Source organism: Lithobates pipiens, unplaced genomic scaffold (genome assembly GCF_037356315.1).
Source record: "Lithobates pipiens isolate NorthernLeopardFrog02 unplaced genomic scaffold, aLitPip1_a1.2 Scaffold_19, whole genome shotgun sequence".
NCBI classification, from domain to species: Eukaryota; Metazoa; Chordata; class Amphibia; order Anura; family Ranidae; genus Lithobates; species Lithobates pipiens.
Window position 1 is genome coordinate 199,104,905 of NW_027507764.1, and position 101,996 is coordinate 199,206,900.

The following is a 101,996-nucleotide window of genomic DNA, read 5'->3' on the forward strand; positions in this document are numbered from 1 at the left end:
AAAAGCGACAGTCACTCCCAGCCTTGCTAGGATTTCTGCTTTCAGGAGCTTATAATCGTGTGCTGATTCCGGGGCCAAGTCACAGTACGCTTGTTGGGGGTCTGCGGTTAGGAAAGGAGCCAGTACATCTGCCCAGTCTTTATCAGGCACAACCTCCCTTGCTGCAACCCGCTCAAACATAGCTAGGTATGCTTCCACATTGTCTAAGGCCGTCATCTTTTGCAGGGTCCGCTGCACTGCCTTTCCCGGGGGTCACTCTTTACAGCGGGGTCACCTTTCGTCATTTCAGCCTGCTGGGTCACCATCTTTTGTAATCCCGCTATCTGTTCACTCAGTAAGTCGATTTGTTTCCTGTTGCACAGCGACTGTCTGCACCAGGATCTGCTCCTGCCGAGCCTGTGCTTGTACCAGGGCCTGCTGGACCTTCTGATGGTGGGCCTGGGCCTCCTGATGGCGGGCCTGTGCTTGTGTATTAGCCAGTACCAGCTGCTTAACCACATCCTCCATGGCTTGTCCAGAAGATTTCACTGTCTGTGCAGCTTTAACCCAGGACATGGGATTAGATTGGACCCCTCAAACTGCCCGATGTACGCTCCACCAATTGTAGGGGATCAGAGGGGTGAATAGCTGGCTCAGAGGCAGTCCAGTAAAATAAAAGTGCCTTTTATTCAGCAAAACAGCAAAAAAACATAAGACCAGACAGACTTGTCTTATCACACGGATGTGCACACAGGTACAGCTCACAGTTCATCAGCCCACAGGCTTAGAGGTAACAGTTCATGGCTCCAAGCAGAGCTACAGAGCTAGTCTTTTTGTGGTTTAAGCTCACCCAGCAGGTACACCATCCAGCAATGGACATTTCCACACAGCGTGCTGCTTCATCTCTCTGTCTCCTACTCAACAGCTCCACACTGACACTTTCAGCACACCTGACCATAAGCAGGTCTGAAAGGGAAGTACCTGCCTTCTTCAATTAACCCCGTCTTAACCCTGCCCCAAGCTAACCCTCTACAAGAGGCATGGGTTGCCATGCGAATAGCTGTGCTAGGAGAGATATCCATTGGCGAAAACTGGGGCCAAACCCCATGCGGTCAAGGACTGTGTGCATAAATTCCCAATCAATTGAATTGAAAGCTTTCTCGATATTAATTGAGAAAATGCTTCTGTGGGATGAGTCATAATTGGGGAGTTGCAGATGGGGGAACAGTCTTCTCAGGTTAGTGTCAGTCGATTTTCCTGGCATAAAACCTGTCTGATCTACATCTACCAGAGAGGAAATCACCGTGGCAAGTCTTCTAGCCAGTACTTTTTTTTTAAATTTTAAAGTCCATATTTAAAAAAGCAATGGGTCGATATGAAGAACAGTCTAGCGGGTCCTTACCAGGTTTAAGTAGTAAAATCCTATAAGCTTCTAACATTGAGTCTGGGAGTTTCTTTTGATGTAGGCAACAGTCCAGTAGTGTTGTAAGTCTTGGGGCTAGTTGATCCGCATATGACTTATAAAAATCAGCCGGAAACCCATCAGGGCCAGTCGCTTTGCTAGGCGGAAACACAAAGATTGCTGATGTCACCTCTTTATTGGTGATTGTGGCCTCTAACGCCACTCAATTGTCATCAGTCAACCTTGGAAGGGCCAGACCCCCTAACAGGTCATCCAAGGCCTCAGGGCGGTATGGCAGACCAAGGGCATACAGAGATGAGAAGTATTTCGGAAACTCAGCTAATATGTCAGATGGGTCTTTAAGTAAATCTCCATTTTGACTTCTAATAATTGGGATATGGGCAATTTGATTATTGTCTGCCACTAGTCTGGCCAGCAACTTCCCATTTTTGTCCCCCTCAGCGAACAGTTAACCAGACATGTGTTTAGCCTCTGTGTGAGCCAGGTTGTTACAATGCAAGGAGAGCTGTCTCTTGGCTTCCAGTAATGCTGCGTAAGAGGAATCCGATGGGTCTACAGGATTAATACTTGCACATTCTCTTTCCTTGTCTTGCAACAACTGGACTTCTGCATTTTGATCTACACATGCTTTTTTTATAGCCTTAACAGCCTTGAAGGCATCCCATACAACCAACAGGTCTGCCGTCTCTGCATTTGTAGCCCAATAATCTGTGACCGAGACTAGGAGATGGGAGGATACCTGACCAACCCGGGGCAAGCCTCCAGCCCTGCGAACCCCTACCCACCGGGAGGTGCAGGGATATGGAGAGGGTATCATGATCTGACAAGACCCCTGCCAGGTAGTCCACCCCTCTCACATGTGGCAACAGTGCTGGATTACCAAATGCTAAATCAATCCTGGCTGAGGAATGATGGAACTGAGAAAGGTGAGAGTAGCATGTCTCTGTAGGATTTTTAGATCTCCATATCTCAGTCAAACCAGTTACCAAGGCTGCAAGTCCACTAACCCCCGCCGCCCTCCCTGGGTTGGAGGAGTCCCGTGCCCCCATTAACAGGAGCGGGAGATGTACATGAGGGGCCAGCTTCACAAATAGATCATATAAAAATTGTACATTAAATGGAGGCGGAACATACACATTAGCCAACAGCATTTTGTAGTTACAGATGTCCATAACCAATGCCACATATCCTCCCCCCGGATCAGACACCACCTGATGAATTGTACATGGGATTGCCTTACTAATAAGTATAGATACACCCCTGGTTGAAAAGGTGGCATGAAAGGCCTTCAGAATCCAGGGCTTACGTAAAGCTAAAATTCCACTGCCATCCAGGTGTCTCCTGCAGAAGGATGACATGTGGTTTTACCACCTTTAAGTATTGGAACATGGAGGCCCTCTTAAATTTGCTATTCAGGCCTCTCACATTCCAAGAAAACCAGTTTGATTGGATTAGCCATAATCCTGAAAAATAAACATATCAAGAGCGAAGCCTAGACTCCAATATACACTTTGACCTATGATATCCAAACCCCTCTGAACCTGCCGAGGGACTTGTGCTGATTGGGGACCAGGAACTAAGTAATACATAGCCCAAATACAGAAAAAACAATAACCCCCCCACTATTATACCAGAGCTAACCAAAAGAAAAAAAAAAACATTGAAGAAAAAAACCTTAAAAATAAATAAATTGTCTGGTATGCCGCTTATAGTCCCAAAAAGAAAAAAGAAAAAACACTAAAAGGTGTTGCTGGAAGGTCTCCTGGACATACTAATTGTCCGAAACGCCTATAATATGGTCCTTTCAGCTTCCAGGGAGCTCCACATAGCCAGTGCTATTGGGAGCAAATACTTTTTGCAGCAAAGCTTGTTCGCACTTTATCAGAAATCAAATGGGTTAACAGTGAGATACTGCCATCTAGTGACGTAAAAATAGGGTGTTCAACAAGTGCTTAAAGTGATTGTAAACCCTTACAAACCACTTTGACCTACAGGTAAGCCTAGATTAAGGCTTACCTGTAGGTCCAAGAAATATCTCCTAAACCTACACGGTTTAGGAGATATTTACTAAAAGACAGGCACAGAGGCGCACAGGCGCACTATCACCGTTAGCAGCATGCCGCTGCTAATGGCGATATGCCGTTAGTGGCGACTCCCGTGCGCATGCGCGGGAGTGACGTCATCGCTGCTTCAGCGCTGTGAGTGGCCGGAGCAGCGATGCCCGGAAGAAGATGGACGCTCCGTACTACAGGGGACAGCGGTAACATCGCTGGCTCCTGTGTCAGGTAAGTGACACATAATGGGCTACTATTTGATGCATTACCTTTGCAGGGAGACAAAGAAGAAGTACACCCATCAGGGTTTACTTCCTCTTTAATGAGGAAGCAATAATAAAATCTCCAGCTCAATAGAACATTTGAAAGGCATCAAAGCAGTTCTGCTACAGGATGAAAATAGGTAGTTCTTCCCACAAGCAAGTCAAAGGAGCTAGTAACTGCCAGAATAAGGCACAATAGGTGCAACTGTAAAAGCAAATACTTAGCCAAACTTTGTAGCTTCTTTAAGGATTTCTGTCCAGCCAGTCACATGCGTCCATCGGATTCTCAAAAAACTTCACTGCACCCTGATGTTGAACTTGCAACTTACTGGGTTACAACATACTATACTGGATGTTTTTTTACTGCAATCTTCTCCTAATATCATTAAAAGATCACTGTTTTTGTTGTGTCTCCAATGAGAAATCAGTAAAAAGCATCACTTTGGCGTTTTCAAACTTTAGCTCTTGGGTCTTTCTGGACGCAGCAAGGATCATATCTCGGTCCCTGTAGTTCAAGAACTGCACTAAAAAAGGACAGGGGTATTCACCAGGGGGTCTTTTACCTGTGGGGACCCTGTGCGCCCGCTCTACCACATATGTTGGCGGCAGATCCCCCAAGGTCAGCAGCTGCTTGAAAAAATTTTCAGCAAAGGTGGTTGTTTGGGAACCTTCAGACCCTTCAGGCAGGCCTACCACGTGCACATTGTTTCTACTCTGTCTGTCTTCAGCATCATCTGCGTGGTTTTGTAGCATTTTCACCATAGCATGCAATTCAGTTAGTGTCAGAAACCATGAATCAGACTGAGACAGAAGTACAATTAAATCACACTTGTTTATTAATAAAAATAAAAAGGTAAATAGAAAAAGCGTAGTCAAGCATAGCCAGAGTCCAGTAACCAGATCGGGTAGTCAGCCAGGCCAGAAGTCAGGGATCCAAGTACAGCAACAGCAAGCAGGATAAGGAGCCAGAAGGGATGTCAGCAAGCCAGTCTTTAAACAAACCACAGGAGATGGTTTCTAGTGATGTGACCAAGGCGAAGGCAGAGGTGACGTGAGCTGGAAGGCTTTAAGTAGGCAGGTCAGACGAGCATCATAAGGAACAGCTGGTAACTGTGGAGAGAGAAGAGAGCTGGCAATTAGCCGACAGCTGAGCAACCAGCCCAGAGAAGGAAGGGCTAAGCCAGCCCTTACAGTTAGCTGGTTACCCTGCGTGTGTGACACATCCTCCACTTCAGATATTCTGTCCTCTGCCACTGTGATCCAACCCCTGATCTTGTCTAAATCATGCCTGATTAATGTGCATTCTGTAGTCAAATGGTCAATGCTCACCATTACTGTAGCTTTGCTTGACGTGATTGCTTCCAGGATCGGTCGGATGATCGCATCCTGGGCATCCACCTGATCAGGAGAGCCAGGCCTGGAAGTCTCAGCACCCACTTGTGGAGCAACCTCCGCCGGTGCAGCCATCCGCCTAGCTTGCTTTTTGGCGCTCGTGGATTGCGGAGGAGAGGGCAAGATGGCGGCGGCAGGGCCTGTGTCCGGGCCTCGTGAGGAGCGGGTCTGGCGATGTCTCCGCGGGGTCTGGTGGCCAGCTCTGGATGCCCCCTTTCTCTTGTCCGGGAGTTCTCCCACACCATCCGGTGCATCAGCACCCTAAATTATGGCCGTATAGCTCCAAAAAAACGGATCATTAATCAGGAGTAATGCAGTAATCCCTGAACACACATCCTGTCTCTCCTACATCCGGCCACGCCCCCTACAGTGCTAAATCTTTAATTCGATATATAAATTGTTGCATTTGTAAATTCTGAAAGCCAATATAAAGGAAAGCAGTGGTAAAAAAGCACCTGTGGGTTTAAACATTTTTTTTGTACAATTTTCCTTTAAGGGGGGGCATGGTAGGGGGTGTGTCCTACATACTTTTGCTAATAGGTGTTCTACATTCCCATCTCTGAAAGTTCACTGTATTCTGCTATTTTTCTTTGGTGAAAATAACCCAAAGCAGTGCATATTATTTAGTCTGTAGGAAATGTGTGTATAATCTATTTTTAAGCTTTTTTGAAAACATAGGGAAGGGTTATCATCCCTGTAACATTTTTTTTTCCATCTGTGCACCTCTTCAGAAGATTTCACCTCACTTTCTGTCCCAATGACCAATATTTTTTGAAAATTTGGTGTTTTTAGTAAAACAAGGATTGGGATAAAGCATCAGTGGAGAGGAGACACGTTTTTCCCATATCAACTCTTACAGGAGAGAATTTCCCTTCCTAGGGGTAGATTTCATCTCACTTCCTGTTGTCTCCTTCTGTTTGCAAGTAGGAGACATTTGTAAGTTGGATCTTTGAAAGTAGGGGCCTACCCTATATGTTCTGCAGAAATTTTGGAATATGGTTTTAGTGTTGCCACAAGTTAACACTGTAAGACCCCAAAGTGACTCTTGGTGGGCGCTGGAGCACCCTACTGTGAACTATTGTAACAAGATTTGTAATCACATGCCATTATTGAACAGTGGTAGAAAAATTGGGCCTTTGGTGGTTGTGGTGGTGGTGCTGGTGCCTTAACCCTGTAAGTCCTCACAGTTACTTTCGGTGGGCGCTGGAACGGGCCCTGCTGTGAAATATTATATCAAGAATTTTAATTACATGCACCTGTTAAACAGGGGCTAAAAAAATTGGCCCTTAGGCACTGGTGCCACAACACTGCAACACCTCACAGAAACTAGTTGGAAAGCAGGAATAAGCCCTGCAGCAAAGTTTTGCTTCAAAAATTGTAATTACGGGCCCCTGTTAAACAGGGGCTGAAAAATTGGGCCTTAGGCACTGGTGCTGGTGCCACAACACTGCAACCCCTCACAGATACTCTAGTTTGAGCACAGGAATGAGCCCTGCTGCAAAGTATTGCATCAAAAATTGTAATTACATGCCCCTGTTAAACAGGTGCTGAAAAATTGGGCCTTAGCCACTGGTAACGGCGCCCAGAACAAAAAAATGTTCTTCCAAGCTATCAGCAGGATCATTGAGGAGGAAGAGGATAGTCAGTCAGCATAACAGGATAGTCACTCAGCATCAGCATAGGCAGTCTTGAAGGGACCATCAAGTTAAGGACGTGAGCCACACAGGTCACATGGGTCAGTTGTCCCGTCGGAGGACAGAGAGGAGGTAGGTACCATTGTCACAAACCACCATTCCTGGCTTAAGCTGGCATGGCATCAACCACCTCTCAGCCTGCCCCTGAAGAGCTGACAGAATATCTGCCCCAGTGTGGCTCATGTCCCCCAAGCACACCAGCGCAAGCACGGCATGGCATAGTTTTGCCTGCGTACTTGCGTAGCCCCTTGAACGCCTACGGAGCACCGCTGGTTTCCGAGGACAAAGCACAGAAAGAGGCCATGGAGGAAGAAAAAGAGGAGGGAGTGGAGGAGAGAGGAGTGTCACAACCAGTAGTAGCATTTTGGATGCGTGGTGGCGGAACAACCTCCAACACTACTGCACCTTGTCCTGCATCCTTCCCAGCTGCCAGAAGAGTCGCCCAATGCACCGTGAAAGATAGGTAACGTCCCTGTCCATGCCTGCTGGACCATGAGTCAGCAGTAATATGCACCTTACCGCTGACTGCACTGTCCAATGAGGCATGGACATTACATTCCACATGCCAGTAGAGAGCTGGAATCGCCTTCCGTGAGAAAAGTGGCATTTGGGAACCTGCCACTGAGGAACCACACGTTGCACAAACTCACGGAAGAGGGCCGAGTCTACCAACTGAAAGGGCAGCAGTTGAAGTGCTAGCAATTTAGCCAAGTTAGCATTCAACTGCTGGGCATGTGGATGGCTGGGAGTGAACTTCTTTCGCCGGTCCAGCAGCTAGGGAAATTTGCCTGCTACAATTGGACATCGGTATACCGCTAGCAGATTTCCCGTAAGTACTTGGCTGTGACACACCTAATTCTACGTGGACAAAACAGTTGAAATTCAACTGCGCAAATTCCGCACCATGTGAAAAAACAAATAAAAACAAAAAGCAGCTCCCTAGAAAAGTGAAAAAAACATCTACAGGATGATAACAGTAATTAGGGGCGCTCTGCAAAAAATATTTTCTAAACCGCTAATTCACAATAACTGTGGCAAAAATGCTTCAAACAACATAATAATCACCAGAGTACAAATATGCACATATATGATGACAATAATTACAATGGAAAAATAGTGAACATTGGTGAACCACCAAAAATAATTATAATAATTAACAATGTAAAGTCCCAATGGCGTGTCTCTACAAAGATTCTGCAGATCCAAAATGTGGAAACAGATATTAATTGTGATATAGCAGCAAATCGGAAAAAAGGCTTGCGACTCCCTCCACCATAAACGCAGCAATACACCAGTTGTGAAGATGCAAGTCCAGACTGCTTACCAGATCCGTTTGACCACTTTAATTAAAAAGTAAGTCAAACAACACCTGTACAGGATAATGCCTGCTCATATGGATACTAATGCAAATGATAGTAGACGGTATGTCTCTCTTCACAGACTCAAGCGGCAAATGTGAAAAAATACAAAAAGATCCATAGCGCAATACTGACTTTAATAAAAAATGAATAAAAAACAGACAGCCAAAGGGCTCCTTACATGGTTATGTGCCTGACCTGGCACTGGGGCTGCTCGCTCTGACCGAAAGACTCACTCTCCGACTAAGCGAAAAGGTCCTACCGCATTCAATATTGGCGTGCATTCCAGGCCTGCAGACCGGCGAACCAGAGGGCCGGAAGTGGCGTCGAATAGCGTGACCAAGTACCGCTCCGACGTACGTTTCGTTGTTAACGTCTTCAGGAAGCTTGAGTTCCCCAACGCCGAAAAAACGGCATGGGGTCCCCCCCAAAGTCCATATTAGACCCTTATCCGAGCACGCAGCCCAGCCGGTCAGGAGAGGGGGTGGGGACGAGCGAGCGCCCCCCCCTGCTGAGCCGTACCAGGCCAAGTGCCCTCAACATGGGGGGGTGCTTTGGGCAAGGGGGTGAGCTGCGAACCCCCACCCCAAAGCACCTTGTCCCCATGAGGATGAAGACAAGGGCCTCTTCCCAACAACCCTGGCCATTGGTTGTCGGGGTCTGCGGGCGGGGGGGCTTATCGGAATCCGGCAGCCCCCTTTAATAAGGGGGCCCCCAGATACCGGCCCCCCACCCTATGTAAATGAGTATTGGGGTACCATGTACCCCTACTCATTCACCTGGTGAAAAAAGTGTAAAGAAAAAAAACACAACACATGTTTTTAAAATAATTTATTGCACAGCTCCGGTGGTCTTCCGTCTTGGGAGATCTTCTCGCTGGACTCCTCCGCTATCTTCTGCTAGCTCTTTTACTAGCAGAGGAGCCCGGCTTTCTTTTGCGTCACCGCCGCCGTCCAGGGGTCTTCTTCCGACTTCGGGGGTCTTGTCCCCCTCTTTGGTTCTTCTTGCCGGGCCTCCACTTTATTCTTCAAGCTCTTTTACTAGGGGTGGCCTGGTCCAGGGACGGCCTCCCGGCAGTTAGCGTCCGCTCTGTAGCCCTCTTTTGGCTATAGGGCGGGCGCAATGCGGTTAAAAACATGTGCTGTGTTTTTTTCTTTACACTTTTTTCACCAGGTGAATGGGTAGGGTTACATGGTACCCCAATACTCATTCACATAGGATGGGGAACCGGTATCTGGGGGCCCCCTTATTAAAGGGGGCTCCCGGATTTCGATAAGCCCTCCGCCCGCAGACCCCGACAACCAACGGCCAGGGTTGTCGGGAAGAGGCCCTTGTCCTCATCAACATGGGGACAAGGTGCTTTGGAGTGGGGGGGCCGCAGCGCCTTCCTTGCCCAAAGCACCCCCCCATGTTGAGGGCACGCGGCCCGGTACGGCTCAGGAGGGGGGACGCTCGCACGTCCCCACCCCCTTTCCTGACTGGCCAGGCTGCGTGCTTGGATAAGGGTCTGATATGGACTTGGGGGGGCCCCACGCTGTTTTTTCGGCGTAGGGCTTCCCCTTTAAGTCCATACCAGGTAACGGGGCTAGCGACGTGTCAATCTCGCCGATGGAGGCAGCGACATTGACCTCCTTCTCTAGTCCCATATACCTAGAGCCGCATTCAAAATGAACAGACTTTTCTCCGTGTGTGGGCAAGTCCGTTCATTTCAAAAGTCCGGTGGACTCCCGCCATAGTCCGCCGGTAAAGTCCGGTCGTGTGTGGGCAGGTCCGCTCGTTCGGAAAGTCCGACGGACCTCCGCTGCAAAGTCTGGCGGTTTGTGTACGTGGCATAAAGCTCAGTTTTTTGGAGTTTGGAGCCCATAAACTCCCCTCTATGTTATCCCATGTGTCCATGCACACATGGACGTTTATCAGCAGTGGATTTTATGGGCTGTTGTCTAAACGCCCTAAAATCACATTCAGGAGCTTTTTTTCTGACCACAAAAACGGAAAATTGTATACTCACCTTTCCGTAATTTTCCTTTCCTGACGCATCTTCATGGCACCACACACTGGGTTGTGACTCCGCCCCCACAACCTGACAGGATTGGTTAACTATAAATTTGAAGGGGAGACCTCCCGCTGCATTCTCTGTAAATATCATCATAAATTAAACAAATGGGAGGGATTTGTGTGGTGCCATGAAGATGCGTCAGGAAAGGAAAATTACGGAAAGGTGAGTATACAATTTTCCGTTTTCCTGACGCCTTCATGGCAGCACACACTGGGAAATAACTCGCCAGACGGGTGGGTAAATGCAAAATATATTTAATTCCTATAATGCCGAAGAGTTGGCTCTAATAACAGATCTACCAAACTCTGCCAAGGACAAAAGGGCAGAGTTCACTCTATAGTGAGAAATGAAAGTATGTTCAGAAGACCATGTAGCTGCCCTACAAATCGTCTCTGGAGAAACTCTGCAATATGCCGCCCAGGAAGTAGCCACTGCCCTAGTAGAATGAGCCCTGATGTCTTCTGGAATCGCCAAATGTTGCGTGGAATATGCCTTTTTAATGGCCCTCACCAACCAGGCCGCAATAGTGCGTGAGGAAGCTGGCAGTCCGCGTCTAGTTCCATGAGGAATAATAAAGAGAGAGTCCGTTTTCCTAACAGAGGTCGTAGCTGACAGGTAGTTGGTGATGGTGGATTTAATGTCCAGCGGATGAGGATCTCCCTGATCATCAGTGAAGGATGGAAGGACAATATCTTGGTTATAGTGAAAGGAAGAAGCCACTTTGGGTATAAAACGATCTGAGGGTCTAAGAACTACCCTGTCTGGAAAGAAAACCAGATAAGGCTCCGAAATAACCAAGGCTTGAATTTCCGACACTCTTTTGGCTGATGTTATGGCAATTAGAAAGGCAAGCTTCAAGGTCAAGTCCCATAGTGAAATAGATTCCACAGGAATAAACGGTGGACTAGAAAAAGCGTGGAGAACTACCGAAAGATCCCATGCCGGAAACATAGGCTTCCTAGGAGGCTTTATCTTCAGACTAGCCTTAAGAAATTGGATGACCAGGGGATGAAAAGCCCATTTTGTGCCTGTTTTAGCCGAGAGAGCCGAAACCTGCACCTTGAGGGTGCTTGAACTGAGGCCTTTGTTAATTCCTGACTGAAGGAACTCCAGGATTTGAGGCGGTCCCGGAGCAAGAGGGTTCCAATCTCTTTCTCGGGCCATAAGGCAGAACTTTTCCCAAATTCTAGTATAGATGGAATTCGTGGAAACTTTCCTAGCCTGCATTAAAGTAGAAATGACCTCCTGGGAGCAGCCTTGCGCCTTCAACCTAGACCTTTCAACTTCCAGGCCATCAAATGTAACCTCTCGGGAGCAGGATGAAGAAACTGCCCCTGTGAGAGGAGGTTTGGTTCTAGTGGCAGAGCAATTGGTGGCTGGACACTGAGTTGTAGAAGAGTCGTAAACCACGGCCTCCTCGGCCAGAACGGAATTATTGCGATCACTGTTACTGAGGACCTCCGAAGTCTGGACAGGAACCTCGCAATTAGAGGAGTAGGCGGGAATATATACTCCAACCTGAAACTCCATTGATGTGTCAGGCAGTCTTTTCCCTCGGCTGACGGAAACGGATTCCTCGACAGGAACCTGCGACATTTGGTGTTCAAGGGAGTAGCTGCTAGATCTATCTCCGGTGTCCCCCAGGTTTCCGTCAGGAAAGAAAAAATTTGAGGACTCAAAGACCACTCGTTGTTGGACAACGGCTTCCGACTCAGATAGTCGGCCAATGCATTCTGTGTTGCTGGGACATATACTGCTCTCAAGTCTGCTAGGTGAACTTGGGCCCATTCCAAAATGGGACGAACTTCCTCCATCAAGGTGACACTTCTTGTACCTCCCTGTCTCTGCACATAAGATACTGCCACTTTGTTGTCCATCCTGATAAGCACGCTCTTCCCCGAGAGCAGAGATGTGAATGCCGTTAGGGCATGGAAGGCTGCCCTGAGCTCCAGAATATTGGAAACTACTCCTAGGGCTTGGAACTGCCACTGGCCTTGGACTGCTAGATCCTGGTAGTGTCCTCCCCAGCCGCTCTGGCAAGCGTCCGAAGTCACCACTTCTGGGTCTGGAGGGACTATTGGCTTGAATTTCTCTAAATTGTTCTGGTGTGTCCACCACCATACTGACCGTTTCACCGACTTGGAAATGACAATGGTCTGATGCATGGACACTCCATTCCACTGCCTGAGAAAGGAGATTTGTAGGATCCTCATGTGCCATTGGGACCATTGCACCATGGGTATGGTGGCTGACATGGATCCCAGCATGCTTAGACAGGCCCTGGCTGAAAGATGACTTGCTGACAGCAGTCTCCGCATCTTTTGGATTAGGAGCTGAATCTTTGCCTGTGGTAGCTGAACTCTGTTCTGTTTGGTGTCCAGATGTGCCCCTAGAAACACCATCTTCTGTGTAGGTTGTAAACTGCTTTTTTTGAAATTGACGATCCACCCGAAGTTGTGGAGAGTTGAAAGAAGAATTTCCCGATGCTGAAGTAATAACTCTCGACTTTTTGCTAACAGTAGGATGTCGTCTAAATAATGGTGAATTCGAAGACCTTTCCCCCTCAGGAACGCTACTAATGGTAGGAGGGTTTTGGTAAAAGTCCTGGGAGCCGACGAAATGCCGAATGGAAGGCATCGAAACTGGAAATGGGAATGATTGATGGTGAACCGAAGAAATTTCTGAAAGGCCGGATGTATTGGGATGTGAAGATAGGCGTCCGACAAATCTACGGACAGCATCCAATCGCCCAGATTTATTGCCAAGAGTATGGACTGGAGACTCTCCATTTTGAAGGCTTCTATTTTGATGTTCCTGTTGAGCTTCTTGAGATCCAGTACTGGACGAAAATCTCCTGTTCTCTTCCTTACCAAAAATAACGGGGAGTAGAAACCTCTCCCTCTTTGAGTTGATGGAACCTCCACAATAGCCCCCTTCTGTTTTAAATCTGCTACATATTCTATCAGGAGGTTTTTCCTGAATAGTGTGGAAGGCAGCCTGGTAGGCTGAAAGTGGTTTCCTGGAAGCCCGTTCATGAATTCCCACTTGTGCCCATACCTGATTGTGGACAGTGCCCAATTGTCCTGTATATGTCTTGTCCAGATCCGAATAAACCCTCTTAGCCTGGCGCCCACCTGGGCTGGGTGAGCGGGCAAACTTTCAAAAGGATTTTGGATGCTGCGGGTGTAGCCTTGGTCTTCTGCATTCTCAGAAAAGAAGGCTTGGTATTCTTCCAATCCCTCCTGAATTCTCTGCCGGGACGATAGGATCTGGACTCTCTATACTTGTCCGGAAGGTTTCGCCTGAAAGAAGGCCCCTTGTGAGCTTTGGGTCTTCTGTCGGAGGGAATCAGACCAGATTTCCCTCCTGTGACTTTGGAAATAGCCGAATCCAGTTTGGCCCCAAAGAGATTAGAACCATCGTAAGGGATCTTGCACCAATTAATTTTGGAGGCTGTATCGGCCATCCATGGCTTCAGCCATAGGGCCCTCCTAGCTGTTACCGATGCCAACATTGTTCTGGCCGAGGATCTTATGATGTCCACTGAGGCCTCTGCTACAAAGTCGCCTGCCAATCTAATCTCTTGCAGGGAAGAGACTAATTTCTCCATTTCCGCACCTTCTAGCAGATCCTTCTCCAATTTAGTAGCCCATCCAGAGATAGCTCTTGCCACTGCTGCCGTAGTAATAGCCGGTCTGCAGGAGCCCCCTGCCATGGAATACGCTTTCTTTAGCTCCAAGTCCATTTTACGGTCCAGTACGTCTTTAAAAGAGACCGCATCTTCAATGGGCAAAGTGACATGACGGGCCAGGCGCATCAGGGAGGAATCCACTATGGGAGCAATCATCAAAGGTTTAACTTTTGATTCGTCCAGAGGATACATTTTCGCTAATCTGTTAGCTATGCTGGGTCGTTTGTCTGATTCCCACTCATCTTTAATAAGATCTCCGAGTTCCTCAATAAATGGGAAGGACTCTGGTCGTCTTTTTAAATTGGGAAAGTACTTGCGGGTCTTCTGAGGCTCAGGAATAATATCCTCCCAGCCGATAGCCTCTTTGACCGATTTTGCAAATGGTTCCACCAAAGAAAAATCAAATCCTGCAGACATTTCCTGGCCGTCATTATCTGAGGATGATTCTGAAGCTTGGGAATGATATGTGTGAGCAGTGGATGTGCTAGGGCCTGCCACCTCCATAGCGGGTGCTGTTGCCAAAATAGATTCACGCACTGATTCCCTTATGAGGTCAGTCGCAATTCTGGCGTCTGCTTCCTTCTCTTTAGTTGCTTCATTGAAGCAAGAGCGACAGGCAAGCTTCTCCGGAAGGGCCGGTGCGCCACATATCCAGCAGGCGTTAGCTGCGGGTCTGGTGCGATGGCTGTGATGAGAGGAAGGAGACCTGTGGTCCGAGCGGCTGTGCCGAGTGCGACCGTGGTGGGAGCGACCATGTCTCTGACGAGATGAGGACCTGGAGCGACTTCTGTGCGATCTCCTACTGGAAGTGCGACTTGAGCCTCTTCCATGCCTGGAACTTGCTCCCCTTGATCTGGTAGAGCTGCAAGAAAGCAGCATCTTTAGCAGTCGGCACTCTTTTTTCCTCCCCTTCAATACTCACCTACGACTTTTGTAGAGCCTCTTACCTTTCCAGCTGTCGATGGTCTGCGTGGGCAGTGGACTCCATGAAAAAAGGTAGACAGAGTAGGCTGAAGGGAATGAAGAAAAGAATTTTCCTTGCGATACCGATAATAGACAAATAATTCAAAAAACATACATTTTTTTTTTTTTTTTTTTTATAGGATTTTATTTTTTTTATTTTTTTGGAAACCTGCCCCTTTAAGAATTTAGCATCTGCAAAACAGCTGGTAGGATACATACAAAAAGAACTATGCAGATACAGTAGAAAAAGTAAAGGAATATTCTTACCTTATCCAGCTGATACCGAGATACAGGGCAGTAGTTTGTAAACAGCAGCATGCAGAAGCATACAGCTGTGATTTTAAAAACGGCGCCATAGCGGCGCCGAATGACGCTCCGCGCATGCGCAGAACGGCTCGAGGATACCGGCGCCATCTTGGAAGAGGGAAAAACCCTCTCTTCGGGAAGAAAAACCAAAACCAGGTGCCAACAGACATGCGCAGAGCGGCGAGGACACTAGCGGCGGCCATGACAGCTGTCTGGAGGACAGCAAGACCCAGCCACTCCTGTAAGAAAAGGTATTTTCCTAAGCAGAAAAAAGAATAGGATACATAAAGGGGGAGCCCACTGCATAATAAAAGCTTATTTAAAGCTTATATATAAAAAAAATTCCGTGAGAAGTCCCCTGAGACCACCAGAACGGGGATTCCCTCCATAAAGCTCATTTAGAGACTGTACAGGAGGGACTTCCAAACAGGAGAGGCTTGAACCTGCTGGGGTGAGGCGGTAAGAGGCTTATTCATCTGTAGGTATCTTGAAACTCGAACGCTCCAACCTGTCAGGTGAGGATAAAAAAGAGAATGCAGCGGGAGGTCTCCCCTTCAAATTTATAGTTAACCAATCCTGTCAGGTTGTGGGGGCGGAGTCACAACCCAGTGTGTGCTGCCATGAAGGCGTCAGGAAAAACACTTATAAGCGTTAAACGCTGATAAACGCTCAAAAACATGGCTCATCAGTGTTTAAGGTTTTTGAGCCATTGAAAAAACGAAACAGTTTTTTCTTTAAAAAAATTTTAAAACGCTAATGTGGAAAAATGCTAAAAAACGCTAATAAATACTATTGCAAAAACTTTAAAAAACATTGAAAAACTCACTGCAAAGCTACTGTCGTTTTTATAACGTTATTTTAATGTCCAGTGTGCACGAGGCCTTATAAGCAACCATTTTTACTGAATGAAATGGATTAATCTAGTATTTACTATTGTGGTTAGCTGTGATTGGCCACAACTCATCGCATGGTGCAGATGGACTGTGATTGATCCTGTCTGTACCATGTGATCACTATGACCAATGTGTACAATTGTAATGTGCTCTCCTGTGATTGGTCACAGCAATTACATGGTACCAGCAGTGGGCAGTACACTGATAAGTCGGACAAAGTGGGTGACAGAACGCTTCACACCGATATACGTTAGCAAAGTGGCATGGGTGCGCATCACTCCGTCATCGGACTCGATGTCCGCCGTTGGCCTGCAATTGTGGCACGAAGAGGCAGAACGGGGAGATGCCTATGTAAACAAGGCATTTCCCTGTTCTGCCTAGAAACATGACAGGGATCTACTGCTCCCAGTGATTGGGAGCAGTGATCTCTGTCATGTTCTATTGAGCCAATCCCCCCCCACAGTTAGAACACACTGAGAGAACATACTTAACCCCTTGATTGTCCCCTATTGTTTAACCCCTTCCCTGCCAGTGACATTTACACAGTAATCAGTGCATTTTTATAGCTTTGTATAAATGTCAGTGGTCCCAAAATAGTGTCAAAAGTGTCCAATCTGTCTGCTGCAATGTCACAGTCATGATAAAAATTACAAATTGCTGCCATTACTAATAAAAAAATAATAATAATAAAAATGCCATAAATCTATCCCCTATTTTGTAGACGTGATAACTTTTTTTGCAAACCAATCAATATATGCTTATTGCGATTTTGTTTACAAAAATATGTAGAATACATATTGGCCAAAACTGAGGAAGAAATTCATTTTTTTTAATACATTTTTTGGAAATATTTATTAACAAAAAGTAGCAAAAGGTACAAAATATAGCTTTTTTTCAAAATCGGCGCTCTTTTTTTGTTTATAGCGCAAAAAAATAAAAACCACAAAGGTGATCAAATACCACTAAAAGAAAGCTCTATTTGTGGGAAAAAAAGGACGTCAATTTTGTTTGGGTACAACGTCGCACAACCGCGCAATTGTTAGTTAAAGCGACGCAGTGCCATATCACCAAAAAGGGTCTGGTCAGGAAGGGGGTAAATCCTTCTGGGGCTGAAGTGGTTAACCACTTGCTTACTGGGCACTTAAACCCCCCTCAGTCCCAGACCAATTTTCAGCTTTCAGCGCTGATGCACTTTGAGTGACAATTACGCGGTCATACAACACTGTACCCAAATTAATTTTTTATCATTTTTTTCCCACAAATAGAGCTTTCTTTTGGTGGTATTTAGTTACAGCTCGGAGTTTTATTTTTTGCTAAACAAACAAAAAAAGATGCAAAAAAAAAAAATAAAAAAATCATGTTTTAATAGTTTGTTATAAAATTTTGCAAACGGGTCATTTTTCTCCTTCATTGAAGTGCGCTGATTAGGCGGCACTGATAGGCTGCATTGGTGGGCACTGATGGGCTGCATTGGTGGGCACTGATGGGCTGCATTGGTGGGCACTGATAGGCTGCACTGGTGGGCACTGATAGGCATAGTTAAGGCGGCACTAATAGGCACAGATAAGGCGGCACCGATGGGCACAGATAAGGCGGCACTGATGGGCAAAGATGGGCACAGATAAGATGGCACGGATGGGTGGCACGGATAAGTGGCACGGATGGGTGGCACGGATGGGCACTGATAGGTACCACAGATAGATGGGACTGATGGGCACTGATAGGTGGCACTGATAGGTGGCTCTGATAGGTGGCACTGCTGGGCACTGATGGGCGGCACTGCTGGGCACTGATGGGCGGCACTGCTGGGCACTGATGGGCGGCACTGGGGTGCAGCACCTGAGGCAGATTTTGGGTGGCACTGTGGGTGGCACTGCTGGGTGGCACTGTGGGTGGCACTGTGGGCACTGCTGGGTGGCACTGTGGGCACTGCTGGGTGGCACTGTGGGCACTATGGGCACTGCTGGGTGGCACTGACAGGGGGGCACTTACTTTATTTCAGGATGGCACTGCGGGTGGCAGGTGGGCACTGGCAGGGGGCAGGTGTCCTTTTAAATTGCTGGCCGTGATCGGGACTGATGTCCCGAACACGGCCGCCGGCGATCGGGTTTTTTTTTCTCTCCTCGCGCTGTCAGCGCGAGGAGGAATACTAGCCGATTACCGGCTCCGTTTTATCACATGATCAGCTGTCATTGGCTGACAGCTGATCACGTGATAAGGGGTCGGGATCGACCCCTTACACGGATCGGTGATCAGGCGAGTCTCACGGACTCGCCGATCACAGAGCGCGCCGCGCGCGCCCCTCAGGGGGCGCGCAGGCCGCTCGTAACCGGGACTACGTCAATAGACGTAGTCCCGAAAATGTGGGTCCGCGCTATTTCCGTCATTTTGCAATAGCGCGGATCCCAAGTGGTTAAAGTGGTTTTAAAGGCACGCGTTTTTTTACCTTTATGCATTCATGCATTCATTCATGCTTCTCGATTCAGCGATGTCCACCAGAGCCTTGCCTCTCTGGGGACTCACACTCCTGATTGGCTTTTGGCAGCAGTGGGAGCCATTGGCTCCCGCTGCTGTCAATCATAGCCAGTGAGCCAATCAGGAGACGGAGGGGGTGGGGCCGAGTCACAGTTCCGTGTGTGAATGAACATACAGAGCCACAGCTTGGGAGCGCATCTGCTTGGGTGCCCCCAGAGCAAACTGCTTGCTCTGGCGGCACCTGGCAGGAGGGAGGAGCCAGGAGCGCCAGCGTGGGACCCGAAAAGAGGATGATCCAGGCTGCTCTGTGTAAAACCATTGTACGGAGCAGGTAGTTATGACATGCTTGTTATTTAAAAACAAAAACAAAAAAAACAAGGCTTTAATATCGTTTTTAAGGCGCGTTCTGGGAGAATGTCATATGACGTCCACATGTTCATCCAGATGTCATTTGACTATAGGTCGGATGGGAACTGGTTAAGTAATTTCAAACCAGGCTCTTAACATTTAATGAAACGTTATTGGAAACACTCAACATCACAGTGTAGTAACAGCTCTTTCCTCACTAGCTAGATCATGGCTGCCCAGTGCACACTTTCCCCAAGGTGAGAGTCAACAATGTAGAAGAAAGTTGGCTCAGGTAAACTTCCTTGGAGAGCATTCCATATGTTGCCGGTGGTTACATCTTCAGGTATTGCCTCTCGACTTCTCCTCGTGCAGGCCATGGCATAGAGCCCTAGAGCAGAGACTTCCCCTTTTTTATATGAACACAGGGGGGAGGGCAGAGTCCAGAAATGCCTGGAAAAATGCAGAGACTGGCTTAACCCCTTCCTACCTGGGCAGTCTGGAAAACATATCTGTCTCAAGCCCAACACTTGCAAGTCAAAAGCAATTGCTTCCATGTATTGTGCAGAGTATCGCAATTAAGCGCTAGAAGCTTCTTGGATGCAGAGAATACATTACTTTATGGAGGAATATCAGAGCATGTCTTTACATCATCATGTCTTTATCATGAAGACAGACAGGAAGAGAACACAAACAAGCGTCTATAACACAATAAGGATGGTACTTCCTCTGATTACCTTACCATAGATAACACACTATAACACAGCAGTGCCGCGTGCTGGTATAGACAGATATAAAGCATATATATAGTTCACAATATAGAAAGCTAACTGCTGTTGTTCTTCCTACACCCCTTCTCAACATGTGCTTTGTGAAATTACATTCAGCTTCTTCTGGAAATAACTATGACGTTCCTTCAAAAAAGACTTGGTGAGTGCATCGGCAGTCATCTCCTCTGCCAGGCAATATTGAATGTCAATAACACCTTGCTCTTGATTGTACCTCAGTAGGTGATATTTGACGTCAATGTGTTTGGTCCGAAGATTGACCCTTTCTGATTGTGTGAGCTTTATACATCCCTGGCTGTCTTCAAAAATAGGAATTGGTTTTGACATGTCTATCCCAATGTTGTCAAAAAGTTGACAAATCCATATTGCTTCTTGACATGCCTGTGCTGCTGCAATGTACTCTGCTTCAGTTAAAGATAGAGTGACAGTTACTTGCTTTCGACTAGACCAACTTATGTTTTTTTCCCCATACTGGAAGATGAAGATGGATTTGCAGTCTGTGCAGTTCCCGGCCCAATCGGCATCCACGTATCCAACCAATTTTGGATGTGATGTTGCTGGTAACCATAATTTCATCTGAATTGTTCCTTTGAGGTACTACATCACTCTTTTTACTGCGTTCTAGTCACGCTGGCAGGGAGCTGAAACTTTCCTGCATAGTATGCCCACTGCTGTGGCTGGTCTGGTCTTGTCACAGTGGCAACATATAGCAGCTTTCCAATTGCTCAGTGATACATGACATTGTTGGGTAGCAAATTTTCTCCTTCATTGCTCTTTAGATAGCTTGGTTCCATAGGAATTTTCATTTGCTTAGCATCTTGCTTATGGAATTGTTCCAAAATTTCCGAGATTTTCTGAAATTGGTTGAGAAGATAACTTCCATCTTCTTCTCTCTCTATTTGGATTCCCAAACATTAGCTAACATTCACTAGCTTTTTCATTTCAAATTTTCTTTCAGCTTGTGAACTGATTGTAATCTCCTTCTTGTTTAACAGCCTGCCGCCCGCCGGTCATTATATGACGGCCAGGCGGCGCAGCTCTTGTTCTGGGATGGCGTCATATGACGTCCGTCCATTTAAACAGGGCATGTGCGCAATCGTGTGCGCACAGCCCTGTATCTTCGGTGGGTGAACAGCCATTGGGCATGGCTGTTTACCACGTGCTCGGTCATGATAAAGCCTCAAAAATTGTATTTCCCTCCTCTCCGGTGAAGCTTTAGCCTGGGCTGCTCCCCTGTGGGAGAAGAATGATCCTGTGGTTTCCAGCCTGTCCGGTTTCTTGAAGCTCTTTCGAAACATCTTCGAGGAACCATCTCGGGTTTCTTCAGCGGCCAGTGCCCTTTTATTCCTTCGTCAAGAATCTTGTTTAGTGGGACAATATGCTCTTCAGTTTCGTATCCTCACAGCTGAATTAAGCTGGTACAATAAGGCCCTAGTTGCAAGCTTTTTACATGGACTCTCTGACCAAGTGAAAGACGAATTTGTGGGAAGAGCCATCCCTGCCAGTCTGGATGATGTAATTTCCTTGTGTATCCAGATCGATATTCATTTTCAGGAGAGGTCCCTAGAAGATACCAGCAATCCCTGGGCCCTAGCCAGTCTGAGCTCCCCTCCATTGGTCCCGTGGAGCATCTTCTGCCTACTGAGGAACCTATACAGCTGGGCCGGACCAGGCTAACCCCTGAAAAACGTGCTAGGCGCAGAACTCTGGGCTTGTGTCTCTATTGCAAGTGCCCCAAGGTAGAGTGGGGAGCCAGTGAACATGTGTTTGCTGGTCTTTCTACCTAGTAGAAACTTGGAGGCAATGTGTACTATATCACCCCCCAAAGCACCTTGTCCCCATGTTGATGAGGACAAGGGCCTCATCCCCACAACCTTCCAGATTCCGATAAGCCCCCTGCCCGCAGACCCTCACAAACACGGCCAGGGTTGTGGGGATGAGGCCCTTGTCCTCATCAACATGGGGACAAGGTGCTTTGGGGGGTGGCCTGGTACGGTTCATCAGGAAGGGCGCTCTCTCGTCCCCCCTCTTTTCCTGTGGCCTGCCAGGTTGCGTGCTCGGATAAGGGTCTGGTATGGATTTTGAGGGGGATCCCCACGCCATTTATTTTTTTTAGTGCGGGGTTCCCTTAATAGCCATACCAGACCTGAAGGGCCTGGTATGGATTTTGAGGGGGACCCCCACGCCTTTTTTTTTCCTTAATGTTAACATGACCTGTGTGCAAGTAGCCTTAAAAGAAACCATAGCAGTGAACCAGCATAAAAAAAAAAGTCAAGTTGAGAGGTGCGCCTGTTCAACTTATGCAAATGCATCTATGTGGCTTGACATTTACTAAGATTTTGCCAGCGCAGTGAACCAAAGCACTTGAACGTGCACAAATTGCCGCTTGCGCATGCGCAGTGCATAAAATGATCTCACGCATTTCCAAGTGTATTTGCAGGCGCAGCAGGCTTGTTCACAGAAAGTTACTTTATCATTCTATTTTGGGCATATTTGTTACTTGGACAGTTATAACTATACTTCCTCACATCACACACTTCCACCTTCTTTTAATTCTGAGTTGAAGAATGCGTGTGCCATGTCTATAGTGGCGCACAGATCGCCGCCTCCCGTGCACCAGCATAATAATCGTAAATGGGGAATTGCACAAGCGCAAATGGTTTGTGAATACGGAAACGGCCGTTGCGCATCGGCGTGTGCCACAACTCATGGCGCAAACCATTTGTAAATCAGCCCAAGTGTGTGTTTAGTATCACTTTAAGTAAACATCTTGGGGGGGGTTAGCGACTAAGCAAACTACAGACGATACTTAACAAAGCAGGGCAGTAACTTCTCTGCAGGAAATGTTTGATTTTAGTGTTATTTTATGGTAAAAGGATGACTACATATCAATCAAGCCCATGTTTTGTAGAGCAGCTGAGTTATGAATAGTAGAACAAATACATCTAGAGCAAAAAAGTTGTTGTCCATGACAGCTATGGTGAATTGGATGCAGGGAAACCATCCAATTCGCATAAGTGTGAACCCAGCATGAGTCTACGTTTCACTAGTGCGACTTGTTATGCAACCTTGGACACATAAAGTCGCATTACAAGTCGCAGCCTATTGAATTCAATGGCACTCGTTCCAGTCTATGCAACTTTGAAAATCAGAGACTTTGAAAAAGTGCCTGCACTACTTTGATGCACCTTTTGATGCAACTTTGATCCAGAGAGTGTTAAGTTGGAAAGCTGCATTCAAAGTCGCACTGAAAAGTATGTGACTTTGGAGTCGTAATTGTGGAAATGTAGACTTATTCTGATTAGTTGCTATAGGCAGCAACTCCATTCCATTTTCTTTAATCCAGTTTCCTAAATCAGCCTCTTACAGTTTTTTTTGTACATTTAATACATGATTGCACTTATATGACAGTTCAATCATGCAAAAGCAACTTTTTTCCTTGAACTTTTTAAACATTGAAAAACAATTACTCTACAGTATGTATACTAGCACTGAAAAAATGCCTTTTTACATGAAAAAGAAATCCCACATCCACTATTATCAGCCATTTTTTTCTGTAAACTAGCCCAATGCACAGTCTATTATCATGTGTTAACTAATTGGCATCCAGGTAGAGCTGGCTAATTTATAAAACCTCTAACAGGTGCTGAAGGAGTAGTGGAAGGTTAGTTGTGCTTTGGGATGTAATCAGGTAAGTGCAGGAAATGGTTCTAGGTTTCAGCACATACCTATTAAAAAGTGTATGGATCAATCTGCTATTGTATGTGTGTTTATACAGTAGGCTTTTTATAATTATTGAAAATATTAGCAGCTTTTGAGTGATCGGATGTATAGCTTGATGATTTTTTTTTTCCATAGTCTCTTGTGTTTGTATCCCATTTCTGAAAATGGTATTCCAATATACGTTTGCTTGTGTTCAGTTTTAGAGAACTTTAACTAAAATGGTCAATTCTAACTTTATTTACTGCAGAAGGGATATTGGATATTTACATCAATTCAATAATAAAGGGGCTGGTGCCTCCTTTCAATAATCATATGCTCCCTTTTTTTTTTTTTTTTTTTCCACTTTGGCTGACCGTTATACAGAGCGATAAATCTCATAAATGGATGTTAATAGCAACACAGTCTAGTGAGACATGACTATAATAATCTACAGGGTCTCAGCTGCTCCTACTAATTTACCACCAGTGTGCCCACTCCCCTACTGCCCAGTGGTTAGGGATGAGCTCCAGTGTGTTTGCGAACGTCACATGCAGAGCCCGCCAGGAAGTTGGTGCTGTGCTAATCACAGGCAGTGAGACATTGCCCGATCTCTGCAGCCACGCATCGGGGCAGTATCTCACTGCCTGTGATTAGAGCAGCGCTGGCTTCCTGGTGGGCTCTGCACGTGGAGTATGCGAACACGCCTGAGCTCATCCTTAACCGTGGTGACTTCAGCTTTTGTGACCCGTTGTGGGGTTGTACAGTTTTTAAATATTTTAGATTAGAGGCCTATGTGCATAATTGTTTTTACCTCAAAAGATTGAGCAGTAGTCTCTACAGGGATGCCAGGCAAGCAACTTTTCAAGTGGCCAAAAATGGCTGTTGTTGTTGGCTTCCTTGCAAACCTGCCAGGATTGGAGTAGCCACTGCATTAAATATGCTGCTTTTGCCAAATTCAATATTAACAAAGGTATTGCTAGGTCGCAAGATGAAATTAGATAGAGATATATATATATATATATATCTCTATCTATCTATCTGTGTATGTTGCACAAAGCCCACAGGAAATTGCTGGTGTGGTTGTGCAGGGAACATGCATAGTCACTAACTTTTTAACCCCCTTTTACATGTTTTAGTAACTTCAATCAATGCAAGTTATTTGAGGGCCAGTTCACATCAGCAAAATGCAGTCTGGATGCTTTTCTGCATGGCTGTTTTTGTTGCAGTTCAGTAACTTCAAGCACAGTTGTGAACTATGCCATTTAAAACTATATATGCTACTTTCCATGTGTTTTTGATGCAGAAAAAAAAACACACTGAACTGCATGTGGTGTGAAATGGCTCTGAAAAAAACATGCCATGACCATGCAATTTGAGAGATGGTTATACACAGTTTGTAACTGCACTTCACCCACACATTACCTCAGTCAGCAGTGTATTTTAAATTACTCCAATGACCTGGCATATTCTCAAGCAGCAGTTTAACCACACTAGTATTCTCTTGGCAGCAATGCACTCCTATGCCACAGCATTCACGCCCCTTCTCCCCCAACCCAAGTATAACTTCACCTACGGTATTTGTGTGTGATGCTTTTTCTTATGTTTTTACTGATTATGTCCGCCTTGTGGACATTGGGTATAAGAAGCTGCATTTTTAAACTACAACTCCAGCCAAAACTTTATTTAGAATGGGAAAGGATAGTTTAGAACTGATATCAGGCTTTTAATGGCTGTCTTAAGTTTTATAAAGAATTTCTCTCTTGCTCTGTGCCTGTGGCCACTGAAGCAAAATTGACTTGAAGTTTCTACAACACACACACACACACACACACACACACACACACACACACACACACACACACACACACACACACTTATTATATTACAGATGTATAGTCGCTGTATGTAAAACCCTTTGGCATGTTTCAGAAGTGCTGTCACACCATTCAAACTGATGCATCAACCATAGCTGCTCACTATGGAGGGCAGAAAGGGGTATTATCAACATTAGAAATTGTCTGGGTGCTGCACTCTGCGGATTGGGACGACATGTGACTTCCCGTTCAAAATTCTTGTCTCCCTAAGACCGCCTCCATACAATACAAAATTGTCCATAGGGCATATATCTCCCCTTTATAGGCTACATGAAATGAAAACCGCCCAGGACCTGGGCGACTTCTTGCGTATTTTTTTTGGTCCTGCACTATAATCGTTGTGTACTGGAATCAAACAACTTCTGTAATACAGGCTGTACTGGGAACGCCCAACCCCAGAGTTATGTTTATTGGGATTGGTGAAAGAATTAGTTCCTAGGGTGGCAGAGAGAACTCTGCTCAGACTTCTACGCCAGGAAAATTACTTTGTTGTAAAAAAAAAACTGGTCCCACCTTCCCTCTCTATGTAAAATGCATGTCAATGTAGTATCTCTTTATAAAGACGCTTCACAGGGGTTGAATTAAAAGATGGTGTGGGCCAAATGGTTGGCTGAACCATCTACTGCAACATCGGATTAAAGCTTATTAGATAAGAGCATATCTCCCTCCTTATGGGGCTGTATCTGGTACCCTCCTGATGTCCCTCTTAGTTTACAGATCGTGATATTGCTGCCCCCCCCCCCTTTTTTTCTTCTTTTTTTTTTTTTTTTTTTTTTGCGAGCCAACTTTGCTTTAGTGTTATGCTGTGCCACAGCTAATATGTAATAACTGCCGATGCATTGCACTGTACCATCTGGAGTTGACCCCTGTGTGGGTCCTTTTTATTGAAGTTGTGGCAGGCTACTTTTAAGTAGTGTTTGTCTGTATTTACGTTTTGTATGGTGTGTGGGTTTCTTTTTTTTTTTTGAGGATTCAATAAAAATCTGGATGGTGGAATAAAGTGGTTGCAACCTGTACGCCTTTTGAAAAAACACTGGCACAAGGGCCTGGGGTTATCTTTGCAGTGTACAAAAAGAAATGTGGTTTGCGGTGGCCTTGCTCCCAGAGCAACTGATGACAATCCAAAAGTCATGTACCCTGGAGCCTAGTGGCACCAATGTAATGATACTTATAATATGGTGATTATTGGGGAAACCCCCAATGCCTTCCAGTCCTGATTTAGACTTGCAGACGTTGAAGTTATTTTTGGTCCCGATATGTATGTGCCCTTTTGCAGGCAAGAATTTATGTTCTATGTAATGTGTGAAAATGTCTCCCCTTATTTTTATTTATTTTATTTTTTTTTCTTGTGTGTAAACAGTCTGCTTTTCAAATTCTTTTGGCAGTTTCAAACATGAACAGTTCAGCACCACCTCCTGAAAGTGGGCAGTATTCCGCATCGCAGCAGAGGCCCTTCTTTTATGCACAACCAACAGCACAACTACCTTTCCCAAACCCTTGGTACCTTGCCCAACTTTACAATCCATACTGCATCTCTGGACCAGGTAAATGTACCCTTAAACCAAGCACTTAATACTTGATAAAAATATTTAGGCGAGCCAGAGCCCTTCAATACAGCTTTTACTGAAAACTAGTGTATAGCTTCTTTTTGCTGTGTGCATGCGCCCTCTCAGCCAGAAACTACCAAACGATGATCCTAAAATCATTAGACACGCACCCCTAAATTCCCGCTGAATCCTAAAATAGAACTGTACTGAGTTAATATCTTGAAGCTCATTGACATGGTTGCGGCCTGTACAATGTAAATCGGTGTGGGGCCACTCGCTTACTTGCACACTTGTAAAAATAAGACTTCTGGCCAGTGGCGTTGCTAGGAGGGTGCGGCCCGCACCCGGGTGCCACCCACTCTACAGGGATGACACCATCCCAAGGGTGAGGAAAGCCCTTGCTGACTCTGGAAGGGGTTTTTTTTTATTTTTATTTTTTTTCCAGCTGGAAACTCGCCTCCAGCGTCACGGGTGTTCTACTCCTCCTCTGTCTCTATGGCGCTGCTGCCGGTCATGATCCATTCTCCACCTGGGCGGTGCGTGGCTGCACACTGTCATCTCCTGCCTGGGTGTTCCATGTATATGAGCCACTTGAGCTGGTGCGTTAACGGGCAGGGGGTGTCAGATTGAGATGATGGGAATGTCCTCCATGGTGTTGTGACAGGGTTTGTCCTGGGGGGGGGGGCTGTACTGATGAAGGGGGTAGTTTGCCCTCGGGGGGGCTCTATTGATGAAGGGAGGTAGCTTGTGCTAGGGGGGCTGTACTGGTGGAGGGGGTGGCTTGTCCTGGGGGGGGGCTATACTGGTGGAGGGGGTTTATACTTTGTGGAGGGGGACTATACTTGGAAGGGGGTCTGCACCGAAAGAGGGGGGGTTTGTATTGAGGGGCAACTATAGTTAAAGTGGGGTGACACCATGTTTTACCGCACCGGGTGACACCAACCCTAGGGACGCCACTGCCTCTGGCTGTTTGTACAGCCGCTGCTTCCCCTTAGAGCAGTGGTTCTCAACTCCTGTTAACAGGCCAGATTTTAAGTATTCCCTTGGCGAGAAGCAGACTAGAATACGGCAATCACTGAGCAGTAAATGTCATGTGTGATTATGTCGGTTATCTTGCAAACCTGCCTTTTATTGGGTCTTGAGGACAGGAGTTGAGAACCACTGTCTTATGCTCTGTACACACTGTTGGAAATGCCAATGGAAAAAATCAGATCGGATTAGGTTTGGTCGGAAAATCTGATCGTGTGTGGCTCTATCAGGCTTTTTCAATTGGAATTTCTGCCGCACAAAGTGAGAGCAGGATCTAAAATTTTCCGACTACAAAATCCAATTGCATAAATTCTGATGGACAAAGTGCCACGCATGCTCGGAATAAACTAAGAGACAAAAGCTATTGGCTACTGGCCCGTTTATAGTCCCGATGTATGTGTTTGACGTCACCTTGTTCAAAACTATTGGATTTTCCAATATCTTTGTGCGACAATGTGTACGAAACACAAGTTTTGGAAAAAATCCAACGGATTTTGTGTTCGTAATGTCCGACCATGTGTATGGGGCATTAGAGTAACAGATACACGGCTTTTTCTACTTGCACTGTGTTCAGCCGTGATTGGACATGGCTGATTACATGGTAAAGAGTCTCCGTCAGACTCTTTACCTAGATTGTAGTCGCTGTGCATCAGACTGACACACCGCACCATTGATCGCTGCGCCCCAGCTAGTTTTCCTTATCACGTTATGTCTGTCCAGGATGACGGAACCACTTTGCTGCCATCGTTTTTGCTATATGGCAGGCATCAATTGGTTAAGTAAAATCCACTACTTAACCACTTCAGCCCTGGAAGGTTTTACCCCCTTCCTGACCAGAGCACTTCTTACAATTTGGCACTGCCTCGCTTTAACTGGTAATTGTGCGGTCATGCAATGTTGTACCCAAACAAAATTTGCATCTAATATGAATATTTATATATTTTGCTGCTTCTCCTGAGTACGGGGATACCAAATGTGTGGGACTTTTTGGGAGCCTAGCGGCGTACCGAGCACCGCTTCAGAATTTCTAAGGGCAATCATTTTTTATTTTACTCCTCACTACCTATCAGTTTCTAAGGCCATAAAATGCCAAGATGGCACCCCCCCAAATTACCCTAATTTGGAAAGTAGACACCCCAAACTATTTGAGAGGCATGGGGAGTATCTTGCAGCTCTCATTTGTTTTTGAAAATAAAGACAAAAGTAGTTTTTTTTTTTTTTTTTTTTTAAGGGGGGGGAACTGTGCCAAAAAGCAAGGGGGGGGGGTGGTTTTATGCCATCTGGGCATTCCATGGCCTCCGAAACTGTGATGGGTAGTGAGTGAGATCAAAGATTTTACGCCCTTAGAAATTCCAAAGGCTTTGCTCGGTTTTTGGGGCACTGTACAAGGCTAGGCTCCCATAAAGTCCCACCTCGGGAGAAGCAACAGAATGTATTTTGGGGTGTAATTTCACATATCCCGATGGCATGTTTGAGCAATATCATTTAGTGACAACTTTGTGGCAAAAAACAAAACAATTTGACTTATTCCTGCAACTTGTGTCACGATATAAAATATTTCATGGACTCGACCTGCCTCTCAGCAAATAGCCTGGGGTGTCTAATTTCCAAAATGGGGTAATTTGTGGGGGTTTGAACTGTCCTGGCATTTTATGCACAAAATTTAGAAGCTTGTGTTGCACATCACCCACTCTTCTAACCACTTGAAGACAAAGCCCTTTCTGACAGGTCTACTGCTAAAATGACTTCCCTCAATCTGACCCTTTGCTGTGATGCCTCACATGCATAGTGCAATTGCTGTTTAAATTTAATGCCAGACCGGCTCTCTTGCCTTTGTGTGAGAGCGGAGGGGGGGACGGGTGCTTTGTTTTTTTTTTTTTTTTTACATTGTAACGGTTCTAGGTTCTGGTCTCTCAAAATGCAATGGCATCTTCGTAGATCCTGTGAAATTGTGTCCTAGCCTGTGCAGTGCTGTACCCTACACTAATACGCAACTAGTGTAGGGTAGCGTTCAAAGCATTCACCAATGCAAAGACCAGGATTGTCAGGACAGAAGGGACAATAGAGGGTGTCACGCCTATATCTGTGCTTGCTGCAGACACATCTTTGGCAGGGGAGAAAGTAACGTACACATACATTACTCTGCCTGCCTGTGCCATTCTGCTGTAGTATATCTGTGAGGCGGTCGGCAAGTGGTTAAAGGCTCCCCTTATTAACCACTTCTGGACCTCCGCACGCCGATGTACATCCCTACTTTGGGGACAGATATCATTGTTATGGCAGCAGCTAGCTTCCATAACCCTGGTGGTCCAGTTAGGGTTGCCACCTGTCCGGGATTCCCCGGGACAGTTCGGGTTTTGAATCATGTGTCCAGGTTTCAGACCACCTGAAACCCAGACACATTAATGGGACTGCACTCTGGCTTCCCAGCAGAGTTGCTGTCTGCAGTTGTCTAAGCCAAGCGTGGTAATGTGTTCTCAGGGTTCCCAGAGTTCTCCCTTACATCAGTCTGCAGAGTCCCCCTTACAGCGTGTAAAAATAAAAAAAAAAAAAAAAAAAAAATTCTGCAAGTTCAGGTTTTAAAAAGGGGAACTCTGTAAGAGGACACTTGTGATTAACTTCATATGATTATAAATGTTTAATCACAAAATAGTAAACCTAGTATATGCTGTAAAAAAAATAAAAAATAAAACAAAAAATGTATTGCTGTGCGCTGCTAAAGTGTTCGGGTTTGACTTGAAGAAAAGGTGGCACAAAATATAAAGGTTGATTCGCTGCAAGATCACTTATATCGGCGGCGGGAAAGGGGGCCCCCTCCCTTCGCGACCCGGTGTCCTCCGCTGCTTACCAGAGCCTTCAGTAGAGGCGATCGCATCTGGGCTGACATGGAGACAAGTGAGGGGAAGATGGCTCCCACCCATATCCTTGACACTGCAGGGTGGAAGCGACATCAAAACGTCCCTTCCACCCATAGCTCTTAAAGGCCTTTTTACTTTTTTTTTTTTTTTTTTTTTTTTTTTTTTTCGCCTATGGAGATTTTTAAGGGTAAAAGTTTGTCGTCATTCCATGAGCAGGTGCAATTTTCAAGTGTGGCATGTTGGGTATCAATTTACTCAGCGTAACATTATCTTTCACAATACAATATAATAAAATAAAATTGGGCTGACTTTATTGTTGTCTTGATTTATTTAATTCAAAAGTGTATAAATGTTTTTTTTTTTTTTTTTTTTTTTTTTTTTGGGAAAAAAGTGCTTGTAAGACCGCTGCGCAAATATGTTGTGACAATGTATTGCAATGACTGCCATTTTATTCTCTAGGATGTTGGAAAAAAGAAAAACTGTTTGGGGGTTCTAAGTAATTTTTCTAGCAAAAAAGGTTTTTAACTTGTAAACACCACATGTAATAAGAGGCCTGGTCTTAAAGTGGTTAAGATGGCTGCCTGAAATCTCACAGGAATTTGGCATCAAATCGAATGCCTACTTTACCAGATGTATAAATGGACAGTGCTATATAATTACCTGTAATTAAATTATTTTTTTTTTTTATTTTTTATTTTTTTTCCATCAGGTCTTCCCCTTTTACTTATGGCACTCACTGTTTGTTTGCATAGCCTAGGTTCAGGCATGGATTCTTTTTATAAATAAAAGCTCTCTGTACCTGTTAAGCCTCCTTCATGGCCATTCCCCCACCCCTCTGTTGGACTGCTGCTGAGTGTCCTGTTTCAGAATTTGATTTCCTGTGTCGCCCAATGGATTAAAAATTTGATGCCATAAAAACTTCCAATGGCACAGGTCATGACCCTGTGCTACTGGCTTATGTATTACTTTCCCACAATTAAGCCATGGAAGCTGGGGACAAGGTTATACAGAGGTATGTGTGTATGTAATCTTCGTCATCTTCTTGTAGGTGACAGTATAATACTGTTTGCAAATTCCTGTGTGCCTTAATGGAATCCACTTTACAAAAATCTTAACTTTATTTTTGAAAACCTTTTACTACTGATTCATACTTTGCAACCATATTTTTTTTTTTTTCTTTTACAGGTTACCGGGGGGGTAATCCATATATGCCCTATTATTCGGTCCCACTTCATGAGTATCCTGGATTTTATGTCCCTCAACAGCAAATGAACTTGAGAATGAACCGGAGACCTTATTTTAATCCTCATCCACCATCCCCTATGTTTTACCATGCCACACGATTTAGGCACTATGCCAGTCCAGGAAGAAGAACTGAAACAAAAGAAACCCAGACAGATCCAAGACAGCCTGAATATGTACCAAAAAAGCACCCAGGTACAGAAAGGGATGACTCTGATAAAGGAAATGCAGTTTCCCATTCATCTGGCATCAGCACAGAGAATGAACACATCCCGGAGATTGCTGAAACGACAATGTCTCCAGTGACAGCAATGCCAGAAAGAGACTTTCACAAAAATGCCTGCAATTCAGCACAGTATCGAAACATGCCTCCAGGAAGCTTTGCATATGAGAAAGAGGAGGTAAGAATAGAGTATGGAAGTGGTTCTCCTGCTGCCATACAGATGTGGAAGTCTTATAAAGAAACTATACCAATATATGATGTGGCAGTAGTTAAAGAGATACCAGAAAATGTAGTGCAGCGTGATCTATTTTGTGAAGGTGTATTGTATGGCCCCCACACTGAAGAAAATATTGCAGTGCAGAGCATATCCTTCACAAACGCAGAGGAGAGTAAGCAGTTGCCACCTCCTAAAATCTGCCTTGATGAAGTACATGAAACTGAAACCCAGACTTCTCTTGTGCGCGTCAGCGACCCAAGGCCAGAATCGACTAAGCAAGATAAACCAAACTCAAGACCAAAAATTCCACTAGGAGGAGAACCTCAGTCTATTATTGCTGAACATGTTGATGTTGCACATACTGTTAATGATGTCCACCAAGCAACTCATGATTCAGAGGAAACTGATGCATCTGAAGAAGCAAGTGAAGAGCTTCTAGTTGGATTGGATACATGTCCAGAAAAAGTGTCTCAAAGCCAGTCTGGATGTAATGGAGAAATAAAGGTGGCAAATGCAAGTGTATGGGTAGAAGACTCTGTACAAAAGTTTATCCCCTCACCATCCTGGGTGGCCTGGATTGAAAATCAAGACACAAATTATGACTATGATGTGTACATGTCTCAGAGAAGGCAAAAGCGCCCCAGTATATTAAGCATTACATCTGAGGAGCTTTCATCTAGAGATGAGAGCTCGTCCATGGATAATGGTTCAGTTTCTTATTTTATGCCAGATTATATGCTTCGAAAAGGCTTGTATGCTTTCCGACGAAGTGCAGAGAGCTCAGAAAAGGAGAAAATTCAAAGTGGTGGCTCTCTGAAAGAGGATGATGTTCCAGTGAAGCATGCCAGCAGCCGATATGAAAAAAGCTGTGGCCCTTCTATTGGGCAAAATGTTAAAGGTGTTTCTAGCAGGAGCCGAAAAATTGGAGTACCCATAAGGGGCTTAAACAAGAGGAAACTCTACTCTGTAAAAAAGAAACCAAGAAAGAGTCAATCTTTGTCTGAACCTGAAGATTCTGAAGAATATTGGGTACTGGAGGAAGAAAACATGCACAAATTTGAGAAAGATGAGACAGATGAAGAATATTATTTTGAGGAAGATCTACCAAATGAGCAGCTGGACTTTTGTAAAACAAACTTCTTTAAGCAGATTGCTCAGCAAAGGATTTTGTGGAAACCACCAAAAGGGGCCTTTCCGGCACACCTTGTTGGGTGGCCTGTCAGAGAAAAGCTTAAAGTAAAGAAAAAGGGTTTAACTGAAGCTCTTGAGCAGATGCATAAACTTAAAGCATGTGACTATGCAAAGTATGAGAAGCCTGAGAGAGGATGCAAAGAGGTGACCGAGCTGAAGAAACCTCAGCAGAAAACAGGTGGTAAGTTTAGTTGTTTTGAGTATCAATACCATAAATATCAAGAAGATTCTTCTAACAGTCTGTGGAATGGACCAGTCAGAATGCTCTTCAAAATCACATTTTACAGGAGTTGCTAGTGAATTTGAGTGCCACTACAATGTTCTTTCCCATAGCAAGGGGCTATAAATGTTATAACTGAATATTTGCAAAGTACATTGTCGTCTTAGATATAGAAGGTAATGCCAGATTAAACTTCTGTAATGGTTTATGTAAGGTGACTTTGGTTTGTCACCACAAAAAATAGTAACCTGTACTCAGTAACCCTTCATCTGCTTCAATTAGGAAAATCCCAAAAGAAAACCTCTGGGGCAACTGTTGAAGAGTACTGGGTTGGAAGAGGTGCTAAGCCCAAATTCACAGAATCTGCATATTATCTGCAAGATACAACCAAAAACCAAGAGCAAGGTAGTGTGTGTGGTTTGTTGTATTTTATACAGTTTTGTTCATGTACATAATGAGAGAAAATACATTCTATTCCAGATGCAGTTTACTAGCTAGAATTTATTTCCCCCCCCCCCCCATTTCTCTTTTAGGACAGCACCATAGAGAGACACTGGCTCGTCCCCTCTCAGGAAACTGTCTTTCAGTTCCAGATTTAAGCCTCATTGTCCCGCTGGCCTCTTCAGTTGTGGTGGTTACTCTGGAAGGGGGACATCGCTAAGGGGCCAGGGCTAAAACAGCTGGGGAGGCTGAGGCCAGAAGTACCTGAGAAGGGGTAGACGGTGGCCTCTTTGGGCTGCCTGGTGGCTAGGGGGGTCTGAGTTGGCAGCATTCCGCGCACCCCAGCTTTTCTTGGAGAAAGACGGTGGCTTTCAGACCCCATGGACAGAAGGATGGGCTCTCTTGAAGTCCTGGGACTTTTCGCATGGAAACTTTAAGCCTGCCATGGTGGCCCGCAACATGGAATATTGGCTTACTCAAATTAAGGCGCACATTGAAGCGGGGACACCAAAAAACAATTTTGTCTTCCTTCCCCATGCTACTTAAAGGGTTTGCATATATTACAGTTGCTTCAGCCGAATCGGTACGCATGTCTGCAAGGTCCTGGACAACTCTGCACAATGGGCTCTATGGCTCATCTAAAGTTACTCTGTTTTGAGTCCCCTCGCAGGGGATCATTTGTCCGGACCTGGGTTGGAGGCCGTTTGGATCAGGCAGCCAATAAGAAAGGCCTTTCCCACTAAAAGTACGTTTGGAGAACTGACTAAAGTCTCATCCTCAGAAAAAGTTTGAAGCCCCAAAAGCTGAACAGCAGAAAAAAGGCTTGGAGGCGGAAGAGTAAGGGGAGGGGCGATTTTTTTTTTTTTTTTTTTTTTTTTTTTTTTTGGTATCCTAAGAGGATACCATCTGGAGTTCTCAGAACCTCCTCTGCACAGACAAGGAGTCACTGAGCTGCCAAAATGCGCAGAAAAATCATCAACTCTTCTATCCTCCCTACAGGAGTGGGAGGAACAGGAAGTAGTGGTGGTACAAGTCCCAGCAGGAGAGACTGGCAGAGGCTTATATTCCCACATCTTTGTGGTCTGCAAACCTTTGGGAAAGTTAAGGCCTATAAACCTGAAGCCTCTTTGGGCTATACTATTTTCTTCGCATCTTCACCAAAGTCATGGTGGAAGTCCAGGCTTTCCTGTGGTTCAGGGGCATCTCGGTAGACTCATACTTGGACAATCTACTAGTATATTGCAGTTTTCCCAGGATCTACAGGTAGCAAGAGACGTCCTAGAAAACCTGGCTCTTGAACCTGTAAAAATCCAGTTTGGGTCTGTCCCAAAAGGTCACCTTCCTGGGGTATGTGTTAGATTCAACAATGTAAAAGGCTTTGCTTCCCTTAGAGCAGATCCAGAAGGTGGGCAAAGCAATGTTTCAGGGCTGCCATCAGGTCTCGGTAAGAAAAGCTATGTCAGCTTTGGGCTTGCTGACATCCGTTCTCCTGGCAGTACAGTGGGGGGCAGGGCTGCATTTTCGCCCTCTTCAGCTGTTATCCTGAGGGTTGTTGTGTGGGGGGGGGGGTTCCCCCCCTCCTAGGGACCCACTGTCCTCCTCCCGACCTACCCAAGCCTCAGCAGTGCTAGAAATCGGGCTCCTCTTCCCCTCCTGGTGCTCGGAGGCCCGCGCGGTCCTAGGAGCGGCAGTGCGCGTGCACCGCCGTCATGTTGGCGGTCACGCCGGAAGTGACAAAGCGGGTCACTGGGTCGGCGAAAACTTTGTTTCCGGCGTGGGGGGAGGAGGGAGGACAGGTGCTAGTGTGCATTTCTGCATCTGGTGCAGAGGCACTATGGGAGTCCGGCGGCGTGTGAAGCCACAGGTGGAATACTGCACATCTACTATGGAGGAGTCAGCATCTGCAGCAGTGGGGACAGGCACCAGCAAAGTCCAGGTAGGAGGCAGTGGTTAAAGTCTGCCTTTTCTCCTATATTGGCTTTTGGTCTCTTCTTCCCCCATCTCCCCCCCCCCCCCCCCCTCCTTCTCTTGTTAAGCTTTCCCCCATTTAAGTTAATTTTAAGGAAAATTTAGAAGGAAAAGGTACCAGTCATACTAATCGTGCCCTCTTGGCCCATAAAGGGCCTGGTTTTCGACCGTTCTAAGACTGACAGTCAAGCCTTGTTGGCGTTTGCATCTCAGGCACGATCTGTTGTCACAAGGCCTGGTAAATCATCCAGGAGTGGCCAGCCTGGCACTCGCAGCCTGGTTTCTGAGAAGCAGCTCCTTTAGGAGCAAGGATTTTTCCAGCCATTTGATCACAACTCTCTGGTCATGTAGAAAAAGGGGTTACAAGGGTCATTTACTCAGGTTTGGAAGGTTTATAATGCATGGTGTATTTCATCCGCCCAGAACCCAGGGAGCCTTGTTTAATTCCTAGAGTTTTTACAAGATGGAGCAGACAAGGGACTAGCAGTTAGTACTCTGAAGGTGCAGGTGGTGGCACTAACTGTATTTTTAGAAAGATCTGTGGCCTCAGATCTGCTGGTGATCTCTTTAAAGCTCTTAGGAGGTTTAGACCAGCACCTCATAAGGTTTTTCCTAAATGGGATCTGTCGGTAGTCCTGCAGTCTCTAACAAAGGGTCCTTTTGAGCCTCTGGATGAAGCACCCCTCGGATATCTCACAGCAAGGCAGTTTTTCTGATTGCCATTGTCTCTGCACACAGGTTCAGTGAGTTAAATGCTCTATTAAATTATCTGTCTTTTTCCAGATGGTCATTCTTAGAACAGATGCTAAATTCTTACTGAAGGTAGCTTCAGTACAAAACCGTACTCGGGACTAGGGATGAGCTTCGTGTTCGAGTCGAACGTACGTTCGACTCGAACATTGGCTGTTCGTCCGTTCGGCGAAATCCGAACACTTGGTCCGTTCGCATCAAAATTCGTGTGGCGCGCACGGCCCACAATGCACTGCGACGGTGCAGTGCATTGCTGGCTCATGATTGGCCAAGCATGCACTGTGACCCCACATGCTTGGCCAATCGCAGCGCCAGCAGTGAGGAGAGCCATGATTGGCCACAGGCATCCTGCCTGTGGTCAATCATAGCTCAGACTGTAGTGCACGCCCCACACTATATAAGGCCGCCATTGAGGCGGCCTCGTGTAGTGTGTTGGCATCTGAAGCAGTGGGTGTTCTGTGTACCTTCAACACAGTTACACACCAATCGTTTTTGGCTGATTTCCTATCTTGCTGTTGTGTAGTGGTTATTGTCTGTGCCCTGACCGCAGTATACACCACTATATTCACCTCACCTATATAGCTAGTGATCTATCTTTAATAATAGAGCTTGCAGTCAGTAGTGTTAGGAGATTCTGCGTGCTCTGTACCCAGTACATACCGCTATAATCCACCTACATTACTGTTCTCTATTTGAGCCCAATTGCCATCTGCAGGAGTTATTGGAAGTTGTGTGTGCCTCCAGCACAGCACAGTATACATCTGTATATACCCCTTTATCTCTGCTGTTCTATAAAAAAAGGCATCTGCAGGAGTTAGTGGGTGTTGTGTGCCTCCAGCACAATATAAACTACCCAACTACTGTTTTACCCAACTCCCTTCAGGCCATTACCATGTCTGGAAGGCCAGCAAGGAGAGGCAGACAGGCACGAGCCGATAAAAGAGGGCAAGCAGGCTCGTTGTCTAGAGACAACAGTGCTGGTTGTGGACGCGGTGCATTGTCATCAGCACGTGGCCATGGGACATGCTTGTCCTTCTTTTCTGCAGCTGGACATGTTGAACCGCAACATGCCAACGACTTGGTAGAGTGGATGACCAAGCCCTCTTCATCCTCTTCATCCTCCTCATCCTCTCTCACCCAGTCTCAGGGTAGTAGCAAAGCAGCTGCCAACGCATTGTCTTCCCTCCTCTCAATGTCATTATCAGTGACTCCTTCCCTAGACCCACCACGTCCTCCTGAGGAGTCTCCTGAACTCTTTGAGCACAGTGTTGGGTACATGCTCCAGGAGGATGCCCAGTGTTTGGTGGGCTCTGATGATGACACTCAGCTAGAGGAAGGCAGTAGCGTGAGCGCAGAGAGAGGGGATGCTCAAGAAGGACAGCAATCTGGCAGTCATGTTCCACAAGCTGCAGCATACTGCCAGGTTTGCTACAGCGATGAAGAGGGAGGGGATGATGAGGGCACTGACTCCACGTGGGTGCCTGGAAGGAGGGAGGAGGAGGAGGAGGCACATGTCCAACGAGGCAGGATGCCCTCCGGGGGCCAGCTTAGGGGCAGCACGCCGACTGAATCACACCGCAGAGCTCCGCCTGTGCAGAGCGCTTCCTCTGCGCGTTATTCTAAAAGTTCTTTGGCGTGGGCCTTTTTTGAGACGAGTGCATCAGATCGCACCGCTGCTATTTGCAACATATGTCTCAAGCGTATCTCACGTGGCCAAAACATCAGCCGCTTAGGCACCACATGCTTGACCAGACATATGTTGACCTGCCATGCAGCTCGTTGGCAAGCGTACCTCAAAGACCCACACCAAAGAACAAAGCGGACCTCTCCTTGCTCCTCATCAGCTGGCATCTCCAACCCCACTAGACCTTCAGTCCTCTCTGAAACCTGCTCTGAGAGGAATGAAGGTGTAGAATTAGGTGTGTCACAGCCAAGTGCTTCCGGGAACTCTGCTAGTGGTACACCCACATCCGATTATAGCAGGCAAATGTCCCTGCCCCAGCTGCTGGACCGGCGGAAGAAGTTTACTCCCAGCCATCCACATGCCCAGCGGTTGAATGCTAGCTTGGCTAAATTGCTAGCACTTCAACTGCTGCCTTTTCAGTTGGTAGACTCGGCCCCCTTCCGTGAGTTTGTACAATGTGCGGTTCCTTAGTGGCAGGTCCCCAAACGCCACTTTTTCTCACGGAAGGCGATTCCGGCTCTCTACCGGCATGTGGAAGGCAATGTCCTTGCCTCGCTGGACAGGGCGGTCAGCGGTAAGGTGCATATTACCGCTGACGCATGGACAGGGACGTTACCTGTCTTTCACGGCCCATTGGGTCACTCTTCTGGCTGCTGGGAAGGATGCAGGACAAGGTGCAGTAGTGTTGGAGGTTGTTCCGCCACCACGCCTCCAAAATGCTACTATTGGTTGTGACACACCTCTCTCCTCCACCCCCTCTTCTTCTTCTTCTTCTTCCTCCATGGCCTCTTCCAGTGCTCTGTCCTCAGAACCAGCGGTGCTCCGTAGGCGTTCCAGGGGCTACGCAAGTACGCAGGCAAAACGATGCCATGCCGTGCTTGCGCTGGTTTGTTTGGGGGACAGGAGCCACACTGGGGCAGATGTTTTGTCAGCTCTGCAGGGGCAGGCCGAGAGGTGGTTGACGCCACGCCAGCTTAAGCCAGGAATGGTGGTTTGCGACAATGGCACCAACCTCCTCTCCGCCCTCTGACAGGGACAACTGACCCATGTGCCCTGTGTAGCTCACGTCCTTAACCTGGTGGTGCAGCGGTTCTTGGGCAGGTACCCCGGCTTACATGATGTCCTGAAGCAGGCCAGGAAAGTCTGTGCATTTCCGACGATCATTTAATGTCTGTGCTCGGCTGGCTGAGCTCCAAAAGGAGTTGAACCTGCCCAAGAACCGCCTTATATGTGACATGCCCACCAGATGGAACTCAACATTGGCCATGCTGCAGCGGCTGCACACGCAGCAGAGGGCCATCAATGAGTACCCGTGCGACTACGGCACCAAGACAGGGTCAGGGGAGCTTGGTTTTTTTTTTCTCACCACGCCAGTGGGGCATGATCAGGGATGCATGCACTGTCCTGTCACCGTTTGAGGAGGCCACAAGGATGGTGAGCAGTGACAGTGCATGCATCAGTGACACTGTACCTCTTGTCCACCTCTTGGAGCATACGCTGCGTGGAATAATGGACAGGGCACTTGAGGCAGAACATAGGCAGGAAGAGGAGGACTTCCTTGCCTCTCAAGGCCCCCTTTATCCAGACAGTGTTCCTGCTGTGCCACCCATCACACAGGAAGAGGATGAGGAGGAGGAGGATGATTGTGTCAGCATGGAGGTGGAGGCTGGCACTCAGCATCAGCATCAGCAGCAGCAGCAGCAGTCTTATAGGGATGATTTACAGTCCCAAGAAACACGTGGACTTGTACATGGCTGGGAGGAGGTAGCTGCGGATCATGTTGTCCTTAGTGACCCAGAGGACTCCGGACCGAATGCCTCAGCTAGCCTACGCTGCATGGCCTCCCTGATCCTGCAAAGCCTGCGGAAGGATCCTTGTATTCTTCGGATCAAGGAGAGGGACCATTACTGGCTGGCCACTCTCCTTGATCCACGGTACAAGGGTAAGGTTGCCGACCTTATCTTGCCATCGCAGAGGGAGCAGAGGATGAGACATCTCCGGGAGGCCTTGCAGAAAGCTCTGTGCAACGCGTTCCCAGAGACTGGGAGGTTACAAACTCCTGGTCATGGACAACGTGTTGCTGAGGCATCGGTCAGAAGGAGCGGTGGAGAAGGTGGCCGTCTGACTGATGCTTTCAGACAATTTTTTAGTCCGCAGCCCCAAGGTATGATTGGTTCCAGCACCCATCGCCAGCGTCTAATTTACATGGTGCAGGAATATCTAGGGGCAAGGTCAGACTTGGACACCTTTCCCACTGAAAATCCTCTGGCTTACTGGGTCTTGAGGATGGATCACTGGCCAGAGCTTGCACAGTATGCAATTGAGCTACTGGCCTGTCCTGCATCCAGCGTTCTTTCGGAACGCACCTTCAGTGCTGCTGGTGGCTTTGTTACCGATCACAGGGTGCGCCTGTCCACCGAATCAGTTGATCGACTGACCTTCATCAAGATGAATCAGTCTTGGATCACCCACAGCTACCAAGCACCTGAAGCTGATGTAACCGAATAATTTTTTTTGAAATACCACATCCCTTCAAGACTGCCTATGCTGATGCTGAGTGACTGTCCTGTTATGTTGATTGTCTATCCTCTTCCTCCTCCGCTGATATGTTGGAAGAACATTTTTGGTTCTGGGTGATGCCAGCAGCCCAATTTTTCTGCCCCTGTTTAACAGGGGCGTTTAATTACAATTTTTGATGCAATGCTTTGCAGCAGGGCTAATTCCTGCAATAAAACTAGAGTATATGGCAGAGGTTGCAGTGTGGTGGCACCAGTGCCTAAGGCCAAATTTTTCTGCCCCTGTTTAACAGGGACATGTAATTACAATTCTTGATATAATATTTCACCCAGAGTAACGCCCACCCAGAGTAACGGTGAGGACTTATAGTGTTGTGGCACCAGCACCACAACCACCAAAGGTCAATTTTTCTACCACTGTTCAACAATGGCATGTAATTACAATTCTTGATATAATCGTTCACAGCAGGGCGCTCCAGCGCCCACCAAGAGTCACTTTGAGGGCTTACAATGTTGTGGCAAAACCAACACCTTGTTCCGCCATTTCTGCAGAGCATATAGGGCAGGCCCCTACTTTCAAACATCCAACTTACAAACATCTCCTACTTGCAAACGCAAGGAGACAGCAGCAAGTGAGATGAAAAAAGATGGACGACAAAACTAATTATACAGGGGTTATAACCCTTCCCTATGTTTTCCAAAAAGCTTAAAAATTGTTTTTCCCCAATCGTCTTTCAGGACAGCCACCTTTGAGAGACACTGGCTCCTCCCCTCTTAGGAAACACCGCCTTCATTTTCATGATTTAAGCCTCCTCCTCCCTTCGTTCCTCAGTTATGGTGTTTCCTCCGGTGGGGAGACACCGCTAAGGAACCTTAGCTGAATCAGTTGGAGAGACTGAAGCTATCCGAGCGGAGCTCTGGCCCCACTCGGCAGTCCGATCGTCTATCGGTCTACTTTTGGCAGTCCGGCCAGCTGGTAAGCTGAATTTTCGTACTGACCATACACTCTAAACTTCGCTTGGGGAAAGCAGGAAGTTTTTGGAGGCTCATCCCTTCGTTCGCCCAGGAGGGTGCTTCAACGGGATAGGCAGTCCGGTCGGCTGGGGAGCTGAACTCTTGTACTGACCTTTTTTACACGCGCTCTAATCTTCGCTTGGGGAAAGCAGGAAGTTTTAGGGAGGTCCATCCATTCGTTTTCGCCCAGTGGGGCGCTGCAACAGGACGTCCTAGGTCCCCCTGTGTTTGCAGTCGGCTTGGAGCTGGAGGCCGGACCAGATGACGGGCGACGTCAGTTCTGGTGGGGGCGGACGTCTTCGTTGAACCCGCGTCTTCCGGTTCCGGACGCGGACGGAAGGAGGACCAAGCGTTCGGCTGGTGCAGCCTCTCTTCTAAGTTGCACAGGTAGCTTTGGAGGCACGTTCGTACCACTCTTCCTCAACAGGAGAATGTCCGAAGCAGTGGCTTCAGGAGCTCCAGGAGTAACGGCACCAGCCACTCAAAGGTAAAAGCCCTGGCGAGGGGTTCCCTTACCTTACAACCAGTAGCTCCACTGGTGTTTTTTCCCCCTAGGTGGTCGGGGGGGAAGGGCAGTGCGTCTGGGATCCAGATGGAGATTGATCCTAGGGGAGGGCACTCCCAGTGGTCCTCTTAAGTAGTGCTGGTGTTTCTTTTTTTAGGATTTTATGATGCTCTTTTTTCTCTGTCTCAGAGGCCTACGGCCACATCACCCTGAATGCGCTCGATCTCGTCTGATCTCGGATACTAAGCAGGGTCGGGCCTGGTTAGTACCTGGATGGGAGACCGCCTGGGAATACCAGGTGCCGTAGGGGACATGAGCAAATCTCCCCTTGGTTCTAGGAGGGAGCGTCCTTCATATAGAGTCTCTTTGGGGGAATCCCTGGTTCAGGGCACTTGGTTAAGAGTGTATTGAAGCACCGGATAGCTCAGTCAGACCTTTAACCTAAGGGTTCAGGTCCCTGTTTGAGCGCCATCAGGAAACAGGCAGCAGAACACGGTGCATATCTGGCGGCTTCTGTGAAAGTTCCAGTGGCCTCAGCTCCAGAGCACTCTTTCACCAGCACAGCAGAGTGTTCCACCTAACCCGATGGATGTTCCTCCTGCAGGTTAAGGGAGAGTCTAGAGGGTTCCAGAGAGGAAGTTGAGGAAGAAGTTGACAGTGCCCTCTCAGACTCTCAAGGGAATCTGATGGTGAGGGCTTGGGTGGGGAACCCAAAAGAACCTCACGATGTAAACTTCCCCCTGGATGAAGTGGATAAGCTCTTGGGAGCTATTCATACCACTTTAGGCATACAAGAGAAAAATAAGGCATTGTCACCCCACGATCAGATGTACTAGGGCCTGGGGGAAGCTGGTGTTCCCGGTTCATGACGTCTTGATCGATGCCATCAGAAATGGCGGGGTCCCGAAGGAAAACCTTTCTTTTCTGGTGCATTAAAACAAAGGTTTTTTTCTTGGGCGGAAGAGGAAGCTCTTGTCTGGAATAGAATCTCCCAGGTTAGAGGCTACCTTTCTTCAGATGTCCAGGCATACTGACCTGTCCTCGGGGACATGGGAATACTTTCAGACCCTATGGTTTGAAATGATGGACTCACTTCTGAAGGATGCATGGGTTTTTTCTCTTAAGAAAATATCTAAGCCTGCCATAGCGGCCACAGGGGTGGCTCATAATATGAAGTGTCGGCTTAGCCAGATTAATGCATGAAGCAATGACGGCAGAGGAGACTTTCTATCCTCCTTTCCCACGCTGCTTAAGGAGTTGGCATACGCTGCTTCGATTCAATCCAGGCGAATGTATGCAAGATCTTCGGCTCTGACCAACTCAGCCTGGAGGGCCTTAAGGCTGAAGACATGGCAGGGGGTCAAGGCGTCCAATGCAAAAGCTCTGTGTAATCCTTTTTTACTGGAGACCTGCTGTTTTTGGCCAGGTCTTGAAGCAGTGCAAGATCGCACGGCTGATAAGATAAAGGCCGTTTCCCTTAAGAGGAAATATATAAAAAGGGGCCTTCCTCCCCCAGTGGGAGATGATCACCTCCAATTAGTTTGTGATGAGGATCATCAGAAGAGGTTACCGTTTGGAGTTTTCAGAACTCCCCCCTGTTTGAGACTCCTTGTCACTGAGCTGCCAAAATGTGCCCTTCTTTCCTCTTCAGGAGTTAGAGGAACAGGAAGTGGTAATACAGGTCCCCGCAGGATAGATGGGAAGGGCTCCTATTCTCACTTTTTTGTGGTTCACAAGCCTTTGGAAAAAGTTCAGGCTCATCCTGAACCTGAAGCGTCTGTGGGTCTTAGTCACCTACAGACGGCTTTCGTTGGTTTTGGTCACTGGGTGAGGGCACCTCTTCCACCAAAACTGTTTCAGGGCATGGATAGTAAGGATGCATACCTGCATATTCCCATCGCAGAGAACCACCAGCGTTTCTTTAGGCTGGCAGCGATAACTTCTGTAGGGGTGCTACACCTTCAGTTCAAAACACTTCCCTTTTGGGCTATCCCTTTCCTCCTCGTATCTTCACCAAAGTGATGGTAGAAGTTCTGGCATTCCTGCGTCTCAGGGGAGTCTCGGTGATCGTGTGTCTTGACGATCTTCTCCTGTTTGTACCTTCTCTGGCGCAGTCGATTTGGGATCCACAGGTAACAAAAGACCTGTTGGTGAGCCTGGGTTGGCCTCTGAACCTAGAGAAACCCAACTTAAATTCCTTACCAGGGGGTCACCTTCCTGGGGTAGGTGCTGGGCTCAACAGAACAAAAGGTCTTCCCTCCTTGGAGAAGATCCAGAAGATAGACAAAGCACTGTTTCTCCAGGGCAACCGTCAAAAACTCAGGCAGGTTGAGTTTACTGACAGCCACGCTCCTAGCAGTTCAGTGGACGGGGTCATGTTACCGTCCTCTTCAAACTATTTATCTTGAAGGTTTGGGACCACAGTCAGGGGTCTTGGGACTTTTTGGTTTCGGTTCCAACTCAGGTAAAGAGGTCCCTTTGGGAAAGGGAGCACGTTTGTTACAAGACCTAGAATGGAGTTTGCCAGTATCCAGGGTGGTTACAACCGATACGAACGGCTTAGGTTGGGGTACACACCTAGACTCCTGTTTGGTACAGGGTACCTGGGAGAGGAAGGAATCTAAGAGATCCTCAAATTGGAGGGAGTTGAGAACAGTAGATCTGGTTCTCAGGACCTTTCAGAGAGTTCTCTGGAGACTTCATGTAAGAGTCATGGAAACAATCCCTTGCCAGTGGCTTACGTCGACAGGACAGGGACTCCTGGAGCGGATCCTTATGGGTCCTAGCGAAGGCCATCCTCAGATGGGCCGAATATTAAAATCCTGTCTTTCCAGTGATCTGTTTGAAAGGAGAGCAAATTCTGATATTAGATTTCCTCAGAGCAACCAGGTTCTCAAGCAGGAGGTTTTTCGAATGGATCACCCAGAGTTGGGGGATTCCTTGGATAGACCTTCTTTTTTTTTTTTTTTTTTTTTTTTTTTTTTTTTTTTTTTTTTTTTTTTTTCTCAAGGGAAAACGCAAAGGAAGCTATCTCCTGTTCCATGAACAGGGGAGAGGGGAGGTCGGGAGCAGACACACTATAGCACAGAGTTAGGGTTTCTCTAAGTGCTATGCTTTCTCCCCTCCCGTTCTGATTCCTGCAGGGTCAGGGAAGTTTTCAGGTGGAGATTACTACCTGTTTTCTAATCACACCTCTTGGGCCCAGGAGGCCGTGGTTCTCCATTCTGAAGGGCCTGTCAGTGGAACCCCCCCGGGTTTTCCCGGTCTAAGAGTGTCTCCTTTCCCAGGGTCCAATCTGCGGTCCCCAGGTGGATTCTTGCAGCTTGGCTACTGAGAAGGAATTGCCAAAGGGCAAAGGGGTCTCAGACTGTTTAATAGCCACTCTTCTGAATTGCAGGTAAATGGAAACTCAGACCATTTTCTTGAAGGTATGGAGGCGGTTCAACAGCTGGTGCTCAGAGAACTCCTTCAATGTGCACAGCCTTGTAGCCGTTCTAGAGTTCCTGCAGTCAGGGGCAGATAAAGGTTTAGCCCCATAAACATTGAAGAGTCAGGTTTTCGCTTTTAGCGTATTCCTGGAAGGGCATTTAATATCAGACCTTGGTATAGTAAGGTTCTTAGAGCCTTAAGTAGGTAAAGACCAAGCCTTTGGTCGTCCCCTCCCCAGTCGGGGTCGCTCATTAGTTTTACAGGTTCTCACAAAGAACCTTTTCAGCAATTGGAATCTGGCTTGTTATGGTTGATTACTCTCAAAACTGTTTTTTTGTGTCGATCACTACGGCAAGGAAAGTGAGTAAACTCGAAACCCTTTCTGTTAGGGCACTCCCTTTCCAGACCATTCAGTTTTTAAGACCATTCTGGCTTTTTTACCTAATGGTAGTCTCTAATCCTCAGAGAGTCCGAGAGATTATGCTGCCTATTTTTCGTTCAAAACCAGTGAGAGAACAGGAACACATCTTATTGGACGTTAGAAGATGTGTCCATTATTTTGGTTGCACAAAGTCAGTTCAGGAAGTCTGATTTACTTTTAGTGTTACTTCCAAGGGCTAGGAAGGGTTCCAAAGCCTTTAGACGTACGCTAACCAGATGGTTAAGGTCAGCCATTGGGCAGACTTGCGTGGTTGGGGTATTAAAGCCTCCAGTTAGAATTAAAGCACACTCAGCCAGGACAGCGGCAACTCCGCAGACAAAGTGGGCTGGTGCGTCTCCTGAACAGATCTGTAGAGCCGCAACGTGGTTCAAGTTTTCTACGTTCGTGAAGCGCTATAGATTGGATCTTCTCTCAGCCAAAGACCAAGCCCTTTGGTCACAAGGTGCTGCAAGCAGTAGTTCCCACCCTAAGACAAGGTACTCGCTTATCCTCTCAAAGGTGGCTGTCCTGAAAGACGATTGGGGAAAAATGGAGTTACGTACCGGTAACATCCTTTTCCAGGAGTCTTTCAGGACAGCACCGGTTCCCACCCAGGTTTTTTGCAGATCATCGGGAACTCATCACATGAGACCGTCAGGTAAGACTAAAAGTTTATTTGTTTGACGTATTCTTGTGTCTCCCCAGTTGGCCGGAGGTACTCTGGAAGAACTGAGGAACGAAGGGAGGAGGAGGCTTAAATCATGAAAATGAAGGCGGTGTTTCCTAAGAGGGGAGGGGCCAGTGTCTCTCAAAGGTGGGAGGTCTCCTGAAAGACTCCTGGAAAAGGATGTTACCGGTACGTAACTCCATTTTTTTTTTTTTTTTTTTTTTTTTTTTTTTTTTTTTTTTTTTTTTTTGACTGGAGCTACACTTTAAAAATGTACCAGTTGAAAATTACAAACAGATTCAACTTAACACAACAAAACTACACAGTCCCTGTCTTGTTTGCACCGCCTGTATACTGCTGTTCTGAGTATATAGGGCCTGGGGGCCACACGCATTTCCTTTTTTTAATATGGGTACAGGGTTCCCCTTAATATGCGTACAAGACCCAAATAGGCTGGTAATGGGCAGGGAGGGCTACCCATGCCATTTTTCTCAATGATTTTCAACCATATTGCAGGAACCAGAGATAACATTAAAACCGCAAGCAGTTTTAAATGGTGTTCTTTCCGTTTAATGTCATTTTGTGCAGGGACTGTTCTAAACACGGGAAACACGTGGCACTTCACAGGCATACTACAGACACCCCCCAGGCACCATATTTAAAGGAATATTTCACTTTTTTTCTTTTTTCACTTTAATCGTCATTAAAATCAGTGCTCCCGCCAAAACGGCCGTTTTTAAAACTTTTTTTTGCATTGACCCATGTCCCCTGAGGCAGGAGTCAGGTCCCCAAACCCTTTTTAGGACAATATCTTGCATATTAGCCGTTAAAATTAGCACTTTCCATTTCGAACGTTCGGGTCCCATAGACTTCAATGGGGTTCTAACGTTCGTAACGAACGTGGGGTCCGTTCGAAAGTTCTGGTGCGAACCGAACCGGGGGGTGTTCGGCTCATCCCTACTCGGGACATAGTACTTCCAACCTTCTGCATTAACCCAGAAGGAGAGGAGACCCTTTTCCACATGTTGGACGTCAGGAGGACTCTGTTGTGTTACTTGGACAGGACAAAGCTGTTCAGATTCACTGTTTGTACGTTTTTCAGGTAATAGGGTTACCAAGCTTCTAAAGTTTCTTTAGCAAGATGGCTGAAATGATCTATCTCAGAGTCATATTCCCAGGCAGGCTTATCCCCACCAGCAGGGATTTGTGCACTCTCAACCAGGGCTCTGGCGTCTACATGGGCAGAGAGCTGGTGCCACCCCCTGAACAGATCTGCAAGGCAGCGTCCTAGTCGAGTTTTCATTCATTTGTGAAACTCTATAGGCTGGACCTCACATCTGCCAGCAATCAGGCGTTTGGCAGGAAGGTCCTGCAAGCTGTTGTCCCGCCCTAAGGGGTAAATCTCGGTTATCCTCTCAGGTGCTGTCCTGAAAGACTCCTTGGGGGGGGAAAAACCAAGTTGGACTTACCAGTAACTTGTTTTCCAGAAGTCTTTCAGGACAACAACATCCCACCCTATTGTATTTTATTATGCTACGCTGTGACTAACGTATGTGTTTGTGTGTTCCAGCCGGGGCCGGAGGTTCTCTTCTACAACTGAGGTTTGGTAGGGAGGTGCCTCCCTTTAAAGTTTGGAGGAAGAAGGTGTTTCCTAAGGTTGAGGGAGGAGTCACTATCTCTCAGGTGCTGTCCTGAAAGACTTCTGGAAAACAAGTTACCAGTAAGTCTAAAGGCCCGTACACACGGTCGGACTTTTTGACAACAAACATGCAAATTAGCTGTTTTGGAGCAACATCCGACTGTGTGTACGCTCCATCGGACAAACTTTTTCTGTTTTAATCGGACTTTTGTTGGCTCTGCGAACGGACAAACTTTTTGACAACAGAAGTCCGATGGAGCAAAGTCCGACCGTGTGTATGCAAAAGCATCGGACTTTTGTACAAGGTACAAACACGCATGCTCAGAACCATTGCAAACGATCAGACTACAATACAGAAGTTGACCAAAGGTGGCGCTGGAGTCATTGAACGTCCTCTTTTGAAGTGGCGTCCGTACGTTGTGACGTCACCACGTTCGTGTTTGTTGTCAAAAAGTCCGACCGTGTGTATGCAATACAAACTTGTGGACAACACACTTTGTACAAAAGTCCACGGAAAAGTTTGTACAAGTCCGACCGTGTGTATGGGTTTTTTTTTTTTGTGGTCTACAACTATTTGCCCAATGTTCCCTCATGTAACTTTATTGTGGGAGATATTCCATTTATTAATAAACTTGAACATGGTTGCTAATATAATATTCTTGCCCATTTTCCACTTCTTCTCCTCCTTCTTTTTTTTGTTTTTTTTTTTTCTCCTGGAGGAATGTGTCTATACATCTTGGTCAGGGCTGGTGCCATAATCTCCACATAATGTTGGTACACTTCTATACCATCCGATCTTGGAGATTTACCCTTTCCCATAGAAAAGATGGCCTCTCTAATTCCTCTTCATCTTTCTCCATCCCCTCTTTTTGCTCCTCAGTTAATTTGAGGCGTTCTAAAACCCCCAGATATTCCTCTCTTCTCCTGTGAAGGTTAATGTATACTTATTAACATATCTTTAAAAGCTCATAAGTATCTCCTCTAGTGTGTTAACTATCTCCCCTTTCTTGTTTTCTTGCTTCTGAAATAGCCAATGATGTCTGTTTTTATCAGATAATTTAGTATCTTATCTTATTAGCTTGATGTCCTTGCTCAATTTTTATTGTTTTTGCTGGAGCCTCTTATGTTTTGGCATTAACTAACTATTAATTGATTGTTATACTGGTGCGCTAATCCTGCCTATCTTATCTGATTTATATTCTAGGGATCAGTTACAAACTCAGTTTCTGCCTGTGCACATAACTTTTCCAATTCCTCGTGTGTGTGTGTGTGTGTGTGTTTATTTTTTATTTGCAGATCTCATTACCCCTCTTGGATATGCCTTTTTATGGTGTCCCAGAGCACACCCTCCATTTTTCTATCCCCCTGTGGGCAGGGCTGGATTAACGTAGGGGCTATTGGAGCTGCAGCTCCAGGCCCCTACCTTAATATAGGCCCAGCCACCCAAAAAGGACATAGAAAGCAATGGGCCAACGGGAAGAGATCTCCCCTGACGGGCCCTGCATTCCACATGCACTGCCTGGGCAGGGTGGTGGGATTGATAATGGGCACTGCATGAGCAGTCCTAACAGAAGCCTGGGGCACGCCAATGCAGGGCTCTTACAGAAGTCTGGGGCTTCCATGGTGTTAGGCCTGCGCAGCTGCACTCTTTCAGCTCAGAGTGAACGCCAATGCACGGCCCTCACAGAAACTTGGCAAATCAAACGCCAGGCTTCCCTAGTGTTATGCCTGTGCGGCTGCACACTTTCGAGTTTGGGCGCACGCCAGCACAGGCTCTTGGAAAGCAGAAGGGTGCCCAGTAAAAGGTCCACAAAATCCTCAGCACCAAGCACATGATGCTCTTAATCCGGCCCTGCCTGTGGGTTTCAAACCGCTCCGGTATCCTATAGTTTGGTCCAATCTGAGTTAGCCAATGAGATTGAATCCTATAGCCCGAGCCTCTTCCTCTAGGGCCTATTGTTAAATCAAAGGTTAACCCAGAGTGATCAGACACGCCTCTGGGCATATAAGTGACAGATTGCTTCATTGGGAGCATCTTCTCATTCCCCAGAGCCAGTTCTATACTAGATATGCACCCTCTCCCTGGTGCATGCCACAAAAAGACCTAGCATTTGGGTTTCTAATCCTCCAGAGATCAAACTATCCAACTTTTATAAATTTTTCCAGTACATTTTGGACCCTACTGTTCTCCCCCCCCCCCCCCCCCCCCCCTTTTTTTTTTTTTTTTTTTTTTTAATTATGGGACTTGTAGTTCTGCAACATCTGGAGGTCTGCTAACTGCATCTCTTCTGTATGCCCTTTCAACTGCAAATGCTAATACCACCATGTCTGCGAATACATTTTTCAACCATTGCTCTTGTCCCCAGGGTTAAACCCCTTCAGTAGACCAACTATTCTTAAATTATTGTGGCGTATGCGATTCTCAATCGTCTGTTTTCTGTTGCCATGTAGCAATCTGTTTTTCTGCTATTAAGATCTTTTTGTAAATGGGGGGGGGGGGGGGGGGGTGTGTAACTGCATCCTCCAGTAAAAAGATCCTATTTTCTGCCTCTGCCATACTATACTATGTCAGTTTTAATCTCATCCATTTTACCTGTCGGGACTGCATTGCTTAATTGGATGGCCTCCATTTAGCTGCAAGTTAATCTGCTTCAGTGTAAGTTTTTTGGGCTGCTTCTCCTGCTTTTCAAGCTGGGGCATGCTGTGGAGGGCTTCACCCGATGTCCTGTCTGTCCTCGCAGATTACACATTGTTTGGGGGTTCCGGTCCAGAAGTATGTTCTTCCTCCATGGTCCTGGTGCTCCTGACCAGCCCCCAGGAAGGCTATGGCCTGGGGTGCAGATCCACCCAATTTATTGTCTTGGGGTTGGCTAGCCCGAGGCAAGGAAACTAAAGATCTCCGAGGTGGTCCGGTGCCGTCTCCGGTAGTTGGAGGCCCAGTAACTTCATAGCTATCCAAGGGAGGACTCTTCAGAAGAAGGCCAGGTATGGGTTGGCTTCTTAGCCAGAGCCTGGTGGGGCTGAACTACCTAAGTGAATACAGTCTCGTTGGTATCGCCAAGCTGGCTGAAAGATCCAGATATCACACGAGTGTTCTACAAATTTAGTTTCCTGCGAGTTCTAAAACGTCTGGCAGAGACTTGTTCCTGAGTAAAGCACCTTGTTGGCTGCTAGGCCTTGTGAGAGGGACTATCCATCTTGAGTGAACATCCAATTGTGAATGACTGACTAAATCCAGAGAATAGCCAAAGTAAACAAGGCCTTCATTACTGATTTTGACATTAAGAGTACCTGAATTTTTTTGCTAACCCTCTGATCCAATTTTAAGAGACTGTTCGTTGTCTACGTTTTTTGCAAATAAAAATCCCTTTGTGCGGATCTGTTGTCAATCTGAGTTTACTGAGCCATCTACCACTGGAACCCCTAGACATAAATCGAGGAGAAGGTAATGGTAAGCCCAATCAAACCAACTCCTTCAGGGGTCAGTGCTAGACATAAGAAGTCTCCTATTGGTGTCGACGAGGGTCCAGAGGGAGCCAAAGCAAATAATGCGGTCCCAGACATGCAAAACATGAGTTGTCATTGGAAACGTCGTTTATGACCATGTACTCTCCACGGCAACCAATGGGTTGAGTCCCACCAGACACTTCTCCGGGGGGACCCAAAGTTTAAAATGAGAATGAACGTGCCAATTTAAAATGCGTTGGTATGATGGCCCTATACGAACTCCATATTCAAGGGAGTCCCAAGCCCCCCAAGGAGTAGTAGCTGTTTTTCCTATGTGAAAATGGAGTGCCCTCCTATCTATAAGGTGAGTCTGCAATGCTTTACGGAAAGCTTTAAGAAAAGCGTAAGCAGACAGCCATGAGACATGTCAAAGGGATCTGGGCTAACACTGAAGCCTTCAGAAATCAGGATGCCCTCCCAAAAGTCTGCCAGCCGTGTGAGGACTGCATATAAAAGTGAGCTGTTGAGCATTTGGTGTGTAAGAGTAGTGAACGTGAATTTTTGGTTAGCAATTACCCCTTCAGAAAGACTTAATGGCCTTGTGGGTCTATACAGCTTTCCAAGGGGTAAAATTTACAGGATTTATGGACCACAATTGCCTTACCCAGGGAATTTGTTGCTAATAAGCCATTGATTTATAGAGGTGAGTAGGCATCTTGTGAAGGGACTGCTGCCTGAAATGTTTTTCAAGAACAGTACCTGAGCACCCAATCTTCAACTCTAAACATTTGTGTGGCGAGCACCCCTTACGTTATGATTGTACCCTAAGTGAAAGCCATACCAGAAACCAAAAATTGGCAAGCAGCCAAGCCACTCCAGCAGACTGAGTGGGCGATTTGTGGTGCTAAAGCGTCCTATAAAAAAAACTAAGAAAAAAAAGTAGAACAAGCCAGATGAGAACTAACAGGTCCGGCACAATGGTCCACTACAGGAAAGGCCCAGGGCAGAATGCGGTTGCCTAACCAGGTAAGACCTATGTGGGTAAATACAAAGACGTGGGATCATGCTTTCTGCCCAAACCAGCTATTAAAGCAGAAGGGTGGGGGACCCAAATATGTACCAAGTGAGTGACAATAAAAGTGGTGGCCACTGCTGAGTAGCATTTAAAATGGGGGGGGGGGGGGGGGGGGTAGTAGAGCTCTTGTTGTGTCAAATGCTAAACAAAGCGGCAAGTTCTATCCCACTTTTTCTCTAACTTATCCATTGCATTAAGAGCCCCCAAATTCGTCAGTTGATGGGGAACGCAGTACTCAAAGTAGAGAGATAGGGCTAGAGTACCAGAAGGAAAGGGCAGGTGAGGACCTCCATGCATCTTCATTCTCTGGTTGTCCAAGAGCCAGAGCTTGTTGCTTCTGGCCACAGGATCTTCTCTTGGTTGCAATAATGGTGGTTGTGGAAATTTCCTGAGAGCAGCGGCAGTCTAGAAAGTCAACAGGCTCCAGCCCTAGAACTTTCATGAAGCATAGGAGCTCATCCTTGGTGTGCAATATAACCAGCCAAGAGGGGACAGAGGGCTTTGCGCTGCATAAAGGTGCACCTAGGGAGATCATGGAAAAAGAACAAATGAGCTCCAAGTCGAAGAACTGCCTGTTCATTTTCTGCATGATGCGGTCTTTGATCATGTACTGGTGGAGCTTACAAATGTCTCTAGGGATTTCAGGATCATCAGGAGGCTGAAGCGCTCTGACTGCTTTTCAATAGCAGCAGTGGCTGGTAGATCCAGAATCTTGCTAAATATACCTCACAGGCTGGTAATGATATCCTTAGGAGGTGTGGCCTCGGGTAGAATGCATATATGAATATTTACCCGCCTGCTGTGCTTCTCAATCATCCAACTGACAGCGAAGGGCCTCAAATCTTCTGATCTTGAGCTGAACACTGATCCTTTAGCATAGAGATGGCAGGCAAAGTGTCATCAACTTTCTGCTCCAGTGTCTCCAATCCTATTCTCCCAGCTGCCAAGTGTCCATTTCAAGAAAATCCATGTCCCGTTTTTAAAGGCCCGCTTTATTCTGCTAGTGAAGCGCTCCAATTCCCCTTTAGGGGGAGGAGACCATAGATGCAGTCTCGGAGCCCTAGTCATGGGATGTGATTTTTGGGGGGGGGGGGGGGCAGAAATTCTTAACTGAGAAGAAATGGACATTGCAGGCTGGGATGGTTGAGCTTCGTGGTGCTACGAGGCGGCTTGTTCCAGCGCCATATTGGATCTCCCACTCTGCTCTTCCTGCCAACCCTCAGGAAAGAGATTCCAGTGATACCCCAACAGGAATGGCTTGATCTTTGTGTGAGGATGCCTGCAGGTGTTGATAGGCTGCGAAACATCTGGGTCATGTGACAGCTGCTTGTCCTCCAGGAAACCTAAGCAGCAGGAGCTTCTAGTGCTCTGATGATTTACATGTTTAAAAAAAAAAAAAAGCCTTTAGAATACAGAGTAAAATGAAGATTTGATTTCAAATATTTGTATGACAATTTAAAATGTTATATTGTGGAAATGGCATGGTGTGGGCTGATTTCTGTCAGTCACAGGCTGTGTCTTAGAATAAGAGGGAGGTGAAGCCACCAGTAATCTACATGTAATAGCCTGTCCCCTGGTTAGTGGGCATAGAGGAGAGAGTGAATTTACAGTCATTTACCACTGTATACACCCACATGTTACTTTATAGTCACATGGGCTGCTCAGGTGTGATGCGGAGGAAATGCTTGGCATAGAAACTCGATGAAAACTGAGCCTATGCAGTTGCCACCACAGCTGCAAAATCTCTAGCTGAATTGGGGACACAGAGGGTGGATATGGGGAACGGTAAGATCAAACTGGTATTTTTGCAGAATACAGCAAATGAAACTTGTAGTGACTGGAGTAGGAACAGCATGTAATACACAATTTACAATGCGAAAATAGAAGCATCAACTTCCACTTTTTTTTTTTTTTTTTTTTTTTTTTTTTTTAAATCCTTTTTTTGCTTTTGCAGCCTGAAATGAAGAGGTGTGTGTGTGTATGATATACTCTATGCAGCTGTGTTACTCGGTGCAACTTATAACATCCTAAGAGAAGGATAACGCCACCAGGTCAAAGAAAAAAAAATTCAAATTTCTGAGTTGGAAAAGATCACCCCACTCCTAAAATGACTTCTAAACTCAATCGGGTGTAGCTAATCACCTTATCAATAGCACACAAAGCCATGTGACTTTTCAGCTGTGGTCGTTTTGATTTGCCTCTGCATGAAATGCTTTCTTGAAGCATTAGTACCCGGTAGTGCAACTGAAGCAAACCAACTGTGTGGCAAGGCAGTCTAAACATCTCCTGGAATGAAGTTGTGGACAGGCACAAATTAAAAAAGATGCACGTTTTCAGGCTTTATCAATGTCTAGAAGCACAGTAAAGTCCTATTTTAAAGCATTTGGTTAACCCAAAAAAAGCTGTTTTTTTTTTTTTTTGTTTTACAGCACTGCTTGTGCTGTGTAATTTGGTCCCCTTTGTAGCCTAAAAACCTGGCTATACCCTCCCCTCTGCAAATGGACCACGATAATCATGGCTGCTGAGCCCTGACATCCTGGTCAGTCTGCATGATTCTGTCATCCGTAGCCTGCTATCTGCAGATCTCTTGTCTGTTTTCCTCTGTCCACCTCCCTGCTTGTACCAGTGTGCACCCCTTCTGCTCCCCTTGCATATGAAATCTTATCCCCTCTGGACCTTTAATAGCTTGTCCCTGTTTAATGTAAAATTGGTCAGTTTAGAGGCCTACAGTAACTCAGAAGTTGCAGGACTTTGACAGAGTGGTCATTGTGTGCATGTGACAACAATATTGTACACTTCTCCACAAATGTTACTTGTACGGGAGGCTTGCAGGAAAGCCACTCTAAGAAAGGTCAACATGGAAAATGGGGTTATGGTCAAATAAGACTATAATTGAATAGTTTGGCCTCCACACCAAACTCTCTCTGGCAGAAATCCAATACAGCTCACCATCCAAATAAGCATTCCTACAGTAAAGCATGGAGGTGGTAACATTCCGTTTATGGGGGTGTGTTTTACTGCAGAAGGGACTGGAGCACTTGTCAGGATAGAAGGGAAAAGATGGATGGGGCAATATACTGTAAAATCTGCTGCACTCTGCCAGAAAGTTGTTAATGGGAAGATTTACTTTCCAACATGACTGACTCAAAGCAAACAGAAAAAATTACCACACAGTGGTTGCAGGAGAAATGGTGACTGTCCTTGCATGGCATAGTCATAGCCCAGACTTGAACCCCATTGAAAATCTGTGGAATGACTTAGACTGCAGTCCACAAATGTTTACCCTCAAATTTAACTGAACTTGAGTCATTTTAAAGCAAAAGGTGGTTCAACAAAATACTGACACGGGGGCAGTTTTTTCCAGCTCCAGTGATTGGTGGGGGGGGGGGAGGTTATTTTATTTTTTTTCCTGATGTATTGGTGTGTGTGTGTGTGTGTGTGTGTGTGTGTGTGTGGGGGGGGGGGGGGGGGGGGTGTTGTATGTTAGAAACAAGTACAGCTGTGTGTGTGTGTGTGTGTAATATAAAAAAAAAAAAAAAATGTAGCTAGTGGGGTTTTTTTTTTTTTTTTTTTTTTTTTTTTTTTTTTTTCTTGGGGAAATGGCTTAAACCCGTCCATAAAACTGTTTCATTTACGGGGTGTGCCAGAAATGTAATGCTCCCATTGGTTGTGCTCTCAACCAAACCGTCAAACCATTCAATGCCTGGTGTCATAACTGATCACGTGTGCAGCATCATAGCATTTGTAGATTAAACGGATGCAAAGATGGCGGTTTCCTTGGCTGAAAATGTGGGGGGTTTACTTTAAGGCAAATCTCTGCCCAATAAGGATGAAATGGGTTTGCTTTAAAAAACCCACACTTGCCCCTTTTTACCACTTTGTTTAGAGCAGGAAATGCCTGATGCTTCTGGTTATAAAGGACTAACTCTTATGTGATGCTATCCCATGACTCTAGCTGAATATCTGAATTGCATCTTCTGTGTGTTCAATTTATTCTCCTTCACCACTGTAGACAAGCCTCCAAAAAAGAAAGGAACGCGCAAGTCTTCTAAAAGAAAACAAGCAAGAACTGATACAGAGGAGATAGAAACGTGGGAAATCCCCAGATCCTTCTTGTATAGAGGTATGCAACAACCTAATTTCAAGTGTGTGTGTGTTTGTGGTGTGTGTTTCTCTGTTTCTCTTCCCCGCACCCCCCCCCCCCCCCCTCAGCTGCGTAAGAGCTGGCAAGAGAAGTTGTAGCACCTTGAGCTTCCCAGTGAATGGTTATGCAGCAGGGGCTTCTCAGGACAAGTCTGATAATTGGAGAAGAGTACACTGTGTTCCCAGCATAGCTAGAGAACTGACCATGGTGTACTCGCCTGCTTTTGTGTGGTCTGTTTTTAATAGAAAAGCAGAGGGGCTTGCAGAACATCAGGAATTTCACATAGGAAGCAATACAAAGCGGGATATATTCTCAAAAGTACATGGTACAGTAGACACAAATCGGGAATATGAAGTATTGAGGGTAACCATCTTTTCAACACACATCTGCAATGCAAACCGGTGTGTCAAGCTTAATGTCTGGATATTCAAGCTTGCCATATGGACTATCTGTACATATCTGTCGTGGATCTAAGGTTCTTGTTGGCTGCAATGCACTCCAGTATGATCATTGCACTGCACACTGTGGTAGACCTGCTTGCCCATTGTATATTGCTTGGGACTACAGATAGCCACAAGAAGCCCCCAGGTTTTAGGGGATTACATGGTAATGGATTACTTACTGTGTGTTTAACTTTTTTTTTAATTTTTATTTTATTCTTTCTGACTTCTAGGTCATGGCTTAAGGAAGGGTGGCACCAGGAAGAAGTAGCTCATCTGCTTTATATTGTGTAATTAAAAAAATTGTGTATATTTATTTCTTTATGTGTGAGTGAGTGTTGCATGAAACAATGTTTTTTACTCCTGAGAAGGAGTCCTACCTACCCACAAATTTCTTTGTACCTTGTTATGCACTGGAGAGGGAAACTGATGGCAAATAGTCTGAAGGAACAGGCACATTTAAGTAATGAATTATTATAAAGGATTGTCAAATTGAAAACTGAAAAGGAAATATTGTCACAGAAGTAAAATTGCACTTATAAAATGTAAAAAACACAATTCACAAATTTAATAGCAAAAATAAAGGTTAATAGACTTGTAAAAGTCATGGATTTATTCTTGATTGTGTTCTGAAAATTGTATGCTGGTGTTTTTAACATGCGTGTGTGTGTTTTTTTTTTTTTTTTTTTTTTTTTTTTTTTTTTAACACAAAGACTTGGTGATTTGGCCTGGGTTTGATTAATGGGCTTTTTTTTTTTTTCTGTGCTTACAGTTCAGAAAATACAAAGTTTGCTGTAGATCCATTACAGTAAAGGGGGGGGGGGGGGGCAGCGGCATGAATCTTAATTTAAAAAATAAAAAAAAAATAGTCCTAGCTAAGGATGAGCTCCGGCATGTTTGCATACTCCACGGGCAGAGCCCGCCAGGAAGTTGGCGCTGCGCTAATCACAGGCAGTGAGACATTGCCCGATCTTTGCAGCCGCACATAAGGGCAATGTCTCGCCCGTGATTAGCGCAGTGATGCGCCGACTTCCTGGTGGGCTCTGCACGTGGAGTATGCGAACATGCCTGAGCTCATCCTTAGTCCTGGCCATTTGTAGAGTTAATAAGCTGTTAAACAAAAGGCATGGTGAGCCAGGTACTGCCAACGGGGACATGAACCAGTGGCAACATTTTCAGAGTGTCTTCTTCCTTTTTTTTTTTTTTTTTTTTTTTTTTTTTACAGCTTTTGAGGGGGGACATTGAAAATGTTTCCAGGTTTGAAGCTGAGCTAGGATCATGTTTTCTGTAAAAATAAACTCCCACTAAAATGTGTCCAGGCTTCAGCATTTGTATATTTCCAATCGACTTTTAATTGGACCTGTACAGTGCAATCTAGCTCTGAATGATGTACGTTTATCAAACAAAAGAGCCGAGCTCCTGATGATCACAGCTGGTATCTCAGGTGTGCCAGTTTTCTGAAGCTGAGATGAGGAGTGGAGAACATGTTGTTCACTTATCACAGGACAGACCCTTCTGTCATTCACTTTTACACAGGTGAACAGTTTATGAAGGTGACCTGAAGATCTCACTGGCCATATCTGTAAAATATCTCCGTCCCAGATTCTCCAGATAAATGCTGGAGAATCTGAGTGAGCTGTTACTGTGATGTGAGGGAGGAGGCTTCTTTCTTAACCACTACAATACAGGGCACTTTCACCCCCTTCCTTCCCAGCCCAATTTTCAGCTTTCAGCGCTCTAGCGCTTTCAGTGACAATTGCGCGGTCATGCTACACTGTACCCAAATGAAATTGTTATCATTTTGTTTGCACAAATAGAGCTTTATTTTGGTGTTATTTATTCACGACTCCGTTTTTTTTTTTTTTGCGATATAAGCGCAAAAATAGCGGAAATTTGGAAAAAAAAAACAATATTTTCTTTTTTCTATTTGAAAAGAAATCCAATAAAATCAAATTTTTTCATAAATTTAAGCCAAAATGTATTCTGCTACATGTTTTTGGTAAAAAAAAGTGTATAATTGGTTTGTGTGATCACGGACATATGTACGCAAATGATCATGTACATATGTGTGCAGGTGATCACGTACATATGTGTGCAGATAATCATTGGGACATGTGATTTTAGTGGGACATATGTGGGGGACATGTTTTTATTATTAGGGACATGTGTTTTTATTATTTGGGGACATGTGTGGGGACTGTGTGGTGTGTTGTGTGTTGACACTACACTGATGATCAGTGAGTAAAAAGCAGCCCATACTCACTGATCATCAGCCGGCTGCAGCGTTCTGCTCTCCTCTCCTCAGCGGTGACTTCCGTGAGAGGAGAGCAGATTGCCTAGCAACCGGCTGTTTGTTTACATCACATGACGGCCGTGATTGGACACGGCCGTCATGTGATCAGGAGGGCCAATCACAGAGCCCTCCTGCCGATCTGAGATGTGCCGTGTCCGGGTGACACGAGCGCATCGGGATCGCGCCGCTGCGCGAGCCCGCTATTCCTGAAGGACGTTCCTGAACGGCCTGTCAGGAATAGACGGCTCCCACCCGGCCGTATATATATATATGCATTGGCCGGGTGGGAAGTGGTTAAAATCAGCAATAGCATGTTTAAAGATTGATCTTGCACATTATGTATTTTCTGTTAGGACCCATTTACATCTGAGCAATGCAGAATTGTGCAATTATTGCCACATGCCAATTTGCTTTAAAATTGGGTCAATGTTCTTTTGGGTGCCATTCATTGTTATGGCACCCCAAATGCACATGGTTACATAGGAAGTGAGGTTGAAAAAAGACACAAGTCCATCAAGTTCAACCTATGTGTGTGATTTGTCAGTATCGCATTGTTTATCTCTATTGTGGGGTCACTAGTATGGTATTTGTATATTGAAATAGTCTTTTTTTTTTTTTTTTTTTTTTTTTTTTTTCTCCAGAGAGAATAACCTCAGTGCTCGCAACCTTTCCTCATAACAAATATCCTCCAGACCATTTATTAGCTTTGTTGCCATTTGTGCTCTCCATTTCCAGTACATCCTTCCTGAGGACTGGTGAACTCAACAGTGTACTCTAGGTGCGGTCGGACTAGAGTCTTGTAGAGCAGGAGAATTCTCTGAAATTCCCTTTTTGAATGCATGCCAATATTCTGTTTGCTTTTTTAGGCTCAGCAATGGCATGCAATTCCAAGCCGCTGCTATCATCTCCTAGGACCCCCATATCCTTTTCCATCCTAGATTCCCTCAGTGTATAGATTGCATTCATGTTTTTGCCACCCAAATGCATTTTTACATTTTTCTACATTGAACCTCATTTGCCATGTAGTTGCCCACCTCATTCATTGGTTGAGGTATTTTTGCAAGGTTTCCACATCCTGCGGAGAAGTTATTGCCCTGCTTAGTATCTGCAAATACAGAGATTGAACTGTTTACCCCATCTTCCTGGTTGCTTATGAACAAACTAAATAGGGGGACCCCACTACCCACCCCTGACCATTGCTAGTACACCCCATTTTATCACCACTCTCTGAACTCTCCCTTGTAGCCAGTTTTAAATCCATGTACTAGCCCTATGGTCCTTGCCAACTGACCTTATTTTGTACAGTAAAAGTTTATGGGGAACGGTGTCAAATGCTTTTGCAAAATCCAGATACACCGCATCTATGGCCTTAGTTTATCTAGATGGCAACTCTCCTCCTCATAGAACGTTAATTGGTTTGGCAAGATGATTCTTCATGAATCTATGCTTATTACTGCTAATGATAGTGTTCTTATTACTAAAATCTAGAACAGGGATATGCAATTAGTGGACCTCCAGCTGTTGCAAAACTACAACTCCCATCATGCCTCTGCATCTGGGTGTCATGCTTGTGGCTGTCAGAGTCTTGCTATGCTTCATGGGACTTGTAGTTCTGAAACAGCTGGAGGTCCGCTAATTGCATATCCCTGATCTAGAATATAGTCCCTTATCCCCTCTAAGTTTACATACTATTGATGTTAATCGAACTGGTCCGTAATTCCCAGGGATGTATTTTGGGCTCGTGGTGTGAATTTTTAAATATTGGTGCTACATTGGCTTTCCTCCAATCAGCTGGTACCATTCCAGTCAGTAAAAATTAGGAACAATGGTCTGACAATTACTTGACAGAGTTCCCTAAGTACCCTCGGGTGCAAGCCATCTTATCCCAGTGATTTTATTAATGTTAAGTTTCCTAAGTCTAATTTTAATGCTGTTCTCTCTTAACCAGGTGCTTCCTCTGATGTCATGAGTATAAACACTGCAGTTTGTTACTGAAGCCCCCCTGATTACCTTGTGAAGAATAAATTCAATACCTTTGCCATAGCCCCATCCTTTTGTAACCAGATGTCCTTCCTCATTCTTTATAGGGCCAATATGGTCTGTCGTTTTTTTTTTTCTCTTCATACTTAAAAGGAATTTCTTGGTTTTGTTTTTGGGCCTCCTTTGCTTTTTATATGCATTTTTACTTTGGAGTTAAGCCATCCAGGACTTTTGTTCACTCTTTTTAATGTATTACCTAATGGGATGCATTGGCTAATGCCCTTATTTAATATGCTCTTAAAGCAAACCCATCTCGCCCCCGTGTTCTTCCTAAGATTTTTATCCCAATTTATGCCCTCTAGCAAGGTTCGTAGTTTAGGGAAGTTGGCTCTTTTGAAATGCAGCATCTTTGTATTCCCCTTAGGTTTCCTAATTTGTGTGATTTTTTTTTTTTATACTGGAGCCAATTGATTGCTGTTGCCACATCTGTGATCAGGTCTGTATTGTTGGTAATCAGCAGATCCAGTAACACTTTATTTCTAGTCGGTGGGTCTACCATCTGACCCATAACATTTTCCTGCAATGAATGCGCAGACATGCATTTTGCCACATGACACTACCAAGGTGCCAATATGTGCATTGAAAAAAAATGCACAATGCTCCATGCCAAAAGGTGTGTGTGTGGTGTTTTATCTCCCCCAGTTGTCTTCCAGGTCAGCCCTTGAGAGATGGAGCTCCTCCTCGTACAGTAAACACATTGCCACAAATTTCTTTAACAGGCAGTCCCTGGTCAGCCTTGGTGTTGCCTGAGGGATGGAGGCTCCATCTCCCAAGTGCTGGGCTGGGCCATACATCTCATCGCTGCAGCAGGGAAATGCTGGGAACTGCTGGGGCAAGTGCACATTTTACAAGGATTGCTGGACAGAAGAGGATGGGCATGCGGCTGCGGGCAACACTTGGGCTGAGAGCAGGAGTTGACCCAGATTCGGGCTTCTTCTGAGCCCAGGCCTGGCAAGAGGTGCCGATGCATCATCGACTTGGTGGCTCCGATGGCGGGGGCGCATGTCAGAGGCTGCTTGACCCGGAAGATGAGGTACATCCTTTCTGGGGCATGATGTTATTGGCGCATGCCAGGAACTGGTCCTAACCTTAAAGGCACTGGAAGCTTGAATGGATGTCTGGTGCCATTATCATGAACTGGCTGCAAGGGACCGCATGGACACCACAGGAAGGTCCCGGATCTAAGAGGATGATACGATCTCCTCTGCCCAGGGATGCAGGCACCAGTGGGACACAGGCAGGCATTAGTTTGTGACACTTTTGTTGTCCAATTTTGGGACCAGCTAACTAGTGGTAGTGATCTCTAGCAGGCTTGGGCACTACAGGTGTTGGTAAGATGTCACTGGGTGTACACAATGTTGTGGCTGCTTGTGTACCCTTTCTTACAGCCCCTCTACCCTGGAGTTTTAGGTCTTGGCAGGCCAAGCCTCCTAATGAGCCAAAGACGGCTCCCAGGTAGCGGTGTGCAAAATGTGTTACCAAGATGCCTCTGGAATACACAGAACCGCTGTGTTAAGCTGGCCTAGACAGACTGGTTAAGCAGTCGCATGCAATCTACACAAAAATCTTTGGGCCCATGAGGGATGACATGGCTACTACCTTTTTAAGGATCTTAAGTTTAGTGCAGAGGTAAAACCTCCAACAGCTCCCTCTGGAAGTTCCTCTCCCATAGCCTCATCAAGATCAGTTACCTCAGGGTCGCAGGAGTAAGTGAGGGGGGGGGGGCCCTCTGACAGCTCTGATTCAGAGCAGGGAGATTGGGGGGGGAGGAAAAAAGAGGGCCAGAGTATAAATTGTCCCTAGAAGATGTAGAGGACTTACTTGGAGCTATATATGAGACTTTGGAAATAGAGGCAGAAAAATAAATTCCATCAAAACATGACCTGATGTACCAAGGTCGAAGGAAGAAAAAGTTCAAAGTATTTCCGGTCCACCAGGTGATGTCAGACGTTGTGAGAAATGCGTGGGCAGACCCAGAAAGGAAGCCCTTCTTTTGCAGCTAGTCATAAGAAGCAGATCCCTTTCAGTGACAATCCACTGGAGGTGTGGCATAAAGAACCCCAAATTTGGATGTGCCACTATCGAATGTCTGAGTCCTCATTGGCCTTTGAAGGCATGGGGCATCTAAAAGACTGTATGGACAAGAGGGGCAACATTATCCTAAAGAGAGCCTGGGAAACAACTGTCGCCAGCCTGACGCCTGCACTCAGCCACCACTTGTGCGTCAATAATAATTTTTTTTTTTTTTTTTTTTTTTGGGCTCTTAAGTTCTGGACCATGTCAAAAATTGTACTCCTTTTTGGAAGAGGTTTTTGAAAACCCTACCAGTTCTCTCAAAGGCGGTCGGTTACAAAGCAGATGCATTCACAGAATCTGTCCAAAATGGCACAGATCAGGGGGTCTAGCTGTGGTAGCCAGGCAGGCTATCTGGATCAAGTGGCAGACTTCCTCAGCCACCAAGCGATCTCCCAAGAGGAATGGGCATTACACCCAGAGGTGTTCGGGGAAATTACAGCCCGCTGGGGAATACCAAATATAGATCTTTCATCCTGGAAAAACGCTAAGGTGAAGTGTTTCTGTGGGATTGCAAGATGTTCTATGCTTTCCCCCTGGTTTATCTGGTTCCTCAAGTAATGAAGAAATTCCTACAGGAACAAAGTTGATGGCACCATATTGGCCCAAGCGAGCCTGGTTCTCTCAGCTCATCCAGTCTCTCAGCAGATCCATGGCTACTCCCTTGCAGTGATAACCTGATGCGTCTGGCACCCCTAACAGGCCTAATCCATGAAAGCTTCAAATGGGCTGCCTGGTTACTGAGGAAGACTTCTTGAAATAGGACTCTTAGGGGGTGTGGCCTGAAGCTGCATGCGGTGAGATGTCTCTCTGAGGTGAGCTCCGCCAGTGGTCTTTCCATTTGATCCTGCCGCCGTTTACCTGACTCATCTGCCCGGTAATCCCAGAACACCGGAGACATGTCCCCGCCACTCAAAGCGGCAGATACTGCGGCCAAGTTGGAGACATTCCACCACCAGGTCTGATAGTCTTGGCTCCCCGTCCACCTCGCATGCCTCTCGTGCCGCCAAAAAGGTGAGATCCCAGAGGCAATAGCCACATGTCAAACCTCTCTTAATACTAGAATAGAAGAGGTTAAGGTGGATCTATCCCTACTACGCCAGTACCTGCAGCAACTAAGAGAGAGGGTCAGGGAGTTGGAGCATCGCCTGGGCCTCGTGAAGGATGCCTCCCCATACCCCCCCCCCCCCCCCGCCCTGCCGGTTTGATGAGCCCTCTGACCAGGCAAACCACCTCATCTTGTAACTCCAACAGAAGCAAGACTATCTTGATACTCGTATGAGGAGGAATACCTTTATGGTTTGTAGGTTTTTCCGGAGGGAACAGAGGGAAACAACCCTGCCACATTTTTAGAGGACCTGCTGTGAGGCCTTTTTGCAGTTGTTCATGGTGGAATGTGCATACCGGATGCCACTGTCACAGGTCTTCATAGCTAAATTCCTCAATTACAATGACGGTGAGGCCATCCTCCATCTAGCCAGAGGCAAGGGGCAACATACCTTTGCATAACCACCAGGTTATGGCGTTCCCGGGCTTCTTGGCGGAGGTCCAGAGACAGCGCAGACAGTTTGCGGACATCAAGGTGCCTGCGAGTCCACCAGCTAAAGTCTGCAATGCTGTTCCCTCTGTGTGGATGGCGAGGATTGAGTCCATTTTTTTGAGGAGTCTGTGGCTGCTTGGCTGAACCCTGACTGAGCTGTGAGTACTGTGTGAGCCCCAATTTGGATATTGTCTTCCCCACACTGGAAGGCATTGCTTAGGAATCCTACCTTGCCTATGATTTTGTTTTTGAGGGGGGATATGCACTCATGTTCTGACCGTTTTATCTCCGCAGATGTTCAGTTGTCCTGCTTGTGTTAGTGCAAACCCCCTCCTCCCCACCACCCTTTTTATTGTTACTGAGCAATCTAGTATCTGGGATATGAACACTGCCATATTGCCGCCTGTGGACTCTGAGCGGTTTTGTGGCCAGCTTTTCCATCTCCATTTCCTGGCCACAGACGGTGTGCCACCGCAATCCTGCTATGTGCAGTACTATTCAGAGGATTTTCGTTCCCCCAGGGCTAAGTTGGACACAAAACAAAAAAAAATGTCTCCTCCTACCTTCAGTCTGATACCCCAGCTGATGACCTGTCTGATCTGGGCATCACACTGGTGCTTAATATGGTTATGTGTTATTTTTGGGTTCTCTTTCTGGGACTAATGCTCACAAGTTGGGGAATGTGTAGAGCTGGGTGAGTTGGGGCATTTTTACTTTTATTTCTCTTACTGGTGCCAGATTTTTATGTTTGTTATACACATCTGAATCTCAGTATGTTTCTAGCCATTTACATGCTCGTTGTATGTCATTTTCCCATATATCATTACTTATCTGTATAAGGGCTCCTGGTGTCCCTGGGCCTCTCCATAATTCTGTGAATTCCCCATGACCAGGTTAAAATTTCTAGTATGAAATGTCTGAGAGACAAATGGAAACGCACTGCAGCCCTGTCCTTTTATAAAAGATCAAAGGGCAGACGTAAGTTTTAGTTGAGACTCGTGCAGGGATATTTACGGCACTGTGGTGTCCCTGGATTGGCTGGACTTTACATGCCACCCACACTAAATTCAGGGGTGTCTCAGTGCTCGTAGCCATATCAGTATCCTTTTGAACTCTCAGATAGTGGAGCTGAACCCACAGGGCAGATGTGTTTTGCTGCATGCCAAGATAGCAGGTAATGCATTACTGATTCTAGCCTGGTATGTCCCCCCCCCCCCATTTAACTCCACCATTCTTAGTGAGGGATTCTCATTCATGGCCAAACGCCCTTCTATGCCATCTATCTGGTTAGGGATCTTTAACATGGTAGCCAACCCCCATCTGGACCGATTGGACCTAAGTTGCACACGCCTAGGCTGGACCAGGACACCAGGTTTGCACGCCTGATGGTGAGCTTTAACCTAGTAGATACTATGGCAACACGTATACCCCACACGTCTGGCCTACTCTTGTTACTCCAGCTCCCACTCCATCATGTCCCGGATAGATTCTATTTGGCTCTTTAGTACTATAATCCTCAGGTTGAAAAATGCTGGCTTTGGCCCCAGACTACTCTTGGACCATTACCCATATTGGGTTGAGCTGACCTTATATAATGACCCCCTGAGATTAAACTGGAGGTTAAACCCCCTTCTGGTTGACTGTTATTGCTGATTAGCTTTGGAATGGGGATTTTTTTTCGATGACAATGCTGATACGTCCTCCCCACTTACAATATGGGAAGCATTTAAAAAGCATGCTCCAATGCTACTCGCCGAATGCATTTCCAGATTCAGAAGGGCCCCTAAGGCTGGCTATGGCTCAGCTGAATGAACTGGAAGAAAGCACTGTAGCGGCGCCATTGGCAGCCACACTGGCACAGTTGAAACTCCAAGCCAGAGTGGATGACCAGATGTCCCGGGAATGGGCCAAGCATAAACTATTCTTTACCAAACAAAAAATCTTTTGAGCAGGGTGAATGCCCAGGAAAGCTGCTGGTGTACCTGGAGCACTTAGACTCCAGACCTCCTGTAGTTATTACCCTGCACTCTAATACGGCAGGTGTCCTCGCGCAGCCTGCAGCAATTGTTAGGGCGTTTGCTAATCACCTCCAAGATGTATACACATCAAAAGTCAGCTATCCCCCACAGGACCTGGAGAACCTCCTTAGTGTCCTCACGCTTACGAAATTAACTACTGAACAGGTAGATATGCTGGAGACTCCATTCACGGCAGATGACCTTAACCTTGCTATCTCACACTTCGCGAAAGCCAAAGCCCCGGGTTCTGATGGCCTACCCATTGAATTCTATAGCCACTTTTCTGAGACATTGGTTCCCCAGGCTCCTTGCCCTCTACCAGGCAATATTTGAGTCCTCTGCCGTTTCAGAATCAATGCGCAAAGCTACTATAGTGCTTATTTCCAAACCCGACAAAGACCCCCAGCTGCCTGAATAATATAGGCCCATCTCGCTTTTACAAACTGACATCAAAATATTACCTAAAATCCTAGCCATGTGCCTTTTTAATACGGTCATTCACACCTTGGTTCACCCAGACCAAATGGGGTTTATGCCAGCCCAAAAAATATGGCCTTTAATACCAAGTGTCTATTTATGAACATTCAGGCTTCCCATCAACAAATTGGATCTAGAGTAATTGTTTCTTTGGATGCGGCCAAGGCCTTTGATTCTGTTGAGTGGCAGTACCTATGGCAGTGTCTTTGTTGCCTTGGATTTGGACCCAAATTTATTAAGTGGCTCACTATCCTCTATACTGCTCCATAGGCCAGGGTGATGGCCAGTGGTTGGACCTCCTGGCGCCTTTCCACTCTCAAGGGTGAGGAACCAGCAATCAGAAAGACAGAGGAGTACCTGTGTGCAGGGTCCCTTTTTGAAGAGCCATTTGGCGCATGTGCAACGGCAAGACTGACAGCACAGGGACGCGCGTGTACCTCGTGACATTGATTGCCACCAAGATGTGCTATTTAAAGGAGACTGATGCCTTGCTGTCCGGTCTACAGCGTTTCCTGAGACCCTTGTTACCTGTTACTTTGTTCATCTGATTCCTGTTGACCCGGCTTGCTCCTGACCATCCCTGCCTGTTGCCTATCTCCGATCCTGGCTTACTCCGACTACTCTTCTGCTGCTCCCTGGCCTGTTTGCTGCCTGCCTGTTACCGACCCAGCTAGTACCTCGACTCCTCTTCAGCATCTGTTCCTGTACCGGACCTGCCCGGCAGTGTTTGACCCGGCTTGCCTGCACCCACTTATGATCTGAACTACAGAACACCTCCTTACCATCTGCTGTCTTGCTTCCTGCCTAACTACTGCTTCAGCCTGTCACCAGATGCCAGTCTCTTCTCAGTTGCATCGGAAGTCCAAACCAGCCCCCTGCATCAGCTTACCTGTCAGGCACTTGTGCCCCTTTGCACTTCTGAGCCCCTGTCTGCTCTATCAGGGATTCTCGAGTCAGAGGTATATGAGAGGCCACTCCCTGCATACTGGGTTCAACCACCAGGTATGTGACAGCCCCATTTCGACACTCCTATATGTGCTGGTGGTGGAGCCTCTGACAGTCACCCTCAGGGCCCATCCAGATATTGACGGCCTGATGGCTGGTTCAGTGGAGAGGGCGGGACTCTATGTAGATGATATATTATACCTTAACGACTCTGGCCCATCCCTCCTAGTGACACTACAGATCATCGAAAACATTGGTAGCTTTTCAGGACTTAAGATAAACTGCGACAAGTCCCAGATTCTCCCCTTTAGATGTGTTCCCCCAACATGGGACCAGGCTGACCAACCTCTGGTTAGTTAATACCCTTTAAACATCTAGAAATACAGGTCTCCCAATCCCAAGCAGCTTATATTTTGTTGAATGTGGAACCATTGTTCCACTTATCATATCTAAGACCCAAACCTAGGCAAGACTACAGGTGGGAGTGATGGGCCGCCTCGGCCTAGTTAAGTTGATACTGCTACCCAAAATCTTTATATTTCCTTTGTCACTCACTGGTATATATTCCATATAAATACTTTAAAATCATACACACATTGTTGCAGTCATTTATCTGGGGGCCCAGTAGGCATAAACTGTCCTGGAAGGCTCTCCAAAGTCCGACATCACTGGGGGGCTTTGCTGCCCTAGACTTTGGATTCTACTACCTGGCAGCACAGCTATCCCATTTACTGTATATCATCTAGACAAATCTGACAGACGCAGATACTTAGCCCTTGTGTGTAGTCCAGCGGACCCGTAGCTCCCACACCCCTTCTGTGATATTTTATGAGGCTTGAAGGGCTTGCTGTTTGTTTTGTTTATTTTTAGCATCGAGCCAGCCTTTCATTTCAGCATAGGCGGGTGTGGGATCCGGCAATGTCCAAGATGAATTGTTCGTTGGAGCAATAAGCTCCTACCAGAACTTCTCCAGGTACCTGACCCTGCACTTTGGATTTCCAAAGTAATTTACCTACTGTCTCATGTTATTCACAATGGAGATATTAAAACATTTGATAGCCTGAAAGCTGAGTTCAATCTCCCAAACTTTGTTATTCTGTTTCCTCCGGGTGTGATGCACTACCAGCCCAGTTCACAGGCACTTATCCTACCCTCTGTTCTCTAGATGCCTTAGAGGTGTTCTATAGTGATGAGCCTCAGAGAGCTTATCTCTGTACTCTACAATATGCTCATCACTCCTGCTGTGACTAAACTTCCTCTGTTCAACACAAATGGATAGATGTGGTTGAAGAATTGGATGATGACGACTGGGGGGAGGCACTGGAGACCTGTACGCTGGTGTCTCCCAAAGTATCCGACAGGCTTACTCAAGTATACATGACTAATTTTGCCTATCTTGCAGTCCCATGTGCCACAAGTGTTTGATCTCTGCTGGCACCTTTGACCCCCTTCTCTGGCAAGGTCCCCATATTTGAGTCTGGTCATATTTGTACTGGTCACAGGTTGTCCAGTTCCTTCATGACCAGATGGGCTCACCGATATCACTAGATCCCAAGCAATGTCTTCTGGGCCTTTTCCCAGATACGGACATAAACGCACACTTAAATTCCTCCATGAAACGTTATTTGCAACTAGGAAAATCATAGCCTGGAATTGGATTCAGGCCGATACCTCCACGCTAGCTGCCTGGCTTGCAGAGATCAATAACACTTTTTGTAGGGTAAAGATTATTTACACTCATAAAAGATGCCCCTCTTGCCTCTTATTTGACCTGTACATCTTAGTGTATATGGTATCCCATATCGTCATCGCCCAGCCTGTCTCCCGACCTAAAATCATTTTCATATGCAATGAACAATTACCCTTGGTTATAGCAATAATCAACAACAGTGGTTTTCTTTTGTTTTTTTCTTTATTGTGTTTGTTTATTGGGCTGTATTATTTTTTTTTATACCCTGCAATGTACACTTGTATAAATTACTTGCATAAAACTCAATAAACCCTTGTTTTAAAAAAAAAAAAAGAAAAAAAAAAAAAGAAAAGACTCTCAGATAAAGTGGTGGCAACGCTTCTGAGCGATAGGAAGCCAAACATCAGGGCCAAGGTGACTGAAAATAGCAGACAAAAGATGGATACGCCGACTAGTCTTGGGTTCCTAAAGCAGGGTGCTGATAAAGGTCTAGCACTGAGTATGCTGAAGGTCCAGATTGCAGCGCTGTCAGTGTATCTAGAACAGACACTACAAGAAGACCCATTGGTCTCTCACTTTTGCAGAGCGAGGTCTAAATACAGACCACCCAAGACACAAAAATGTCCCACATGGGATCTGTCGTTGGTACTGAGGGGGATAATCTAAAGTCCCTTTGAGCCTCTACAAAAAACAGCTTTACGCCTGCTGACACTCAAAACTGTGTTCCTTGTGGCTATCACTACTGCACGTACGCTAGGGGAACTCCAGGCTATATCTGTCAGAGAGCCTTTTCTCAAGATTCACAATGACAAAATCGTCCTTCAAACAGATCTGAGATTTACACCAAAAGTGATGTCAACTTTTCATAAATCCCAGGATATAATACTACCTTCATTTTGTAGTTCACTGCCTAATAACAAAGAGCAAGAACTAAGCCTTCTAAATGTTAGAAGATGCATTCTTCAGTACCTTGAAGTCACTAATGAGTTCAGAGCATCAGACACTCTGTTCATACTGTACGCTGGAAAACAAAAAGGTAAACAAGCATCCAAAAAAATGCTAGAAAGTCAGTGATACTGGAGTGTTATAGTGTTATGGAAGTAACACTGCCAAAAGACCTAAGGGCTCATTCAACAAGGGCTTCAGTGGCCTCGTGGGCAGAGAAGGCGGGAGCCACTCTAGAGCAAATTTTGCAGGGCAGCAACTTGGTCAAGATTCTCTACCTTTTGTTCAGCATTACAGCATTACATTACAGCATTACATGGATTTGATATCCAGTCAGGACCAGGCTTTTGGTAGGAAATCCTCCAAGCCGTTGTCCTACCCTAGTCTGGTAAGTACTTGGTTATCCTCTCAAGGGCTGACCTGGAAGACGACTGGGGGAAAAACAGAGTTAGCTCTTACCTGTAACTCTGTAGTCTTCCAGGGCAGCACGATCCTACCCTAATATTTAACCTTGTGGGGTTGTGTTGTGTTTTTTAGGTCTTTCATATTCTGGCCATCGATTCACTACGATAACTGACCAGGGACCTGAGAGACCATCTTTTAAAGAAATTGGTGGCAATGTGTTTCCTGTGTGTGAGGAGGAGCTGCATCTCTCAAGGGCTGCCCTGGAAGACTATTGGAAACAGAGTTATCAGTAAGAATTAACTCTTTATTTTTTGGGCCTTTTTGTGTGCATTTTGGTATGGTTTTTGGTGCTTTTTTACATGTATTTTGGCTTATTTTTTACCTGCGGTTGTGTGCATTCCGAAAACGCATGCAAAATGCATGATATGCTTGCGGTGCCATTGTTAATGACACCCTAAAAGTGGCTAGCAAATGTGCTGCCAAAATGCGCATAAAAAGCAAATCAAAATGCTTGTTAAATTGTCAAACTACATGCTCAAAGAAGCGCCAAAATGTGCGTTACAAACCACACCAAAATGCATCTTAAAATAACCTGTGCCAAAATGTTTGTTTAAGCGCCAAAATGCACAATAAAAAAACCACGGTGAGATGCACATAAAAAAAAAAAAAAAAGCATGTTAAACGGGAAATGTATGTAAAATAATGAGCAATAAAAAGGGCCAAGATACAAATGTAAAAAAGTGCCAAAATGTGTGTTAAACTTTTTTTTTTTTAAAGTCAAAAAAGCGCTAGTGCCTATTATATTCATGTAATTACACAGTCTTAACTTTGGTTTCACTTTTAAAATGCAGCTGCTCTGTAATCACACAGGTGTCTTGGGAGATCACAGGCAGCCTCCTACACAGATCTCAGGTGTTCTCAGAAGAAAAACTTCTCCTCTCTTCTCCTGCTGAGAACAATTGTTCTCCCCTTCATAAACAGGGTGCCAGAGGAGAAGATTTTTCTCTGACAACTGCAATCAGATAAATTATCTCTGATAAACGTACACCAATGTCCAATGCCGAGTTAACCACTAGGGATCTGCGCTATAGCCAAATGACGGCTACAGCGCGGACCTGCTTTGCCGGGACTACGTCTATTGACGTCGTCCCGTGCACGAGCGGCCTGCGTGCCCCCTGAGGGGCGTGCGCGGCGCGCACTGTGATCAGCGAGTCTATGAGACTCGTCTGATCACGGATCGGAGCAAGGGGTCGATCCCGACCCCCTTACCACTTGATCAGCTGTCAGCCAATGATAGCTGATCATGTGACACAACAGAGCCGGTAATCGGCTATTTTTCCTACTCACGCTGTCAGAAAAAAAAGCCGATCACCGGCGGCCGTGATCGGGACATCAGTCCCGATCACGGCCAGCTTATCAGTGCCCACCTGCCCCCTGCCAGTGCCATCTAACTAATAAAAAAAGTGCCACCCATCAGTGCCCACAGTGCCACCTATCAGTGCCCAAAATCTGCCTCAACAACAGTGCTGCACCCCAGTGCCACATATCCGCGCCCAGCAGTGCCACCTATCAGAGCCACCTATCAGTGCCCATCAGTCTCATCTATCAGTGGTACCTATCAGTGCCCCTTAGTGCCACCCATTCGTGCCATCTTATCTGTGCTCCTCTTTGCCCATCAGTGCCGCCTTATCTGTGCCCAATAGTACTGCCTTATCTGTGCCTATTGGTGCCACCTTATCTGTGCCTATTATTGTTGCCTTAACTGTGCCTATCAGTGCCCACCAGTGCAGCCTATCAGTGCCCACCAGTGCCGCCTCATCAGCGCATTTCAATGAAGGAGAAAAATGACCTGTTTGCAAAATTTTATAACAAACTAAGAAAAACATTTTTTTTTTTTTATTTTGCATATTTTTTTGTTTGTTTAGCAAAAAATAAAACTCCCAGATGTAATTAAATATCACCAAAAGAAAGCTCTATTTGTGGGAAAAAAATGATAAAAATTTCATTTGGGTACAGTGTTGTATGGCCGCGCAATTGTCATTCAAAGTGCATCAGCGCTGAAAGCTGAAAATTGGTCTGGGCAGGAGGGGGGTTTAAGTGCCCAGTAAGCAAGTGGTTAATTCTAGCTGAAGCACTTGGATCACAGTGCACTCCAGCTCCTCCATTCAGTAAAGGTCTTGCATTCTTTTCGATGCTACACTCTGAGGATGAATGACAAATCTCAGAGTATTTAGTATACTAGGCATATCACCACAGAGTGGTACTGTCAATAACGAGGTAAGGAGGCCGAGATGCTGAGAGGGCTCCCCTTGCGGCCGAGTGCAGTACAACCCTGAAGATGACACAGGGATGCAGTGCCCACAGTAGCACAGGTTGCCGGGTAGCAGCAGTAGATGGAAAAGCTGAGAAGACCAGTCTCTGGAGGCAACTGTGCAAGGAAGTCCAAAGGCAGGGTCAAGGCCAGGCCGAGGTCGGGTGGCGGGAGCAGACAAGGAATGCCGGGTACAAGCCAGAGGTCGGAGCCAGGAGAGTAGCAGAAGTAGGTCAAACAAGCCGGGTCGGTAACAGGAGATCAAACAGCAGGGATAACAGGCACAGGTACACAGGAGAAGCTGACAATAATCCAGCGATGCGGCACTGTCAGGTGAACGTTTAAATAGGCACGGTGCTTGGGTTACGTCGTGAGCGCGCCGTCGCGTTCGTACGCCTACGACGTGTAACGTTATGCGTTCGTCCTGCCCCGCGTACTCGCACTCGATCGGACGCAGCATCAGGCGTTCGTCTGGGAACCACATTGCGCCTCCGTGAGCGCTGACGCGCGTTAACACGATCGTACCTTGCAAGGTTACGCCTATTTCCCTGACAGGTACTGTGGATACTGCTAAAATATTCAGTGCCATGTCCTATAATTGCATATATTAAGAAAAAATAAAAAAGGGGCTTGGACTTTATGAGCACAAACAATCCAATATACTGATAAAAAAATTATTTTATTATACATAGAAAAAATGCTTAAAACAACATTAAAGCAAGACCATATCTTAAGGTCAAATAGTATATAATATCAGTGTACAAAGCCTATATACATGTAAGCTGTATAATTCTTAGATGTTTAAATAACTTTTTGACAACACCAGGTGTAACAATAAATTTATTGATTTATAAACATAGCAAAAAATGAACTAGATGTAATGATGCCGAACTAAAGCCAGCGGTTAGTAATCTCACCAGACCAGCGGGGGCTTTAGTTTGGCATCATTACATCTACCGTATTTATCGGCGTATGACACTGACTTTTTTCCCCTTAAGATCAGGGGAAACTCGTGGGTGCGTGTTATACACTGATCACCCGCCGATTGTGAGCTTCTCTGCGGCTTTTGGAATGCCGAAAGCCACCGAGAATGGCTAAGTGCAGCCAAAAGCCGCTGAAAATAGCCGAAAGCTGCCGAGAGCCACCGAGATACACAGGACATCAGCTCTGTATCTCGGCAGCGCCATTTTTAAACAGTAAGCCTGCAACGACACTGACAAGGCTGCAAATGACTGACAAGGCTGCAATGCAAGGCTGCAAATGACTGACAAGGCTGCAATGCAAGGCTGCAAATGACACTGACAAGGCTGCAAATGACACTGATAAGGCTGCATTGATGGGCATTTAAATGTAAGTTTTTTTTTCCTTAAACTTCCCTCCTAAACTTGGGGTGTGTGTTATACGCAGATAAATACGGTAGTTAATTTTTTGCTATATATATATATATATATATATATATATATATATAATTTTTTTTTTTTTTTAATCTGCTGTATTATGATTTATTCATTTGTATTTTTCTGTATGTATATTTTGTTTTCTAGCAAGTCCGTTTCTCTGATGCTCCTGAAGAAGCTCAAGGCGCGTAACATGTAGAGCCTTAGGATTTGTATAATCATTTGCAAGTTGTTACATAGCCTATAATCGATAAATTAATTGTTACACCTGGTGCTGTCAAAAAGTTGTTTAAACATCTAAGAATTATATAGCTTACATGTATATAGGCTTTGTACGCTGATATTATATACTATTTGACCTTAAGATATGGTCTTGCTTTTATGTTGTTCATTTATTATTCCTAGAAAAATGCTGAATTTTTTCTATCAGTATATTGGATTGTTTATGCCTATAAAGTCCAAGCCCCTCTCTTTTTCTTTTTTCTTAAATCTCAGAGTATCTTGCATTTATTGAAATGAATTTGAGATGTCAACTGAATGGCGATGGTGGCGATGAAGAGTACCGCAGCTGGAACTGTCATGCTCAGCGCTGAACATTCAGTGCTGGTTGTATTGTATGGGAAGGATTTAAAGTCAGAACGGTCTGTAATGTGGCACCCAGACCCATGAAACACACTTCATTACTGTGAATTTTATTTTCAGTGCAGATGTCCAAAATAGTTTTTGGCTGGAGTTCAGCTTTTAAAGCTTCAATCGATGTTTCATATGGGTTTGGGCAAAACCCAGAAGGAAGCTGTCAGGACTGGGCCAATTGGCTATGGGTAGGGAAATTCTCCTCACTTCAGTTCCAAATACACAAAGGGAAGGGTGCTTGATAGTCAAGTGACCTAATGTAGCATAACCTCACCAGCCTACGTTCTATGTCCAGCCAGCCCATGTGTATTGTGGTTGACCACTTTGCAAAAGGAAAGACAAATGGGTGGACCTTCACATCCTCATTTTAGGCCTACCAGTCATAAAAAAGACTACACCTGGGCAGCAAAAGCTGGTGGCAAAGTTAGTGAGCAAGCAGCCACAACTAACCAGCAATCGGTTGTTGCTGATGGGGGGGCCTTTGGGTCTTCGGGTTAGAGTGCTGAGGTGAATGGATACAAAGTAATTATCCTATTACTGTATTACACCACGTTCCAACACACTGACTACATAGCTGATATGAGCCTATGCATTTGTTGAGGGGGGATAGATTGTTCATTCCTTTGGATTATTGACTTTTCTGACTTAAACCTGCCTACTATTAATCAAAAGTACAGCAGACCTGATGGGGAACTAGTTTAGACAACCCATATTTCGGTAATGACATTACCGGTATCCCTGGTCTTCTTGTTTACATGTCCAAAGGCTTAATGTAATCTCCTAACCGTCAGCTGAATAGTGCGAGGGAGAGAGCACTGTGCTGGAAGCAGTTACATGATGGCTTCCCAGCACAGCCATGCACGACTGAACACTGGCTGGCCTCTACACCAGCTCAGTTTGTCTTGTTTACTAATTAGAAAACTGGTAGTAATTCTTGGTGTTTCAATATTTTTATTGAAGCAATAAGACAATGGGGTTCATTTACGAAAGACAAATCCACTTTGCACTGCAAGTGCACTTGAAAGTGTACTGAAAGTGCACTTGGAAGTGCAGTCGCTCTAAATCTAAGGGGAGGACCTGAAATGTGCAAGCTAAAATGCTGTTTTTTTTTCCTTGCATGTCCCCCTCTGATCTATAGCGACTTTACTTCCAAGTGCACTTTCAAGTGGATTTTCCTTTAGTAAATAACCCCCAATGTCATATAAAGCACAATCTTTGAATAATAGTTTAAACTTTAGATAGGAAAGGTTTCCCCATGGGGTTTTGTGTTGCAGCAAAAATATCAAAAGTAATTTAGAAAAAAATAAATTTATTGAAAAAAAGTAATATACAAAAGCATGAATTATGTTAAAACATGAGCTCTGTGGATAAGGCTAATGGAAATACATCATAATACAGCCGTTGAAAGTAAATGAAAAACATAGCATGATATAGGTATATATATTCATACTGAAAAAACTGACGCATTTCGACCATTGTCAGTAGAGGTCTTCTGGGGGAAAGAGTAAAAGAACTCTAAAGAAAAATACATTGTATAAGTGGACACGTTAAAGAGTCAAATAACAATGTGTATTAATATTGATACATTAGATTATGATTTTATAATTACCACTAACGGCTGTAGGACAAGCCTCCCAAGCGTTGTGCTTAAAAATTAGTTTAGAGGATCCAGGTGATGCAGTAGGAACTAACGCCTCCCCGCACAAGGGAAGGGGGCAGATATTGAAAAGGCCAGGAGGACCTACAAGAGGCCACGCTTGAGCCAACACCAGGGAAATGGGGCACGGGGGATATCGGGAACCGAAAAACAGGGCCAATAAGCAATTTACTTGCAATGAGTTAAATTGAATATATGTAAAAAGGCTCCTGCGCTCTATGGCAAAGAAGAACAATTTTGGAAGTAAAGTGAAAAAATAGTTCTAAAAGAAGTCCCAGTTACAGCCCATCTGATCCCCCGGAATTTCCCCTGCAAATTTACTTTCTCGCTGTAGCCTTACAGCTGTGAGGTAATTATTTAGGATTATCCACATTAACACGGGATACCGCTTGGAGGAGAGCTACTTTGGCACATTTGCACTTTATGCTTGGTTGTGAAATCACATTTTAGATCTGCACGATTGGACTGTGTATGGGACACTATCGAGATTCACTATTTGTCGCTGCTATTTTTTTGCTATTTTTATTTCCTTTTTATTAAGGATTATACTGTTGGTTTTTATGTTTTTTGCACTTTTAAACCATTCATAGATTTTTTTGGACTATTTGCTACACTAAGTTATTGATATATAATGTTTGTAGTTTTATTTTAGATGTTTGACTTTCCCTTTTTGTGTTTTATCTTAGACGATTCACTTTATTTTATATAGCTATTGCAATTCACTTTTTGTACTGTATAGCTGGAGCCCCCCCGTTTTTTACTGTATAGACACTGGTATGATGCACTATTAATATTTTTATATCAGATGTTCATTTCCATGCACTTTTACAGTACCACACACTTTGCACTTGTTTTTTGATATTTTGTGAAGGATTGACAGTCACTTTTTATCACATAAGTTTATTGTTTATTTTTCTTTTGGTATTTAAGGAAGCGCAACACACCCCCCCTCTGAGTTAAATTGAATATTATTAAATCAAGACATTGTAATTTTTTAAGGACTAAGGTCACATCACAAGAAACCATCTCCAGCGGTTCTGTTTAAAGACTGGCTTGCTGACATCCCTTCTGGCTCCTTATCCTGCTTGCTGTTGCTCTACTTGGATCCCTGACTTCTGGCCTGGCTGATTACTCGATCTGCTTATTGAACTCTGGCCTGGCTGACTACTCTATCCGGTTACTGGACTCTGGCTATGCTTTGACTACGCTTTTTCTATTTACCTTTTTATTTTTAATTAATAAACAAGTGTGATTTAATTGTACTTCTGTCTCGATCTGATTTGTGGTTTCTTACACACAGCTAGTATTGAAATAAGAGTGAGTGATAAGAGATAAGGGAGGAAATGAAGGCAGAAGAAAGCATGAAGAGGGAAAGGTAGACTCTACACAGGGAACAGCAGAGCAGAAGGAGAAAAAGGAGTGGAAAAAAGACAAAAAAAAAAAAAAAAAAAGGAGCCCGGGGAAAGGTGAATGTGAAAGGTGGGGGGGGGGGGGGGTGAAAACTGAGGTCAGTGAGACAAACTGGGACAAAAACAAGTGCGAAAATGGAACAAAGTAGGACAGGACTGGTGCCACCCAGAACTGAAAAGAAAAGGGGTGACCATGAGAGTGAAAAGGAAGGGTGGCACGACGACCACCGTGACAGTGCCTAACCAAATATATGGAGAAGGTGACTAGATGGAGTACATTGAAGGGTGGCATGATTAAAAGAGTGCAAACGGTGACACAATGTGAAGATGTGTTTTTTGTGTTTTTGTTTTGTTTTTTGGACCTCATCGGGAAACTTTTTAAAGTGCTGGTTCTGGGGATCTAGGGATATTAACCCCTATCACTGAATATATCAAATTAAATATTCAAATCCAAAATCTGGTGACTACATGGCATTGCCACCAAACATGGTACATTGTACCCATCTGGCCACAACGCTGAAAGCAAATGGGGGATGCAGACGTGTGCATCCTTGCAACTCTGGTTGGGACCAAATACAAAGTAGGAGTGTTGCTTCAATTTGTATTGTGTTAATAGATACTTTGGATAAAGCATAGGCAATATCTTGCCAGTCAGACAGTTCAAAAGTGGTATTCAAGTCACGTTCCCATTGAGTCATATAATGGAGCCTAGTAGTCGGATCAGTAAGAGTGGCGTACACCGTAGATACCCGTCCCCATAGAAGGCCTTTCGTTTGACAAGATAATTCAAAATTTATTTTATGAATGCCTTTAGTGACATCTAGTGGTTCTTTGAATTATTTTTTTTCTTTGACTGCAATTCTCCTCCTAGGTAGAGAAAAACAGAGCCTACTTGGTATCAGAGGTATTTCTTAGTTTGTTTTTTATCTAAAATATAAGGGGTTTATTACTTAAGGATAATGGGCAAAGCCATGAAACTTTGTTTTATACTTCCTTTATGGCACTGTGACCAACAGTAATCCAGAACTGTTGGTTTATAAAAATACTACCTAATGTTATAAGCGGCATTGATTCCAAAATGCCATCTTGCTATTTTTGGCTAGTTAGCCATCAGTGAAGTGATAATCTAAAAAAATGTTGTGCACACTCTAATATTAAAGCCACAAGCTTTATATATATATATATATATATATATATATATATGAATTGCCTCCTAATAATTGTGAAATAAGAAATGCAGTTGCAAAGAAAAAAAGAATAGTAGAAAATCATAATCCTGATAAACAATCATCAAATAATAGAGATTGGCGTGATCCACCTGTGTATGCAAATAATTGTTCATCTGAATTTTTGGACATAAGCTTGTTGGACACAAATGCATTTGAACTCCAAAAAACAGTGTAGTGGTGTCCAAACATATCCATAAACCTGTGAAAGATAAGTGCTGTAACAAACTTGAATATTTGTGTTCCTGTGGGTCCCCCCACCTCTTAGAGCCAAAATAAAGGCTATTATTCCTCAACGGTGGTGAAGATGTCAAAGCTTCCAGGATAAAACCTCTTAGGCAAACTGAAGAAAAACACAAAAGGCATGCTTACTGTATGATTGTTAATTTAACAGTAAAATGTACTTACATGTTACAAAAAATAAATAGAAAAGCACTCTCGCTCTAAGGATCTTATTGAGATGTAAAGCCTTGTACACATGATCCAATTGTTGGCAGGGGATTGTGTGATGACAGACTGTTGACCTAAAATCTGACCATTAATACAGTCCTTCAGACAATTGTTGTCCAACTTTCGGCCAACAAATGTTGGATGGCAGGCTAATACATTTTCTGCGGACAGAGGTCTGTTGTCAGATTTTTGTATCGTCTGTACACAAATCCATCACACAAAAGTCCAATGTACGCATGCTCGGAATCAATGCTAGCAAAACACTGCATTAACAGGTGCCCAAAGGGTGGCGCTCAAGAGCTAAAATTCCACGTAGTTCATCACTACGTTCGTGTTTGTTGGCCGACAAATGTGTGCCGTTGGTATGCAAGACAAGATCCAGGCAAACGCCCTTTTGACAAAAGTCTGATGCTCTGTTGGCCGACAATCCGATTGTGTGTACAAGGCTTAACTCTGAGGAAGCTGCACGTTGAGCCAAGGTATTTATCTGTTGGCATTACACAGGCATCAGAGCGAGTCTACTCTCAACCAGGGAAGTTTTTTCTTATTCCAGATTTCTCCCTTGGTCCTTCTAAGGGAGTCCTTGGTCCTTTCAACGTGTTTTGTTGTAATGATGTCATCGAGTAAGGTCTGTGCCCCTGATGACACCATTGAAATTAAACATGCTGGTCATTTATTAATTTTGTATTATATTTTATTGTAGTGCAGAATTTCTTTCTTTACATCAATAGTGAAGTACTGTATTTATTGGCGTATAACACTCACTTTTTCACCATGAAAATCGGGTGCAAATAGCGTGTGCGTGTTATATGCCAATACAAAAATTTAAGTTTTTTCCTGAAATTTCCCTCTTAAAATGAATGTGCGTGTTATACACCTGTGCGTGTTATACGCCGATAAATACGGTATATGGAAAGCATGGTTTCTACGCATTGATAGATGCAAGTTCAGACAAACAAGGCTACATGGTTTATCATGACAATAATAATGCCCTCTGTTGGGAAGGTAATGGAGAGAGTCTGGCTTCTCAGAGATCAAAGCTTGAAGGTTTGAATGTCTATATACTGTACTGCTGCTTCATTGCAGCTCTGGCTGGACCTTCTGTTTGGTTTTTTTGCTCCTCATTCAAGCTTTAGCTTGTGTTAGTCCAAGCACTATAACAATCTGTTTATCAGTGTTACCCTCTCAGTTTTGTCACCTGGGCATGTAAGGGCCTGTGTTTGCTTCAATGGGCAGAGGCAGAATGCATTTTGATTTGAATAATTATTTAACAGTTTTGTCAAGTAACAGGAAAAATAAAGAAAAATTGCCACAGCATGTATAGAAAAGCACATAAAACATACCAATTATAGTCCAAACCATTTAGATCACTGTAAATGGTCCATTCAGTGAGTAAGTGGGAAAAAAAGGGCAAGTGGATGGATCTACATGGGCAGTCCAGTAAAACATTGGATTGGGAGCGTAATTCGTTCCTGAAACATGTTTGTAATCCAAAGCACTTGTATAAAGCAAATTTCCTCTTAAGAAATAATGGAAACTCAGGTGATTCATTCCACAACCTTTTATTCATAGGTCCTTCAGGTTGTAGTCTACATAAAAAGATTATAGGAATGTAACCATAAAATGTTTATCCACAAATGGCAGCCTCCACAAGGAGATTAGAAGCAAAATCCAGCAGGAGTATAAAAGAGAAGAGAGGATCCTCTAAGTGTAGCAAAATGGTTACGTTTACTGAAGGAGTAACATATAGCAACTCACATGGTTGAAGATAAGTATGCAGACATGAAGATAAGTATGCAGACATCTGGGGTAAAGCTGTCCACAGTCATAGAACATCCTCCGCACCACCGCCTCTCCCCGCTGTCAGTCTACAATCATGACTGGGAAGACTACCCTGCAGTAGACCAATCTGAAAGCGAGGCTTGAAGTGCTCATGGAGCGCAGTCTGGAAGGGACGACGTTGATGGTGGTGAGGAGGACGGTCTATGTGGACAGCTTTATCCCGGATGCCTGCATACTTAGTTGTGCCTGTTTTATTCATCAACCATGTGAGTTGCTAAATGTTGCACCTTCATTAAATGTAACCATATTGTTACACTTAAGCCGCATACACACGGGCGGATTGTATGGCCTACTTAGTCAGCCGAAACACATTTCAGCGGACAGTCCGCTCGTGTGTGGGCTTCAGCTGACTTTTTCAGCATGCAGTCTGGCGTACTAAGTATTTCGGAATTTCCGTAATACTGTCCGTCATACTTTGGTTTCAGCGGACAATCCGCTCGTGAGTAGGCTAGTTCGACGGACTAAGAATGGCGCATGCTCAGAAAGGATTTACACGGCGGAAGGGTGCATTGCTGTGTATTAGACTTCCTATTTCTAGTCCCGTCGTACGTGCTGTACACGTCATCGCGCAAGCTTTCAACGGACTGTTTGTGCATCCGTGTGTGGTCAAGTCCGTTCATTCGAAAGTATGACGGACTGTCCGTCGGATTGTATGACGGACTAAGTAGGCCATACAATCCGCCCGTGTGTACGCGGCTTTAGAGGCACCTCTCTTCTATTGTATACCTAGTTGGGAGTTGACACTACTTGTATATCAGTTTGTGACACTTCTAAGATCATTCACAATTCATTGCAGGTGCCTCAGCTGTTTTTGCATTTCCTTAAATGTGTATGGTGAGTTGTTTTAAAGCAAAGCAAACCTCTAACCCTAAGGTATACAACTCCAGCACCAGGAGCTCTAGAGAAGACTGGTCCTGCTCTCTCATGAGTCCCTGCTACCTGACTGACACATTTAATTTTCTATTCTATTGGCCTCTATATCACACCATTCTGACCTCTGTTCTTGACTGACTTCCTTCTCTAGTATTTGACCCTTGGCTTCTCTTAGATAACCCATTTGCCGTGATTAAGGTGGTGTCAATGCTTTTATTCATGAAAGAAACACTTAATTAGCAAACTGCCCCACTTCAGTGATGCAAAAAAAAAAAAAGGTAGCCGAACATGTACTGCAATCCGACCCGATAAAAGAACTCCAGGATAAAAATAAAAGGTTTCCTCCAGATAAGTCTGCTCTCAGTTTGTGCATTGCTAATATTTGTCCCGTGGTTGAGAACTCATTATTTTGAGTTAGAGAACATACTATTCAATGAGAAGTGCCTTCATGCAGCAGTGTGGCTTTACGTTTATTTGCAAACCTGTTTTTAATATGAGTAGGAAAAAAGTCTGCATACTTCATACTGCATACATCACTGCTAGGTTTTTTATTTTTTACCAAAAAAAAAAAGACTGAAAATTTGGAAAAAAATAGTTTCTGCCTGTAAATAAGTAATTTTTCTCCTTCGCTGATGAGGTGACACTGATGGGCAATGATGGGGTGGCACTAATATGCCACACTTATGGGCACTGATGGGTGGCATTAAGGGGATCAATGGGCAGCACTGATAGCCAGGACTAATGGGCACCGATTGTGGGCACTGATTGCTGTCACTGTATTGTAATCAGAACACTGATGATCAGGGCCCTGATTACATGTCTGGATGTCCCCTGTGAGGAGATGCCGCTGATCTGCTCTCCTCGCCACACACTGTGTCAGTTTGAGGCGATGAGAGCCTTTTACCAGCATTTCCGTGTTTACATGTGACCGGCTGTGATTGGACACAGCCAATCACATGGTTAAAGAGCCACGGCCGTGGCTCTTTACAAAGATCGGGCAGGCGCGCGAGAGCAGCTGTTCTGGGATGACGTCCTCCCAGAATGAGAGCACCACCACCCCTCCGTCATTTGATGGGGAGTGGGTGGCAAGTGGTTAATATGCTAGTTTCCCAACTGTCACATGCGTGTTCTTGCTTCAATAATCGATAAATGAGTATGCAAATAGGGACTTGACTTTCTCTAACTGTCCTAAACCACATACTTGTTTTAGGGCCATGACTCAGGTATTGACATGGGTCAGGATAACAGCCAGGCAGAAAGCATGTTTTATTTTTTTATTTTTTCTTAAGTGGCCAGTAATAGCAACACACCATAACGATCATCAGGTTAACCTTAGCCCAACTCCAGCTAAAACCTTTTTTTTTAAGTTGTGGAAAGATTGTGGAAGGGTTAGAGTCTCTTTTTTTTATTGCAATCTATATCCCTTTTAGGGAGGCTTCAGGACAGTAAGTGATAGAAAATCTATACGACAGGGACAAAACATTTCTGAAGTGTTAGAACTGATAATGGTTGCAGGGCGCGGTCTGGAGCTGCATGGAATAAGACATGCAGAGTGAGAGCTCCGCTCGAGGCATATCCTGATACCCGATCCTAGGGGCTATAATCTCCACAACTAAATACTGCAAAATCTCTGGGCTTCCTTACTGGCCGACATGTCTCCCCCCAAGAGATCCGGAGCCATCGCAAAATTAGATAAATACCGGCATGAGGAGCGGGATCCTGGAGATGAAGATGGCGATGTCCCGCTCACCTCCAGTGATACCGCCAGAGTACTGGAAGCTATCACCCTCTGCCAATCAACCCTCACCTCCAGAATTGAGGAGGTGAAAATCTCCTTGATCAGGCAAAACATCCATAAACTCAGGAAGCGTGTATCGGAGACTGAGCGCTGGGTCGGCCACATGGAGGAGGGCCTGCATCCCCTTCAGGTCACTACTGAACAACTGCACTACCAACTGAATGTGGTCCTCTCCAAACAGGACAGTATGGAAAACCACCTCCGGAGGTGTAATCTGGGCTTCGTGGGGCTGCCTGAGCAGTCTGAGGGTGCGGACCCCCCAAAATTCCTGGTGAACCTGCTCATTAAAACCTACAGTAGGGAGGCCTTTTCCTCCACTTTTGTGGTGGAGCGGGCCCAACGCCTAGCTGCAAAACCTCCTCTTGCCAGCGCCCCACGAGAACCTTCATCGCCAATTTCAAAAGTAAATGACCGCAATCGAAACACCATCCTGAAACTCACTCGGGAAAGAGGCAACATCCCAGTCCATAACGCGACAGTGTTCACGGACTTCTCAGCGGAAGTCCAGAAGAAAAGAGCGAGGTTTATGGAGGCGAAGCTGCAACTCCGAGTGCAACACCTTTATGCGATGCTCTTCCCAACACGGCTCTTTGTGGTGTGCGACGGCAAGGCACAATTTCTTTGAGGACCCGCAGGCTGTTCTCTCATGGCTGGAGCACCGTGGAGCTGCCGGCCCAGCCAAAGCCTAGACCCGCACGCATTGTGCACTGAGCTGCAAACTGCCTGGGACTGACACTGGAGATCTCCCCCTACTTGGCTCACATCCCCTTCATGTCTTCTGGACATGTGAGTTGACCACCCACAGTTTTCTAGCCATTGCCTCCCTTCTCTCCTGCCCCTTGCTAAAGCTCTGCCTTGACTCTGCACTCCTTCATGCATGAGGCAAGCTTTAGCCCGCTTACCCCAACGCTATGCTAGTTTTGCACGCCTCGGGTGTCTCACATGCACTCACCTCCCCTGTGACTGGATACTCACCCCCCCAAACCCAATGTGTGCTCTTCAATTTGCTCACCCCTCTGATCTTGTAGATCACCCCAAGACACAGGCGCATCTGCTGCACCTGCTACCCCCATTCCCTGGCCGTCCACTGCCCCTCTACTCATAGAGGCTGTCTGAGAGTTGAACCAGCGCTGTTGCAGTATGTTCGTTTTTTGTTGATTTTTTTTATTCTTTTTTTTTTTTAATACATGCTGATGCACAATATGATATATGCTGCATTTCCATTTCTCTTGTCACATTTGTATTTGTTGATATATGCATCTGTGTCTGCTGAGCTCCCCTCTGGTGTATGCTGCACCCGCGCTTGCTGCGGCCTCTCAGCGCTGGCTCTGCACCACCCGAGCGGTTTTCCCATTCTCCGGGGGGCTCAGCAGCCGGAAATACTTACATAGGAAATGTTCTAAGTGGTTCCTAGAATCCAATGAGGATATTTATCATTTTCAAACCCGTGGGGGCCCGACTGCATATACCACCCTCCCACCTGTTTTATGCCATCCCTTAAAATTGTAACCTGGAATGTCAGGGGTTTAGGCAACAGGACTAAAAGCATGGCAGTCCTCTCCCACCTTAAATCCCAGAGGGCGGATATCTCAATCTTGGTGGAAACTCGTCTGACAGGTCAGAAGCAAATACCAGGCCCCCGCACACCACTAACTCCCCCAGGGTCGTGATCTTAGTTGCCAAAACGGTGCAATTTCAACTCCACACACTGCAGTCAGACCCCCAGGGCTGTTAATTGTTCCTACATGCTACCATGGGTGGCTTGGAGACCCTCCTCCTGGCTTTTTACATCCCTCCACCATTTAGCTTCGCTATGTTGCAGCTGGGAGTTGCTTTTATGGCTCAACACCTGACGGTGCCGGCCATCTGGGCGGGGGACTTCAATAGGGTAATAACCCCTACACTTGACAGGTTGAGCCCTACTGCCCCTCTAGCCTCCCTGCCTGGCACCACCAGATCCGGAAAATTCTAGTTGAATTTGACCTTATAGATACATGGAGACACAAGCACCCTACAAAAATACACTTTTCATGCTTCACACCCTCACGTTCAGACACGTCCCGCATAGACTACATCTTCCTCACCCCCTCCCTTCTTGATGTGGGATTTGACACCAGGGTACTCTCCAAGATACATATTTGGAGACTAAATCCATTTTGGCTCACCGTCCTATCCGACCTGGACACTGTCCAACTCGAGTGGGAGCACTACTTCCGCATGAACGAAGGCTCCGTATGGGAGGCCTTTAAAATACACGCCCGTATGATCTTATCCACGCGCATTATTAGGCACAAGACAACCTCAAAATAATTGCTTAGGCAGTCAGAGGAGTGTCTAGACGCCCTCGAACAGACTTTTCAAAGCGACCCAACGGCCGCCAACACACCTCTTCTGCGGTTGCAGACCAACTACACTATGAGAAGGCCAAACAGGGTATCTTCTTTACTAAACAGCGCACATTCGAACATGGCGAACGCGCGGGTAAGTTCTTGGCCTATATGGCCCACCTGGACCATAAGCCTCCAGTGGTGGTGTCCTTCAATCCACATCCGGAGCTAAGATCACAGATCCCCATCTAGTGGTGGAGGAGTTTGGGTCCTTCTACTCCAACTTGTACTCCTCCACCGCACACATCACACCCATGACGAACTCATAGCATTTCTCCGGGAAATTCCCTTTCCCACACTCACCCCCACGCAGATTGCTCAGCTTGAAGCGCCCATCACCATTGATTGTATAATGGAGGCCCTGGCACAACTCCCCACCTCCAAGGCACCCAGCTCAGATGGACTCCCTCTAGAGTTCTACACCCAGTTTGGTGAGACTCTAATCCCTAAATTGAACCGGCTGTACGCACACATATTCGACACAAACGTGCTCCCAATGTCCATGGGTGAGGCCCTCATTGTCCTCATACCTAAACCAGGCAAAGACCCGCAGTTTCCCGAATCATAAAGGCCCATATCCCTACTTCAATTGGACGTTAAGATATTGGCTAAAATCCTTGCCCTGCATCTAAATAGAGTGGAGTAATCCATAGCCCCGACCAGTCCAGGTTCATGCCTCATAGGAATACGGCCTTTAACCTCAAGTGGCTCCACATGAACCTCCAAGCCCAACACACAGATATTGGATCTATAGTGGTCAGCCTAGATGCTTCTAAGGCATTTGACTCCGCTACTTGTGGGAATGCCTTCATAGATTCGGTCTAGGGCCCAAATTAAACAAGTGGCTTAAACTCTTAAACCAAGCCCCCACAGCACGCATTCAGGTTAATGGTAAGACCTCCCCCTCCTTTCCGCTCTCCCATGGCACGCGTCAGGGCTGCCCCATCTCGCCCCTCTTGTATGCCCTGGCTATAGTCCTTAAGAATCACCCAGGCATTAGAGGTCTGTGCTGCGGCCAGCTGCACAAAGTGATTAGCTTGTACGCAGACGACATGCTTCTTTACCTCGCTGATGCTGGCCCTTCACTTCAGACAGCCCTCCAAACCATTACAGCCTTCGGAGTATTTTCCAGGCTTCTGATCAACTGATCCAAGTCCCAAATCCTCCCACTAGCTGTAAGTGCCCCCACTGCTAGCCAAGCCATGCTCCCGCAAGTTCCAATCAAATACCTTGGTGTCCACACTTCCAGATCCCTCCTTGATTACAACACCCTCAAGGTCGAACCAGTTTTCACTACCTTGAAGTCCAAAACGCAAATATGGTCCCGTCTTCCCCTCGGGGTAATGGGCCGGATAAATCTGGTCAAAATGATCCTCCTCCCCAAGCTTCTCTACATCTTTTGGCAGGCCCCACTATACCTTCCCCCACGTATATTTAAATCAATGGAATCCATCCTTAACACGTTTATCTGGGGCTCGTCCCAACATAAATTGCCATGGCGAGTCTTAAAATGCCCAACAGACCTAGGTGGCACTGCACTCCCTGACCTCTCCCTCTACTATATAGCGTCCTAACTTTCCCACTTCTTTCACTTTAACCAATCCAATAAAGTTCGCTACTACACTCTTATCTGTTCACAAGTCCCTGGCCCACCCTTTCCAGTCTATTTTGCAGCCCCTGCAATTCGACTCGAACCGGGGACAGACACAACCTGCTCTTCCACCACTGCAAGATCTGGCAGCTTGCTATGCGCCTGGGAGGGGCTCCCTCCCCCCACTCTCGCACACCCCTCTGGGGTAACCCAAGATTACCAGAGCTCACCCTCATCCCAGATCATGGGCTGATAAGGGTGTCATTTACCTGTCACAGGTGGTGGCCAACGGTGTGGTTAAATCTTTCCAAACCCTTAAGGACGACTTCACTCTACCCAATCACATGCTATTCCGCTACCTTCAGCTTGGACACTTGATCAACACACAATTTGGGGACCATATCACATCACTCAAAACTCTGATGTTGGTAGACATTGTTTTAGGTAAAGACCCCAGGAAATGAATCTCACTAATCTACACATACCTTTTAACGCCCACCTCCACGGCCATCCTTCATCAATCGAGATCCCGATGGGAGACTGACCTGGGGATGGTGTTGAGCGAGGATTGGGAGGAGGCTCTGGCAAACTACAAGACCGTGTCGCCTAAGCTGTCTGATCGCCTCACTCACCTTTACACCCTCCACAGATCATATCTAACACCCTACCGTGACTCTAAGTATAGGCCCGAACACAATCCCAACTGCCCCAGCTGCAACTACCCCAATGCATCCTTCTACCACCTACTCTGGGCTTGCCCATCTATACAGGGCTTCTGGACTCAAGTGGTCCGGTTTTTTCATGATCGCATGGGTTCCCCATTATCCCTATGCCCTCACCAATGTATTCTGGGGCTCCTCTCACTCTCTGAAGGCAAGTATCTTTTTACAAGAAACATTATTCCTTGCCAGGCTGCAGATCGCCAGGACACGGATGAGAGGATCCTACCCTACGCTGCACCATTGGATCAGAGCAGTCAATAACCCCCTCCCCTACAAAAAACGACTCTACATCCATTGAGGTTGCCCCAGCAAGCATAACAAAATATGGGATAGATGGCAGGAGGACGCCTCCACTTGTAGCGTTGAGCGCTAGACGCACCCCGCTATTGGCAAACCTTGCAGACTTATGGGTTCCCCCCTCCCTCTTCATAAACCCTGCATCAGTATGTTACTCAATGGACTATGCAGCACTGAATGTTCTGTTTTACACTATATGTTCATGTACATTGAATGGATAAATTCATTGATGTAGTGTCTGTTGCACTGATTACCTGTATGTATATCCTACTTATTATGTTCAATAAATGTTATCTTGATAAAAAAAAAAAAAAAAAAATGATAATGGTTTTATTGCCAACTTTGCTGGCCTGGTGAGACCCCCACCTCCTCTTTTATTTATAGCCATCACAGGAACAGAAATTTACCCAACTGGCCCCAGTATGTGAGTTAGGAACCTTAGATTGTAAGCATCTTGAGTTCAGGGATCGATGAGAATGTACAATATATATGTAAAGCACTGTATAAATTGATGGCACTATACAAGTGCCTGCAATAAATAAATAGATAAGAACTTGACATACTGGTGATGTCAAAGACTGCTCCATTTTATTCAAAAAATAAAACCTATTGGCTGAATTTTGAACCCAAAGATAATTTTCTTAATTCAAATCCAGCAATAAAAATAGTAAACACAAGGAAATACCCATTCGTTTCACATATTTTTTTTTAGGATAAGACCTATGTAGCAATTCTGTACCAAAAGTAAACGTCAAAAAAAGTAACCAATCATCCACATCAATTTCATATAAGATCTTTCCTTGAGATACTTAAGGGACAACGCCTCTAAAAATGGATGGTAAAAAGAACACCTTACACAAACCTTTAGCCTGGGCTCACACATGTGCAGTGCAAATTGAAGCTCAGGTTTCCCTGCGCTGAGAAAACTCAGTTGTTCAGCGTTTCATGTCAGTTTTTGATCAGTATCAGATCAGGATTGCTTCAGTATTTTATCCTGTTCACAACGGAACACATCTGCAAATCAGATGCGTGCCCATAGAAGATAATGGGCCTGAATTCGCACCTGAGCTGGACCGCACTGCCTAGAAAACACACGTTTTTTGTGCAATGCGGAGTGCGAATGCACCGTAGATATGTGAACCAGTCTCATTAAAATGAATGTACTTTGAAATGTCCTGCGAACTGGATGTGGTGTAAACCACATCTAATTCGCATAGGTGTGAACGGGGCCTCATACACTGTCATTCTAAAGCACTGGCCTATGCCACTCCAACAAGCTATCATTGCGCCTACATTTTTCTTCACTTTGTATCTTACTATCGCTTTTTCTCTATACATTCTTGATCCAGACTAGCTGAAATATCCCCACCATGGCCCAAATATGACTTTTTAAGATGTAGATCCAGCTCAAACATAAGTAAATGACACGTTAGACTTACAGTTCACTTTTTTTTTTTTTTTTTTAGGACTACACTTCTGCCATATTGTAAAATGTATAAACGTCACTCCTTGGACAGCTCTGTACCTTGGCATCTCTGTGATTGCTCATAGAGAGACCACATGATATAAACTGTGTGTGTTTACATCTGTGACCTGTACTTTAACTCCTTCATCTCCTCTTCCTTTTGTGTATGATCATTACCAGTTTTAAACCTTCCCAATACCAGCATGTTTCTTCATTTCCAAAAACTGTGGCAAAAAAATGGGATCACCTTAGGATGTCTGTGTTCCAAAAAGGGCTCATTTTGATGTGGTGGTTGCATTCGTTTTCTTTGTTGAGCTTTCTTTCCCATATTTTCACATTATGATCAAGCCTGTAATGCCGCATACACCGGATCGGACTATGAAGCGGACTTTCCGAATGAGCGGACCTGCCCACACACGACCGGACTTTTCCACAGGGCCCCCCTTACCCAAAGCACCCCCCCCCCCCCATGTTGAGGGCACGTGGCCTGGTACAGCTCAGGAGGGGGGGGCGCTCACTCATCCCACCCCCTTTCCTGAATGGCCAGGCTGCATGCTCGGATAAGGGTCTGAGATGGGCTTTGGGTGGGGGACCCCCACTCCGTTTTTTTTGCGTAGGGCTTCCCCTTTAAGTCCACACCAGGTGACGGGGCTAGCGAGGTGTCAATCTCTCCGATGGAGGCGGAGACATTGACTTCCTTGGCTAGTCCCGTCTACCTGGAGCTGCGTTCAAAATGAATGGACTTTCCACCGTGTGTGGGCAAGTCCGTTCATTTCAAAAGTCCGGCGGACTAGCACACAGATAGCCGGATTGTCCGCCGGACAATTTTTGAGTCAAAACTTCTAAGTCCGCCGGAGCCCACACACGGGAGGATTGTCCGCCGGATAGTCTGATCGTGTGTACGCAGCATTAGTCTGTTTTTCAAAAGAACAGCTCTCTTGCAGATGTAGCAGTTAGAGGGATGAGGAAAACCATGTTTTACTAGCACAAATGATCAGCTTTTGTTTATTTTGTAAAAAAAACATTTTATTGCAAAAGGGGGAAAAATTTTGAAAGAGTGTGGCTTCGATTTGTCAGTGTATCTAAATCAGCTAGTACATCTAACACTTCCCTCCAATGCTGCTGTCCAAAGATGCCTCTATGCGCCTTCATTCAGCCCTACAGGGATATCCTTCCAAGTAGGAGTGAAGGAGCATAGTAGAACTCCAGGAGATTTACCCTTTGGTCTCCTCAACTGCCTGGACAAAATTCAAAAGAGGGAGAGGGGAGAGGCGCCCGTCCACTACTGGACCCCAAGCCCGAATAGCATGTTGGAGTTGGAGATAACAGAAGTGCATAGTAGGGGGAAAGGTTATATCTGGGGCACAGCTCCGGGAATGGAAGGAGAGCCACATTACAAAAAATATGCCTAACACGACCAGACTTTTCAACATCAAAAGTCCGACGGAATGATTCCGGCAGACCATTCGATCGTGTGTGGGCTGCAGCGGACTTTTGATTTGCAAAAGTCTGACAGACTTTAGAAATGGAACATGTTTCAAATTTTTCCACCAGAACTCCGCCGGACCCAGTTCCTACCGAGAAATCCTATGAACTTCCTTATTCTAGTCCGGTCGTACGTCATCACATTCGAATCCGTCGGACTTTGGTGTGATTGTGTGTGGCCAAGTCCGTTCATTTGGAAAGTCCGTCGGAACTCTGTGAGAACTCCGTCGAAAGTCTGTCGGACCTAAGTCCGGTCGTGTGTACGCGGCATAAGGCTGGCCATACATTACACAATTTTCCTTTAGATTTGACCTCATTATATTATTTTGGTAAATCTAAACAATTTCAATGTGTATGCAATTAGGCAGGCCCTTCCACCTACATAGTTGAACTTAAATCTAAAGAAAATTGTATAGTATATGGCCAGCCTAAGGTGAGTAATCTCCTGCTGTATCCACAGCCCCACATAAGTGAGCTTCGTGCTCCTTCGTTCAGAGCGGGGGCACTCCAATTGAGGAGGCTGTGTTATTGGCCAGATCACCAGGAAAAAAAAAAGGGGGGGGGGGATCCAAACTAATGAAGCATCCACATCTAAGCTGGAATATATAACAATTTTGGTTTTGGGTTTCATACCTCTTTATATACCATCAAATAAAAGCTCTATCTTGCTCAAAAAAAAATAATATAAATCCGATTTGAGTACAGTGTTGCATGTGAAGTAATTGTTGGCCAAAGCATCACAGCACTGGAAACTGAAAAATGGCCTGGTAATGCATTACACTGTAAGCATCACAAGAGTATCGAAACTGTTATTTGAAAATCTCTGCATGTGGCCATAAGCAGCTTACATGTTGAGGGGAAAACAAAAAGATGTACAGAATTTTGAAACGGAAAAACGCTCAAATTCTTTTTTTTTGATTATGATGTAATATGCATACAAACCACAAGGAAACAAAACATAAGAAAAAAAATATTGATTTTTGTTAAGCTGAACTTCAGGCAGATATAAAACATGCAAGTTACCACAGCCCTGTATTTTTTAACCACTTGCTTACTGGGCAAGTATTCCCCCTTCCTGCCCAGGCCAATTTTTATCTTTCAAAATTTAAAGGGCAATTGCTCGGTCATGCACCACTGTACCCCATATGACATTTTTATAATTTTATTGAGACATATAGAGCTTTCTTTTGGTGGCATTTAATCACCACAGGGTTTTTTTTTTTTTTGCTAAACGGAAACAAAAAAAACAAAAAAAAAAAAGACAGAAAATTTTGAAAGAAAAAACAAATTTTTTAGTTTGTTCTAAAATGTTGCAAAAATTTGTACATTTTCTCCTTCAGTGATGCTGGTGCGCTGATAATCAGGGCACTGGTCATCAGTGCTGCCTATCCGTGTAAAATGTCCCCTGCCAGGATTTCTGGTTCCTAGCTCTCTCTCTGTGACAGCACGTGAGGAAAGGAGAGCCGATAACTGGCAACTCTGTTTACATTGTGATCAGCTGTGATTGGACAACTGATCACGTGATAAAGGCTCGCTGTGATTGACCCTTTACCACAATTTATGATCAGCTGTGCGAAGGACACATCGATCACAGAGCGAACTGGATGCGCCCCAGGGGGCTGTGGTTTCAGGGGGACGCCCTTCCCAGAACAACAGAGCAGCAATGTAGCTGTCGTCCGCTTTAGTGTAGTAAGGAAGTGGTTAAAGTGGAACTTCACTCTTCAAATCAACACTATTTTTAATCCTTATACTGCTAGCATTAGTAAATAAATACATACAAAGGTGTATCATATATACTTGTTTTAAACATTCGTGTTTACATTTTTTTCAACTACTTCCTGGTTTCTATGCCTAGGCAAATTATGTCCTACATCCCAGGAGTCTTCAGGAAGGGAGGGGTTTTCTCAGCTAAGCACACCCTCCTGCTTGCATGTCTGAGCTAAGGGCAAATTATTCATGTAGCATTTACTTCCTGGAATCCATCTGCCCTTAGCTCAAGATGGCCACGGTCGGGAAAAATGCTAGGGGGTGTTTTTCAAAGTGAATTCTCAGAAAAATAAAGCATGGAGACATGGAAGGATGTGGGAGTTTGTTTTGAATATTAAAAATGAATTGAATATCATTTTTGTTTTGTGGTGTTCAGATGCAGTGTAGTTCCACTTTAAATACATAACTACATTTTTTTTTTTTAAATACAAGCAGTGCAAGTAATTTCCATATCAACATCTTGCAATCCCTTGTACAGCTCTGACTAGGAGAGAAAAAAGCAGCACAAGGAGCTTTTTTTGCAGTGCTGTCCAGTTACTTAAAACTATTAAGTAGACTTAGCAGGGATGAACAGCAATACAAATCCATTGGCCGGTAAAACATCATCAATAAGCATTTCATCTGTGTATTTAGTTGTTTGCATGGAGTTCAGTTTTAAAGCATAAGCTCGGCAGTCATCATCCTTGTCTGCATTACCCTATATAGGGAGTCACGGATCTGGAATAAATATGCAGATCAGGAGTTGTGATTGCACAAGCTATGCTAGTAGCTCACAAGACTTTAAAGCATTAATGGTCCAGCAGCCTGCACCTTTTACAGTAGCAACCTTTCTTGTTTCTTGTTCTGCTATCTCTTAAGTTATCCTGGCCACATACTGGAACAACGTCATTCTTTCATTGTATTTACTTTGTCTCATTCTTTTAGACATTAGTCTGAATCAGAGCTTCTGTGAGAAGATTTGCGCTTTTTCTTCTTCTTTTTCTTCTTTTTGTCTTTCTTCTTTTTCTTCTTACGTTTTTCTTGTGAACTGTCACTGCTATTGCTGCTTTCTTCAGATGTTGAATCCTCAAGCAGTTTTTTCAGCTGTGCAATCCTACAAAATGATAAAAACACATACCATTTCACTACATTGTCTAGCTGATCAGAGATAATAATAAAAAAAAAAAAAAGCAACGGAAGAACTTAGTGCCTCCTGCAAAATGGATCAAGAGAAACCATCTTTTTCTCTTGTGTTTCACTAACTTAAATTATTGACATAATAAGATCTCACATCTCCTCTCCTTCCTTCCTTGTTGCTGACCCGGAAAGCAACGGTTTTGACGTCAACTCCGGATCCACCTCTCAGTTTCCCCAGCCAGCAAGGTCAGGAAAGAATGCAATCTACAATGCATTACATTCATTGGAGAACCAAAAAAATCTTTTTTGTCCCCCTACGCGATTGAAAAAAAGTAAAATTATGATACACGTTACAGATCACCACGCACATCGGAGAGAGCAATATTCCTAGCACCAGACCTCCATAACGCTAAACTGATGACCTATAGCGTTGCTTATGGAAAATATAGTTCGTTGCCATTTCACAGCAATTGATATGTTGGGGATCTATTTACTTGGTGCAACCTCATCTTTCATATTTTACACCAAAAAAGTAATTTATTGCGTTTGTGTGCCGAAAATTTAATTTAGTGTATTTTGTACTGAAATTTTGTTCCCTAGATCTTTGCGGTACTATAGTGTGGCAAAAAAAAAAATTGGAACTACCACCATTTTATTCTCTAGGATGTCTGCTTTCAGAAAATATATAATGGTTTGGAGATTTATGTAATCTTCAGGCCCAAAATGATTTTGTGTATAAAAAAAACAAAAAACTAAAATGTAAAAACAGCTCTGGCAGCAAAAAAAAAAGTTAAGATAAAAGAGGTAAAGGTGTATCCAGTTTCAGGGTACAAGAAAGATGGCCCAGTTTCTATTTTCTCATTACCTCTGTTGTTTTTCTTGGTTTTCTTTTTCCTTTAATAAGCCATACATTGGGTCTTCATGAGCCTACAGAAAACAGTATACACACTTAGTGTTCTAATGCAGCATAGAAAAACATTGCATTGAAGATAAAAAAAGCATGATAAATATATACAGTAATACCTCGGATTGCGAGTAACGCAGTTAATGAGCGTTCCGCAATACAAGCTATATTTTTTTGAAATCCTGACTCGATTTGCATGTAGTCTCCCAAAATGAGCAGGATTCAAGCCCCTGCGATGTGCAGTACTACATTTGGCCAGAGCTGTGGGGGTGCTGGTGACACTCGGAGCCGCTCAGATGCACTAGGAAATACTCGGAAACAATCCATTCCCAAGCCTCTCCGAAGGTTTCCCCACCTCTGGCCACATGCTGTACTGCATACAATAGAAGTCAATGTGGAACGAATTATCTCCATTTCCATTGACTTCTATGGGGAAACGTGCTTTGATATGCTTCTGGAAGGGATTATGCTCGTAATCCAAGGTACCACTATACATGTAATTCAATATTTAAAAAAAAAAAAAAAAAAGAATTGGAACTACTTTAAGTGATAACAGACTCTTACATAAGCCCTCTGAAGTGACAAGCCTCAGGTGCTAAACAACGATAAAGCATATCCTCCCACATAAGCTGTGCCTGTTTATCTGCAGCCCTCTCTCCTTCAGAGCCCTCTAAAGTACACAGATCAGATGGTATTGTTCGGCTTCCAGGAGGCAGGGATCTGATGTCACACACAGAGCTGAGTGTATTCCGAGACCTGAGGAGGAGGGAAAGGACATAAACCCCCCCCCACAAAGTCTCACAGGTAGGTATGCACATCTGAGGCCATCAATCACCTTCTGTGTACTAGAGGTGGAAGACTGCTGGCACCATGGACTGCCTGTTGTCAGAACTGTCAGAAGTGACATATGGAGATAGAGGAAGGAGACAGCAGATGGGATTCACACTAGGCACTATGGATTGAAAGTAATACACATTATATGTGGATATTAGGGTTGCACCGATGCCAATACCGAGTACTTGCACAAGTACTCATACTAATACTCCAATACCTTTGCAGTCCGATTTGAGCCTATAGAAAATGAATGGGCTCAAATCACACTGCAAAGAATCGCATGTGATTTTGAACAGGATTGTAGTGCGATTCCTGTGCGCACTGCTCCTGTGTAAACCCAGTATGGAAAGCCATGGAAGCGCCATCTAAGTGCAGCAATGGGCAAACAGCTTATTAAAATTTTTTATCACAACTTACATGTTAAAAAGTACATATCTTGAATGTCAAATCCAAATCTGCACAGTCATAGTGTCCCTGTCACGCAGGACCCACCAATGATGGAAGAACACAGACGCTTATGGTGCTCATAGGGCTGGAGGAAATGTAGGAAGTTCTGGGACCCCTGTAAACCAGCTTGTAGCACACACATTGGTATAGGGCAGAAGTGATGTCAGCTTGGCGGCAGACCGCCTACACATCTCCTCCAGCACTGTGAGCACCACAAGCAGCCATGGTTTTCCATCATCATCGAAAGGTCCCGCAGGGACACTATGACCATGCAGGTTGGAAAAAATAAATAAATTGTACTGAGCTTTTTCAAGCTTCAGTGAGCAAGAGGCCTTAAAAAGGAACACCACCAAAAATGAACAGTCAGCAGCTACAAATACTGTAGCTACTGACTCTTAATATTAGGAAACTTACCTGTCCAGGGATCCTGCAATGTCAGCACCCCAGCCAATTTCTCAATCGGCTGTCGGGTGCTGCCTCTGACATTCCTTGTAAAGGAAAGCTGGCAGTGAAGCCTTGCTGCTTCACAGCCGATCCCTGCTGTGCATGCGCAAAGCACTCTGCACTTTCTGAATAGCCCATAGCACATAACATATCCACTTCATTATATTCAATAACATTCTTATAAATGCGACTCAGGACAGTGCAATTTTAGAAAAAGTTCCTATTCTACTCTGGTTTGATTTACAGTGTGATTTGGCCCTATACCAAATGCAAAAACGCAGCCAAGTCGTACTACAAAGTCGGACTGAAAATCGCTGCAAAATTGCATCAAAGTCGTATGAACTAAGCCTAACATTTATCAAATTAGAAACAAGTGTGTTTAAGGGTGTTTTGTTCCTATGAATTTCCATGTTGCTTCAGTTAAAACGAATGTCGATTTGACCCATTACCAATTAGAAAATCAAATCAAAATGTTCTTGAAAATTTAATTTCAAATGAAATTCTACTGGTGAATGGCAAGCTTTCAACAGACCATGAACAAAAGACAACATTCAAATAACTTTGAAAGAACAACTGTAGCCTTACAACTCGGAACTGCTCAATCTTCTGATTGCCTTTGATGAAGTAGGGACACTCGCGGTCACCAGTTCTGTGCCCATACTGTTTACACCTCCAGCCTAAAAGAGAAAAATCAGGAGAGATTAAAATGAAACCCTTGCACACAAAAGTGCTATAATAATATACTGTAATTTTGCAGACTTGGACTTTAAAGTGGAAGTAAACTCCCCTATCGTTTTCAGCCAATGAAGCTGCCATCTTTGCCTCTATTTAATCTTCAACTGCTATGGTGCTGCACATGTGATTCGTTATGAGATCAGCCATTGAATGGTTTGACAGTTTGGTTGAGAGCACAGCCAATGTGCAGTTAGCATTCCTGGCATGCCGCTTTTTAAACTGTTTAAATCGATGGGTTTACTTCCACTTTAATGTTAAAGTTCACCTTTAGAAAAAAAATAATAATAATATGCATATACACTATAGATAGATAGATAGATAGATAGATAGATAGATAGATAGATAGATAGATAGATAGATAGATAGATACACACACACACCTTTTTTCGGGTAAAAACGTGCATATATTAATTTTTTGTTTTTGCTTTTTTACACTGGAGCCTGTAAAGCAGGGGTGCTCAACCTTTTGATTTGCCATAGACTGCTAATCTAATAGATCTTACAGGTGTGGTGCACTTTCTGAAAGCACACCAAACCTGCAGGATATGATAAAATTCTATGGCTCAGTGCAGCTCACCAACAGGAAAGCCGCAGGTGCACTACGCTGCACCCGTGGATCAGCGTGAAAGCAGCCCAATACCCCTTTTTTATAAGTGCCGATATGCCCATTACAAAAGTGCGGTGTATTTGATATTTAATACGCTGACCTTTTCCTCTTCCAGCTTCTGCTGTCATCGCTCTCCCAGCTGCTAGAAAGGTCCCAGGTGAAGTGCACTTGGTATTACTCTGCCTGGGACAGAAGTCAGCACTACAGAAGCAGCATTGACTTGTGCAGCTCCTGCTCCCTCCATGGCAGCCTGCTGGCACCGGCTCCATGCACTCTGATGCTCTGGGCTTTTGGGTTGGCAACCTCCACTTTTGGATGCAATGGCAGGATCCTGCAGACTCTCGGCACACTGTCCGATATGAGTAAGCAGTTACTTAATTGCAGAAAAAAAAAAAATCATCTATGAACTACGAGGACATTCACCTCGAAGTTCATGGAGAACTAGAAGTCATCGGCCGCGTTGGGCGAAGGTACTGGTAGTTCACTCAGTCACAGAACTCTGGATGAATAACATGGCCATGTGGGAAGAGCCCCACTTGATTAAGATCTTTTTAGATTGCGACAGCGGGTTTGGGGAGAGGATCCCCTTCCAGAGGGGGATCAGGCAGAGAGGGTGCAGGAACTGGAAAATGTAACATGTTTCAAAGGTGAACTTGGCCTTTAAAGTGATTGTAAAGGTAAATAAAAAATAAAAACAAAACATGTCTATAGTTACCTGGCTGCACACATTTTCTATTTGGGCCCCCCGCCGGCGCTCCTGGCCCCTCCCCTGTACAGTGCCCCCATGAGAAGCAGCTTCCCATGGGGGCACACGTGCATTCTTGCACTGGAGCCCCACTGTTGCATCCATTGACACAGACAGCAAGACTCAGCTTTGATTGACAGCACTGGGAGCCAATGGCTGTCAGGGCCCCAACCACTTTAATGCCGTGTCGTAGACTGGTTTCCACAGTGCCATACAAAGCACTACTGTCATTCAGAGGGACTGTAACCAAGGTAAAGAAAATGCAGGTAAAAATAAATAAAAATTACAGAAAAATCAAATATTAAAAATGCTTCCTTGTAGTGTTTTCCTTGCCCAAAAAACTATTTTTATTCACTTGGAATGCACCTTTGAGTTTGTAGAACATTTGAATACTTTAGTAAGAGTCAGTTTCCTGGCACAGCCCCTCCCTTCCAGCACATGACAGCCCTCTCCTCTCTCAGGAGGGTCTAATTACATTCTCTGCTGGCCCAGATCCTCCACCCCT

General features: G+C 45.2%; 2 protein-coding genes and 1 pseudogene across 2 annotated transcripts in view; 2 read left to right on the forward strand and 1 right to left on the reverse strand.

Annotated features, from left to right (window-relative positions):
- Nucleotides 1–26,644: 26,644 nt before the first annotated feature.
- LOC143998246 (uncharacterized) lies at nt 26,645–58,520 on the forward strand. The gene is made up of 5 exons (XM_077493934.1): nt 26,645–26,800; nt 31,876–33,744; nt 34,066–34,188; nt 57,352–57,462; nt 58,157–58,520. The coding sequence occupies exons 1-5, from the start codon at nt 26,650–26,652 to the stop codon at nt 58,192–58,194; spliced, it is 2,292 nt and encodes a 763-aa protein (XP_077350060.1). The 5' UTR covers nt 26,645–26,649; the 3' UTR covers nt 58,195–58,520.
- Nucleotides 42,853–42,971, forward strand: LOC143999665 (5S ribosomal RNA; annotated as a pseudogene).
- Nucleotides 58,521–93,396: 34,876 nt separating the features above from the next.
- Nucleotides 93,397–101,996, reverse strand: part of RP9 (RP9 pre-mRNA splicing factor) — a gene marked incomplete in the record, with an annotated part of 32,717 nt that continues 24,117 nt past the window's right edge. The window contains 3 exon segments of the mRNA XM_077491614.1: nt 93,397–96,752; nt 97,641–97,702; nt 99,990–100,081. Of these exon segments, the coding sequence (XP_077347740.1) occupies nt 96,587–96,752; nt 97,641–97,702; nt 99,990–100,081 (320 nt within the window).

Bases quoted from the DNA above. Each gene is read 5' to 3' on its own strand.
- LOC143998246 (XM_077493934.1), top strand. From the start codon at position 26,650: ATGAACAGTTCAGCACCACCTCCTGAAAGTGGGCAGTATTCCGCATCG. The intron at 26,801-31,875 runs GTAAATGTACCC...TTTCTTTTACAG, and splicing joins ATACTGCATCTCTGGACCAG to GTTACCGGGGGGGTAATCCA. The intron at 57,463-58,156 runs GTATGCAACAAC...TCTGACTTCTAG, and splicing joins CAGATCCTTCTTGTATAGAG to GTCATGGCTTAAGGAAGGGT.